Source organism: Melospiza melodia, chromosome 1 (genome assembly GCF_035770615.1).
Source record: "Melospiza melodia melodia isolate bMelMel2 chromosome 1, bMelMel2.pri, whole genome shotgun sequence".
Taxonomy (NCBI): domain Eukaryota; kingdom Metazoa; phylum Chordata; class Aves; order Passeriformes; family Passerellidae; genus Melospiza; species Melospiza melodia.
The window spans coordinates 12,327,745-12,471,923 of NC_086194.1; the positions used below are offsets into that span (position 1 = coordinate 12,327,745).

The following is a 144,179-nucleotide window of genomic DNA, read 5'->3' on the forward strand; positions in this document are numbered from 1 at the left end:
AAAGTACGATTTTCAGGGACTGGATGATCAGTACTTTCAGGAAGCCAGGCCTTTTGACAATGCCTTGGTCTGGATGCCAAAAATATGACATCTATAGTGCTTCATATTACAATATTGGTGAAAGAGATTATATAAACCACAAAGCACTTCCACACATGAGCTCGGGAATATCTGACACAGAGCTCAGTCGTTGCTTGAAAAATTGCACACAGAAAGAAATGAATGAGAATTTTAAAACAGATGCACAAACCTCAGGAATAGAAAGCAGGGATTGTTAAATCCTATGGAAGGAAATGATACCAAAAGTAGTAGGGATTAATAATTTTCAAATGAGTTCAGGCCTCACCACAATGTTTAAACAATCTGATGATTTGTACAATAATTTTAATTAGGCAGTGAAATGATTGTGAGAACTGAAAATGAGGCAGCTCCTGAAATTTTCTGGCTTTCAAATTAGAATTCTATCTGGCTGAGTTAAAACTTTTGAAGAATGTTTACACAAGCTCACAAAAGTGTGGAGAAAAATATGCAGGAACTTCTAAAATCACCAAATCCAGCTTCCAGCTCTGGCACACACTGGATTTCATTATACTTTTCAGCAATTTATAAACGTCACATGTTAATGCAAAATACAATTTCTCCCTACTCCAATTAGAAAATTGTTCCACAATCCAAGAGATTTTAAAATTCCAATTAAATATTGGTCTGTTTGAAATGGTCCCTGTAGAGCGGAGTGTCTGTGAAAACAGCAGTGAATGTACTCTGGAGGGCCTGGCCCAAACGAAATCAGGAAATCACCAAATACAAAGGCACAAGATCTCTCCAGGGATGTGTTGTCATGGCTGTCACTCTCTCCAGCCTACTCCTGCCACTCAGTTATGCCACACACTCAGAGCTTCAGTATTCAAACAATACTTTCTTTTTGAAGCAAATTAAACATTGGTATGCAATCACAATTTAATCACATTTGCCTTTTCTTCTAAAATGTAGTGAAATGTGCTGAAACAAGACAATACTGACAGTCAAGTAAAATCTTCCTAAAACATCATAATCATAAATTCAGGTTATTAGATCACCATTGGTCTTCTACATTCACCCTTTGGACTCTTGTATGCCTCATGTCCTAATAGTCATAATTGATAACTCCATAATAATCAATAATATAATACAATCAATAGTCATAACTGCTAACTTCACTTTCACTGAAATTAAAAAGTGACACAATTTAATAGAGTTTGTTTGGTTTTTATTTTTTTAAGCAACCTGAATTTCTTATCCATGAAGCTCAGGTTCCTGCAGCAGTGACAAAATACCAGTATTCTCTCCCCTTCCTGGTAAATATTTTAGTATTAGCATTTGTCATTCTAAGTTATGATGAATTTGCAAGACAACTTCCTTGTGAAGACCAAAAATGGAAATGAATAGTGTGAACATGGTTTAGATCATGCTGCAGCCTTCTCCACTAGGAATGGTAGGAATGATTACAGGCTGATATGACAGGAGAGATGTGATTATGGTAGGAAAGATATGATTATCATAGGAAAGAGTCTGTCCATGCTCACATTGTTGAGTCTCCAGAGGCTTTGCTGTTCCTGGCTCTGCCACTGACACAAGCTCTCACTGAGGCTTTTCTGTTTTACCCTCTAATAATACTTAGGTTGCTTCCTGCAGACAGAAAGCCTTCTGTTAAATTTCCCAATGGACACTCTTGTAGAGATAAGAATTAAAGTTATAAAGAAAAAGTGATTGCACAAAGGTCACCAAAATACAAAGTCTGAATGTCCAGATCTTCCAAATTCCATTTTGGAGGCTTAAAGACAATTTATAACCTATATCTTTATGAGGCCTAACAAAAGTTAATTATTTCCTCACTATCAATCATCTTGAACTAGTGAAAGCAATTTTTTTTCTTGAGAGCTATGATGCTATCAGTTCAGATCTTTACTTTAAAATTCCAAGTGGTAAAGTCAGATGCTTAATTCCCAAACTTGGGTTCCTTTTTCTGAAGAGCAGGAAATTGCCTTCTTTCAGATGTCACTTTCGCTTTCTGCAGTCACGTTTCACACAGCAAGGTGTGCCTTTTCAAAAAAAAAGGTTAAAAAAAAAGGGTGGGGCAGAGCAGGAACAGCCTTCCCACACACATTAATCCCAAACAGAATGGGATCTCTTTGCATAATGAATTTCTATAGTTCCGTAATGAAACTGACCCTACTCCATTACCTCGTTTTTAGAAAATGAGCCATTGTTTCCTCTGTCAAACCAGCAGGAAAAGGCCAAAACATAAAAAAGACTTTGGTTCAATAAATTTACTGTGAATTATTTTTCATTATTTAATTTTTTCAAAAGTCTTTTGTTTGTTTGCAAATGCTTTAAATAGAAACATAGCAGAGCAAAATTTTACCACATCACTGCTGAGAACTTTATAAGAGGAAAGCCACAATACAGGAACAAAATATTAAAGTAAAAAATATTCAGGTGCCAGCCTCTGCCACTAATGGTGTTGCAGTGCACAAAAGAAAATTATATTATCCTGAAATGTGAAGCCTAATGTTGAAAGCCAAGCTGGGTGGAAAAAATGAAGTGGCAAATTTTCAAACACAGACATTTGTCAGTCATCTTTCAGGCCAAGAAAAGAAGTCTATCATTTTAGTAACACACAAGTAGCATTTATGCTGTTAAGATATTCTAATTTTAAAGGTAAATGCATTTTTTTAAAAATCTGTCACTGAAAGATTTGTAGGTTCAAATAAGGTTGTTTACATCATACAAATTTTATTGTTTCCTCTTTTCATTTTTTCTGATTTTTTCTTCAAGAGAACATATTTGAATCCTGACATTACAGATGATTACAGACCCTCACAAAGGTGAGCTGGAGGCTCACAATATGGCAATTTCATCAGTCATCTGAGAAAGGGCCTCTACTAGCACAAAAAAACATAAAGATAAACCTTTTGATAGATGATGTGTTTTAGCTGCAGCCCCACCATGCTCCTTCCCTGAATACACTCACCAAAGCAGTCAAACCCAATTTTATTGGAGGTACAATAAAATTCTAAAAAGAACAGTTATGATTTTGTCACAGGATACTACAAAATAATCCTGGCTATAAATGAAGATTTAGGTTCACATCTGCAGCACCAAGTTAGGTAGTCAGGGCTCTCACACTGAAAGGTGTGATCACATTGAAAGGGCAATCAAGTCTGAAAATGTTCCTGGCTCCAGCACTGATGCCCACTTTGCCCTGTTGTCTATTCTATCCTGATGTGGCACTATGCTAACATAATCCTCAATTTTACCCTTCCCTAGTGGCTGCAGGTATCGTATGGTAAATATTCAAGTCCCGTATCCAGAATCTACTGCTGAAAAGGTGTTCATGAGACAGCTCCAAGACAAGATAAAATGAGGCATGTTTTACCACACACATATAGTTATTTTCAGACAAGTGACAGAAGCTGTCCTTAATTCCAGCTGTTAGGTTCATTACAATGCCTGATGATTTCTGAATGGCACATAGAGAATTGACATCCACTAGAATTATTAAAGTAAAATTATTGAAGATGGGCACATATTCTGTAAAGGGGCAAACTGACAAAAGACTACAGATGAAAGTTACAAATATAATCTTTATGTAATTTCAAGAAGCTGGATGTTAAGTACCTAAGGACTTCTAAAATTACAAGCAAATCCACCCAGAAAGAGCTTCAAAAACCTGGTGCTTCAAAAACCCTTTCTGTCAGCAAGGGATGCAGTGCTTAATATTTGGCCAAACTATCACAGAGAAACTTCAGGCAGTAAGATGAAGGAGCTCAGATAGGTATGAAATAACAAGAACAATACAGTTGGATGTACAGTAGGCCTGCTTTGAGTTTTAATGGGATTTAAAACTCCCAGGGAGAAAATGTAATGAAATTTTATTGTTCTTACTATTATTCTTATTACTACTACTACCACTACCACTACATTTTCTGATTTTGTAGGGGTTAGTTCTCCTGGAAGTTAATTCTCTTCAATGCCTCAAACCTTCAGTAAAATAAAATTTTCTGCAGATTACTTCATAGTACTTGGTGCAGCTTCTGGAATTACATGTCTATATATACAGATATGTGACATGTAATATGTGTGTGCATATGAGTTTGTGTTTTATATTCTGAAATAAATATAATAGTTATAGAACTATAAACTAAGAAGTTCACACAGGAAGAGTACAGTTAAGCTTTTTTAATGTTCAATTACTACAAGTACACACAAACCACATGGATAAGTTATATGAAATTCTACATTCATACTGTAAATACAGAAGACAATACTATTCATATAAAAGAACAGTATTTTAACACCTACATGTGAATATTTACAAACTGTTAGTAATAAAGTTATTTTAAAATCAAGTAAGATAAAAATGAACATTTTGTTCTACAGGTTTTAGGGGTTTTTTCTGTTTAAATAAAACCTTCAAGACATGCCACCCACATACAGGCTCGCTGTTGCCTGGAAATCAACACACCTGAAAGGATGGAATACTGAAAGGAGATAGTTTCACTCTGCATCATCTACTGAGAGTAGGTGGTCAGAAATTAATAGAGGTGGATGACTATTTAAAAGGGACTCAGCTGGCAGAATGGTACCCCAGGAGTCCTACAGAAGTGCACAGCCAGGAGCTGAGTATTATCTACAAGGTAGGCTCTTTAATTCTATTACTGCTTTTTCTAGATGAGATTTAGTCACTCATTTAATTTCTTCTCTTTTACTTTACTATTTTAATGCAAAATGAGTTTATGAAAAAAAGTCCAGTTAAAATACAACCTAATATTTAGAAGAAACTGCTCTAAATCATGTTATGAATTAGAGGCAAAAGAGTTACAGGTTAATATGAATTACAGCAAACCACTGGAAAACTGGAAAAACTCATTTTTAATTCATTAAGTAGTACCAAATAGTTTATATTTAGTCAAATTTGCCACAGTAAATAATGCCAGTTTTCTAGATACAGTATGTATTTATGAAAATAAGCATTTCAAAAAAACAGAAATGAATTTTAAAAAACTCCACATATGCAACCCTTAACATATTATATAAATATAATTATATATAATATATATATAGTGTCTTTAAAAAAGGGTTTCCTCATACAATTTTTTTTATTTATTCATTGGATAAATGTATTTACCTTTCAAATGTCCCACCATAAGAGCTGAACTTGTTAGGTCTATCACAGAACATCTGTAAATACAGAGCACAGTGAACAAGCAGGAGCTAACAATCACCTACACTTATGTTACTCAAAACTGTAAAAAGTTCCTGATTTTATTAAGCCTCCTGTCTTCTTCTCCTAGTTCCAGAACTTGACAATGTATTGCCCTGGGAGCTGCTTCTTCCTCTTAAGTGCCTGCCTTATTGCTACATCCCTTGGTAATCCCCAGCGTAGCAGCCACCAGTGCTTCCAAAGTGTGCCGTGGAATGAGGTTTTACAGAAGATCGAGCAACTGGTAAGTCAAAGAGAAAAACACTGGCACAATTGATAGATGTCATTTTCCATCTTTCTTGAGTTTGGGTGTAAGGAATTCTCACATGTGGAACTGCCAGATTATGATTTTTTTCGCCACATAATTAAGAAGTTCTGAGTCAGATGTTCCTTCTCTCCAAAACCAATAATCCTAAATTTAGATTTTAATTCACACTCATCCTGTTGAATATATGACATTCGTGTGCCTTCCCAAGAAGAGTGCAGAGTCATCTGGCAGTCCTTCTAATTGGCCTCAGCTGAAAGTGGAACTCCATATTGTGCTTAACCACAATATAATCTCGCTAAAAGAAAAAGACATCCACAGTCACACAGTTTTTGGTACAAATACTCTATGCAGCTGGTTTTGAAATCATCTATATGGAAAGTTTCTTTACGCACTTTGGCTTCTTTGGTGGCCTGCCCTTTCCTCAACTCTGTACATATTGACATTCATGAAAAATTTGAAAAAAGTTGAAACAAGCAGCTATTCTTCCCATTTCAGACAGCCTTGGGAAGCAAATGAATCTTCTTCAAACTCATGAGATATAATGTCAGTGTTGTCAGTTTTACACTTCATTGTAAAGAAACCAACTGAGAAGTGACTTCTATGAATTTTTTACATAATAAACCTGGTTAAGCACATGCTTATAGTTTATTTGTTATTTTTTCTTTAAGAACAAAAGAGGCTTTTCCCTGGAGTGTGAAGAAGTGAGCAATGAAGATTTGTGTTTCCCTGAGCAGATGCTGAAGGCAGTAAGTAGAGAAACACATGTACTTGACATTATCTCACTGTAGTAGCTCTACCTCACTCAGCCTATGCATCTTGTCATGAGACTTCTACACTAGAGTTGTGCCACATTGTATTACAGACTTAAATGATAACTCTGACTGTTGACTTTTCAGCCTAAATTATTTCCTGAAGAGGCTATTTATGGAAATCAATGCTTTCTTCCTTCTCCTACTATTTAAGTCACAATGCCACTTTTATAAGGAAAGGGTTAGGTTTTTCTTGTTAGTCCTGCTGTTTAAAGGGGAAAAATTAGTTGGAATCAGTCTGCTAGAATAGAAATCACCAGAACAGCATGCTGGCATCAGTTTAAGTCAGAAGCAGATCCCATAAAGGCAGTGCAGGGGTAATTCCATGTACTACTCAGTACATACATCAATTCATGTGCACAGCTCACTTTGCATCCAGATCTTCAGTGCCACAAAATAAGATACTGGCTGAGAATGTGGCACTGCACCCCAGCAATTCATTCTGCATGTTTCCAGCTCATCTCTTCAATGGATGTTGTAAAATGCACCCAGGGAACAGAAGGACAAAGGATGCAATGTTGGCCTCTCCTGTATTTCATCTTCTTCAAGGTAGAGGGAGCTGCCCCTCATCAGACAGGGACTGTGCTTGGGAGGAAAGCCCTGCACAGTCTGATGTCTTGGGCCTGAATTCAAAAGATCTGCTTCTTCCTCTTGGCCTTTTATTGACTATTCCTTATGCATTGTAAATATAAAGGTATATAAATGCAGCCCAAAAATGCAAGATGGATTAATTTTACAAAATAGGGCTCCTCCTTTTTAAAGCAACTTGAATTGAAGCAACTCATTAATTGAAATTGCAAGTTGAACATACAGTTCCCAATTTTCAAATAAATGTCATCTTTGCAACGCATGTTACTAGCTAGAATTTTTGTACTGAAAAATTTAGAAAAGCACAGGAAAATGGTGAAAATTGTTTAACAACTTATGATAATTGGACTCAGGTAGTTGAAAAATTAACTTATGTTTTAGAGCAGATTTTAGAAACTGAATTTGTTTATACTTTTTTTTTTGTCATCACAGGTAAAATATGATAATGCAGCCATTGTTCATATATTGCATGAAATTGCTGAGTTTTTCAACAGACCAGACACTCCTTTTCAAAATAAGGACACTTTTCTAAGAGAAATGTATGAGACTCATGCTCAGCTCAAGACATGTGTAAGTACAATTTATTCATTTATATGGCATGATATTCAAGTCAGGTATTCATGGTGAAGGAAACTGACAATATGTATGCTGAAAATGCAATAGAAAACTTAAAATACTATGTTTTTAAATATTGATACTTAAATCTTATGTCTGAAAGTAAAAAGATAGGCATCTTTCAACTCTTTTACTGACCTGTATGATACAGGCAATTTTAAGTTCACACATTTTATTTATGGGCTTATCTAAAGATGTGATGCTAAAAACCAGTATTTCACTTTCTTCTCCTTAAAGACTGCACTAGTTGTAAACAGAATTACCTACTATTTTAAATAATATCAGTTTCGTGTGTTTTTCTTCAAGTATGTATGACTTCTGACAAGCCAAGCTAGCATAAAAAATTACATGCAAATTGTAGGCAAAAAATCTTAGGTCTGCATTCAGCCTGTTTCAGCTGAGTGAACTACTTGAACATATGTGCAAATAGTCAACTCAGTTGGGGTCAGCTTAAGAACTATTTACAGAGGACAAAGCCTCAGATTTACTGTAGCTTCCCTTGAGCTAATGCTTGTGCCCGGCACCAGATTTGCAGGAGAGCAAAACTGGGCATGCAAAGAGTGGTGCAGGGGAGGGAACCCTGCTCAGCTCTGCGGGGCAGGGAGCTTTCCATGGCTGGACACTGGCCTGGGCAGGAGCACAGGGACACTGACCTCCAAACCCACTCTGCTGCTCCTGCCAGGCCAGAGCCCAGGACTAGGTGTGTCCAGCCATGGACAATAACCACTGCTTAATACATATATATACACACATACACGTCAATAGTTATTCTGTGCTACTGATCAAACATAATCACCTCTGCACATCTGTAACACTGAATGTCAGTGACCACCAGTTACTCTGAAATCTGTTTCCTTCAGACAGCACACACTGAAAAAACCAGTATTGCTACAAAACAAAAAGATCCCTAGACCCTTGCCTTCCCTTGAACACTGGTATATTTATTTCCTGAGCTCTCTGCAGACACTGTGTGCTGCACTACCTCTAGCATTAACCCGTTCAGCGGGCTTGCACATGGCAGCAGAATTACAGCGCTCTCAGTTGATAACCATGTCCATCAGAGGGCACTGTTTGAACTTTTATGTCCTAGTCATTGTTCAAAATAACATTTCTCTTCTCTTCTCTTCTCTTCTCTTCTCTTCTCTTCTCTTCTCTTCTCTTCTCTTCTCTTCTCTTCTCTTCTCTTCTCTTCTCTTCTCTTCTCTTCTCTTCTCTTCTCTTCTCTCCTCTCCTTTCCTTTCCTTTCCTTTCCTTTCCTTTCCTTTCCTTTCCTTTCCTTTCCTTTCCTTTCCTTTCCTTTCCTTTCCTTTCCTTTCCTTTCCTTTCCTTTCCTTTCCTTTCCTTTCCTTTCCTTTCCTTTCCTTTCCTTTCCTTTCCTTTCCTTTCCTTTCCTTTCCTTTCCTTTCCTTTCCTTTCCTTTCCTTTCCTTTCCTTTCCTTTCCTGAAATACTGTGATCCTTCCCTTCCCTTCCCTTCCCTTCCCTTCCCTTCCCTTCCCTTCCCTTCCCTTCCCTTCCCTTCCCTTCCCTTCCCTTCCCTTCCCTTCCCTTCCCTTCCCTTCCCTTCCCTTCCCTTCCCTTCCCTTCCCTTCCCTTCCCTTCCCTTCCCTTCCCTTCCCTTCCCTTCCCTTCCCTTCCCTTCCCTTCTCTTCCCTCAGCTGAATCCCAGACGTAACATTAGCCATGAATCTCTGGTGAAAGACTGCTTCAAGAAAATGGAGGAATTTGTGGCCAAGGTAAGTTCCTTTGGCTGTTTCTTCCTAGCCTGTTTTAATTTAAGGAAGTCTAAAGATAAAAAGCAGCTTCTTGTGCAAGAAGTCCCATGGCTTATCAAAGCTGCACATACTTGTGAAATTGTGCCCCACTCCCCATGCACTATGGATTTTCACTCACTGAAAATCTTCTGGTCCATACTCATGTCAAGGCCAATGTATCATCATGGGCTTTTAAAAAACATTTCATTTTAATTCAGCACCAAAACCCATGGCAGTCTGTGCCTATTTAGAAAAACTTTACATCACATTGGTCAGGATTGGCTATGTGTCTGTTGGTGGAAAAGGTCATCATATATACTAAAGAATATTTATACTTTAGATAGACTTCTTAAAAATAATATTTTTTTTCTTAAATTTCTTTTAAATAATTATATGCTTCTTCTCAACTCACATTTTGCTTGCCATAATATTGGATGTAATTTTTTTACAAACCAGTTAATAGACACTTCTTAATAACCTTTTTTTTTCACAGTCAAATGACCACTGTGTTTGGCAAGAGATCCATGCACATTCCAGAGAGATACTCCAAAGAATTGAAAACTACTCTTTCAGAAGAAGAGCAAAGCATTAGCAAAGTCAGTTCCCATCACACACTTCAAGGATCTTCTATCAAGTCAAGATGTAAAAATTAAAGGAAGAAGCAAATACACTGTATGCCTTTAAGACTATAAACAGATTAACTTATTTATGTCAAGATATTTTTCTACACTAATATAAAAACTTAAGCCTTAATAAAAAGGATGCAAAAAACCCCTGTGTGAATATATTTGTATTTATTTGTTTTATAAAAACAAAGGTGATATTTTTCATAAAATAGATATCATAGATAAGGCCCTCCAAAACTGTTTTCAAGCTAAAAAGTCAGCAGATCAGTTACCCTGTTTGATTTCACATCCATCAAGCTATGGAAATACAAACCTCTGACAGCCTAATGCTTTTCCAATGCACATCTCACATTTGCACTCTTGCACTTTTACCACTGCAGTCACAAGGCTGCCTAACCATCCATGCATGAAAAGATCAACCTCTTTCCACAACACTGCGCTGCCAGTGGTGAGGAACAGCCATTCAGAAATTCTGAGATTGCAGTTTGGTCATCCAGATGCAAATTTATACATGTACAGATAGTTTAAAAAAACAAACACAACAAAACAAACAAACAAACAAACAAATCTCCATGTTCTGTTGTAAAGACTAGGCAGCTCAACAGCAAAATACCTTTAAATGCTCACATGGTAGCTAATAGGCACTGGCAGCACTGCATACTGGCACATTTTTCCAAACAGCTCACTGATTATTTCAGAGCCTGCAGAAGAAGATAACATCTATGAAACTGACAGTTTTGAAGGAGAGAAGGGAGGGGTACAGTGAATGAACAGTGTTTCATAATATCTTTTAGCAATGTGATACGCCTTATTCCTGTGGTTCCTGATTTCTAGGCACTGGTTTTCAAGCTGTCTCTTCAGACAAACAAAGATGGTAAAAACAAATCAGAAGACTGCAAAAGATTCTAATATTTACTCTTAACTTAGATTGCACAAAGATGAAAAGAGTAAAAATATTTGTAATACGCTATGGATGTCATTTTCTTACCATTTTTGGACATTGTTTGGTTGGTTTTAAATCTGGTTCTAGTCTTTACAGGCAGCCTAGCACCTCACTTCAGTGTGACTTTCCCAAAGCCATCTCTCCTTTCAAAAATGGCTTCAGAAAAAAACCCCAAAATTTATCTTTTACAAAGAAATATAAGAGTAACCAGTTAATCAATATTAACCCTTTTGGACCATCACTTTGTCACCAAGTTTAACACAAAACTCAGTGGTGTTCTTTCAGGACATATTCATTATACTGCCCTGTTCATGCATCATCTGAATTGGAAAGTGTTCACTCAGCTGAGACTTGATCAGTGTGCAGACACTGTTCCAGCTGAAAAAAATAACCCCCTGAAGTCACACAGAATCAGTACATGAATCCATATTCTTCAATTAATAAATTCCACTAAGCAAAATAATACATTAAAATAATGAACAGACTTTCCACATCTTTGAACTGAAGGAGTGTTTTGTATTCATTACTTTCTAAGGCAGATATCATTACATATTGGTGTTATTTTTATTTAAATCTAGCCTTTCCATCATAAATGGTAAAGTGCCAGTGTAAGCATATTATATATAATTATAGCATTAAATACTTAAAAAGAAAAATATAGAAATAATAATAATAAAGTCTTACTGTGACTTTCTAATGTGTTCCCTTGATTATAGTTCAATTTAAAACATACACATATTTATTCTGTAACATGTAGACATTCGTAAACTGAGTTTGAGTACGATTATTATTCTAATGCATATGTCTGAATATTTATTTTAATACTGGTCATAACCTGTTTTGATCAGATTGGAAAGTACAAAAAGCATTTAAATTATTTAATGCAGAAAGTATAAGGAGACAAAAACAATTTTGGAAAAATAAAGGAGTGAAGAGATGCACTGGGCTTTCAAGTTTCAGATAATGAAGCATTTGATGAATGCATCATTTTTACAACATATATCCAAATCTTCTACCATACAGGAAGATTGACTAGTATTAGGAAATTTTTAGGCATCTAGCACTGACACTGTGCATTTCAAATAGTCAAGGACAGACATTTTAGTTTCTGATGGAAAAGTTGGCAATTTCTAACTTTCTTTGGTCTTCAATGAATAAACCAACCAGTGCTCCCTTCACAGTAACACATTTTTCTGTTTATTCACGTATTTGCAGGCAAGTTAGAGCGATATATGAAACTAAAGCATCTGTTATATTCTGTCAGTCATGGCCACAATCCACTCTGTGTGCCAGGCAGTGACAGAAGTTTAGACCAGCAGGTATAAATATATAAAAATTTATATATATACATATATACATCTATCTACCTATCTATCTATACATATACATATAAATTTACAAAATTTACATTTTTTTTTCCTTCATTCTCAGGAAAACTCTCTACAGCACAGGGTAGCCCAAAAATACCCAAGCAAACTTCAAAACACTTGGCCATAGCATGATCAACACACAGGCTAAAGATCAATACTTCACTTGGGCTCTGAAGAGAAGAATAACCAAGAGCAATCTTGGTCTTATACAACAAAAATTTAACATGACTCAAAAAATATCAATGCATAACTCACTATTCATGAGTGGTTTATTCAAATTTTTATTTTTCCTGACAAACAGCATTAGAATTGCTAAAGGTTTTTATGCTTTGGGAAAAAAAAGACAGAAGCTATTTAGCATCTTCTAAAGCACTAATTTTGCAGTGAGAGAGAAAAGAAAAGGCTGGAGGGAAAAGATTTTTAAAAGGAAGAGAACTAAAAATATGAAAGAATTATCATGTTAAACAGCCTACACTTTTTCTTGGAAAGCTGTAGATAGAGGATTGAATATATGTTATCTTATTTAGCATATGTTTGTGAAGTATTTCAACATGAAAGTATTTCAGAATATAAATAAAGCAAGCAGACTGTACACACTATGAAACATCATCTTTGGAATAGACAAAATTTATTCTTTTTTCTTCCATTTGAAGTCTCTAGCATGCACAAATTTAAAACTACTCTTTTCTAGTACTCTTTTCACTAGCATGCAGAAAATTTAAAACTACTCTTTTCTAGTACTTTTTTCTAGTACTTGTGTCCAGCAAATATAATTTTATCTGCCTAGAGGAATTTGTAATATCAAAATTTAAGCATAGCTTACTTTACCTGTTGAGTATTCACACTCAAAATTTCATCTTAAAAGCATCTTTGTGAAACCTTATTCCTCAGTAGCAGCCTTGATAATTACAAGAAGTGTGTATATCCTCAGATGTAGCAAGCACAATCTTTTAAGTAAAGAACATATTAAAAGTATAATACTGGAAGTTGACTAGCAATACTGTATTATATAAACATCATTTTTACTGAGACCAGATTAATGAGTCTTCAATTCCAACCTATGAAAGAGATGAGAGTGGTCACTCTTTCCAAGATACATGTAGATCCGTGATAACTTTGAAAGTTTTCACCCTGCATTCTTATTTCCATAGGCTTTTCCCAATATCATGTGATGTAATTTGATTTTAAACTCTTCCCTAGTCTGTATTGGATAACCAGCATCATTAAAAGTCTAAAAGTACCCCTGTTATAGTCTGAACTGATAAATTTAATGAAGCACATAGCACAGTTTGGTTTGTCACTCAGATTCAGCATGGACATTTTAGTGTAGCTGATATAGTAAGAGCTCCTAGCTGCCTTTGACCCAGCTATCTCTCAAGAAATGCACCTGGTGGCATACAGGAACGGCAAAAATAGCAGGAGCAAGTTTAAATGGGCATATTTATGCTATTAGCATGTGACAACCAAAATATACACTAGTTATTTGATGTTTAGAGTTTTAACCCACTCCATTTGCACAGAGGCATCTCAAGAGGGACAGGGAAGAGCAGCATGAGGCAAAAAGGCACAAATGGGAAAATTCTGCTTACTGCTGATTTTACTCAGCTATAGCAACTGAGCTGTTGTTCAGTTTTTAACATAAACTCACAGCTGAAAACAAGAAGGAATGAGTGCCACAAACCAGCTTCTAGGCTTTAATGAGAATACATGGCTTTCAGTTTAATCTGAGCTAACCACAGCATTGGAAGAAAGCAGCCCCACGTTGCCTTTTATGTGATCTTCACTCAGACATAGCAGAGGAAAAAACCTTGCTACAGCACAGCCTGTTACAGGCTGGGGGAGCTATTTGTAGGCTAATAAGAGAAAAATAGCTGCTCTGAATTATACTCCAGAGAACTCTTCTTCGTTCCTGATCATAACAGAGAGCTTCCATTTAGCTTAAGCTCGTATGAGTCAGTCCACACTGCATATCAAAACACTAATAGCTCATGGTGCTTTGATGAAGGGATTTTATTTTGTTTTGTTGGACTTTGTTAGCAACACACTCTTCACGTGAAAGTCTTATTGCTGTAATCATCCTAAGTCTAATTTGCTTTAGATAATTTTGAAATGCTTAGAGAAAAATGGTAAGGATTTTATAGCAACCATGTTGCTCTTTACAAGTTACTTTTAATACTTGATCCACTGTCATACTACAATATTATTAAATTCCACTTCTTGAAACCACTCAAGTCCAGTACAATTTAATAGTCCCATTTTCTCTAGCTAGCTTGGAATATCAAAATGTTTTTTCTAATGGGAACTGTTCACAGACAACACTCTTTCTGACAAACAGAACAGCAGTTCTGCAATAAAGAAGATTTATAGCTAAAGCTCTTTCCTTTTCATGTTTTTATATTCTCACCCCACCCTTTTTCCTTCTTCACTTGCATTTTCCATGAATATACCACAACTGCACATCAGAAAAACCTAGCAAAGTCTAGCTGAGTTACCAAGTTGTTTTCCAAGTAAGACTTTTCTTGCAGCATGGAGTCTTGAAAATAATTCCATCATCGACAATCTGATTTCATAAGACAGTCTCACCAGAAATACAGAATTTACCTGGAACCCCAACTTCTCCTCTAGAAGGGCAGGTCTAGCACAGAGGAACATGTTTAGCCCTTGTCCAGCTCAGCAGATTCACAATTCTAACTCAGCCTTGAAACTTCAATGGACACATGGCTCCAACGTCTCAACTGTAAACTTGCATAGGGGTCACTTCAAAAACCATCCAGATGCAAAATCCTGTGCAATATTTTCTAGAATGATCCTGCTTGAGCAGACAGGTAGGACCAGATAACCTTCCAGCCTTAGCCACTCTGCTTTCCTCTCTTTTGCCGCAGAACTGAATGTTATTGGCAAGAATGACCTGCTGTTCCTGTTGATGAGAATGAACATTCTGCTCCTGCTATTTAAACACTGTCCATCTTTCTGTTTTGTGAATAACTTCTGCCTCTTAATAAATATAGATAATATAGGTAAAATTGCCAGCTAATATTAAACATTACAGATAAAATAATGAAAATATTATTTCCACAGGGTACTCTCTTACATCTGAATTCTTTATTCCTGGTCAAAGACATTTTCTTATTAAACTCTCATGTCCTGAAAGATATAACCAGATGCAACGTTCATTTTTAAGTACAATATTTACATGGCAAAATTATTTAAAGCTAATTTGGAAACTACTTCAAATTGTTACTCATGTTATCTCATAAGGTTTAACTTTGAATGCCTAACCCAGAGCAGAGGGGAAACTGTGCTGCAAGCCTGATGATATGAACTCATTACAAGGCTGAAAAGGTTGTAAAACTGAATCAGCTCCACGATAAAGGAACAGAGTACAAATCTCCCATTTGCCCTCCCCGTGTGATCCGTGTGCTGGATCCGTGCTCAGCAGCCTCTCCCTCCCACACTGCACCCTTCCTCCTAAGGATGGTTATTGCTGTTTTTCCAGGTGTTTGCTGACTGACAAGCCATGGAAGTGATTGCTGCTCCAGACTTGGCTGCGTGCTGCCAGACCTACTCCACAAGTCATATTCACTTTCATTTTCAGTGCTGGCCTAACTCTGTAGCAAAATCCCCTCCTTTAATGACATCATCTACAGCAGCAGGCACTGTGGCCTCTTCTCAGGGGGCATGGCTTTTGGGAAATTGTGGCCCTAACACCTGCAAAGAAAATGCCTGTAATTTCAGTAATTTTGGTCTCTTCATGCTTCTAACAACTCTCTTACCTGCACAAGGAGGTACCCCTTGGGTCTGAATCTGTTAGCTATAAAATTTTTCCTCTTTTCTCATTAATCACAATCCTACACTGACTCATGCTGTTCACCTACACAACTGCACAGTAAGAATTTCCTCACAGGAGCCCAAATTTCTAAAACTACACCGGTTCTTTCTTAAACAAAATTATTTTCAGGCCAGCTGCAACTTGCTTGGCAGTGGAACCACCTGTGTAAGCCCCACCTGATGCTTTTAGCCTGTAATTGACATTCTTCCCTTCCATGGAAGATGCTATACCATGTTCCAAAGTACATCCTACACTGGGACACAGAGGAGGAGATAATTCAAATACACCTTCTGATCCTCTGGATGAAAAAGGCTGAAGAGAGCTACACCAAAACACTTGTGAATGCAATAGGAGACCTGTGCCAACCTTCCTCCAGCTCTGAGATTCTAAAGGCAAGATGCTGTGTGAGGCATTTGGTCTCAGCAGCAAATGGGTCACTCAAGGTCAAAGAAACACTGCCTTCCTGGAAGGGAAATGAGCAGCCTAAGAAAATTGACTGTAAACATTGAACATTAAATGTGCTCCATCTATGCCTGATCCAAACAATCACCATTCAATTTACTCACAATATGCCATCTATTTTCACATAATGATCCTAATGGTAGTACTCAAATGTATTTTGAAAGAACTTTGGTCACTTACAAAAACAATCAAATAAATCAATTTTTCTTCATTTAAATTCTAAGGGGATTCAAGGAACTATTATGCGAGTAAGGAAAAAAAAAACAAAAAGGCAAGAAACCAGATATTTAATATGTTTGTATTTGGATATTTAATATATTTGAGCACTGCTCAAACTCTTAAATTCTTCAATTCTATGCTACACAGAAGTTTACAACATTATTAATTCTGTAAATAAAAGCAAACCCAACCTGGTTTGGACTTTTTACTCAGCTCTGTTCCATAGTTTAAATATGCCACTTAAATTCTCAGTTATACCTGTAAACTATTTCTAAACTGGGGGTTCTGGCATAGGCAATATGTTTGGGCTGTTTTTGGGGGTTTTTTTATTGTTCTTGACTTTTTTTTCAGGGGGGAGGGTGGGGGTTAGGTTTTTTTTTTTTATCTGAGATTAGACTTTTTCCGGTGCTGTTCTGTGCGAGGGATGCATACAAATGCATTTTCCAAGGAATTCAATATTAAATACATCTTTGCTAACTTATTAAATTTCAGAGACAAGGAGAAATGGGATGTTATTAATTCCCCTCACAGGAAGAAAACAGATCACATTGCATGAGGCATCCAGACTGGCTTCTTGCAAATGAAAATGGCTCTGCCAGTTATTACAGGCTATATTTTTAATTCTGTAAGGGAAGCATTACACTTTTTTCATCCTCTGTTATGATATTGATTCAATGCCATAGAAATATTTAGAAGCAAGAGTACGAAAATTGTAGCAGTTAACTACTATATTAAAACTAACAATGGGAGTGAAAAAACCTGTTATTCTTATCTTCAATTTAAGAAGAAAGGAGGAAAGAGGTGGGAAGAAAGTGGAAAGTAGTGAAAGCAAGGAGAAAAAGAAAATGGATGATAAGAAAATACATTAAAGGAAGGAAAGGAAGGCAAAGACTGCTCTTGAAATGCTAATTATTTGGATGGAATACCTTACTTCATTGCATTCTCTAGGTACTTGTAATCTCTCTCAGAACCTACTGGCTGCTAACACACAAGTAATGATGATCCCACTCTCAGCTCTGGTACCAAAATTGTTTTTTCTAGTCTCCTCAGTCTTGCAAACACAACTCTGTGGCACGGTACTCCCCAGAGAGTTATCGAAAGAGACAAAAACGTCCTGTACACTCTGGAACACATTGCATTTAGAGCAGTTATGCTCTCCCTCCACCTCACTGCCCCCCAGATCAATGTCTCCATTAGGCTTAGGCAATTTTAACTCTTCTTTAATTTGAAGACACCATGCTGAACAAGAGCCTTTGGAGGACTAGGGTCACATCATGTACAATAAATTCTGCAGTCATGTATCACTCTGTCCATCTGAGCAGTCTGTCACTAATGGCTGCCTGAGGTCTCCACAGCCACCTAAGTTATTTTAAGCATTGCTGGAGCTGCCATTTTCAGGCAAGGCACAAAACTGCAAAGAAAACATGCACAATCTCTATTGCAAAGAGTGAAATCTATCCTCAAAGGTAAAGTAAACCAACAAGAAATATATCTCAAATCCATTATTTAACAGCACAAATAAAAGCAATATAAATTCTCACACTTCAGCAAAAGCATTTGGTAAGTAGGAACTTGAGGATTTACACTGCAATGGACAACAAGGTCTTTATGTATTACAAAACATAAAGATTGCAAACTATAAGCCACAATCAGTTTATTTTTAAATAAACTAAAATTCTCCAGTATTACAAGAACTGTTGAATATTTGGGGGAACTACTGCACAAACAAGTATTTGGGAGGACTGCATTCTTAATTCATCATATCAGTAACCATGTATATGTAACATTTATAATACTTCAACTATATTGCCATGATAACTCTGTAAAATTCTATTCTTTGTGGAAGGGAACAACCATTGTGATGCTTGTAAAATATCAGAGTTTACATTTAGGAATGAAGTTACACTAACCAATCAAATTAATGAGATCAGATCATTACTAATGGTAGCATTTTTTGAAATATAGTTATGAGCACGTAGTTTTAAGTAGAAAAACATTCCTGTGATTTTTTGGTTGTTTTTCTCTTAGACATAAAAATGATTCTTAATGTCATAAAAAAGAAGAGACTACTGTCTCCTTGAGCAGACCTGAGTTGCACAAATCATCTACATTCTTTATCTTTCCTAGTTCTTTCAGACTTTTCCCCTTGCAGGTATTTCCATCAATCCTGCTAAGGGAAGGAACGGAGAAAGCTTCAAGCCAAATTATCCATTTGGCCCCAATCCACATAAGCACTTAGTTGATGTGTTCTGTATTTGTGTCTTTTCAGAAACAAGTGGCTAAACATTATTCTAACCAAACTCTGTCAAGGAATATGATATAACAAATCTTCAGAGAACTCCTTAATATCATTCACTCTTTAACAGTGGTGACCTCCATGTAATATTCCATAATGCACACCTATATATATATATATATATATATATAGTCTAACACTTCAGTACATGACTAGGAAGGCATGCTCAATGAGATAAGTCTTGTCCAGGTACACTGAAGCCTTCCTCCACAATCTGCCCACCAATCAAGAGGACATTTTCTGGATGGGGACACTCCAACCCTCCTGGTGAAGCTGTTCCAAGGATTCAGTAATTCAGAAGTACTGTACAAAAGGATAACACCACCTATAATAAATTAGGGCATTCATCTAAAAGAAAGTTCTGCATTTTAGACAATGTTCTAAGGTTACTGTTCACATTTTTACACTGACCATCAAACGAAACAAACATAACTTGAGAATTATCCCATGAATAGTAAGAATTCTCCTTGGTATCTCAAATCCTTTCACACTAGTTAAGAGAAAGCTGCAGAACTGCCACATTCTGAGAACACATGAGTAGTTCATATCCTTTTAATGCAGACTGTGAACATGTATACATGGCCCTACCCATATCCCAATACATACCTTTTGTGGCTCATACTACAGCAAGTTTGCAAATTATCAAATGATGGCTCACTGTGGAAATTTTCTAGGAAAGGGTTTCATTTTCTTCGCCCCCAAACCTGGAGAAATAGCTTAGTCAATTGTATGATTGATTAATTGACTAATTAGCACATTTCCTCGTATTGAAGTGTTCAGCAGGTTTTTTCCTGTTTCTGAGGATTTTTAAACCTCTGAGCAATTATGATACATGTACGACTAGCATGGCTCAATTTTTCCAAAAAGAGTGTATCTTACACCATGTATCTTTTACAGTAACACAGATCCTCTTTGGTCTGCAATAATTTTGGGTGGTATTTAGCTCAGTTGTGAATTTTCCTACCCAATAAAACACAAAGAATAATGCACTTTTCTATTAGGAAGTGGACTCCAGGTCACATCAAACCACAGAAAGATGAGGTTTTAGGGGTTTAGAACTTGATTGGGTTTTTTTTTTCAATAATCAAAGTTTGAAAGTTAGATAACCTAGACATATATAGCATGTTGTTTGATGGTAGCATTAAGCAGTAAATTTAGGAGCCGGCAGCAGGAGGAAGGAAAAACAGTGACACATAATGAACCTGTTGGGCACAAATTAAAAATGTGTATGTGTCATTTAAGAAATCATACATGAATTTACCAGAGAACAAATAATATCAAGGCTAAAGACCATACTGACATATTTTCCATATAACTACTTATAGAACATTTTCCATAAAACCCCGGAGGCTTCCAAACTACTATAAGCTGAACAATAGCTTTTGGTTTTAAAGCTATGTAACAACACTCCCATTCAGAATGTTTTGGCTAGGATTTAATTTGCTACTGATTTATCATGTTTTACATTTAGATTCTAAGATAAAAACAGAGTGGAAGAAATTACTTCTAGAAAGTACTGTTCAATCATTGTCTTTTATATTTTAATTAAGAACAGTTATAATTAAGTAAACATAGGAATTAAATTTGTGCTTTTCATTTACAGAAGTACCATTAAAAACTCTAGTACTTTTATTTCAGCGGGAATTTATTCAATGCCTTAAATTGGTACCTAATCTTTCAAGTGAAGAATCAGTTACAGCAAATTCAAAGCAACAGCCATTTGACATTCAAGAAAAGGTTGTAGCTCATGTTCAACACATGATTTTCCTTCATGATGAATATATGGTGATGTTTTGTCGTTCCTCACTGAAAACAATAAAAAATCCTCTATAGCTGACATGTAGGACCAGGAAATATTGTCGTACGGGAAGTAGGGGAGTATTATGAAAAAAACCAGTCAGTTCTCTTAAAGAAATCACTGTCACCATCTGCTCAGAAATGATATCTAAATGACTTATTAGTTCCTTCTTTTCATGCTTATCTGTGCATTCCATGACTAGCCTGCATAATTTCAAAATGCCAGAATTTCTGTAAATTCTTCCATCTGATTTTCTGTTCTCTGCCTGGTTTTTAATAGTACTAAAAAATTGAATATGCAGAATTTATTTGTCTTTATGATTCCAAAGTGTCATGAAAGAAAGACAGCTGAGCAGAAGAAACAACTCCTCCAAGAACTTTAGACAAACTTGGAAGTGTGGGCTCAGGTACCACAGATGCCAGAAAATCCACACCCAAGAAAGGTCTAGCTGTAGAAAACTGTTTCAGCTGTCTGGAAATCCATTCATTCAGTTCTAGTATCCATGCTGTAATCTCATTCTCTTTGGGCATAACTTGTTCTTCCCAGGTGAACCTGATTTCAGTGGAAAATGCTGTGCTGGATGTGGCACTGGGTGCACCTGTGGTATCACACCCAGAAGATGAACTGTACAGTTTAAAGCAGCACCTGTAATGATGCTGGTGTAGCAAGGGCAGGTGATATAGCAAGCCAATGTTAAAGGGTTAATCAGGATTTTTAGGTCATGATAAGATTCAAAGATGGGCAGATATGCTTGACCTATATGGCACAGGGAACAAACAGGAAATGTGAAAAGGATGCACCAGACCACCTGCAATGGTATCAGAGAACAGTCAAACTCACCTGCCCTCTCTGTTCCAGGTAAACTGGTTCCATTTAGTATCACAGTAACAGGACAATTATAACAGCTAATGTGGTGTGCAAATGACCTGCTGAGGCTTTATTCAGATACACAGTTTATCTGAAAAGAGCCTATTCTCTCAGGGTCAGTATGATTTATACATGTGTACCTAGCTGCATTAACAATATCCCACAAGGCTAACACTGTTTCCCCCAACAATCTTCAACCCTTAAGCCAGGCAGTCACTCACTCTTAAGATTATAGGCAATTGTATTGCTGGAAGATATTTAAGTGTATCAAGACAGCCTCAGGAACAAGCAGTTCCAAATCCATTCCTCTCCTCCCACCTCTAAAAACCCAACACAGCCAAAACACAATTCTTCCCCGACAGCTCTGTTGAAGAACAAGGAGTAGGTATAATAAATGATGAAAATATTAGCAGATTCCTTGTTACACGAGGGAGAAAAAAATAATCACAAGTTTAATTGTACAATAGAGCAATTGAAGAAAAAAATACTTTCAGAAAATAGGATCTCCTTAGCAGCGAGGTTGTATTGGGAAGCAACAGGGACACATCTACTTCCAGACAAAGTGTGAATGCTATAGCTACAGTGAATAGCCATTTTTAATAGATGCACCAAGCAAACACTAGCAACAAGAATTGTCTTTGTCGAAGTGGTCCTGAGATGACAATGGTCCTTCGTCCATGGTGCTAAAATAGTCATAATAGTTTCTACCAGCAATAGATCTTGGTTTGACAGGTTTTGGATCAAGTCCCGAATCACTCTGTTGAAGATTGCAATGCAAACTGTTTTCCATTACCATCTGTATGGCAGATTACCTTTGCCAAGTGGACAGTTTGCTTTATCTCTCTCTTTGAGTGACCACATTCACACCTCCTGATAACAACTATTGAATGCCAGTGCACGACTGATAAGAACTATAACATCCCATTGGGAGATGTGAGCCCAGAGGGAGGAGCCAAGCATTGCTACCCAGATACAATCCAGAGGTTTTTGAGACACCAGCATGGCTTTCCCCACGGGATTCCCCAGAGGAACAGCAGCTGCCTCTTCTTCTTCCATGGGATCTTCAGAGGAAGAATACATCCTTCTCTACGATCCCCTTTGCTCCAACAGAACCACACCTGACACTGCAGGAGGGCTGCAGCCACATTTCCAATGGGACTGCCCCCAACAGCCTGACCCACAGGGTGTCAGGTTGGGTTCTGACTCTCAGTGTTGTTCTAGAGTACTGCATTGTTTATTTTATCTTTTTTTTATTTTCCCTATTAAAGAACTGTTATTTCCTGCTCCCATATTTTTGCCTGAGAGCCCCTTAATTTAAAATTTATAGCAATTTGGAGGGGTGGAGAGGGTTTACATTCTCCATTTCAGGGGAGGCTCCTGCCTTCCTTATCAGACTCCTGTCTTTCCAAACCAAGACACAGTCAAAGACCTTAATTCAGCTTTTGCAGAGCTGTTCTCAAATAAAATAATGTGATTTCAAATCAAACCAAAATCTTTTGAACACAGCGTGATTTAAGGATTCTATAACAGAAGTTCACTACCATTATAATCTGTGACTCAAGACTTCAGGAAAGAATTCAGGAAAGAATACAGCAAATTCCCTACAGAGATATTAATGTTCATGGTATGCAATCTATTTGTCAATGAATCGTTTCTGTTTGTCAGATCACACTCATTAGTCTCGGTGTAGATTTGCAAACTACAAAAAGTGTGGGCCGCCCACACGCTAGGTATAAGTATCCATTTTCAGGTATGGCTTCAAACACTTATCTATGAGTAATTTTGACCGAACTACTCAAATGACTGTACTTCCACATGTGCCTGTGTGAAAGCTGACAGGATGAGCACGTGTATTTTTACGATGTGAGTTGTCTGTGATGTGATGAAGACATTGAATAAAACCAGTAATTAACACAGCAATTAAAACATAAAACTCGAGTCAGCATTTTGATGCTGCTCCTGACTCTCTCCCTGACTTGCTTTATTATTTCGTGCAAGTAAGCTGGCCCGATTTCGCAAATACTTTTACTTATGCAAAGTACCACAAACAACTGTATAGAGGGTAATACAGCTTTATTTGCCTAAATTACCAAAACTCGGCGCTATTAATGTTTCTGTGACTATGCACGCTGCTATGATCAAGAGAATTACCCTGCCAGCGTGGGGTTACAATACAGGGAGTTTAAGAGCGCACTTAAGTAGTAGTACTTAGCACTAACCACTCCCCAGGCAAAAGCATCAGGGCATAAGAGGAGAACGAAAAGAAAGGCAGGAAGATTGCGATTCCCACCCAGAGCAATTCCTCCCAGCTGCTTTGCCTCTGTTGCTCTCTGACTCAAACTCTGTCGCCAATACTCACAGAATTCCTGTTCCTACCGGCGCCTGAACGCCCACTGCAGGCTGAGGAGCCTCAGCGGGAGCACACACCTGAGGAGCATGAGGGGCCAGAGGAGCAGAGCTCGGGGCCTCAGGGTGTCCCTGCCCGCCCCCGGGCCACGGATCCTGCCAGACGCGGCCAGGAGCCGTCTGTCTGTCCGTCTGTCCCGCATTCCCAGCGGGAATGAGCCGCGCTCTCCGCGCCCTGCCAGAGACTTCCGAGCAGCAGCCGGGCTGGCCAGCGAGCCCGAGCCGCCCGGAGGCATCGGGCTGCGAGGAACCGACACGCTGGAAGCGGATTCCCCCCTCGAGCCTCCGGCAGAGCCGTGAGGGCGGCGGGAAGCCACCGGAGAGCCTCCGCTGAAGGGGCTGCCCAGGGGAGCCGCAGGCGCGACGGAGACACGCGGCGTTCCTCAGCCGCTACTGCGGGGAGGATGAGCCAGCTCTAGCCAACACAACTCCCTCCCCCGCACTGCCGCCGTGCCAAGGCGCCAGCCATGTTCCCGCATCGCCCCCACCTCGGGCGCCGGGAAGGAGCGGGGGAAGGGGAAAGAGGGCGGGGAGGCGGCGCCGGGACTCCCGCCCCGCTGGGGCCGCCCCCGCCCACCTGCCCGCGCCCCCGCCCCGCCCGCCGCGCTCGCGGCGCCAGCTCGGCCGCTGATTGGCCGCGCCGCCCGCCCGTCAGCGCCGCTCCCGCAGGGCTGAGGGGGCGGGGCCGCGCCGCGCTGTCAGCGGCGCGCGGGGAGGGCGCGGCGGCGGGGCAGAGCGGGGGGCGGCGGGTGAGAGGAGCTTAAGAGCTGCTGCTCGGCTCGCTTTTTTTCCCGGGCTTTTGCACACAGTCTCGTCCCTTCCCTCAGGTTTTCTGCAGAGATTTACGTGCCGGTGACCACGCACCCACACCGGGCTGCTCGGGCTCTTTTCCCGCAGAGGCCGAACGCTCGGTCCAGCGGAGCGGGGGCAGACCCCGGCGGCCAGGGGCTCCCTCAGCGACCGCGCTCCGCCTCGCCCGCCGGTGCCGCTCCCGCAGCGCCATGGATCACCAGCCCAAGTTCTTCGAGAACCTCTCGGGCGCCGGGAAGGCCATCGCGGTGCTGACCAGCGGCGGCGATGCCCAAGGTAACGGCTCGCACCGTTTACTCCGGAAGCACGGGGAGGACGAGGGGAAGGAGCCGCGGGGGAGCTGCGGGCACGGTGGGGAGTGGGGGCAGCAGGAGGAGAGGGCGAGGAGCCCCTGGAGGGCGGTGTGAGGGGCAGGAAGGAAGGGCCTCCCCGGCTGGCCGGGGGCCCATGCGGGAGGCCGGGGTAACAGCGTGGGCTGCTCCAGGGCTGGTGTCGGCAAGCCACGGTGCGGCACATGGAGGGAGTGGAGAGAGGGCTCTGGGAGCGGCTCACACGGGATTGCAGTGGTGCTCGGGTTCCTCTTTCCGTGCTGGCCTTCGACCCGGCTTTCCTACTAAGCGCATTTAAAAGATAAATCATTTTTGCACGGCTTGGGCTCTTAAGGTTCAAACGTCCCTTCTTCCCTTCTCACCCCTTTTCCCCCTCTCCCTCCCTCTCCACGTTTCCTCTGCCCCAGGCTGGGCAAGGGAGAGGGTAGAAACGCTGCTGCAGTAACTTTTACTACCGAGCTGTCTGCTTCCCCGGGAGATGGTGGGGTGAGGAGGGATGGCTGATGCGAGCGGGGGAGGAGGAGGTCGTGCTGCCCTGCACGGCGGGTGGGAGGCTTGGCTGCGCTGCTGGGGCTCTGCCAGCCCTCGCCTCATCTGCTTTTCACTTCGTTTTGGCACCAGCAACACGTTTATGTTCCTACCCGTGGTTTAGAACGCTCAGATGGTGGTTTACTTTCCCACCCCGTAGGAGTATGTTAGAAACGTGTCTCGCCTTCTTAAATCTCTTCAGTGTAGAGGAAGTCGTAGCTACTACAGGACAGGGCGAACAAAAGACCTGCAGACATTAAGAAGGATGGCAAAGAAAAGAGGCTCGATCACAATATACCTAGTCAAGAATCCATTTTTTTTTACACTTTAGTTTCTCCTTTCCTACCAGAATGGGTCCTTTCCAACTCAGCATATTCTGTGATTCAATGGTAATAGTTGAAAGTTTCAGTTAATTAAGATTTCAAACACGCAACGCTCCGTGCTGTTCGAGAGGACTCTTGCTCTGCTTATACGAGGAGAGTTGCTAAAAGCAATTATCATTGATTGAACACCTTCTCTTAATTTACAGTTGCTTTACTGTTTTTATTTTTTTCGCCGGGACTGTCTCGAGAGTACTTTCGCTTAAAGAAGCAGCGGCACTCGTTCGCGTTTGTGAAGAGGATGGGGGGTGGGAGCCTCTCCCTTCGTTCTGCCTGAGCTCGGTGGGTTAGGGACTGATCTCTCCCCAGATTTTACAGGGGGAGGTGCCGGGACGAGCCCGCAGCCTCCCCTCTCCCCTTCCCCGGCTTTCCCGGCGCGTCCATGCGGTGGTGGCTTGCATGGACCAGTGTCTCCCTCCCTCCCTCCCTCCCTCCGCCGGTGTGTACGTGATCCGCTGCGAGTCGCTGCAGATTCCGCCTCTTTGCGTCATCTGGGCTGGGAGAAGCATCCTCCCTCCCCCTGCCCGCAGGAATAACGGGGAGCCCCCGGGTTTACCTAGGATTAGCCGAAACTCTAATCGGGATGAAAGGGATTTGTTGTCATCGAGGAGGGAAATGTTGCAGTTCTGGATGGAAAAAACAAATCGATGCGGTTAAATGGCTTCTCTTACCCCTCGGTGGGGCTACACTTGTTCGAGTTTTAACCAGTTTGCCCTCAGTGGCATCGGTTCCACTGTTATATGATTCTAGGAGGAACCGAGAATCTGAGCATCCCTGTGTTAATGGTCTGGTGGCCAAATCGCCATTTTCATTTAAGAGTGTGGCAGGGCACTGCCTGAAGCAGCAGTAGCGTGCTCAGCAAGAGGCTGAGCCCTGCAACTTGCTTCCGCGTGGCTGGAGATTATATAATGCAGCAGCAGATGCATCTCCTTTTATAAAGTACTAATCTTCGCTGGCCCCTGTGTGAATTAAGGCGTTTGAAGGACTTGCAGAATCCACGGGTAACATCGAGACTTTACATCTGGCAGATTGCCACAGAAGCACGGAGAGTTCCAAAGTAACAGCCTATGAAAGTTACTGTCTAAGGACTGGGGTTGTCACGAAGACCAAAAAAAGTAAACTGGATGCCTTCCAAGCTGTCTCACTGGCAGCATTGTTGCCCTAACTTTGAAGAACAAGGAAATAACCTTCCCAGCATTTTAGAACTTGATCATTTTACCTGAATCACACAACACAGCATGTGTGACCATAACCCTTTACTATCTTGGTAGCAGCAGAGATGTGTAAAATAAGCAGCCTCAAGTCAGTTTGAGGGTTAGGAGTTAACCAAGGGACAGAATGAGTCATGCCCTGTCAAGGTCATTTGCCCTTTGGAGGACAGAGTGTAAATGTGTGAGAGAAGTGAAGTCCCGAAGTACACGGAGAAGGAAGTTGCTGTTACTGCTGTTTGAAAATAATCTGTTCCAGCAAAGTGTAGGTGAGGCAAAGCTGCTGACTCAGAAGTAGGCGAAAAAGTTTTAGGAATAAAGTTCCAGTCTTCTGTTTTGTTATAGATTCGTCAGACACTAAAAGTCTTCAAAATATCTGTAATCCAAACTAAACTCACAAACAGTTGGGTAGAAAAAACACCTGTTAAACACAAAATCTTTATGTGCTAGTATTTAGATTGGGCTGTAAGTCTGAACACAGACTAAAATACACGTAAAATTATTTTAAGGTGAAATTAATCCCTTTGTTGTTATTTGTACTTCTAATAACTTAAAAGTAGTTATGTAAATTTCACAAGGCTTTCTATGTAAGTTTTCAGTTAGTTCCCTGCATTGCTGCTACTTCCTTGAAAGTTTCATTTTTCTTTTTTGTTTTTCTATATGTAGAATTTTAAAGACTATAGAATATGTATGTGTCATACTGGACTTTTTTTCTTTGTGGAGTTAAAGAATTTATCAGTGATTCATTTCACAGGAAAAAAAGACCTCTCTTTAGTATACTTATAATATGTATAAGTACTGAACTTGATAGTATCACTTCAGCTAAAAATGGACTTTCCACTGTAATCACAAGTACCTTGAGAGGCAAAAGAAGTTCTGACAATCAATTCTCAATATTTATGGGTTGGTTCAGTTTCTGGAGCATTTCTAAATTGTACTGGTTGCAGCTCAGGAAGGTGGTTTAATAAATGGGGTTTAATAAGTCACACTTCTCACTTTGTTGGATTCTCTGGCCATTGTGCTTCAGGTCATGAAGTGCCCTGGCTGACTTTTGTGCGGGTCGGGTTTTGTGCGGGTCGGGTTTTGTGCGGGTCGGGTTTTGTGCGGGTCGGGTTTTGTGCGGGTCGGGTTTTGTGCGGGTCGGGTTTTGTGCGGGTTGCCCGTGGCTGCACAGGCAGCCCTGCCCGCCGTGGGTGCCCGACGTTCCCGCGTCAGTAGCTCTTGGCCTCCCAGGAGCCATTCCGGGACCGCGGCGGGGACAGGAAGCGTCGTGGGAAGCTGTGACAGAAGGTGATTGTGCCCTCCTGGGGAAGGATGTGCTTGTGGCTCTGAGGCTGCTGCCCAGCCAACTGACTCAAGGTCATTGTCTGAACAGGGCCATGTTGTTTTTCAGACAAACTCAAAGATTCAGTCTTGAGGAGGACAGCACAAGTAAGGGATGTGATGGTCTGGAATATCATAGCCCATCCTGCTGAAATAAAGAGTTTTGTATCCCTATGTTCAAAGCATTCCAGGCTTCCCAAAAACCAAACCCAAGCAAACCAAAGTTCCAAGTCTCTGTTAGTAGTGTAGATATACAAGTTTTGTCCTGGTGACATAGATTGGAAGAAGAAATCTTGGCACTGAACAGATGAAAAAGCTCAGCTCCTTCAGCAAATACTGGGTTTAAAAACAACTTAAAAAGAACCCTGAAGAAGCCTTTTGGATTCCAGAGCTTTGGAATACCACTGACCATGACTGTGGAACCATGCTCTTGAGGCATTACAGGCTGAGGATGTATTTAATATAGTAGTGTAAATGCATTGATCTTGTCTGGGTGGCAAAATTTCTTTTTCCACCATAAGCTTCTCAACTAATACAGTAAAATAAATATTTTTTTTAAAGTCACAAGCTAAAACAACCCATACTCTTCTTATGACATCCAAATTAGAGTTTATTTGTTAACACATGTGATTTGAACATAGTCACAAGGATTTTTTGAATTCTAGACCCCCTCAAAGGCACCTTTTCCAGCTAAGAATAGTGCATGCAAATAGACATGTATATGAAATGCATATATATGTGTCTATAGACAAGATAAGTACTATTTGTATGTAAAATAAAGGAATGCAGTTATTAATGGATGAGTGTAACTGTATCAATGCATTTAGTATTCTTGAGAAGCTGCTTCTGTAATTAGTGGATTTAATGGTTGAAGCTGGTTTCTTAAAATTTTTATTTTAATTTTTAAGAAGGAGATGCATTTGCCATCTGCAATTGTATATATTTGTGCTGTAGAATGTTCTGATCTAATACAGTTGGTGTTCAGGAAAATTGTGTGATGTTTTCTTCATGTATCTAGAATAATTACTGTGATTCTATTCAGTAAAATCTGCAATGTAATTAAAAGTAAATCAAATTCAAGTTGTGTTTTTATTGATTTGTTCAGTTCTTGTATTTGACTCCTTCTCTTTTGATGATTATAGACTCTTACTGACATAACCATTTACATATTTGAATAAAATCTTCCTGTTTGGTAATGTTTAGACATTTTCCTTAGTGATTTTTGCTATATAGTCTTTTAAGTCTGAATCTTTATTCAGGGTAGCACTGAAACATATGTGCTAAGTCATTAAGCCTGCGTTAAAGCCACTGTTTATCTTTAAAATTGGTGATACTTTAGTATTTCTTGATGCTTGTCCAAGATGCATCGTTTTGCTTTTGAATGGTTTATGTTACAGTTATTTATTTAAAGGCATGTCTAGCTGACTAAAGCAAGGCAAACTTGGCTTAAGCACAAACTCATGTAGAACCTCCTCTCTTGTAGTGGTGCAAATGCCCATGGACCAGGATGTAGGCACAAGAGAGGGGAGGCAGAGAGAGCCCCTGAAATAATGTAAAGATTTCTGCAGTGCTGTTTGTAACCCTGGTATGAAAACCAAATGCTCCTTTTAAGGACAATTGAATAAACAAGATCAAGGGCAATAAATTATCAACTTTTAAATTAATTCAAATGTTATGTAAAGCCCTGAAAGTAGCTGCATTTCACTTAATCTTTGCTGAGTCCAAAAGAGCAAAATAAATATTTTCCTTTTTCCAAGGCTTTAATGCAAAAGCCAGTAGTAATTCAGAAACATTTAAAATAATTCTTATATTATTAAAAAAAAATACTGGTTTTACTTGTGGCTTTCTTTTGAAGCTGCTATTCTAATCCTATATGTTTATCAAAGTGCATTTATTATTCAGGACTAAATCCACAGTTAACCTGCTAAATCTCTTATAAAGTAAAAAGCATGAGTAATAACATTTCATGGTTATTGCAGTAATTCACAAATACTTTTGTAAGATTCCACAAATAATGAAATTTATTAAACAGTTCTACGGAGGCTTCATGATTTTTTTTCCTTGAATTACTGCAGTTAAGACAGCCAAATTGTAGAAATCTAAAGCTGTAATGTGTTAACTGTGTTTTGTAGGTATTGAATTTTAATATCCTTTAGTCCTCAGCCCTTCTGAAATGTAAGCCAGGAGCTTGCCACCAGACAACCAAGTCCTTTTTCTCTATAAGGAGATAACATATACAACATGAAATAACAATAAAATGTAGTTACCTAAACTTCTAAAACTGCAGTGGTAGTACTGGGAAGATGCTGTCTGTGTTCTGTGGGATTACACTTTTTTTCCCCTGGTGTTTTGCCTTTTTACAGAGCAGGCAAATTGTGAATTTTCCTATTTTTCATGCAAGAAACATGGAAACTGAAAGGTATTCACTAAGAAATTATGTGGCTGTATTAAGGATTTATATACAAACTTTCCACAGCAAACTAAACAACAACAACCCCCCTCCAAAAAAAAACCCCAAAAGCCAAAACACAACTGCCAAAAAACCTCAGTACCAAGCAGCAACAACAAAAAAGCCTCCCACACAAAATGTGCTTTAATAGAAGCAAGCTGTGGGCTTTGGTGAAAGGAGTACCTTGTGCTGCGTGTTCCTGTTTGTGGAAAATGGCAGTGCTGGGATGAGCTGTCAGTTTGTTAAAATTAAAGGTCTTTGTGTCTCAGGGGTGTTAATTTTGTTATGAAAACTGTTTCACTGAGGAGATAACTTTGCTCTGTTTGATCTGAGATTTATCATGCTAACTTTCCTTTCATTACAGACTGTCAGATGAGGGTCTCTGTTTTTCTTTGGCATCATCCACTTCTTTGTCGAAAGCTGTGCTTTTAGCTGGCTTGGCATTGGAAAGCTTTTTTCCAGCTATGCCACAAGGCCAACTCTGGCTGAAAGAATTCTTGCTACAATTTCCTAAAACAGGACTTACGTGAAAACATTGTTACTTCTGATTTTTATCTGAAGTGTAGGTGACATCTACATAAACAGCAAAACCAACTTTTTGGTTGTGGCAAACTTAATTTTTTTGTTTTGCTTTGAGCAACTTCAGGGACTTTCTGGTGTGCTCATAAGTTATGAATCTTTGAGAAAAACTCAGCTGGATTCTTTAGACAGGTTGACTTTTACAGCTCAATATTTTTTGCAGTAAAGGTAGATACTGTGTAAGATTAGATCTTTGGGACTTGCTGTGTTGTTTATATTCTAGTTACGAGCTTTTTATATCTGCAGAGAGGAGAACACTTAGCACCTGTGTTGAGCAGCAGAGCTTACCTGCTACTTGGCTGTTTTGATATTAAATGCAGGAGTGTTGGAGAATTGGTGCCTGGCACTCGGGGTTGTCATCCTTCTTGCATCCATTTTTCACTAATGTGCCAAGACACACAGTATAGCCTAACTATTTCTCACTTTGTGCTTTGTGTGAGCTCTTATGTCTGTTTTGGTGGTATGGAAGCAATTAGTTGATTAGTTCTGGAAAGTTCCTGAATAATGGGTAAGGTAAGGCAGTATCTGAAGGAATGAATTATAAGAGAAATTCATTTGGCTGTGTAGAGGGACCAGTGGAATTCCACTGTTGCTCAGGAGGTTAAGTGTTTGACCATGGGACTTAAATGGAAAATTTTCCATAATTATTGTTTGTCAGATGTCTTGTGAGCAGGGAATTCCAATCAGAGCTTGCATTTTTGGGACCAAAGTGGTGTTCAGACACTTTCCTGTCAAATGAGTCAATATGGTATTATTTATGTTAATTACATTTGTCTTTTTAGATGAGCTTCTGTCCAGGTCAACTTTGGCTCTGCTCCCCACAAAATGCTGTATATACACCTGTGCTATTTTGGAAATCCCAGAAAATCTGTTCAAATATAATTTCTTATCTGAAGAAGCTAAATTTTAGCTTGCTGAATGTTTTGCATTTCAGACTGGAAACTAACCAATATTGCAAAATTAATTTACTTCGTTGTTCAGTAGCTGTAACTTCTACAATGCTATTTTGCAGTCAGCAGCAATTTCATCTCTGATTAACACACACACTGGCATTCACATAATTATTGTAACAAAGAATAATTCTGAGCCCTTCATACTCATGGGCTGCTTGCGCTGTCATTAAGCAAATTTCTGTTTTAATGGATGCTGGTCATTGTCTTTCTTTAGGAATGAATTAGTGTTCCCTTTCTTTTCAAGACACAATACTTTTGCTCTGCAGAAAGTGCTGGATGACTTTAACAATGTGATTTTGCTTTTTCTTCCCAGGTATGAATGCTGCTGTGCGGGCAGTAGTGCGCATGGGAATCTATGTAAATGCCAAAGTCTATTTTATTTATGAGGTTAGTTTTGTTTCATTCATTCTGTATTTTGTCTTCTCACTAAACTTGAGTTTTTGTAAAAACACCATGGAGACTAAATAGTATAAATTAAAAATGTTGTAGGTGCCATTCCTTTTCACTGTGTGTTTTATTTAGTACTTTTGATTTTTATGGAAATTTACATCTCACAAGGTATATTCTTAAACTATATAATTAAAAGTAATTTCTTAAATGTATGGAATTCTTTGTGTGCTACCAAAGACTTAAAAGCATTGTCACCCTGCAGTGAGCTACATATCTGTGCACTGGTTGGATGTTTGGCCTCACTTATTGTACTCCATAAATATTTTCCTAAACCTGTTTAAACCACTAATTCTTAATCCTTTGACTCCATTTTCCTAGAGTATGCTAAGGATGTATCCTCACCCTCACTTCACAGCTTAGTTTTGATCAAGGGTGCTGTGGCACTGGTGCCATCTTGCCTGACTTATAGGTTGCAACTGAAGAAACTCAACCAACAAATACAAAAAAGCCACATCAAAAACTTGACCCTCCTTGGTCTGTCCTGACATCAGAATTTTGTGGTTGAAATTTGTAACTGTATGTGCAGAAATATTGTAAATTTCTGTAGCAATCGTGCAATAAGAAAAAAAGATGGGGCAAGTTTAATGTCAGTACCAAGCTGATGCTCCACTTATTTGTATTCCTGGTATAGACTTTTGCAGTTAGACTTCCTTGTAAAGGACACTTTCAGTTTTTATACAATTTTTACAATTGTAGATTAAACAATACAGTAAATAGATACAATAGATAAGTACAATAAATACAATGCAGTAAATAGATTCTGTTCCCACTGGAATTCCTGTACAGCTCATTTGTAGTCTGAGGTTATTACAAATCATAAGAAAAAATTTCTAAAGTCTAACTTTAATATAAAAATATAAAGTACTAGAATTCATAGAAGTGCTTAGAAAATGCTTTCATTTTAGTTTTGTGCATAGTAAATACAGAATTTGTCTTTAAAAAGTAGCTGTTTATCCATTTTTTTCCCTGTCTGCTTATTCCTATAGCTCATTTACTAATGAGATGCAAAGTATATTGAAATGCAAATAAGCAGAGGACTGTGCTCCAAAATTCTTTCCTACTACTGTGCTAGGGCAAGTTGCTCTGAATACTTAGTGTGTGCTAATTACATGGCCAATCTCTGGAATTCCTTCAGTGTTCAGCTGTTGTGCAGGCTCACTGAAATGGGTCAGATACTTCTCTGGAGAGTAGTAAGAAGGGTGTTTTGGGCATCTTTAAGGCCAGAACTTGGATTTGAATTTATTTTTTGATTAAGTTAAAGAATTGGCGTATTTTTTCACCTTTTAAACATATTTGGTATCACAGAGTGATAAATTTCAAGAGAACTTTAAATACTTGTTTTTTCTGAACTGGACTTATCAAAATAGTGCTATTTAATTTAGGATGCTACTGTGTTTGGTAGAATTCGCCAGTGTGAAGTCACAGATAATTCAGAATGAAAAGTGATTGTAAAAGAAGTAGTCAATGTTGGGAATTTTCAGTTTCCCATATGTATTGTCCTTCTGTCTTCGATGTAACAGCAGGGTCTCTGAGGAAATGCACATTTCATTTGCAAGTATGGGCTCTGAAAAAGATCTTGCTTCTAGATTAGTCCATTCAGTTCTGTACTTTGTAAAGTACTGAACACTAAGCTTTGCTCTTCTCTGACTGGTGATAATTGAAATGTGAAGTCAGTTTTCCTTCACAATGCCTACAAGTACTTCAGAGAAACAGAGTTGCAAGCACTGAAATGAAACAGCTGTTTAATTTTACCCCTTTGAAGTGGGAAACAGATGAAGGTGACAAGTGTAATGGAAGGTAAAAGTCTTCTTCTGATATTTGTCACTAATGTTCCCTGTTCTAAGCCTTTGTGTGATGGATAGAGGGGTTGTATTTTTGGGTATAGTTTGAGTTATTTAATGCTTTTAATAAAGTATTCCCTCTGAGTTACTTGAGTGTGTAAGCAAAGAGGATAGTGTATCTTAAGCAAATGTTTTGAGCATTTTAACACTTAGGTCAGGATAAAATGATATTTGTATTGAAGCTGCTCTGAAATAATGAAGGAAAAACCTGAAGTGACCATATCCAAAAGAAGAAAAAAAGTATTTGGATCCAAAAACAGAGTTAAAGGTCTCAGCCTTTTCAAGCTTACTTTGCTGTAGTCATCATATGCTTTATTTCTCCTGTAGCTGTGTCTGTCAAATGGACCTTTTTTGCACTGCAAAACCATCTGTCTTCTACAGCTGTGGGCAGCACTAGTTCCATATTCTAAGTAAAAAAGTAATTCTGTTTTCCTACCTCCATTTTTCTTCATCTTGTGATGAGGAATTACCAAGATAAATTAATTAAAATTGGTAGTGAATAAGACCTAAGTAATTTTCTAGCCTTTTTAAAATTGGTTTTATGAAAGCCCAAATAAAGAAACAGTTACGTACTGGACTTCATGGCCTATTTGGACTTCAAGTCCCAAAAGGAAAAAAAGAGTAAACTCATGTGAAAGTGAAAACTAGAAGATAATTTATATAAAAGCTATTATTTGTTATATATCTTTTTTATAATTTGTATAAAACCCATGAATTTTTAGATATAAAATTTAAAAACCCCTTGTATTTCTTAATTCATTGAAATTAGCACATTTCAAATTTTTGCCATTAATTGCAAATCTATACAGTTCTGCTAGCTTCACAGTTTTGTATTTTTTGATATTTTATTTTAGTCTGTAGTTATCCATCTTGACTATCATCTTATTATTCCTCAAATCTACTCCAGTCTGAATTAAAATTTGAATACCCACGGATTAATTTCACTCATGGTATGGGAATTTAGGAGCTGGAAGTATGTGTAGAGTATCAGGCTGTTCTAGGGAGCTAGTTTAATTTTTTTTTCCACTGATCAGAAACTATTAAAATCAGGTTAGTTTTTCTTTTGTCTTGTTTTTCCTTTTTAATAGAGAATGGGAAGAAAAAGTGATGCCTCTCATTTATGGCAGCTCAGTTTTAGAAACTTGAGGTCTTAAATATTTATACAAATAACCTGCCCTTTTTCCAGGGTTGAAGCACATAGTTCCCAGTGGATGTGGGCTCTTGCTACTAAGCTATGGAGCTTTTAGATTCTGCATCTTGGTTGAGTCTTTTTCTCCAGAGGCCAGCATTGGGAGTGCAATGGTATGGCAGTCATGGATTCCTGTGAGGCAGACTTCATGTCTTTTCTTGGGGGTTTGTGCACTCAGTGGCAATATTATTTTATGTTGTTGAGCAATGGCTAAGAATCCTCAGTGAGTAAATTCACATAACTCTTAAAGCCCCAAATGTCTCACATGTAACACATCAGAAGATGATTGTTCTTTTTCAAAAGCTTTTGTCTTCAGAATTCAGGCTGGAAGCCATGTTTGCTCCTGCCACACTCTCCTGGAGTTGCAGTGTGTGCATGTACCCTGTGAGCATTGAACCCACAAGGATTCCTTCTTCTTCTTCTTCTTCTTTGAATATTTAGGTTTTGAGTACATGAAGGATTAAACATAAAATGGAGCTGATCTTCACACACACACTTTTTGACAGTTCATTTTTTCCATGCTTGCTACACAGTTTTTGTCTCAGTACACAAGCACCTGTATTTTTAGGATCTAAGTAAGAATTTACTTTTTTAATATAAATTGACAGATTCCCACCCTCATATTAAGATCTGTAGTCACATCTGCCAGTGATTTTTGGTAACCATACAATTGGAGCAGTGGTAAACCTTCAAACATACATTGTCCAGTCCTCATCAGTGTTATCTAACTAAAACAATAAATGGAAATCATCATCATTTATACTCAATTGTATTTAGTAATTTATATTTTTTCCCCAATAGCTTTTTTAGAAAGCTGTTCTAATTCTATAGCTTGTATCTTTTAATGGTGTGGAAAACAATGTGACAGTTCTATCTGCCTTACTCAGAGGTGGCATACACATACTTGGCAGACAACTGAATTAGGAAAAGTTCTTGTAACAGTTAAAACAGATCATGATTCCAAAGGTTCCCTACCCTTACCTTGTAGTGGGAGGAATTGTTAATATATCCCCAGTTCTCACTTGTCTGCACAGATATGAACTCCTGACTGAAATGCACAAATTCCTTCTATTTTAAAGAAACATGGAGCAGGAATGGGTCATAGCTCATCCTTAGCTATGAGGTGTTTGATGTCTTACAACTTAATCTACTATTTTATCTCTTTACTTTGTTCTGTGTTTTAGATTTGTTAATCTGAAAATTGGGAATTTTATTCCATCAGTCTTATTTCTGTATAGATTTCTTATATGTAATACTTGTTTGGATGCACTTTTGTTTTTCCTCTCAAGTTAAAATGGAAGGTGAATGACTTGAGCACACATGTACTGTACATGTTGTTGTCAGCTCTCAGTGCAGCTTACTGTAGTCAGTGTTACAAACTGAATTAAGATGCAACATTACACTATTTACTGCCAGTGGATCTCTTGAGTTATTGTAGCTGTCAATGGAAATACTTAAAGAGAAAGTTTTCACTCCAGTACTGAATGATACAAGTAACATCCAATTCTATGTTTAAATAAAATCAAACAAGCAAAGCTGGTGCTGAATGGACTTAGTAACTTATTAGCCATCATCAAGCTTAGTTGTATCTACTGCAATGTTTCTTTCTGAGGATCTTTCCACTTTATCTGAGGGAGAATTTTTTAAAATTACTATGTAGATTAAGCATTATTCATTTTCCACTTTGCTCTAATTTTAATAAATTTTGTAAATAATGGCTTAGCTCTTCAAGTCAGTGTGTGTGTGTACATTAACATAGAAATAGTGTGTCCTGTATGTAGGGGCCCACAAGGGAGCTGGGAAGATAATTCACCAGGAATTGTAATGATGGGACAAGGAGTAATGGGGGCAAAGTGAAAGAGTGGAAATGCAGGTTAGCTATATGGAGGGAATTCTTTACTGTGAGAGTGCTGAGTCACTGAGCAGGTTTCCCAGAGCAGATGTGGATGCCCCAAGCCTGGCAGTGCTCCAGGCCAGGTGGGATGGGCATGGAGCAGCCTGCTCTAGTGGGAGATGTCCCTGCTGATGGCTGGGAACTGGAACTTGATGATCTTTTAAGGTTCTGTTCAGCCCACACCATTCTGTGTGTATACATTAGATACACCTCATACACATGAGAATGTACAAGATATTGAAAAGGTCTGTTGGATGGCAGAAATTAGAGATATAAATCGTTTTCCATCTGGATGCTTTTTGCTATTGCTTGATCATATTGTCTCTAAATTATTCAGTCAAGTCTCACTGAGCAAAAACTTTCATGCTTTCCCCCTGGAATCTGTGCTGGAATCCTGAAGTGCCTAATTGAGTAACTGGTACTTCTGCTGTGTCCAGGTTATCTTTACATTCTAATTTTCTTGTGCTGGTGAGGGCTCAAAGTTTGACATAAAATATCATATATATTATATGAATACTAAGCCACTATAGGCTTAGTATATTTCCAAGTTACTGCTTATTGAGTAAATTCTGCATATACCCTGGATTGTGCCAAATTAAATTTTTCCAGTTTATGATGTCCCTTTAGCTGTTTTCTGAACTTCTTCTTTTTCTAGTTCCTGACTTATTAAAAAAAAAAAAAACTGCACAGAGAAAAAACTGTTGACTGATTGTTCCTTGGTATGGGGAATATATACACATAATCTAAAAATGGAGACATAAACACTGCCATGGTTATTTTTCTTTAGTAATTCTTTATTTATTTTCTTTAACATGTTATGATTTTCTCTGTGAATTTAAATAAATGTCAAAATGTTGAATGATAATTCCAGTTTTATTCTGGTGTCAGTCAGTTAGAGTTTTCTAAACTTAGGACTTGGCTGCTTTTTCTTTTTCTTTTTCTTTTCCTTTTTTTTCTTTTTCTTTTTCTTTTTCTTTTTCTTTTTCTTTTTCTTTTTCTTTTTCTTTTTCTTTTTCTTTTTCTTTTTCTTTTTCTTTTTCTTTTTCTTTTTCTTTTTCTTTTTCTTTTTCTTTTTTTCTTTTACTTTTTTTCTTTTTGCTTTTCTTTGTTTTTATTTTAAATCAATGCTCACAATATCACCTAATGGAAAATAATCTGTAATTGCCATCCTGCTAGTGTTTTTGTAGAGAGGAAATAAAACAAAGCCAGACAAAACCCTTCAGCTGCTTGCTGGATAGTTTTCCTTGTTCCAGATAAGTGAAGTTCTTCTCATATGACAGCATGCAGTGGTTTCAGAAGACCATTTAAGTTAAGGTATTAGGAATTTCTTAAATGCATCACTAAAAATTCTTTCCTATTAAATGTGTTTTATTTATTGTGTGACTGCCTCAAAAAAAAAGGGAAAAAGGTTGTGTCATCTGATTTCTTGTTCTTTCATGAAAAAATTTGGATTATTGCTCTTTATCATGTTTTGGTTATTACCAGCACTGTGGGGAAAAATGTACAATGCGTTACAAAGATTTCCTGAGTTCATGGCCCCAGGCTGAGATTATGCTTTTAAGGAACATATTTCATAATGCATTTCAAAGTTCTTTGTAAATTTTTGAAAATATATTTGAATATTTATTCTTCGAGAAGAAGCACATTACCATTCTAGTTTTATAGCTGTGTAATCTCAGTAAAGTGTTGCCTTATCTTGATGATGTTTTTGTAACTGATCCTTTAGGAAGAGGGTTTGTTTTGCTTTTTCCCCCATAAAAGAAGCACTGATACCTTCTTGAATACAGTTTCATTTAAATTGAGTATTTTTTAATTCAATGTTTTTAATTAAATTTTAATTAAAGTGCACAAAGTGAGTATTACTGTAGTGGAAATTTGTTGTAGTTTTTAAAATCAGACTTATGAAATACTTTCCCTTTTGCAGGGTTACCAGGGAATGGTTGATGGAGGTGATAATATTGTAGAAGTTTCATGGGAAAGTGTTTCGAGTATCCTGCAAGTGGTAAGTGCTGTGGGGTGAGAGTGGGACCCAAAACCTCTTTATTCAAACAGAAGAGCCAAAATTCCAGATCCAGGCACCTGCTGGAGTTGTGTATTTGGACTGGGTGTGATGAGTGGCCAGCACGTGCCTCTTCCAGCAGAGCCTGGTTTCTGCACTGACACTTGCTGGAGATCTTGGTGTGGTCTTGAATTTGGAGCCCAGAAATTATCTTGAAAACCTTTGTTCTAGATTTGCAATGTCACCTGTCATTAGCCTCCTAAAGCCATACAGGCAAGTCTATATTTAGTAGAAAAGACATTATAGGGCTAAAACATGAAACAGCTGTTTTGCAAGGCAATTAATTTCTTACGAAACCCTGTTGTCCTTCTGTGTAAGTGGATTTAGAATTATAGTAAGGGATGTAATTACAGTGCAGTTCTGCAGAGCTCACATACTGCCAGTGCCTTGGTGCATTTTTGTTCCAGCATTCTGCACTGTGGCCATTTGGATCTCCCCAGCTTTTGCTCAGCATGGTAATGTTGTTGCCTCTTCCAGAGCAGGTGCTATGTTTGGGGAAGAGGCCTTACTGCTTGCCAAGCTTTCTGAAAACTACCTCCAGGTGAAGCATGGGTTTCTTTGGTTTTTTTTTGTAAAGTTAATGAACACAAAACAGTTAGCAGAGACAATTTTTTGTTTTTTTTAAACCAATGCCCTGGAGTACTGTGAGATATTTTGTCCCCCGTGTTTGGTTGTTTTTCTCTACTTCTTTTTTTCCCCCCTTGTCTATCTTGCAGAATTTTTAAGTAGAATCATGGAATATATCAAGTTGACAGGGACCCATAAGGACCATTGAGTCCTAAAACTAAACAATATGACTAAGAGCATCATCCAGATTAATCTTATGATGACAGGAAAATTGAGTTTTCTTGACCAAGCCACACAAGAGCATAGGCAGGAGCAGGATGTAGGCTCCTGTACATGTGCAGGGTAAAAGAAAAACATCTTTCTGAGCTTTATTGCTGGTAATGCAACAGACCAACATTGAACCTCAGCATGTATCTTACAGAATAGAATGTGTTGTTTTGATGAGAAAGATTTTACAGCCCATCGTGTATTTGTTTATTCAGAACAAGTAACACTTTGTTTCAAGTACAGTTTTTTTTCCTCTTGCAGCTGTTTTCTTCTAAGTATGAAAATACCTAGTTTTAGAGACATTTTTTAGTTCTGATTTTTTTTTCAGCATCTCCATGGGTGCACATCTGTCTTTTTTTCTGGAGACAGCTGAATTCTGTTCCACTTTCTTTTTTCTTTCCACTAGCAGCTATGCAACACAGATGGCAAACTGGCCTGAGAGATGAAACATCTATTGATAGGGTGAATTGTGTCAGTACAGCCACTCCAGATTTGAAGTTCAAATGTAGATGGATGTGACAGATTTACTACAAGTTAAAGTGAAGGGAATGTTTATGCAAAAGGGATGTAATTATCTCCAGATTTGCTTGCAGGACAAAAAAATACTACTTTTTACTGTGACAATAAATAAGGCAAAAATTAAACTTCTTAAATGACTGAACAACATAAACACAGAAGATGTGTCAATGATGTGTGTCCAGCAAGACACCCAGCAGTTTTCAGTGACAGGGCAGTTCAGTTATTTTTAAAAATACCACCATTTCCAAAAGAAGCTTTTAAATTCATATTAATAAATGCGACAGATAATCAGTAAAAAAGAAAATGTAGCATTAGTCTGGTCTATAAGGAATTAAAGACATGTATTTCCATAATTCTGTGGAACGACAATGGATGCTAATTTTGAATTTCAGGGATACATTTTTTTCTCTTATTGTCTATGTATCTTGTGATATTTGGGAAAAAAATACCACATTGAGGCAAATTAATGTAAATTCTTAACTAGTTAATATATCACTTTTAAATTTAAGTAGCAACCTATTTATTTTAATACTGCTAAAATTAATCCGATGTAATTTAACATTTTCCTTCCAGAGTAGCTCTTTATCAGTCATTTTTGAGTGTTTTTGTTTTGTTTTTGCGTGTGTGTATATCTGTGTGTGTATGTATCCGTTCTTGAACATAAATTCCCACAGGTTTGATAATTTGTCTATCATTACCTTACCTCACTGTAAAATTGACAGACGGAGGTTATGCTACAAACCTCATCACCGATCCATCTTAGAAATGCACAGCAATGTACCGGAACATTGAATTAAATAAAAGTGCTGTTCTTGCCTGTGCTAGGGGGGCACGGTGATCGGCAGCGCGCGCTGCAAGTCGTTCCGCACGCGCGAGGGCCGCCTGCAGGCCGCCTGCAACCTGGTGCAGAGGGGCATCACCAACCTGTGCGTGATCGGCGGCGACGGCAGCCTGACCGGCGCCAACCTCTTCCGCGAGGAGTGGAGCGGGCTGCTGGAGGAGCTGGCACAGAAAGGTCAGTGTGCCCTCAGCCCCCTGGGCTTCCCCTCCAGTCTGCAGGGGAGTTATGGACCCTGACTGCAGGGGTGCAGACTCTATCCGCAGGGTACGTCTAAAGTTTAAAAATCAAATACGTCATTCTAGGAAATCGCGTAGTTCTTCAAAAATAATATCTTTTGGTTTCTGTAGATCCGCTCATGTGGATCGTAAAGATCCAAAACAGCCAAATAAGTCACTGGGCAGCAATCTGTGTGGCTTTTGTCCTCTATTATGGGTAATTTTCAGGATCTGAGCTTCATACCTTTTGCTTGAAAAGCTCTATGCCCTCATATCCAATCTGAGGTGGTAATTCCTTTCCTACAACAAGTGACACATTTGTATGTTATTAAATTATGATGCTTTCCTTCCTATGTGTCATTGTTTAAGATCAGAACATTAAGAGACTGTTGATAGAAGTACAGCCAGCCCAGTAGCTGCCTTTGATGGCATCCAGAAAAATGCACAGGGAAGAGTAAAGACTAAAATAATGCTGTGTTGATGCTATGTGTTACTCATAATGCATAAAAACTCTGATGGGTTCCATCCATTTCTGTCTTTGGAGCTTCTTGAACCAGATGCTGTCAGCAGTCCTTAATGAATTTCTCTTTCATGAATGTATACAGTCTACTTGAAGGCATACAGAATTTTGCTGAAAACACTGTGTAGCAAGGAGTTCTGCAGTTTCACTGAATAATGAAGATTGTGAAGAATCTTCTGTTTATTTTGATCCTGCTGGCTTCTAGATCATTTGATATCCATAGTTTCTGTGTTAGAGTAAATCATGAATGATCAATCCTGCTTCCTCTCTGCATGCCACTTGAGATTTTACAGCTGTCTTATTTTCCCTTCATCATCTCTTTTTCTAGATGGAAGAATCCTAGTTTGCTTAGTTGTTCCTTATATGTAAGTTCTATATCTTTGATCATCTTTGTTGCCCTTCTCTGAACCTTTTCCAGTTCTACCCTGTTTTGAGGTGGGGAGGACCACAACTGCACCCAGTATTCAAGATGAGGGCAAACCATGGATCTACACAGTAGTATAATGATGTTTGTTTTGTTCTCTACTCTTTTCTTAATATTTTCTAATATTTTGATTTTTTTTTACTGCTATTGAGCATTGAAGCTGATTTATTAATGAAAACAGCATTTTTATATTATGCTGGAAATAGTGTTATTTGTTTGTGATGTTAGGGTACATTTTTTTCATGTGTCTTAGTTTACATTTATCTGCAATGAATTCCATCTGATACTTTACTGCTCACTGTGTCTTGCTAGTCTTCATTTCTTCTCAAACACTCCATATGTTTAGATCCCAAATAATTCAGTTTGATCAATGAACTTTGGCACTTTGCTGCTCATTCCCTTTTCCAGGTTATTGCTGAGTGAACAGCGCAGATCCCTGTAGAGCTCCATTGATTTCCTTCCTAAGATACAAGAATTTGTGTTTACCACTGCCTCGTATTTTTTACCTCTGTTTCACATTATTTACTCTATGAAAAGCCTTCTGTCTTGTACAGTGACTGTTTAGTTTCCTCAAAATCCTTTGGCAAAAGACTTTGTCAATGGCTTTTTAGAAATCTAAGTAGAATATATCAACCAGATATTAAGTCACATTTGGAACTCTAGTAGAGGTTTGTAATGCATGGTATACATTCATAGAAAACATTTTGATTCTTCTTCACAATGTTATATATATCTTCATGGACATTAGTTATATTTTTTCATTATGGTTTCTGCTGTTTTTCTGTAATGTAGACATTAAACACACTGATACATAGTACTTGAATCTCATATTAAAAATTTGGCATTATATTTACTACCATCCCATCCACAGATACTAAGGTAGTTTTAAGTGCTTAAGCATCTAAGGTGTTTCATCCTTGAGATCCTTTAGAGCTCTTGGATGATGCAGCATTTTCATTGCTGTCTTGGGAGACACTGCTAAGATGTAGAATAGGAGCTTTTCTGTTCTGTTTGCTAATTAATCATGAAATCAGAGCCTTTCAGTGTTGCAAAAGAGAAGTCTTCAAAAGTTGGATGCTGGTTTCTAACTGTTTACATATGCCCATAATCACATCCAGTTTGCATCCTTTTGCTTCTTCATTGCATGTTCTACACTGAAACTACAGTTTGAATGCTACTGTTTTAATTTGAAACCATCAATTTTAAGATTGGTTACAAACTTGATAATTATTTGACACTTTGAAATGGACTGAAAAGCTCTTATTTCCTTCCTTACTGTAAGGAGTTCTGTGCAGGATTCTTTTGTTTGGATGTTTGACTGGCTTTTGTTTGTAGTTTTGACTAACCTTGTTGCCTAAAATATCTAAACATAATTTAATGTTTGGATATGTTTAGTTTATAAAAGTAGAGCACCCAAGCAATACATCTAATGTTGTTTTATTTTTAGTAGTCTTACAGTTCTTTCTCTGAATACTTCTTTACAGGAAAGATTGATGCAGAGGCTGTTAAGAAATATGCTTACCTTAACATTGTGGGAATGGTTGGATCCATAGACAATGACTTCTGTGGCACTGATATGACCATAGGTACTGACTCAGCTCTGCACAGAATAATTGAAGTTGTGGATGCCATCATGACCACTGCTCAGAGGTAAATTGAGCATATTATAGAGACTGATAACAAATACACACATGCTTATGCTTTTGTTTAAGTTCATTTTAAATAGAGGTTAGGTAGGTGGGGAAATAAAATTTCTTTTTGGCCGCATGTTTCAAATGTCTTGGTTTCTTTTTTTCTTAATAAGTGCTTTTTCATCATTCCTGTTATGGCAGCACTTCAAGTATGCAATCACAGAGACTGCATCAGCCTTAGGGGCAGACTTGGTTTCAATGTTTTGAGTCTTTTTCAGCCATAGTCTGTTAGAGAAGATCCAGACACACCATGAATAATACAAAAATAGCATCTGTGTTATATAAGCTTTATTTCAGGAAGAATGAAGCAATTAATTTTTTTTTAAGTACAGCTATACCATTACAGTTCTTAACTATGGGCCTGCATCATTTACATTTCCAGTAAAGGTTCATATCTTCTCTCATAGCATGTTTTGCAAGAAAGTAGTGAAAATGCATTGGAAGATACTTAATTTGAAATATATTATTTAATATGATAATGATTTTGTTTTTCTAATATTTTTCTGTTTTGCTAAGGAATTCTGAGTTCAGTAATCATAGTAAACACAAGCTGTTTCATGATACTAGGTTCAGTTAATTTGTTTTCTTATTTTGACAGCCATCAGAGGACATTTGTTCTGGAGGTTATGGGGAGACACTGTGGGTATGTATTGTCTTCAGCATTTTGTGTCTTGTACGGGTGCAATTATGAAAGAAATCTGAACCATAAAAGTCTAATAATTTGTTCTGTTTTTTAGCTATCTAGCTCTGGTTAGTGCCTTAGCCTGTGGTGCAGATTGGGTGTTTATTCCTGAATACCCACCAGAAGAAGGCTGGGAAGATTCAATGTGTGTTAAGCTTTCAGAGGTAATTTGTCAATGTGTTTGAGATTCCCTCATGTCTTTGTGCATGTTTATTTAAGCAGTGATGAAAAAATGTGATCAGGACTTTGAGCAAGTCTTTGGTTTTGGTGTCACATAAAGTTCTCTGTGATCTTGAACATTTCTTTTCTTGTACTCTGTGATTGTTTTGAGAAGTCATATGACCTGCCCTGGGAATTGCATAAAGTTAAATCTATATAAGCCATATGTGTACATTTCCTCAGCAATTTGGTGTTAGACATTTTACTTAATCAGTGAAAAGATGTGTATGAAAATAAAAGGCTGAGAACACATCACGTATGAGTGATCAAATACAAGGAATGTTTCCTCAAATCCTAGCAGCTTAATGTATAGCAAATGATTATAAAATTATGTTGTAAATTACTGTTGGGTTTTTTTTAACTACAGGAATATGCTTTTATTTTTATTACAGAACCGTGCACGAAAGAAAAGGCTGAATATTATTATTGTAGCTGAAGGAGCTATCGATTGCCACAACAAACCTATAACATCAGAGAAGGTTAAGGATGTAAGTGTCAACATCCCTATGATACAAGACTTCTGTTCATAAGATGGGGCTTATTGTTAACAATAACATTTCTGTAGAGTAAATCTGTTCCCATTAAGTAGCTTATCACACAATTGTATTTTATCCTTGTGCTTTATCATCTAAAATTCCATAGTCAAATTAAAGGGCAATGTTTTCAGTGGCAATTAATTGGAACCTTTTCTCTTTGTAATGCAACACAGCAATTCAAAAGCATCTGCTTCATGTGTGCCTTAATTGATAGTTTGAAATCAGCTCAAACCTATATTTATAATCCTATTTTACTTTGTATGTCTTGTAAAATTTTTAATATTGGTCTGTCTCACAGTGAACTAATACTGTGTGCTTTGGACAAAGTCATGTCCAAATGGTTGCTTTGCTAAAAATTTCATTGGTGTTTAAGATTAAAAAAAATTTTAAGCTGCATTTTTATGCCTTTTTTGTTTTTTTAAAGGGCTCATTAAGAAATAAATTGGGAAATAGTCATTGGTGGAAAGGAGCTATGACACTCTGGCTTTACCTGGGATTTAACTGTCCTGTGACTATGAAGTTCTGTTTTCCATTAGCTGTCAGTTTTAGAGATACCTTTGACTTCATTCAGAATTGCAGTTTTGTGAAGTAACATTTAGCATTAAGTGGTGTTAAATGTACATGATGCTAACATCTATATAAATAATGGTAATGATAAACCCACTGTATTTTGAAATTCTTTGCAGCTCGTGGTTCAGCGGCTTGGTTTTGACACCCGGGTAACCATCCTGGGCCATGTGCAAAGAGGTGGAACCCCTTCAGCTTTTGACAGAATTCTTGTGAGTATTCCCAAATAACTGCTCATGCCACCACACAGGACAACTGCATTTTATTACTTATTTGGGGTGGGATGGTTCTCTACCTGATTAACTTGACAAATCCAACTGTTATCTCACACTGACTGTCTGAATAGCTCTAATTCAGAGTAGTGAAACATTTTGTGGGAAGGAATCCATGCTTAAGATCAAAGTGCAAAGCTTAATCATCCATACTTATGGATGTAAACAGCCCGCAACTTTTTCACCTTACCAAGGAGTGATTTGTGGAGAAATCAGGACCATTTCTGTGGTTGGAGGCCTTGTGTGTTTCAGTGCTTGCTTGACCACTCAAAGGTTCTCTCCTTGCAGGCGAGTCGTATGGGTGTGGAAGCCGTGCTTGCCCTTTTAGAAGCTACTCCCGATACCCCTGCCTGTGTTGTGTCCCTGTCTGGAAACCAGGCTGTCCGTCTGCCTCTGATGGAGTGTGTGCAGATGGTGAGGCTCTGGCAAAAAGCCAGTTTATGTTATTTATTTACTACAACAGATTACTATGTACAATAATTGCCTGTCCTCATTAGGACATTGATGGAATGTGTTCAGCACTTTCCCGTGTTTGGGAATGAATAATGAAGTTCATATATGTTCTCTATGTGTTACTATTCACTATTCATTTGCAAACTATCAAGGAATAACAAATACATAACTTCTTAATGTTTTCTAAAATTTCATCTCAGATTTCTGTTTTTATTGTTACAACAAATTCTTCAGATGCTTGCATCCATTTACATGTCATACACAAGTCAGGTTTCTTCACTAAAACTGCACAGTTTAAACTGAAAGAAAAAAGTTCACAATAGATACGTTGATTTCTTTGTCCCATTAAAGCTTTAGGTATTTGTTTCTACTTTCTTCTTCTCCTCCACCCTGTAATTTATTCTATGAGAGGTGGTAGCTCATAAATTGAGCAAATGTCAGTATTTCTTTTTTCACTGTGGAAATATATTAAAACATGGAATATACTAAATATTTGAAGTCCTGTATTTTTTAAACATACCGAGTAATCAACTTGTTTTTTCAAGACTCAAGAAGTCCAGAAAGCCATGGATGAGGGAAGATTCCTTGAGGCTGTGAGGCTTCGTGGAAGGTATGGCCAATAGCTTATATCAGTTTATTTGCTGTAGAAAGGAATAATTGTTTTGCTGTTATGCTGGCACATGACATTTTATTTTAAATATTTTACTAACTGTATGGTTTTATGGGTTTGAGAATGAGAGAAGACAGAAGAGTTGCCTAAATAGAATAATTGAAATTCTTACTTGCACCAAAACAAAGCAAACTGTAATTCTCTGCTGTGTCAGACTGGGAGCTGTTCCTGGGCTAACTGGTCACAAAGCAAAAAGCTGCTGTGCTGTATGACCTGACTGGTAGCTGCCATAAGTTTGTTTATTCATGAATTTGAGGCCAGTCCTGTGAGCTTGTTTTTAAGTAGTTGGTAGTTTTCCAGCAGTAATGTTGGAGGAGGTATTCTTCAGTCCTGTCCGGAGAGTGATTTCTGTTTCAAGTCATCTGATAATAAAATGCTTTCTCCGCAGTCTAGATAACTAATTTATTACCTGCATAGTTGTTTTACATTTTGTGACTCTTATCTTAAAGAATTGAATATTTTTCATTGTTCTCTCATTTCCGGTTTTTGCCATGTTTTGCATGTGCATTAACAATGGTGTCAATATTTAATATCATTTTTTTAATGTTTCTGAAAAATTCAAATGTTCCTTTAAAATAGCTATGAGTTTAAAATGTTACTTTTTTATTTGCTTATCTTATTTGCTCCTTTGTTTAGGAGCTTTGAAAACAACCTTAACACGTACAAATTACTGTCGCACAAAAAGCCAGATGCTGAGCTTCCAAAGGTAAGGGGGTTTGTTAAAGTGCAATGCATGTCTGCTTTGGGATCCATTAATAACTCCCTTCAAACCTCTATTATAGCATAGGTTACAAATTAAATATTATGAAGATACTTGAAGCACACTAGTTTATTCTAATAATAGGTAACAGTTTTATAGTGAAATACAGTTGTAACTAGAAAATTGCTGAAGACAGTTTCCTTCTGTCTTGGATGTACAGCTGGTCCCAGTTGTTAAAATGTCTGGTCCTAATAGTTACTATTTTGCCCTCTGTTTCTTACCATGGAGAGAAGGAGGGGTGATAGTTTAAGATCATGATTAAGACTCTGAAAATATTTCAATAAAGGAGGGTTCTATATTAAAAGAATTCTAAGCCTTCCTTTTGAAGGGTAAAACCACTCAAGTGTAAGGGCAAATACAGGAATTCATGGAAAGCAGTACTGAGGACAGATCCATCACCTTCATGTGAAATAAGTCACTATGCATAGTACAGTTTAAATTAAATAAATGGACATTTAGATTCTCTGTAGTTCCTAAGATTTGTATAAAAGGAAATTTGGATTTATTTAGGAAGCAGACACTAAATTTTGTGTGCAAACAAATCTTAGAAGGGATTTATTTTTGGTTTATTAGAAGTTTGCTGAATAATTCTGTTTGATCATAGTTGGTGACTATGTCATCTCATCTTGTTAATAACTCTTTTAACTGTGGTTTGTGACCATTTGTTACCTTATTTGCATAATGATGTTGCTGTTATACTTCCTAGAAGTCTTTTTCCCAAATAAATATTTGAGTAATGATGACTGGTTGTAGCTTCTCAATATTATCAAGGGGCAAAATTGCATTGATAATACAGTAAGGTCCTAAGACTGACCATAAAGAGATCAGGGAATTCAGGGTTTTTAGGTGGATATTTAACATTTTCTTTGGCAGATCAGGTGTTTGGGTGGTGGGTTTTGGTTAGTTGTTTTTTTTTTTTTTTTTAGTACAGCAATCCAAATCCAGGACTGTTAGCCCTGGGCTTTTGTATTTTTTTTTAGATACTTCTCTTATACCTTCTGTGATAAATGGCATTAGAAGGAAATGTAGGCCATGTGTAATTACTAACTACCCAGATTTGACCATGCTAACAAAACCATGTGCCTTCAGTAAAAGAGGTTGAATAGGAATTAAAAAGTAGATGAAATGTGCATGTCACAGGAATTGAGGAGAGAGCTAAGCTGATCGGATCAGGAGAGCCAGCTGAATGCTCTGCTTCAGCAGTGCTTCTGCACACATTATATTTTGCTGTTTGTGTTTACATTGCATTTTTATACAATCCTTCAACTGTACAAGAACAAAAAAAAACACCAAAAAAACCGAAAAAAGCCCCCTACATATACTCTGGTTTGTGTCTCTTTTATTGTGGTTTTTTGGGGGGGGCTGATGTTGGTTTGGGTTTTTTTTTTTTTTTTTTTTTTTTTTGTTTTTGTTTTTGTTTTGTTTGTTTTTTTGTTTTTTGTTTTTGTTTGCTTGTTTTGGTTTTTAATCAGATGAGATTCTATGATAGTTACCTAACAACTGTTCTATTTTTTTTTGTTTTGTTTATTTTTGTTCTCTTCTTACAGAATAAAGCTAAATACCTTCCACCTCTTCTGCAGGACCAAATTGTTATAATTGTCATTCAAAAATATTTTAAAAGCTTCCATAATCTGAAAATGTTTGGTGTTGGGAAAGATGCCGAGTGCTTGTGTTCACTAATGTTTTGTCAGCTGCTTGAAAAACCTGGCCAATAGCTTTAATTTTAAAACTTGCCTGTTCCTCTCTGCATTGTACTGATGATATACACATAAATGCTGTGGTGCTAGAGTCTCTTTTCTTTTGCTTTTTTGTTGTCAATGTGTTTGCAAAAAAAATTCCTGCTTTAGTAACATGAAGCTAGTTGAATAAGTAACAGTGGCCAGGTTGGGTGGAGCTCTGAGCAGCCTGGTCTAGTGAATGGGGTCCCTGGCCATGTCAGGGGGTTGGAATGAGATGATCTTTATGATCCTTCCAACCCAAACTATTCTGTGATTCTATTTTATGTTTCTTGAACCTGGGCTAGAATATAAAAAACTGAATAATTTTACTTGCAAACCAAATGGAATTATGATAAAGTCTTATTTAAGAACAAACATTCTTTTTTTTTTTTTTTAATTGTTTGTCTCTTTGATATTCTGCAAGTGGGAAAATGTGTCTGCTCCTTGCAGTTAACTTCAAATTTTCAACGTGTTTAGGGGCTTTGAAAGTTTTTTTTCCTGCATTCCAATATTTAGCAATTGCATATTATGTACAAATTAACTATAGTGTGGAAATCAAAGTCCTTACTAAATACAATTTTCTATCTTGCAGAGTAATTTCAATGTGGCAGTTTTAAATGTGGGTGCCCCTGCAGCTGGAATGAACGCCGCCGTGAGGGCTGCGGTGAGGGTTGGCATGACTGAAGGTCACAAAATCTTTGCTGTCATTGATGGCTTTGAAGGCTTCGCTAGAGGGAAGGTCAGTGTCACCTGTGTGTTACCAAGTGCTAGGTACCCCATCCCACATGAACACAACCTTTGTTCATGTTCTTGGAAGGTATGTTCTGTCATACCTGCTGAGGGAACTGGCTCTCCAAGTGCTTTTATTTCATGAAGATCTCTAAAACCTAGATTGTAACTATTTCTCAACTATTCAAGTCTGTAAATTCATTTATGCTGAGTGTTGCTAATCACATGCTGCAGAGCTACAAAATGAGTTCAGATGAATCCTGCCTTTGAGTTTTGGTCAATGTTGAGCATATTGAAGTTTTTTCAGAGTAGCAGAATAATCTCTGATTCTGAACAATGAGCTATTGCACATGTATTCCTTTGCTATAAGAAACTTTGTAATGGTGCTTACTGAGGGAGGAAGCTTTTCTTTCCTTAGGTAAGTTAGATTCTTCTATTCACCTGTTTTTAAATGTTATGCATTGGTTGGTGTACTGAAGAGAAACTGAATGCAAGATTACTGATTTCTGTGCTTGGCTGGAGGCATAGATCCCAAAACTTACATCAAAGACCTAACTTAGATTTTTTTTGCTTCACATTCAGTAGGAGTGGATGTGAAAATAGGATTGAGATATGAAACACAGAGACAGGTTCATCTTGGTCTGGAAGAAGAAAGAACAAATGGAATGGAAAGGACTTGCAGCCTAATGCAAGGCAACAAAGCAGTTAGGGTATCCAGGGGTAACACCGAAAGGGATTATAGTAGTTCAGGACAAATAGAGTTAAGCTCTTGATGCTGTTTTCTTCCTTGGCCTCATTTAGTTTTAGTGATGTCACTGCCCACAACTTCTTCCAACAGCTTTTCATGAAGTAGTACCTGTTGTTTGCTGCAGCTCAAGAGAATGAATTGAATAATCACTGAACAAAATCTCTGTTTTTACTTTTATTCAAAGATTAAGGAAATTTCCTGGGGAGATGTTGGAGGCTGGACTGGTCAAGGAGGATCAATTCTTGGTACAAAACGGTAACATCAATATTTTTGTCAATTGATATGATGAACTCTAGTGCTTTATATAGCCACTGTATGATTCCATGTTCTTTTCTTCCCATTGAGTGTTTTTAAGTCCTCAGTTTTTGTACATTGGGGTTTTTTGAGTTTGTCTTTTGTTCAAATCCTTGTGTTCCAACTTGGGTATCTTTATAGTGCTGAACCAGCTCTGAAGAGTTGGACCTCAACTTGAAAATTTCCAGGGGGTCCTTACACTTGAAAGAATTTGAAACCTGCAGCTTCCTTACACTTGACATGAGTCCTTATTGTTTGTCTGGAGGAGATACTTGTATGGATAAATATGTAAAAAAAGCCAGTTGTGTTGCCTGCTGACTTTATGGTTTCAGCTTAGTAATGAATTCTTAGTGCTTCAGAGTCTGTAAATTGTTTTTATTTTTCTTTTGGTTTAATGATTTTTAGTACTCTTCCTGCAAAATATTTGGAGAAGATTGCTGACCAGATGCGCACTAACAACATTAACGCCCTTATGGTTATTGGTGGATTTGAGGTACACTGAAATATCTAATTGTGTCTAAGTAGACTAGAATTCCTAACAAAATTAATAGTTTGGTTTGATTTTTACCCAATCTTCATGTAAGATGCATTTGGTTCTATGTGTATTTGATACATGACATAGATAGTGTTGTTTATCAGTGGTTCTCTGGGAAGCTGGCATTCAATACAGTGCCTAGAACTGCTAAAGAGATGTGCTAAATGAATAAATGAGGTGAGATAGTGTTATAGTTTTTTGTATTAAAATAAATTAATGACTTCTGCTGTGCAAGTTTCAGTCTGTACTGTATCAACACTTAAAACATCTTTGCAGAAGTTCTTGACTCTTAGTAGAAATTGCACTATGGTTCCTTATTTAAGCCACTCCTCTCACATAGTCCATGTCAAAATCTGTAATGGGTCTAGAGAAGTATTTTTTTTCCTGTATTTGATGTTTGCTTTGTTCTAAAAAAACAATTAATTTTGGAAATTTTGATTCAGGAAAGTGTTTTGCCCACTCCTTGCAGAGAAGAATGTGCTCATTGCTTTTTGATAAAGAATGTATCTTCCTTTTTTGTCCAAGCTGTTAGCTATGACCCTAATTCAGGAATATCAAGATTTTTAAATCAGGAGTAACAGTACCTGAAGATTGGGGAAGTAGTTTGTTTTGTTGAAAACCAACTTTCTGTGCCTAAATTGTTCATTTTCAAGAGAACATGTGCTCTGTTTATTGTTTTCAAATATATGTCTGTTTCTAATACTTTCTTTTTTGTCTATGTTAGATTTTAGTGGTTCCTTAGTGCTCTGACTTGCTGAAGTGTGCTGTGGTAGAAATGGCTCCCCCTGTGGCCCTTCTCATTTTGTCACTCCCAACTCTGCCCTTCCTTTATTCATCCTAATTTTTCACCTGATGCCTGTGCCCAACAGGCTTACCTTGGACTTCTGGAATTGTCAGCAGCTCGGGAGAAATATGACGAATTCTGTGTTCCAATGGTTATGGTTCCTGCAACTGTATCCAACAATGTACCGGGTTCAGATTTCAGCATTGGTGCAGATACTGCTCTGAACACTATAACTGATGTAAGTCTGCTCTGGTGTGCATATACTAACAAAGCAGTTGTTTAAACTTACTTAATTGGCTACTACTGGATATTTTTGTAGACCAGAACTTCAGAAATGTGATCTGGGAAATTATAATTACTTGATATAGCCATAGTCATGGCACCACTGTAGAAAAGAGAAAGTCTAGGATCCCAAATGCTTCCATTTAGTTTCTGCTGAAACTACAATGACCTCTGAATTTTTTAAGTGCAAGATGGCATCTCTTGTTGTATAAGAAAGAAAGAAACCTAAAGCTGAGACTTGGATGATCATTTGCAGTGTAGAGGGGGAAAAACCCGTGTTCATAATATAGAGTTGCAGTATGCCCAGCTGCAGCTCTGAGGAAAGTTGCTCTGTTGAGAAGGAGATTCTTAGTTATGTGACATCTTTACTCCTCTAAGACAATACATAAAATCCGTATTTCTCAGTACTAGGCATTACATTTATTCTCCTAATAGCAGATTTAATAAATAGAGTTGAGACATGTGAAGTAATTTTTTTTAAAAAATCAAATCCATTAATACAACATAAAGTAAAAATTGAATGTTTAATCTCTTATGAGGAAAAAGCTTCTCTACTTTGAGTGTGATAGAGCAGTGGAGAAAGCTGCCCAGGGAGGTGCTGCAGTCTCCTGTGGAGATGATCCAAACCCTCCTGGGTTGTTCTGTGTCACTTGCTCAGGTGTTCCTGCCTTGCCAGGGGGGTGGGCTGCATGACCTCCAGAGGTCCCTTCCAACCCCAGCCATTCCTCAGTTAATTTCAGTTGAACAGAAAGCTTAGTCAGTTGGACAAAAAGAGTTTCAAGTTGCTTTTGAAAACTAAATGACAGTTCTCTTATCACTTAAAGATATTTGAAAATTTTAATCATGATAGCTTTTTCATGTCAAGGATTCTTCAGGTGCCACCCACTTTGAATGCACTACCATTTTTTTTCCTGCCGTTCTAGTATAAATAATTTTAACTTCATCAAAGGAAACCCTTCAGTTAGGAAATACCAGTTTCCTGAAGTATTGCCTTGAATAAGACTGTAAGCTAACTAAAATTCACTGAATTAATTGTTTATTGACAACTTGGGTTGTATATCAAACAACTTGATGTTGTTTCCAGTTCTGGTAAATAAAAATATCTGTCCAAAATGACTGATCATGAACTAAGGTGAGTAAAATGATTGTGCATAACATCTGCTTTCCCTCTTTTCTTATCTTCATAAACTTTGTTAACCATACTGACTTCTTTTTATAGGTTATTTCATGCAAAGGAGATATGTAGTAGTCAGGCAGTTTGTGTTGTTTGCTTTTCTGTTTAGGTTTCTAGGTGTCATTTGCCTTCATTAAATATAAAGGTGTTTGTATTTTCAATGTGAGAGTTGAAAACTTTTCAAAAGCTTTTATTTTTTTTTTTTGCTAATGGCTTTCTTCTGGTTGTTTTGCACTTAATTTTGCCTAGATTTTTCTTTGGATTAAATATGAAAAGTAATGGCTTAACAAGATTTATATTCAGTTGAGTAGAAAATTAAATTTGGGGGTTTTCTCTTTTTTTTTTTTGTTTGGTTTGGTTCGCCTTTTTTTTTTTTGGAGGGAGCAGACTTTTCAGACTTTTGCATTCGGAAGACATCATTTCAGTTTTTTGCTCTGATTGTTTGAATGTGATTCACAAAAACTCCCAGTGAAAAATGCATCCTTTCATTCTTGTGCCATGCTCAGATGAGGTGCAGTAGCAGCTGTGCCCCTGTTAAATGTGACCAGATAAGCCCAGTACCTGTCATACAATTGACTGTCATAAACCAAAGTAGGAGGTGGACATGAATATCCATTTTATCAAGTTTATAGATAGGTTTTATTCCTGTTACCACAGTTAGGTCAATAAATGCATCATAGTTTTCAGTGCTGTCAGAGCACCAAAATGCTCAGTTTTTCAGTGCTGTCTGAACACCAAAGTGGCATCACACTCAGTTTTTCTGTGGTATGGTTCTTACTTGTGTGCTCTTGCCTCCCTCTAGTCAGGTAAGTACAATTGTGCTGGTAATCAGGGATTGTTGCTCTTTGCCATCATTAGACACTTGGCAGTTGTTTTAACTTGTCAAGTGTAAATAGTATGCTGAAACATTGGCTGATAAAATGTGTTAAAATTCTGCATTTAAAAAGAAAAACAAAAAACAGACTTAACAGATACATAACTTCTGAATGAGAGATTAGTAAAGAGTGTGCTCCTCACAAAGGCATAAACATTGCTCAATAACTACTTTAGATTCTATAACAGATCATGGGAACCCTTCTGAAATGTTCAATTTTTTCCATTTCTGTTTTAAAATCTTGGCTTCAAATTTGATTTATCTTTTGAATAGTGTTTTGAATTTATGATAAACTGTATTTTTCACTTCACTTTTCAGAATATTAGAAAAACTGCTAATGACAGCATAAAGTACCTGGGAAAAGCTGGATGTTTCTACCTGAGGAGAATATGCCTAAGGCTGATCTTTATAGACATAAAAAGTTACCCTTGTAGGATTGCAGGATAAGAACATGAACTTCAAATTTTCTATTAAATGAAGCATCACTAAAATAACTACTATAATAAAAATATCTATATTTTCAAGTATGTTACTAATTCAATGAAATAAATAGGATATTAGTTTAGAAGTCAGACCTCAGGGATGTGACAGCCATGAAATGAAAGGAAAGGTGTCAGCTAGATGACAATAATGGAACCTGAAAAAGGGAGACACTAAAACTTTCCACTGTGTTTCTTTGACAATCATACCTTTCTTTTCACCAAGGGAAAAGGGGGTACAGATTGATGATTTGGTTTTGTGGAAAAAAAACCAAAAACGTTCCGAGGAACGAAGAAAACTACAGTCAGGTGCCTTAAGGCACACATTTCCCATGGAAAACAGACATTACTCTGAGCTAGAAAGCTGAAAATTAGCCAGGCCACTAGCTAACCTGTTAAATTTTCATCTCCTTCAGTCCTAGTAACAGCTGATGTGGAGTAAGGGCAGTAACTCCATTCCCTTCAGTGGGCATTTGTATTTAGATCATTTTAAGTCAACAAACAGTAGTCTTTGCTTGACTGCAGAATTTTTATAAAGCATCCTTGGTTATGTTGATTATGGCAACAACCTTTTTAGTAACACAAATCCAATAAAAGGGTAGGAAATTATTAAACCATTTTATTAACATAGTGCAATATCCCTCTATGGCCTTACTGTAGTAATTAAAAAAAATATTAGCATAGCAGTTGCTAAAAACATTGATCACTTATTTACCCTTTATAATTAAGTGACCATATATTAAAAGCATTTTAATGTTTTGCCACAGTGATGCAAAGATGTTGCATATAATCATCTAATGCTCGAGCTTGGTGAAGGTACAGTCATTGGATATGTTGGCTGAATCACTTGCATCAAATAAAATGGCAATATTTAATGCAAGTACAACATATCATAACTGCATCTTAACAGATCATAAATGCAGACTAACCAGTTATGTTAGTTATTGCTCTACTTCTCCCTTTGACTTGTTTTTCCAGAAGTCTTAATATAAAACCTTTTAGAGAAACTCATGTTCTGCAGATCTCCAGGAAGCTGTGTGTTTTTACCAAACTGCTGTTACTTTGTATGTCTTTATTCTTTTAATAGAAATAAAAGTTCAAAGCAGCCTGACTGAGCTGAGCCAGGCAATTACTGGAATTTCCTAAGTGAAGTCTCAGCCATTCAAAAAACCAAATCCCAAATAAACCCCTCCTATTTGTTACTCCTGACTCTAGTTCTTCTGAGCTCTTTGTGTCTGAAAGTGCCATCTTTTAGACTGTGTTTTAACCTCAAACTGAAATTATAGCACTGAGCCATTTCATTTACAAAACAGTGAGAAGAGAAATTTTTTAGAAAGTTGGTTTGTACTTATGCACCTACAGCCATAAATATCCTGTCTTCTCACTGAACAGGATCTGCTCTGTCTAGAACAAAAGCTCAGAAGGAGAACTCTCACAGGTAGGGGATTTACCCATAATTTTCTTCTAAGTTTTTCCTTAAACCAGTCACTGTGCAGATATGCCTGGAGATACCTCAGTAGGTAGCTAATTTTGATCTGCAGTAATTGGCTTCTCTGAACCCATTTGAGAAATCAAGAAAATGAGACTTCTGTGAACATCAGTTTCTGGGAGAAAGAGATCAAAACATCGTGTCCTACGTAATCAGGCTTTCTGGTGGAGAGCCATTACACAGGCAGTTTGAAAAATTGCCACACTTCATGAGAGATGCTGATGAGTTTAGATTAGAAATAATTGGAATAATGTAATGTATGTTTACTTAAAACAGCTGCAAAATCTCAACATTTATTTTGACATCCACTAGGAGCACCTAATCCTTTTGACATGATAATATATTTTGTAGAGTTTGGAGTCATTCCAAGGACCTAAAACTGCTTTTCAAAGAATCCTCGAACTATACTTGCAAACTTTATTAACTCATCCATGTGCATACGTTCCTGGATTTTTCTAGGCCTACATCCAGTCTGTGTTCACAGAGGCAGATGTGTGATGTTGATAGAAACTTTGAAGGCATGGGTGAACTTTATTTCCTTTCTCTTGGTGGAAATAGATGCGTGTCTTGACTTTCTAGGATAACATAGTTTTTTAAAAAAGTGTCTTTCTTTAAGCATTTTCTTCAAGTTGCAAGGGTTTTACTAGTTAACTTTCTAAGCTCCTTAGCATGTATCAAACTGTTCTTTAAGTTCTTTCTTGTGGAATGATTTCCAGTCTGGCTTTGTGATATGCGTTCCTACCCAGCTGCTTCAAACCTCTCTGCACACTTCACCTTCAGTCTGTACTAACTTGTACTAATCCTCTGCATTTCTTCAAAGAGCATTGTGCCAATGCAACCCCAGTGCACTGTTGTGGTATGTACAGGATATTTCCAACCCCCCCAAATAATCTCACCAATTGTATTTACTTGGGCCAATGGACAGCCACATTTACCATCACATGCCAGGAGTCATTAGCAGAGCAGCCCAAAGCCAAGGAATGTTTCACTCACACTTGTACCACTGCTTCAGGCCTTTGAAAGTTGTGTGCAGCTCTACGAGGCGCGTGCCAGCTTTGAGGAGTTTGCAGTTCCTATATGTGTTGTGCCTGCTACTATTAGCAACAATGTGCCAGGCACAGACTATAGCCTTGGTGCTGACACTGCCTTGAATGCTATTGTGGAGGTAAGACTGCATATCTTTTAAAAGTTAAGATGATAAAATGCATAAGATGAGGTTACTTAAAGACTTTGAAATGCCTGGTTTTCTTAAATAACTCAGTTACTTGTGTTTTTTAATAGTTAATACTTCAGTTTTCAAAGACTGAATAAAGATTAACCTTAGAAAAAATACGTTAAATGCTTAATTTTTGGGTACTATCTTTAGTTCTTCAAGACTCCTGTATTAGTGCTTAAGGTATTTTTACTAGGAATCAAATATTTTGCTTTCTTCAATTTAATTTTTATCTTAAGTAAAAGATTACTTAGGTAAAAGAAGAAAGCACATATTTTATAAATAAATGCCTCATTTGTTGGGTGACCTAATGACTGAGCTCAGAGCAATAGAGCATTTTAAGTACATGATTAACACTAAACACATGAATAATCCCATAAACTCCATTAGGCTTAACATACATTAAGTGCATATAAATGCATGGATAGTATAAGCAGTTAAGTGTGTCACTGATGTTCAGCTAAACAATGCAGGGTCAGAACAGTCAGTGTTCTAGTTTTAGTCTAACATAGTTTTTTCCTTGGATACAACTGCTTTATGAGCTCTTTGAGTCCTATTTACTCTGCTTAAGACACAGCAAAGGGAACTGAGCTGAGATATAATGCAAACAAATGAGTAAATCTTACCAGCTTTGAGTTTTTATCAAACCCATCATTAGCAAGCCATATAACTAAGCATGAAGTAATTTGCCAAGGAAGTCAAATCAAGACTACAGGTCCAGGGGGTTAGGAAAAGCAGGTTTGCTTTCCTGCTTTATACAGTGTTCTGACACAGTGAGTGAAAAAGCTCAGTAGATAACTGGAAGAGCTGTGGCAGCACACAGGGTGGCCTGGCCTTTGGGAGCTGCAGTGCAGCATCCCTGGGCTGAGATGTCCTGAGGTGTCGTGTGGGCTCATCATGTAACAATGTTCACAGGCAGGACATGGGTACTTCACCACTCCTTCAGCTTCCCCCCCCCTTATCCTGACATTTATTCAAGTAGCTAAATCTTGTAATTGTGAATGATGCACCTTCAAAAGTGGTAACTTTGGAAACACAATGGGGCAACAAATGATTGCATATAGTGCTGCTTCCTCTTATGTAATTTTTTGGGTACTAAGTTAATTACAGTTTGTATACATATCAGTGATGCTTTCTGTGAAACAAAATATGGTTGCATCATTTGAATTTTATTGTCATTAGGCTGTTTAGTTAATGCTAATAGCAGAACACTTGATTTGGTGTTTCAAACATTAGGATTTCTCATTAAGCTGGGTCAGTTCATATGAAAGCTCAACTAGCAACAGAATTCCAAAATGAGCCCTCAGACTTTGTTTGTGATGTCTGAAACCTGCATCAAGCATTTGAGGTTTGGCTTTTCCAGCCTATAGTGTAGTGTATGAATTAATAATTCATTTAAGTCTACCTGTGCCAATTTCATATTTGGGTATTTCTGTCACAGTAATTCTGAGAAAGCAAGAGTAGTGGAAAGTTTGTACTCCATCTCTTGTATGGTCAAGGACAGAAACCCCTCTAAGTAGATTTTAACTGATTAGTCCCATTGGCAATGACTGATTTACCTCCTTGCTTGGTACTTGGAGATTCTCAAAAGGCAGAAAATTCCACTCTCCTGCTAGCAGATGGAAAATCTTTTTAGAAATCTTGGGATTTACAAATACTAGAAGTCTCTCAAAATGGTGGAAGTCTTCACATCTATCTTTATTGTCTAAAGACAAGATTGTTTTACAACGTAAGTGAAACACATAGTACCTATCCAGTTTCAGGCAGCTCTTTAAAAAATGAGTTAAATTTCTCCAGTGCTAGAGTATTCTGCAAAAATTTTCATGAAAGAATGTCTGCAAGGAGAAAGTCGAGTGCTTGGTGACACTGTAAAACCCAAGAGACGAAAGAAAGTGTCATTTTGAAAGACTGACAGAAAGTCAACATAGACTTTTGTGACAGAGTTTGTTATGGAGATACTTCTCTGCTTGGGATAACAGAATATCCATATTCTGAATAAATTAATGTGAATGCTGCACTTTTGTGTGTGAGCACATAATAGGCATATATGCAAATAAATAAATAAAATATGTATAAATTAGATTACATGTATCTTCTGCTAGCTTGACCTAAATACCTGCATATACTGGTGTTAGTCTTTAAATGCATTAAACTCTCTTATATTAGAAATTCTAGAGTTTTTATATTAAGTTTTCTCATATATCAGGTAATGATTTGTTCTGTGACATGTCAGGTACGGTTTTAAGGGCCATATTGCTCATAGTCTGAATTTCAGAAGTAGCATTTTCAGTTAGCTGAATGAAGTTCTGGTTTAAAAAAACCATGAACTAGAAATACCTCAAATATTACAGCCTCTACAGTTACTCATTCAAAAAATCAGAAAGTTGGGGGATTTTTTAATGTTACCATAATTCAGGTTGCAAGATGACAACTTTCCAGGTACCTTCAATTTTTGTTAAACAGAACTGGTATTGGGACACTACATCAGTTTCACAAAATTCTTCCTGTCACAAAGTGTGGTATATCCTATTTATTTATTTGTTTCTAAGACAAAGAAGAAAATAAGGGCTCTTTATTTCTCTGACTTGCTTTCTGAAAGGAAAATACATTTATCAACAACTTTAAAATAACTTCAAATGGTAGAAAAAATTCATTCCAGGAGGTCAGTTTGTCAAATAGATTCTTGAGTATTACTAAAACCTAAAGGTGAATAGTAAACTATTTTCTGCATTTTCCTGAGTTACAATGTTTTCCTAAGATTCCTAGGTCTTGCCACACTGGAGATTGCCTCTGTCTTTGTTACTTTCCTCTTCTCTTAGGCAGCTCCAAGAAATAACTGGTTTCATGTAAGTAACAGATCTCCATGTAGAGAACATTCCATATGCTGGGCACAGTAAGGTGCAAGTGGAGATTCCAGTCTTGTTACAGTAACTATGTACCTGTTTGTATAAAACCAAAACCATTTTAAAACATGCACCAGTAGTGCTTGAATGAACTCTATTAATCTGGAAATCATTACTGGAAAGTAAATGGGCAGTACATGCTCCGGACTTAAGAAGTTCAGTATAGATGGGAATGAAGTGAATTTTAATACTAAATTTCAATACTAAGAAGAAGTAAGCTTAAGTAATGAATAGAGTTAAAGAAGAGAAGTTTATTCATCCCACAATTCCTTGAAAAGCTTCGTTATATGTACTTGTATCTGTGTTAGAAAACGCAGATACACAACTGGTTAATGCCACTACAAACCAAAATGAACTCTTCTTTCAATGTTTGCAGGAAGCAAGTATATGTTAAGAATTGCTAGTAGAAAAACATTTTATTTCTACCCTGGTGTTCAATGTATGATTTATAAGAAATCCTTTATTGTATAATTATTATAGTTACATGTGCTATGCCGTTTCCGAATTCTTTAAAGATTTATTCTTTACAAATGCTTTATTTTTAACTCTTTTGTTACCAGTAGGTGACACAAAGTTGCATGACATACAAAAGCGTAAGCAGTGAGGGGTTGTAGTGCATACTCAGGCTGTGGTGTCTCTGAGCAGACGTGTGACCGCATCAAGCAGTCGGCCAGCGGCACCAAGCGCCGCGTGTTCATCATCGAGACCATGGGCGGCTACTGCGGCTACCTGGCCAACATGGGGGCCCTGGCAGCAGGAGCTGATGCTGCTTACATCTTCGAGGAGCAGTTTGATATCAGGGAGCTCCAGGTATTCAGCACCTTTTTTTGCTCATTCTTAAGTAGATCTAAAGCTGTTGCACGTGTGTATTGTAATGTGTGTACTTGAAGTAGTTGGTTCATGAAAGAAAGAAACAGCTGAGGTGGGGCCTAAAATCTGGCTTGTCATGCCAGTTCCTATGCCATAACATTATATAAAGGAGTGTGTGGAGGAATAGAATGTAAGAGAATTGTGCAGAAGGCAGTCTCACACCTGAGGAGTTGCAGCTGTACTAATCACCAAAGATTAGGAACAGCCCTGCCCTTAATAGGCCACAGCTGTGTCCAATGAAAAGACAAGTGCTACAAAAGACTGGGTTAGCTGGTTAAAAAGGGAGCTGCAGTTTGTGAGTTGTGCTGTGAGGAGCTGCCCTGAGAAATCACCAAGAAGGTTTGGAACTTCTGCAATAAGATGACAACAATTGGTGACCCCAAGTGATTCTGACATGATCCTGTGGTGATTCAGGTAGAGAGAGCAGTAAGGAGATGATCCTGTGGTGGTTTGGGAAAAGGTCTTAAATATTAAGCAATGTGATCCCAAGGTGATTCAGGAAGATGACTGCAGACCTAAGAGAAATAAGGTGAAAACAGGAGTGTAGACACAATCACTGTTGACACCCACGTTCACTAAAATGACAAAAATAATTGTATTGGCTATTAAGCACTACTAGATTATTGATTCATTTTTAGTCTTCTGATTGAAATTCAAATTAAATGAACAGACCTGGGTAGTTTTAAAATTTAGCCAAAAACAAGAGAACAGTATTTTCTTATTATGGTAGAGTTGTATTTAAAGGCTGTTCAGGACAAGAACTGACCAGTATGTCAGGTTTATTAGATATTGACTCTGTTACCACAGCTATTCAGAGCATGTCTGGAAGTGTTACTGAAATAAAGCCCTCAGGCTTTAAGGATTATGGATTATGGTGTACACAAGCTGATATGGAACTTGTCTGCTGTGAGGACTTTTCACTTCTCAGATGGTTAGTGCTAGCTGCAGTCATAGGCAGACACAAAGTTAAAAGGGTAGAAATTTCCTGAGAAGCACAGAGATGTGAAATGAATTAGAATTTATCCCCATGCAGTTGTTGCCAGGACCAGAAGTAAGGGCAGGCTGTAAACTTCAGTGGGAATTTGTGTATTTTTATGTATATCAAGCTGGATGCTGTAGCAGTATAGAATATAAAAAACTCCTTCGATTTAATAAAATTTGATACTTCTGATATAGAGAAAGATGTTAATTTTAACCCAAGATGAATTGCCATACACAGCATGTTATCCTGCATCTCCAAAAATCTTGAAAATTTCAATTTGCACATAATGCGTTATGTGGAATATTCAACAGAAGTTCTCAGGAAATTTAGACTCATTTAAGTTGTTTCAGATACAGAGTTCTGTATGGATTTTTAAAAATACTTTTGTTTCTAGGCTAATGTGGAACACTTGACTGAAAAAATGAAAACCAGTATCCAGCGTGGTCTAGTGCTGAGGTAAGTAATAGTTGTAATAGATGGCATCAGTGATACTGAGCATTCCCAGCCAGGTAGGCTGCTTGGCCACTTGGAATGACACTCCAAGTCTATATTCCTTGATTGTTCCTTTAACTTGAGATTTTTAGAAAAGCTGTGCTTCAAAAGGCAATTCTGGGACCTGTCTGGAAGTGCAAGTCTAAAACTTCTTTCTATGTAAATATATTTGCTCTGTAATCTAATACTTCATCCTGTTTTCAGTCTGTTTTCTCATTGGGTTTGTCTTTTATTCCAGATTCCTTCTTACTAAAGGTAGTGTGTCACACTATGACCTTTACTGTAAAACCCCTAAAAATCATGAGCCTGTTACTTAAAAGTGAGTGTGTGTGATCAGATGAAAATGTCCCAGCCAGGATTACTGCTATCAAGAAAAGGGAAAAGACTTGTCATTCAGTAGCTGCAAAGGCATCCAGTGCTTTAGAGTAAACTTGCTAACTGTCTGGCCTTAATTGTTACAGAAATGAGAATTGCAATGAGAACTACACAACTGATTTCATTTATCAGCTGTATTCTGAAGAAGGAAAAGGAGTGTTTGACTGTCGAAAAAATGTATTGGGCCATATGCAGCAGGTAAATACAAGCCTACAGTTACAAACAGCACCACACTATTCCACATGTGAAACAAGTCTGACTCAAGATTAAGGAAAAAAATGTGGATTTTTGTTTGTAGGCAACTCAGAAGGATTCTTTAACATCAGGTTTTATTGCAAACCCTTTTTAAAAATCTAGGAAAAATGCATTAGATTCTTTATTAATTTCATTTTTCTTCCTCTTCTGTCTCTATTAATAAATAATTCCTCTTCTTATATTTAATTGTAATACCTTCCTCATAATACAATTATCTGCCCATCCACAATGTGTCTGCCTCTTGAACCCTCTTGAAGAGCAGAGATTTCATGAATCTATGCAGATGGGTGTGTTTGTGGAAGAGACAGAAGTGAGCTACTCCTTTGGCCTGTGTTGTCTGCATGGCTTTATCTCACTGTGCAGCTGGTGGGTGGGCAAAGGGAGGTCTTGATTTGGCTACACTTATCACTGACCTGGAGGAAAATGCACAGTCCCCTCCATTCTTCTAAATAAGAATTAGAACTGATTCTGTGGGAATTCCACAGGTGCTGAACACAAATTCTAGACACCTTAGACTGACTAACGGGGTGGGGCTTTTGGTTTGTTTTTCTAAGTGAGGGAAATGGAAATAAGAGGTAGAGCAGGCCGTAAGCAGAGATAACTGCTAAAACAAACACCAATCCTGCTTTCATAAGCTAACCCAGAATTCAATTTTTGCACAGGGTGGAGCACCTTCACCATTTGATAGAAATTTCGGGACAAAAATTTCAGCAAAAGCTATGCAGTGGATCTCCAAAAAACTGAAGGAAACCTACCGGAAAGGTGCAGAAACGTTTGGTGCAGTTTCTTGTTACTGTCTTTGGTTGTCTGTCAGTATGTAAGACTCCTTCACTTTGCAAACATATGACAATTTGTTAGTCAACATACTTCTTCCCATCTTGGTGTTTTTTATTATTCAGTAGTGTCTTTCTGTGCTTCTTGCTGTATGAGCATTTCCACTTGAGGGAGGTCAATAATTCAGATAGCTGTTTCATGATCCTCTTAAAATAGCCAGTGTGATGGAAGGTTTACATGCATGCAGGAATTGATGTTTGTATAGTTACATTTGTTCTTTTTTGTTTCATGCTGCCTTCATGGGAGACAGAAGGAGGTAATATTTAGTCTTTGAGAATTATTGTAAAGCACTACTTCCTAAAATCTGATCTAAAACTGGATGCTAAAATTCAAGCATTTTGTTGTTTAACTGCACTGTTATTTCATTGCTAATCATTGAAGTTAAGCTAAAAAGATCTAATCCTATTAAAGCACTAATTTGATGTTATATTAATCTATTAAATAATCAGTAGCTGAAATTAGGCTACTGTAAGTTTTTGTTCAGTTTAATTACAGAAAAGTGGTATTTGCCCTTATGCTTGTAAGAAAGATGCTGAATTACTTCATTCGTTTTAGGAAAAGTATTTGCCAATACCGATGACTCGGTTTGTTTGCTGGGAATGCGGAGACGCAACCTTGTTTTCCAACCGGTGGCTGAGCTGAAGAGTGAAACAGACTTTGTGTACGTATGCCCTGCCTGGTGTAAACACCTCACCTCAGCCTGCCTTGCCCCACTCCAAACAAACACTTCCCAATGCCTGCCTGCTTTTGCCTGAGGCTGAATTCTCCCAGATCTACTTGGGTTGTTTGCTTCTCTCTTGCTTTTGTGCTTTTACTTCATCCTCCTTACACTTTAAAGTCTCATCGTGAAGTCTGGGACTCTGCTGTCCTGTTAAGTAACCTCCATGTGATTGCTTTTGCCTTAATGCCTAGAATTACTTTACTTCTGTTTCAGTTCACTGGGGCAGCATTTTTGTGCCAAATTGGGATTATGTTAAACACTTCCAGTATGACCTGTTCATTTCTTTGGGATTCTGTCCTTGATTCTTCTCATTTGTGTCAGTGTTTTACATCCCCCCATGATGGTCAATGCCTGATGCCATTCCTAAGGAAGGTGTTTGCCTTACCCCATGAATTTCACCTCCCTGTTTCCCCCCCAGACACAGGATTCCCAAGGAGCAGTGGTGGCTGAAGCTGCGACCGCTGATGAAGATCCTGGCCAAGTACAAGACCAGCTATGATGTGTCAGACTCAGGCCAGCTGGAGCACGTGGCCATGCTCCCAAAGGAAGCTGAGACTGGAGCCATCTAAACACACCACATTTAGATTGTTGTCATAGATGCACATTGTGAGTAACAATGCTTTAGAATCGTTAAAGCTTTGTTTTGTAACATTTAAATTATTGTTCCAGCACTTTATGTGAAACAAGACGTTCAGCTGTCACACAGATTTTGTCCTGTTTGTGTGTTATATTTGAAACAAACCCTTGCATCTAATGGAGAACACCATACTGATACTGCCCTTTAACAAGCAAGTGCAACACCGTTCTATGCACTCCGTAAGTTACTCATCTACTGCACTTTGTATCAGAGTACTTACACCCAAAAATAAGTGTAGATGGCTAGTTCTTGTGTTGAGTTACAGGATGTGCTTAATGTTTCTGAAATGAAATAAAATACTGTTGCAAACATCTCATGTGTGTGCACTTGCTTTTAAACAGCTGGGAGAATAATACTTGAAGGATTCTCTATAGACTCCAGTGAAGGAAAAAGAAACTCCCCTTTTCATTCCTCAGCTCTGCAGGAAGTAGTCACACCAGAGCAAGCATTTTTTCGTTGCTGCTTCAGGATCAGGCTAGGATTTGAAATAATTTCCCATTGTACAGGAAAGATAAAGCTAGTTCTTGGGGTTGGCAGTGGGGAAGAACAGCTTCAGCAAGGTGATTCATAAGGGAGGAACCTGGCCCTTGCTTCATGTTTCCCTTTTCTCAGAGCTTCTTTAAGATCAACACCCCCAGTACTGATCAGAAAGGGTAACGAGGCAGAAAAACAGGCAAAAATGTTTTCTCATGCTAGTTTATGTTAACTGCACCTTGACAACAAGTACATACTAAATCATGGCATATCAAAATCTGACTAAATGTTGCCCAAACTGTCAAGCTAAACTGAACTTTATACAAAATAGACTCCCCCGATTGATTAGGGATTTTCCCACTGCACTGCACACTCAGCTTGGTGGAATGTACTGTCACAGACTGCTCAGGGTGGAGGTGGCTTATGCAAAGGCAGCTGGAATTACCACACCACAGAATGAAATCTGTCAGTATGAGAGACAGCTCTTTATATACCCAACACAAACAATTTCAAACAAAATACCATTTAAAACTAGAGTTTTACATATACAAAAATATTTCATTTATATAGTATTTGTATGTGATTGGAGGAGTGAGGCTTCAGTAAAAGATTAAGGTCTGTCTTTGCCATGCAGAGCATGTAATTCTTGCTCTCAAATACTGTATGGTTAGAAAATTTTTCACATTGTTATTTTGAGAAGGGGAGCTTCTAACTGGTTTGGTGAACACTGTTAAAAAACAGCAATGAATATTTCAGTTGGACCATAGCACTGCTAAAAGTTACTAAAAACCCCTAATGTTGTAGTGCTGAACACCCAGAGAAAAGCCAAAGTCATCGTTTGACCCATGAGGGATCTTTGGTGATATCTGCATTTTCTGGGCCAAGTACAGCTTGACCACGAGTGCTCTTCCCAGCTGCAAGGTACCTGGAAATAAAAAAAACCCACATAAACAAGTGACAAACTGCTACATTTGGTTAACCACAGCTCTGCTGTGAAAGTTAAAAATACTCCCATCTCAGGAAGAGTGTCCTTTGCTGCATACAACTTGTGTTGTGCTCACTCATCACAACAACCTCTTCTTAACCCTGTACTTACAGGGAATCTTACATCTACAGTGGAATTCAGAACTCACACACAAAATGCTACAAGTGGAGTAGAACCAGCTCATATAGTGCACTCATACCTACTCATGCAGTCTACCCAGACAGTTCCTGGGCCTTTCAAAAGTAAATCAAACCCAATCTCCCACAAACTCAGAGTGTAGGAGGGAATTACATCTGCTAAACATGCAATAAACAGGATATCATTAACATATCCTTTTCTAGGTTACAGAAGAAAATAGTGAAAGTAGTATGAAAGACCAAGGGAAGAAAATCAGTAACTTAAATATGACAACTGAGCAGAGGCTTACTTGTTAGATACATCAACCAAGTTATCACTGTTGACAGCAAAAAGTTGCTCTCTGTGCGACTGCTTCATTTCATCTGAAATGCCATACAGGAAATGACCCATTCCTAGGGAAAAGAAAACAAAACCACTCACTGCTCTGGTGCACTGGAATCTGTCACAACCACATGCAGGAACGAGAGCAAACTACAACAGGAATGTGTGCTCAAAAGGAATAGGGACTTCCATTAAATCATCATGCTGAGAGAATATCCAACTGAATCGAGCACAGTAAGTAAAAACCAGGGTGAGGTAGTAACAGTTTCTTATTTAGGAAAAAAGCAATTCTGTTTTGGCAAATGATTTAGTTTGTCAGAAATCTGAATGTAACAGTGGTCCAGGAAACTCAAACATAATTAATTCTGAAGAGTGTTGGTTCTAACAACTTTTTAAACAAACTGCATTTCATGAAGCTTCTGTTTTTGGAACTATTTTATTTCCAATCAGTTGTGATGCATCTGCAATGTGAAGGTTTGCTCACAGTTTTGTACTACACAGAAATCTGCACACAAATGCTTTAATGTTTTGTTGGAGTATTTGCCCACAGCATTTTAATCACTCCTTGAACAACCAGAGAACTCCAAAATAATCACAGAAAAGCTTTTTGTCAGGCAAATAACCATAGGGAAATAAAGGTAGCTGGAAGGATTTGAGTCAACTTAGTCCAACCTCCTGCCCAAGGCAGGGCTGACTTCCCAGCCAGGTAAGGTTTTCACATCCATCTGCAGTGCCCAGTGACTCAGGAGCATGAAGGGACAGGCATTCCTTGCACCAGTTCCCAGGCCTCTGGAACAGAGCTCTCCTGTTCAGGGCTCTGTTAAGATCTGTGTTCAAATGCCAAAGAATGTTCATCATCCCTCGCTGACACCAACACCCAACGTGTGGCACTGCACTCACATGCACCTCACACCCATTGCTTTTTAACTGCCCAGACCAAAACCAGATCCTGACAGGTAAAAGCTTAATTTGAAGTCTTCTTGTTTAAAAAGTTAGTGCTAATAACAAGCACATTTTAAAATAATGCTGATCTTAACCTTGTATTCCTTTGTGAATGGGAAGGAAATGTGTTTTAACTGGGCAAGTTTTGGATTGAAATTCAGCTGGAGAACGAGGGAGGGAAGTGAGCACAGCAAAGCTACATGTCAGTAAAAGATACTACCACGGCATCATGAATGTGCAGATCTGCAGAGCAGCTAAAAACACCCTCCACCCCAGCAGACAGACTTCTGTGGTCTATATTCAGAGAACATATGCACAAAGGGCTAGTGACATTCACAGTCAGTGTGCCTGCTTGAGTCAGGAAGGTAATCCCTCAGCTCTTTTTGCATCAGAGGACCAGTATTTCTTTTCATTTGTCTGCATATAATGCTCTCCAAACCTAAAATAATTTCCTCAATCAACCTCCATGTGACACAGAGGACCAGTAACACAAAACTTCAACAGATCCTGAGTGGTTTCTGAAAAGGAGCAACAGGAACCAGTAGATTCATCAAAACTGCCATTATCTCTCATCTTCCAAACATGAATTTTAGCATCTAACACAGTTTAGCAAACTATATTCTTCCCTTTAAACCAAAACTAAAAAGCAAATAAACACTGACAGGCCTGGGAGGATGATGAGAATGTACCTTTGTCTGAAGGAGCTATTGGTGCATCCACAGCAGCAAACACTGCTAGTTTAGCTTCATCAATATCTTGCTGGGTGAATTCTCCAGATTTGGCCCATTCGACTGCTTTTTCAAATGTTTTCAAGGTGGCTAATGAATTTGGGTCTCTTAGAAGAAAAAGAAAACACAAAAATTGATTACTTCAGTCTTAAAAAATGAAAAACCAAAATTCCTTTATTCTCACTTCATTCATAATTTACTATGCATCACACATGGGGAAAAACAAATTATAAACTTCATGATAAACTTCATAAACAAAAAGAGGTTCTGGGGTTTGGTTTTGCATTTCTTTTCCAGAAGAAAAATATTGTTACAAACCAAGCAGATTCAGAATTTTAGATACACAGGTACAGAATTTCAGGTGACTAAATGTAGTTCCAAGATGTTGCAGAGAGAAGTGGTGTAACAGAAGCAGGTCAGGTAAGCCAGTGCTGTTCACAGTGGGCTCACAAAGCACCACTGCCACTACTGCCCACACCAGGAATATTTATGATATGCCCTATCTTCTCTCAGTTGCTTTTCTTGCCACACCTGTTTTTACTCTCTGTAAAACAGGTGCCACAGGTTAGCTACTACTGGTAAGTTGAGGACTACTGCCAGGACAAGTCCTACCATGCTGAGACTTCACAGAAAGGCCAGACTGCTCAAAGCTCAGTGAGGACCTGACCAAGCACTGTGCCAGCCTGCCTCTGGGCTAGGAAAACAGCTGAAGCCAGGGCTCCAGCCACACAACACTGCTAGTGGGGATTACAACTGTAATATGTCCAGCTGAAATTTCATCAGAAAGTGCCTTGGTAAGCTAAATGCAGGGTAACTGTTCTGGACTGGCAAAAGAGAAGAATAGAAAAGAAAGAGCAAGCAGTTCTAGCTTATCACCAGCAATGCCTTCTGCTGAATCTCTGATGATTTCAGCCACTTGTTTTAAGGAAGTTGCATATTTTCAACTCAGGACCTTAGGGAACACCACCATTCTACTTCACGGTCTCAAACTTAGAGTAATCTTAAATTTCCTTTTTTAGGGCCTCCTTAACCCAGAAATAAACAAGTGCAAGCCAGTTATACATAAATCTGAGATAGTAAACACCTAAGTGCAGAGGTGCAGCAGTGGTTGCCACTAGCAGAGATAAAGTAAGCTTTCCCAAGGATACAAACAAGATAAAGCAAGGATGGTTTTATTAGGCAATCTAACTTCATCAGCACTGAATCGCTCACTTAATTTCATCCCTTCTATTTCATTTCTTGAAAGACTGCTACAAGAAAGTCACAAATAAGACACAGTGAAATGCAGTCAGTGGTCCCCTCAGCCATCAAGAGGAAAGAAATGCACTGTTACCTGTAGGAGTAGAATGTGAATATTCCATTTTGACTAAGTTTAGCACCTCCACCATAAGCCCCTCCTTTCTCTCTGATTTCTGTATGTAGGAATTTAGCTGTCATCAGCCGTGCGAGAATTCGAAGGCTGAAATGAGAGAAACAGAAGCAGTGAAGCTGTGAATTGAGCAACAGTGATAGTCCCAACTGCCTCAAAAGGTCACCCAGATCCCCATCTGCAATGCACTGCTGCTTGTAATCTGTGACACTTTCAACAGCAATGCTCACTATTTAATAATAGCTGAATAATGTCACATCACTGTAAGAGGACTCTGAACTTTGTTACATGCATCAGGACTGTCAACTCAGGACATGTCCAAGTAGGTGGGGCTGTTTATTCCAAGGTAGGGGACAGCAGCCCCTCATTACTGAATCCCAGCATTTACAGGACTGCTCTGAGTCCAGCCATGCAGCAGCTGCTTCATGAAGATTTTGTGACAAATGCACTGAAAATGATTGCCTATCAACACTCCGTTTTCTGCAGTCAGCCCAACCCTTTCCATTTTGCTTTGTGCTGTGCAGTGCACTGAGAGCTCCCTGATGTTCTGCTCCCCACCTGGCATAGTCTGCAGCCGTGTAGGGAACGGTTCGAATGCACTCCCCGATATAGTTCACTGGGAAGGGAAGTACAAAGTGGGTCTTCATCTGGCATGGCTTGAAAGTAGGATCCTAGGAGGAGAACACATCATTGTCACAGCAGCACAGACAATCTACCCATCTGAGAACTCTCAGTTTTTTGAGAACTAGGAAATTCTGCCAAACATACACACAAATAAATGCTAAAGCTGTCACTTATCCTACCCTGCAACCAGTGACATTTCCCTTGTGCCTGTATCAGCAATCCAGTACAAAGAACGGCCTTGGAAAGCTAAAGGAGAGGGATACCATACATCAGCTACCCATCCTTTGCACTCCTCCCTCAGTTCTGCAGATTCTGAATCACTACCCAGGAGTTTGGATTTAGCCACAGATTTACTTTGACTGAAATGTGTTTGTAACTCTCTACTTGTGTCACACATGTACATGTCACCATATTAAATCCCAACCCATCCATTCTAGACATTGGAAACAGAGCCAGGAACTGTGTACCCACAAAAAAAGTAAGCTATTTATGACAGCAGCTGTAGTATAAACTGCTGCTCAAACATCCCCTGCAACAGACTCGATTCTTCCTTACAACCTCACTTCCAAACTTCCAGCCCCCTTCATGTCTCTGGGCCTTGGCAGAGCTTGCTCCTCTGCCTCTCTGACACATTCACCTGCTTGTGTGCACAAGCAGATCCTTACACGCCTCCAGTGCCACTATTTCAGAACTCCCCATCCTCTCTTAAATTCCGAAACTCCATTCCCAGACCCTCATACAACTCTGGCTGGGCCAAGCAGAGCAGTGCATTTGCAGCACTGGGCTGAGCCCTCTCTGTTCCTCTCTTCTAAAAGGAGAGTTCAGGGTATGCTTTTCATCCCTGTAGCCAAATACAGATCTTCATTTTCACCTAATTTTCCACTAATGCTCTTCTGTCAGCTGTCATTCACACTAAGAATCATTTAGGGAGGAGACCAAGGAAAGGAAGGGACTAACTGAAGTGATTGAGTTTGATGGTTAGTAGTGGAACTGAAGGGCATGAATTATGTTTCAGTGCTGCTGTAACAGTTTAAGATGGACCATTACCATCAGTAACAGCCCTGTAATACCAATACCCCTCACCAATAATGTACTTACATTAACTAATTTCCTTGTGATCTGCACACCAGTACCCATTTCACTTCCCACAGGTTTTGCTTCTGAAGATTTCTACAAGAGAGCCAGTTCTCATATTAAAAGATGATTTAACAATTCAGACCAAGACTACTACAAATGCAACCCCTTCCACTCAAATCTCTCTAAGGCAATTATCAAACCATGTCTTCACAAACATAAGCAAGGTACTTGATTTTATATTCTTTATATTTCCTAAACAAATGCCAAATTATTTTCTTCCAAGGGTCATCTGGCACTGAGAGACACCAAGGCCCAGATTAAATGAGGCCCATAAAGTTACAAACTGTCATTTCACTCATGGGTAAGGAACTGGGAGCTTATTCCAGTTTCATCAGAAATTAAGACAGATCTGCATAGAGACAGAGCAGATCCTTTGTCAACTCCACTGAATCTAGCATATTTTGTGCCAAATGTCCTGAACACCCTGAAAACAAAACAAACTGACATACAACTGAGGAACTGCACATCATGCCCTATTTGCTTTTGGCCACCATTTCAAGTAAAGCTCAGCTAAAAGTTTTATGCAACAAGGAAAAGAAGAAATTCTTTTTTCACATCCCACACTGAAGCAGTAACCCCAGGGTAAGGCTTAGCAGCTGATCTCCTGCATTTCTATTGTCCACTGTGCTGCACTGAAGACACTCCATGGCAAAACAGAGCAGCTGATCACAGAGATGTCTGGCAGATTTCTTCAGACATGGACACAACATCTGACTTCAAACTTTTCTGATTGCATAATGGTACTGACATGATCGAGTCAACTGTATTTGATGCCCTAATGACAAATGACATTTTCTCACCTCAATCACATGTGGACGAACAGGTTTTCTCTCTTTTTTACTTCTGGCTATGCCCTTTAGAAATTTCTCTACTTCTTTAGAAGCTTCTGGTATCTGCTGAGGTGCTGCATTCACAGAACATCTGTCAAAAATACATATCAAATTTTTAAGTATGGTTTTATGCTTTCAGAGAGTCTTTTATAATTTGTACCACTTTGTCTTTCTAAACATTTTCTATTAAATCATCAGAATGCTAGGTCAGTGATCTCAGATAATCACTAACAGAGAGAGGGGAAAAATACTCAATCTAGCACCTGATGTGGAAAAAAAAATTACAATCCAATAGCTGTTCTTTTGCTCATCCTAGACCAAAAGTTGAGCAGTAGCTGTCAAACCCCTTCTGTGCACTAGACAGGACTAGCTCAGTTTTGCAAACAAAAAGGTCTCTGAAGGAAAATAATGCCCTCTGTATCCTCTCTTTACAGGCTGGCCTAATATGGCTTTAAACACTACAGATATTTACATAACTCCATTTATCATTTCATGCTTTAAAAAACAAAATTTTGCAACTTATGTCACTTCAAACAGATCCATTTTGGGAACAAATGCATCTGACATTAAAACTCCTTAATGTGCTCTCTTTACTTTTTCCAATATATGCATAGAGCAAGTTTCAGAATGTCACTCCTTTTCCTTCTAGGAGTGAAACAAAAATCCAAACCAAACTATATTCAACTGTTACAAAACAATACAACAGGATGTGTCCAATGGGCACCTTGACAGGAAAAACAAAAGGCACATTTTTGACTGTTTCTGTAAAATCACACAGGTCACTTACAAGCTTTGGGTACAAGTGTTACCTACAAAATTTGCTGCAAGTTTCTCAAACCATTTAAAAACTGAACAAAATGAGCTACCATAGCACCACAGCTCCTGCTCTGTAAGCAAGGGGGATGTAAATTAACATTTCTGTAGTTTTTCCACAGACATCCCATTTTATAAAACCCCAGTACACCATGAGGTGCACTGAGAAATGCATATTCACAGCCCACAGCCTCTCTTTAACCAAAATTCCCCTTTCTTTTTAGCTCACCTGATGTTGTCACTGTTTAATAAATACTTCTTAATGCGTGGCAGTTTGCGCAGTACTGGTTTAATATCCGGCATTTCTGCTATTCTCTTCATCAACTTCACCTGGGCAGCAAGGGAAGGCAGAAAGACCACAGATTAAATCCACAGGAAGAATTAACACAAACCAGCCTGTAACTCCACAGTCAAGGATTTGGGTCTTGCTGAAGGGCATCATTAACATCTCACCTGATCCATCCCACTGAACATTTCCTGCAGCTCTCCAGAAGGTGTAAGGTTTTTGCTGGCTCTAATAGAGGCATATAAATGCCCACAGTCTGGAATGCCATTTGACAGCTCCTGGGCAGTCTTCTTAACCAGCACTCTGAAATGTTCTTCCTCTTCAAATCTTGGGCTGAAAAGGAACACAAACATGTCTCATGCAAAAGGAAACCAATGAAATTTATTTTTCATCATCCCAAGTTCAACAAAGTGCATTTAAACTGTTGGTTGTCCATTTAATCCACTATATAGTCATGCTTTTGATGCAATATGTAAATTTAGAAAGACAGAGATAGAATTATGAAAATAAATCCCAAAGTAAGATCTCTAAGAAGAGAAGAATGGTTGGGGAAGAGTGAAAAAGAGAACCCCAAAACACATGCAAACCCACAAACAAACAAAACCCAATGTACTGTACTTGTTAAATATTTCACTCCATAAATTCATCATGTCTGGCAGATTTCTATCCAAGCACAGAGATGAAAAGAGCACACCCTGAAGGAAAAAAATAAAACACAAAAAACCCTTCACACAAGACAACCACAGTAATGGCCCAAGAAATTCACCGTAACTTTTCATGGATGTGATACAATGATGCCAACCTAATGCTACACATTACAAAATCACTCCAATGCAGGCTGTGCTACTGAAATGAGAGCAGACAGGAAACGTGATCACTCTTCTCACAAAGCAAGCCTGGTAATTCCTCAATTTCTTCTTCTCAACACCAAGCAGCAGTTCAGACACAAAATCTTGTGCTTTTTCCCATAAAGTGCAAGTTCTGTTCTGGGCTGCATGTTTCTCCAAAGGAATTCCTTTAATGTAACTCCAGGATCCACACAGAGCAGACCCCCAAAAATCTCAAGAAATATTGCAGAACTGTTATGCCCAACAGACAAATCTAATGATGCTGCCAAGAGTGACATAACACATTAGCAGCAAACTGTGTGTAACACCACACCTTTCTGTTCCCTCCCTCTGCTCCCAAAATATTTTGGAGCAGTCAAAAATATGGTGACAGATGCTAGTGAAGCATTGCCCTGGACACAACACCCACATCAAGCCCTCCCCTTAACACAGAACACTAAGTTACTGTAATTATCTAATTTATATCTTACAAGGACTTTCACTGCACATTATTCTGAGCCTTTGCCTGGAAGCCCTGACTGACCCTTAACTACAGAACTGTCACTGCAAGTGTAACATCTGCAAAGTTATGATTAATTTACCTGTTCATAGACATCGAGGTGTGAATCATCTGGAATGATATGTGGGCTGACAGACATACCACCTGTTTTTAGTTCTATTTTCTGGGCTTGTTCCCTGTAATCAAGGGCTCCACATCCCATCCTGCGAAAAACAAAAGAGATTTGTTTCCTTCTTCAGTGTATGCCAAAACCAAAATTCATGTAGCATTAATAAATCAGTCTGTTTAGGACAATACTTATTTAGCAACTAAACAATTTAGGGCATCATCAAGAAAACATAATATTTCATGTCTTATAAAACCTTCCCACCAAGCTTTTCCATTAAAGCCTCCTGCTAATTTAAAATGCTGTATTAAAAAGCATGCTTTATGTGCAGGCTTGCTACCAACATGCTTAAGAACTATATTTAATAACATAAGTTATTCTCATCAACAAAAACACATTCCTCCCAGCCCAGGACACTTGTTCTGCTCTGTGCTCCTCTTTCCCTTGTGATGGGGTCATTCTTTCTGTCCCCACGTGGCAAAATTGCACCAGAAGTCTATTCAAGCAAAAACTTTAAACTCTGCTAGGCTATTTCTCATTTGTAGAAATTTTCCAATCTGTTGAGGGAACACTTGTATTGACACTGGCAAAAAGGCAATGCAGAGACTGGTGGAGAAGGGGAAACAATTTTGCAACACTGGGGAATAAAGAAGACTTTTTTCTGCAGAAACCAACTTAGCCTTTCCCTTGAATAGTAAGAACAGATGCTGAAATTATTAAAGTCAGTATTAGTATTTTGACAAGCTGCATCACAGCCTTTTCCTTCAGCTTCTAGGAAAGCAAAGCTCTCACCTGGTAATGACATTGCAGAAGAGTGGCACATATGGCTTGAGCTCCTCAGGAAGTGTGTTCAGGCTGGAAACAGCTCGGAAATAAACCACCCCATTGGTTGGCTGAGCACAGTACTGGACAGGAATGCCATCAGCTGGGGATAAAAAAAACAAAAGCAAAGAATAACCAGCAGCTTCCTACTACAAACACACAGAAGTAAAATGAGTTCCTACAAGAACATCCCATTAAGAATAATTTTCTGTTGGTGTTTCAGAGCCACTTCTTGTTTAAATTTTGCACATTATACTGAACACTGGACCAAAGGGGTCTTTCTGTTTCTATCCATAGTAAGGTAATGGACACCTGGACAATTTGAAAAGAGAATTCTTCTAACAGAGGTCATATTTTAGAAATAAAAATCAAGTAAATAGTAACGTATTCCTGAACAAGTCAAAAATTTTTTCTTTCTTATTTTTGCCATCATCCATTCAAAAAAAATTGAGGAAAGCAGCTTCTTGTACTGTACACTCTTCCTGAACCAGGCCATCAGAATATAAACATTAGAATTTTCCCAAAACCAGGTCATTTTTTGCATCAAAATTAAACAGTCTTGACACTTGTCGATAATTTTTGAAGAAAAAAGTCTCTTAGAAATATACTAAAGAACAGTATTTACCTGCAAAATTTTGACAGAACTGTAACAAAATTCAGAACTACCACTACTATCAGTCCCTGGGGAAACCACTAGCAAAGCAGGGAAAAACTTGCACTGAAGTTATGAGGAATTACAGTAACATTTTTTTCCTGTGGATTCTCTATGTTGTATTCTGTAAAAACCAGGTAGGGAGGGACTGCAGTAAGGAAGGCTTGCTGCCCCAGCTGCCAAGATTCTGCAGCCTGGGTGAGCCTTTGGAAAGTGCACTCAAGAGCACTGAATGTGCTGGCCAGAGACTGCTCTGAGTGCAGGGCAAGGTGGGAGCATGCCTGCAGCAGGGAGGTGCCAGCAGGAGCCCCTGCCAGCCCTGGGAAGGCCAGGAGGCTGCTCCATGTCCATGCTGCCCCTCAGAGGGGATGGCTCTGTGGATCCACTGCCACATCTGCCAGAGGTGCTGGGCTGGAGTGGAGAAAAAGAGCACAACTATGGGCCACAAAGCCAGTCCATGCACTGGGCAAGGGGCCACAGCTGGCCAGCAGCCAGGGAACAACCCAACAGTGCTGCTCTTTGGGACATGAGGCAGTGGGGACACCAACCTGTGAGTGCTGTCTCCAGCACAGTGAAGGGGATTTTGGGCTCAATGTCAGACACTTTCAAAGCTGGGAGACAAGAGGTATCCTGAGGTTTGCTTTGAAGGGCAATTAATTCCAGACCTAGTAAGAAGAGAATAGCAAATTGTTATTTTCAGCTTGTAGTGGAAGCGCTGTCAAGACCTAAAACCTACTGAGATGATGCAGACCAGAAAAACTCAAGAGTCAAGTCTGGAGTCTTCTAACAGCAATTTTGCAAATATTTTCCTAAAGCAAATCTGCAGATTATCATGTAACAACAGCAAAGAAAACACTCTTGTTAGATTCTCTTTCCAACTCCCTCTTCACAACCTGTTTACAGTAACATGCAATTTAATCTTTAAGTGACACCTGCCAGTCTGTCCTGTCACTCAGCAAGCATCGACCCAGACCTGGCAGATAAGGAGCTTCTTTCTAACCCAATCTGTTCCAGTTCTTACTCAAGTGCTCTGTCAGAACACTGATGCAGCTAAATTGTTGTGATTACTTTCACATTTCAGACTTTCAGACACTAGCTGGTCACCTCTGAGTACTCTCCAATTTATCTCTGTAAGTAGAAAGCCTCCTCTGATTTCGTGCTCCCCTATCTCCTGTCACACACCAAAGCTTCAGAAGATTAATGCCACAGTCTTGGAGGATTTCTGTGACTAGACACTGCTTTAACAAAATTAAATGACTGCCCACAGTTTTCAAGCATAAGTTATTCTCCAGAATAAGTTAAACCCAGCATTACTTTTATAGTTGGTTTTTTAACCAGAAAATGTAAGAAATATAATTACAAAATGTAAGTTTTACAGGAGCAGACCTGAGGCTCATAAATAAACAGCTTCAAGGTACGTGGTATGTAACTATCTGAAGAGAGGGTGCCAAGAGGATGGAGCCAGGCTGCGCTTGGTGCTGCTGAGCAAAAGGACAGGAGGCAACAGGCACAAACTGATGCCCAAAAAAGTTCTAATTGAACATTAGAAAGAACTTCTTTACTGTGCAGTGACCAAGCACAGAACTGACTGCCCACAGAGGGTGTGGAGTCTCCCTCACTGGAGATATTCCAGAACCCCTGGATGCAATGCTGTGCCACATGCTCTAGGATGTCCCTGCCTGAGCAGGGAAGTTGGCTCAGATGACCAACTGTGGTCCCTTCCAACCTGACCCATTCTGGGATTCTGGGAATTCACCTCCCACTCAGTGCAGGTTAACATGGGAAAGAACAAACAGATTGGTATTTTAAAGCAATTTCCTTCCTTCTGCCCCAATGAAGACATTGATCATTCTATTTTTGATTGTTAAAACAAATGAAATATACCAGCCATACACTGCAATGTAAGCACTGCCCTGCACAGCCCTGTAACACATACACACAAATTTGCAATGAAAAACCCCATCCCTTTCAGAGCAAATGCTGCAGAATGCCTGAAAATTTAAAATATTCTACAGAACAACAGCTAAAAAACTGCCATACGAATAAAAATGTGAAAAAGCAAGTTAACCTTTTTCAAAGATTTGTGTTTTTTCTTCTTCAGAAAGCGCATTGACCTTTTTTTCCAGCTTTTCTGCTTCCATTTTAGCTTGTTTATCATGGTAGTCTTCCTCTGGACTCATTGACAGAGTCAGTTTGTGTGGATTATCCTGCAGAAATAAACCCCAAAATAAAGCATTAATTCTGAGGGCAACTTCCTTGCCTCAGCTTATTGCTCCATCAGTAGCAGATAAACAGCCTGTGCATCATTTGGCTTGCACGTTATCAAAAGCATCACAACCACACAGACTGAGCCCTTGGTTTCATACAGACAAGCTGCTGTGGGGAAGAGGCTGCTCACCACTTGAACAAGCACCAACAGCCTTCTGCTAAGTTTCACTCTGGAGTCAGAATCCCTCAACAGCACACAGTACTCATTAGTTTAATTAAACCAATGTTAAACAACTGTACATAACTCTACATGCTGTAAGTTTTATCTGGAGGGTGTAAGATGGGGAAATTCTGTTAAATGCAGGAGGGTTTGAATAAACACCTCTTCCAACCTGCCCAAGCTTGAGTGCACAGAGATCCCAAGTGATGTAGGATGTGCAAGCCTTATCCTGCTCAGAAATGCTTTACACATCACTCTCACTGCCACAGAACTGCAGGCATTACGCAAGGGCCACAACTGCTGCTGAATTCTTCTCTGTTTACACCAGACCACGGAATTTTAATATCAAAATTACTCAAGCAGCTTCCATTTTCCATAATAGGAAAGCAAGGCCAACCAAAAGACAGTGACCTCAAAAAATGTCCATTTCAATATAGGAGTCAAACAGCAACATCTGGCACTGACAAGCACCAATAATTTGGGACAATGTAATCAGATTCTGTTTTATGAGTTTATCTCCCCCATGCCTGTGTGTAAAGACTCCAGAAACCTGACTACAGAGTTAAGGAGAGAAATGTGAGATTAACCAGCCATAGTAAAATGGACAGGATTAATAGCATTCTCCCCCTTGCTCCCTGCCTGCCTGCTTTAGTAATTTCCCAGCACAAGGCACAACAATACATAACTTTATTATGTAAGAACATCCAACTGTTCTCATCATTTCCTACTGAAATGTGCCTTTGCCTCAGCCCCTTCAACAGAACTGTACAGTAAAGGACATTCACAAAAACACCTGTATTTCTTCCCTACAGAAGCCAAAACTTTAACAGCTCCCTACTACCTCCAGACACTAGTTAATATTCTTAGAAAAACTGATTTCAACTGATGCTACTGACTTTTGGGTTTTTTTGGAGTATATTAGAATCTGGTTTTATTCCAATCAGGATAACAGTTACTTTTAATAAATCTGCCTTTCAAAACAAACAAGCTGACTAAGGAAAAAAAAAACAAACAAAAACGTATCAAGAAAAGCAAACAAACAAAACAAAGCCAACAAAACAAACAAACCCCACAAAAAACCCACACCACTTCTGCATTGCTATCCCTGATTTGTTTTGTTTTGGTTTTTTTTCTGGAATTATCTAATTCAGGGCTCCAGAACTATTCAGCATTATAATGCCTTTACTGGATATTTTTTATTTCTGCAAAAACTCCAGAAGAACATATGGAGAGGAAAAGAAGAGAAAGAGCAGAAAGTAATTGGCACTGACAGAGAGATTCAGACAGCAGTTCAATGAACATGAGGAACACCAAGACAATCTTACTTGAAACCAAATCCTTTGCAAGGAAAATGAGATACACCTTGCTATGACAATACTAAGGAACACACTAGGTCCAAAATTCTCTGTTCACATCTGAACTTCTCATCAGAAAAAAGAGAACTTCTACAGGAATCACAGTTTGGTAAAACTTTAGCATTTTATCAGTGTTCTAATAACTGTGGTTCCAAATGACCGGCCAAGTAATTTTTTTCCCCTTTGAAATTGTGGAAACAAACCATTAAAATTAAGATGTTTCATTTGAATATATTGCTGCTCAAGTCACACCTAGAAACAGGCAACATGGTGATAAAAAATTAGTCTTCAGTTTAACTTCAAAAACAAAATTGTGTTTTAAAAATTAATACAAGATAACTTTCTGTAAGTTTGTCTACCTTGAAGTATGTTTTAACTTTTTCCTGAAGAAACCTGGGATTTTCTTTAAGACACTGCTTGAACTGAGACACTTTATCTGCAATCTTCAGAAGCTCCACTGGATCCCCATCTTGATTCCAGCATGAGGCTATGAACTGAATGGGAAAGAATAATTAGGTAAGCAGGACAATCCATCTGCATTTCTCTAACTGACAGCATCAGTGTTCCAAAACCACCTTAACATTTCTACTTGAATAGCAGACAGAGTGAGTAATCCTAACACAGCTGCAGGGGAAAAAACATTGTTCAGATAAAAGTTCTATTCCATCATCACCCATCCCCTGTTCTCTCCATTCTTGCTTCTAATTTCACCATACCAAACCACCATTTTTTAAATTATTACCCTTTTTTTTTGCATAGCTGTGCACATTTGGAAATATACTGTAATATTATTTAGTCTTCCACATTAAAATTAGTTTTTCAGCTCAAGAAAGAAGGAAAAGAGAAACAGGTGGTAGAGACAAAGTAGTACATGCATACTACAGTTTTGTATCAGCTAGATGAAATGATTTATAGGAAGGTGACTCAAACATGTAAGGTATGGAAATTAGATGAGACTTTGGAGAAAGAAAATACTAAACAATCAGAAATATCCCCAGGATATTACTTTTATTTTCTAATTTGAGTTTGCTTAAGTTGGTATTGAAAGTTCTCCAACACAACACAAGTGCAAGATCTCCATTTCTACTCTGTGTGAATGGGGAAAAACCAAAAACAAGACAAAGTATAAAATCCCTGTCAAATTCACCTATGCATTTCTCATCTCTTACTTACGTGCAGGTTCATAAGCCTTCACCATTTTAAAATAATAAATATTTTTATCTATTCTGTGGAAATTCCCTAATATGATACAAAGCAGAGTATTAATTTAGAACATGCTTGAGCTAATTCTCCTGGAATAGAAGCAGTCACTCCTTATTTGAGGTCGCTGTGGGGTTATTACAACAGTTCAGTCCTGGTTCTCAGCAGGCAGCCTGAAAGTTTAACCATGTATCTGAGAGCATTGTCCAAGCAGTTTTTGAGCACTGACAGGATTGGGGACATGACCACTTCTTCAGTGTCATGGTTCATCCCTGGCAGCTCAGCTCCACACAGCCACTCACTCTGCCCCTCACAGCAGGACATGAAGGGAGGATCAGAAGGGTGAAAGTGAAGGAACTCATGTGCTGAAATAAATGCAGTTTTACAGGTAAAGCAAAAGCCGTGTGACAGCAGAGCAAGCCAAGGAATTCATTCCCTGCTTTCCAGGGGCAGGCAGATGTTCACCATGCCCAGCACAGCAGGGCTCCATCACATCTACTGCTGGCTTGGGAAGACAAACACAATCACTCCAAACACCCCTCCTTTCTTCTTCCCTCAGCTCTTAGTGCTGAGCAAGGTGTGGGACAACCCTTGGGTCAGTTGGGGTTGGCTGTCCCCTGGTGTCCCCTCCCAGCTCCTTGCCCATCACCAGTCTCCTGGCTGGTGGGGTGAGGGGGACAAGCAGAGCAGGCCCTGACACTGTGCTGACAGTGAGCAATAATGAAAACACCTCTGTGTTAGCAGCACAAACCCAGAGCACAGCCCCCTCCAGCCACTGGGAGGAGATTTAACTCTGTCCCAGCCACCTGGGAGAGCTTGTTCCAATGTCTGACCACCCTCTTGTGAACAGCTTTTTCCTAATATCAAAACTGATGCCACTTATCCTGACTTTAACAGGGATTTTCAAAGTCCCACACAAAATCCTCCATTGTTAGATTGGAAAGATATGGATTTGATGGATGGACTATGGGATGGATAAGGAATTGGCTGGATGGTGACATGCAAGCAGTTGCACTCCAATGGCCAGCATCCAAAGAGAGATCAGTGTCAAGCACTGCCTGTCCTTCAGGGCTCTGGACTACTGAACACTTTTATTTATTACACAGGCAGTGGCACTGAGGGCACTCACAGCAGGTTTGCAGATGACACCAAGCTGAGAGGTGTGGTGGACACTGGAGGGAAGGGATGCCATCCAGAGGAACTTGAGGAGTGCACCTACATGAACCTCATGAAGTTCAAACAAGGCCAAGTGCAAGGTCCTGCACTGGGGCTGGGCCAATGACCAATAATCAGCACAAGTTTAGTGATTTAAGGTTTGAAAGCAGACCTGTAGAGAAGGGCTTGGGGATACTGGTGGGTGAGAAATTGGAAATGGGCCCACAATGAGTGTTCCCAGCCCAGAGAGACAATTGTATCCTGGCATGCACCAGAAGAATCAGGGCCAGCAGGGTGAGGGAGGTGATGCTGCCCCTCTACCCCACTGCCATTAGAGCCCACCTGAGGAACTACATCCAGCTCTGGGGCCTGCAGTGCAAGACAGACATTCACCTGTCAGAGGTCAGAGGAGGACCACAAAAATGATCAAAGTGCAGGAACACCTCTCCTACAAAGACAGGCTGAGAGACTTGAGGGTGTTCAGCCTGGAGAGGGAAAGGGCTTTGGAGAAACCTTACTGTGGACTTTCAGTATATGAAGGAGGCTTATAAAAAGACTTTTTACACATCCTGTACAGACAGGACAAGCAGAAAAGGTTTTAAACTGAAAGGTGGCAGATTTAGATTGGACATAAAGAAGAAATTCTTTACTATGAGGGTTGTGAGACAGTGGAACAGGTTGCTGACAAAAGCTGTGGGTGCTCCTCCCTGGGAAGCGTTTGAAGACATGTCAAAAGTGCTCTGAGTAACTGGATTTGGTGAATGATGGCCCTGGTTATGGCAGGGAGGTTGGACCTGGATGATCTTCAAAAGTCCCTTCCAAAGCAAACCATTCTATGATATCTATGACCACTTTACTTATAACTAGGTCCCTGTAACGAGTCCCTCTTCAAAGCCAACTTCTAAAACATGACTTCAGGGAAACAAACTGAAACATAACTCTCCTCTATGGGAGTATTAGCACTAAATGCTGCAAGACTGGTCTTTCAAAGCAAGAAATATTCAAGAGCTTTCTTTTCTACAATGAAGGTGTAGCAGTTGAATTGATTTCAAGATTTAAAAATGTTGAGGGATTAAGTTATCTGCATAAATATTTCATCAGATAGAATTACTCACAACATCTGAAGACATGCCAGAAAGTACTGACTATTAAAGTCAGGCATATTTTGCCAGATTTACCATGAAACATGACAGGAACTTAAACATCCACAATTCGCCTATTTGGCTGTTTGGCAATCTGATTTGAAACAGCTTTTGTTTGTGCTCACCCATTGACAAATCTCCTGTTAATCCAGGGTTCTGCTTTTTTGCCTAACTGTATATATCTAGGAATGAAACCCTGCTGAAGCAAAGAATATACATCACCTGAGAGACACAAAGCAAAAGAGCCACTGAGGAGCTCAAGTTGCTGCAGAGCAGAAAGGAACAGAGGAGATTAAAGAATTAGTGGCTGCAGGAGACCCTGATTTCCACAGCGGCTGCAAATGCTGCACCTCACTCATTCCAAATAAAAGATGACTTGCAGACTCCTTTCAGACACAACATTCTGCTGCAGAATGGATTTTCTGTAACAGTTTGGTATTAAAATCTGAGGACAAGAATTGCATTACTGTACATTTTCCCTCGTGAATCTAGAAATGAACTTGCAGCAGTACAATCCTGCAGTCCATAGAAAAATACAGTCCTTCTATTTGGCTTTTAGAAAACATACAGGCATCTAGCCAAAACACACAGTTCTCAGAGCCAGTATGATATGCCCCTCACAGAATAACCAGTGCTACTGCAATCAAAGCTGCTATTCAGGCAAAGACAACAGACTACCTGCCTGATTAACTCATACACTGGGAAGTCCACAGACAGTCTGACAGCTACTGAAAAGAAACATGTACACAATATGACAAAGAAAGTGCCCTTGAGCAGAAAGTTTTACATATCAGGAGCTGACAAAATGACCCTGTAATTTACAAAGACATAGGTGGTAGATTTTTTTGTAACTATTCTTAAAATATATACACAGACTTACAGACGTCAGGGCAAGTCCAAAACTCGTAGACTGATGCTTCAACTGTATTTCAATTTTGTGAAGTAGAGCTTCAATCCTATCTTCCTCAAATCCTTCCCTTTAGGAAGAAGTGATAAGAGAAGGAAATCATATCCATTAACACTGATCACTTTAAGTGAAGTTATGAAAATGAATTATTAAATCAATAAAGGAAGCACTACAACATAATGTCTTTCACACTGAATTAAAATTGATATGAAATAATGCAATCATGTTGTATCATTCAGAGAAACTGAACTAACATCATTGAACTCCTGAAGGTTACACTGATGAGAACAAACTACAATAAAGGAAGCAGCAGACACAAGTGGTAAGAGTACTGATCAATATTACTTCTGCTTTGGGGCCTTTATTGCAATATAACTCAATTTTTAAGGCATGTTATTATATACAAGTCTGTATTATTACATGCCTACATATTATTATATTAACTAAGAGTATTCTGAAAAATTTAGCATTACTCACGCAATAACTTCATCGATTGTTCTGTCAATGATCTGTTTCACAGTATCAATGTCTCTTTCAGCAATACCCTGTAGACCCACACTGAAATAAGTTTCCCTTGTTGAGCCATTAAACCTAGAGTAAAACATAACCAACTCAGTGGTAAGTACTAGACATTAAAGCATTAAAGCTGCCAGGAGAGGCAAGAGAAGGGAAGAAACACCCATTGTTTCAACATATACAAACAAACAAGATTTAAAAGCTAGACAGGAAGTAAAATAATTACCAAAGAGGCAAGAAATGGAACTTAAAAGCATTTTTGTCTAATTTTAGTAGTAACAGCCGCTTAAGAAAACCCACAGTATACAGTTTTGGAGAAGAAAAACTGCTACAGAAGTAAAGCTGGTATTTTCTGTTCATCTTCCCATTCATCTGTAATTTCTTTCAGGTACAGAAGTCTTTTTAAGGTGGAAATTTTTGCTGTGTGTAACACCAAACACATACATTTTACTTAATCAGGTGAGTGGAACACTACTTCTGAAGCAGTATTTGTAAAGTAAGTGGTTAAGGTGAAGCTTTCCATGTTTACTGCAATTGTTATCAACTGTATTAAAAAAACTTATAACAGTAAAGACAATTCTATCCAAGCTGTCAGGCAGGGTTAACCACAAAGCTCATCTTTACAGAGACAAAATGGCACTTGCAGAAATACAGAACACCTAGCAATTCAAAGCCAACAAACAAAAAGCAATAGGTGCTCATGCACTATTAAAAACCACTATTACATGTCTAAAAACCACAGCAGGAATTCAGTGACAGGCTCAGGCCCTGGATTCTGCAATACTCATCTCTGGGCTCAAACTTATGCCTGTAGATTCATCACCACAGTCACTAAGACAAATTAAAGCCAGCTCACAGAACAGTTAAACTCTACATCAATCCAGTCAAACTGGAAAAGAACCAGCTGACAAACAATACAACATAATCCCTACTTCAGTGTCTAAAGAAGGATTTCTACTGCTATGGAATATTAAGATGTCTACATGGCACTGGCATGCATCACACAGGACTTGCACAAAGCCAACTACTTCATGTAGAGACAGGTCAAGCCAGGCAGAGTAAGACACTAAAATTATGGGCGAGCATAATAAGGTTTTCCATTCAAAACACCTGAGAGAGCCACCGAACAAAAAGGCATGAGTTTTGTCATCCCAAGTCTAAAAATCAGGCAGATGAATCATGCCTGGGAAGCACTTCCTTCTTTGTGCTGACAAAAAAGGCAAAATGTGATGAGCAGCTGAGCCCAAGTCCAGTGCAGATAATGCACCCACCCCCAGCCTGCTGCGTGCTCAGGAGATGGGCGGGGAGCTGCAGCTGGAAGCAAGGACTGGGAGCTCCAGCTGGAGCAAGTGTCAGCTGAAATGCCCTTTTGTAGTGACCCTGAGATTAGCTGAGTTGGTTAGAGCATTGTGCTAATAAGACTTGTGGGTTCAATCCCTGTATGGGGCCATTTTCTTAAGAGTTAGACTTAGTGATCCTTCCAACTAACAATATTCTGTGCAACATTCTTTACTGAGGTGATGGCAAGTTAATAGCACCTGATTGCACAAAGGCACATTTGTGACAAGCCTAACTACTATTAAACCACAGAATAAATACAATTAAAGCCATGTGGTTACAGAGAACAGCTCACAAACACTTCAGAGTAATACTGAAATGTCCAGGATGAAACACCCAGGTAAATTAAGGCACTGAAGGTATTCCGTATTTTATCCATATTTTATCCTATCTATCCATTTTTTTTTGGTTCATAAGCTGTAAACAATACAACTTTGATTAAACCAACTTAGCTTCTATCTAAGTACTTTGATAAGACAAAAGTTACATCTGAGAACACTTCACAGTTCATTGTAAGAGGAGAAATTCTTACAATGTTTTAATATTAAAATAAGATTACTCTATTACTCTGGTGTAAATTGCTAGTATAAGAGAGGAGTTCTTCCAACTTAGAAGTGCTTTTTAGTTTTTCTAACATTGCTTATAGTGATGAAATGTGAATTGCAACACTTACCCAACATCAGGAGAAAAATCTGTACCAACACCAGACTCAATTAAGGCTTTGTAAAAAGGAGAATTCGGCCCATCAACCAACAGTGAAGACAACAGGCTTAGGGTGAACGTTTCAAAAGTGTCTGTAATACTGAAGAAAAACAGTTAGTTCTTAGTTAGTTCTTAAAAACCATATGTGACATTCAGTATCACTGAGTCCATTTCAAAAGAACCAGAAAACAAAGTTAGAGGGAGCAAGGGATAAAAAACTGTCAGCTGTGAAGCCCACATCAGACCTTAGGGAAACAGGAGGGCTCCACATCTTTCACTTGTTATAACTACCAGGACAGCAATTTAAATTGGGCTGCAAGGGGAGATAAGTTAGCAGCAGGGTCATACAGAAGAGCTGGCACATGGCAGGAAACTGAAAGGAAGACAATGTTTTCAAATGTCTCATCCACTGAACAGTTCTGTAAAGTAACACCTGCTTTGTCTTGTGTCTATCCCCTACAGCAAATTATTCAGCAATTAAACTCTTATTTACTAAAGCAGGACTGAGCTATTTTCCCATGGCATTATTTTCTTTAGAGATGACATTTACCAAGAGGGACTGGGGACAAGAAACATGCGTGCACCTTGCTTTAAGATCTAAAATGAACCTTTTATTCAGAATTTCCTTTTGATATACTTACTCTGTCAACAAGTAGCTGACACTGACAGTGGTCTGCTTGGAAGGATCAGCAGCAAAGGAGTCTAAGCCACATGTTACCCTGTGTTCTCTCTATAAAGTACAATAAATGATACACAATAAACTCACAGCAGAAGTTACAAACAAAATGTAACTTGCACCTTCATAGCACCATCTTTCCAATTATTTAAAATAATTTCACAGATGCTCAAGAATAAATTCAAGATCCATGAGCAAACACACAAACACACAGTATCTTGAAAAATTAGTGCAATCTCAATGTTTAAAAGTGGACTATATAGGACAGGTTGAAGAAAGTCCGGCCATAAATAATATTCTGAGCTACTTTTGAAAGGAATGTTTACATTTCTGGACAAGCCAGGGAGGAAAATGAGGAGAGGGGAAAAAGAGAACATGAAAATTATTTTTGACACCAATGTTTGGAAGGCTAGATGCCATTAGAAAGCATATTTCCTGACACTAAGAACCAGTATTTCTTTCATTAGTCCTAAATGCTTTCCATTAATAAGTGCTTCAGTGTTTCAAATGACAAGGGACTTCAAAATTGGAAATAAGAAAAACAGAAAAGTGCAGGCAATCATTACAGTACTGAAACTCAAAAGTAACTGCAGTCTGTCCCCCATGTAACCAAAAATAAAAATACTTCAGCTAATTTACACAATTCTAAACAAATTAGTAACTCCAGCAGGTTAGGGTAAAATATTAACCTAGGGGGTTTTTGGGTTCAGTGTTTTTTGTTTGTTTGTTGGTTTTACTTACAGGTTTATCCCAGAGTTTCTGTTTTGGGATGTCAGTATTTGATTCAATTCTTTCAAATTTTGCCAATGCTTCCTCATGTATTTGCTTCAGATGTTGCTCCAGTGGAAAATTACCATAAGTGAAAAATCTGCATTTCAAAAAAAATATTGGGATTATGTAGTTGACTTAATATGAAATTTGCAGTAGCTACCTATATTATACTCTGAATTTCATGTGCTTTCCAGTAATTCTGTTACATCTGGAGTGGAAAATAGTTTGGTGGGTCTTCAACCTATGCAACATATATAAAACTCCCAATCTCTTGATAAAAATCCACATTTCTCAGTTTGTGGGCCACAAAACACCTTATTATTTTCATTATGTTCAGGTATATTATGTCCAAATTTGTTCAGTTGCAGGAATATACAATATTTGAGAAAAAAAAATTAGTAATTGAAGCCAGAAACCCAGTGTCCCTAAGTTTCAGAAGACAAAATTCTTATGGTTGTCACACTTTAAGTATACAATACAATGATCCATGTGCTAGGTTTTGTCAGTCTATAAAACATGGCTGGACTCCATGGGTCACTCCAGCAAACACATACCCACAGCTGAAAGACTTCCTCTGGACCAAATATGAGCACAAGGTTTGCCACAGGTAAATCTCATCCCCTGACTAAAATCTCAATGCCAGTACAGCAGAACACTTAGGATGATGAGAAAAATCAACAGATTGTAAAGTCACTGTCATGACACAAGCTGATGTTCCACAAGTGAATTAATCAGAGTAACAGATTGGCCACAAAATTTGTACAGGAGAAAGAATTATTTCCCTGCATGTAACTTTCAAATTGACTTCCAGTTAAAACACCTTATTAATACCAACCAAATCAGTACCTGAATCAAACAACTATCCATTATTTAGAACTCAATACAATGATGCAGGAGGAAATGAAATCATTCTTTTTTAACTTCTAACTCAATCTGTTACTTCAAAGAGGACAGGAACCCTTAAATTAATCTCTGTTACTTGTATCTTAATCCCCTAATATATATATATATATATATATATACACACACACATATATATATATACATATACACATATATACACACACATAAATATATATATTATTATATTAATATATAATAAGCTAAGTGCTTATTAGTATGCTCCCTTCCCCCCAGCTCATATGAGTTCAGGTCAATTGATCCCCAAATCACATCTGCATGATCAGGCAAACAGACACACCTGAGAAAATCAGCCACCTTTGCTTCCTGCTCTCAACTCACTCTTCACTGCTCTTTCTAGAAAAAATTCCTTGCCTCCATGCAGTTCTAACTGCTGAAGGGCACAGGTTATCTTTGTTGCTGGCCATGTGGATAAGAACACTGTGCTTCTGGTTTTCTCCTCACAAAAGTACAAAGAAAGCACTAACCCAGTAACCTAGCAAGTTAAATCAGCAATCTCACATACCTGGAATTGCTTGGATGATAATGTGTGGCATGGAACTGCTTAAGCTGCTCCCATGTAAGGTCAGGAATACATAATGGGTCTCCACCAGAAATTACACCGTAAGTGTGATCAGGAAGGATTTTGTTCTGCAGGTGCTGTGCAAATATTCTCTCATTATCTGTCTTAATAGGAAAACACCACATTTCAGTGAAAGCCATCAAAACGCATTTAAAAGAGAAAAGGTGCTCAATGATAAGACCTCAGAGCTCTAACTTTCACAACCTCCTCACATGCAGTCCCATGTACTCTAACAAAATGAGTTATGGTTCCATACTAATGTAAGAGAGTATTTTACATTAAAATCCATTAACAAAGTGCCTTTCAATATGTAAACAAACTTTTGACAGGCTAACTTCAAAAACTAAAATCTAGGCAACAGTGTTGACTTTACTGCAGACTTAAATTTTCAAAGGGAGGAATGGGAATCTCTGGTGCAATAATGCCATCGATAACCTACAGCTGAAACTACTTCACCATCTGAAAGAACTGAAACCAAACATCCACAAAACTTACAAATGCCCCTTTCATTTCATTAAAAACAACTCCTTTGAAGACTAGAGGTGTCTGAGGATCAGCTGGGTTCTCATGTTCTAACCTCCAACCTTCTTGCCTGAAAAATGAACAACAGAAAATGTTGAGAGTTTGAAGGTTTTGCTGATTTGGAGGCAGGGGGAAACTTTTTCTTTTTTTTAAATTTAAGGTTTGCATACATCTCAAACTGTCTTACCAGAAATCTAGCTGACGTAGACATGGAAAGAAAGCTGCATCCAGGTACACCGACAGGAGGTTCTGAAAGTCCTTGGGATTTTGTGTTGAAAATGGATAGAGTGTGTAATCACTAGCTGCATAGAAATAAACATAAAAATCATCAGAACTTTTGAAAGTCTAAGACATGTTTTGCCATTGTTGATTTTTAATTTCTCATCCATTTAAATGTCTGGAAAAGAAGAAATGTACTAAATGAACTGTATTTTTGCTGAGGAATACACATATTTAACACTGCAGGTATTTTACCACGAAAACTTTGCTTTAGCCATATATCCATATAAATAATTAAATGTATTTCTGGATACTATAAAGCTCCAGCTCTGCTGGGATTTTGTAATGGACAAATGAACGAGAATTATTTTGCTGTCTTGCCTTGTTAGCTTTCTAATATCTCAGAACACTCACAGCCAATAATAATGGCTCTCCAAAGCCAAATTAGGGAGAGCCAACAGACAGCTCTACTGCAATAAAATCTCATGCACTTTAAGTGGCTTTATTTCTTTTGACTTACCTGTGAATGCATTCATGAAAGTGGACAGTGACCTGTTTAACATTTTAAAGAAGGGGTCTCTGCAGGGATACTTTTGGGAGCCACAGAGCACCGTGTGCTCCAGAATATGAGGGACGCCGGTGCTGTCCATGGGAGTGGTTCGGAACTGGATGCTGCAAGAGAGCAGGGAGAGGAATGCAGTCACTGGGAGGAAAATGCCCCCACTCCTGCCTGCACCTGTGATTTATGGCAGCATCATCACTGTAACAGCTAGCATGGCACACATCAGATACAGAGTTTGACTCTTCACACTCCTGAGTGCTCAGCCATCTCTTTCAGAGTACAGCCTCTGCACTTCTATTTCTGGAGTTAGGAAGAAGTTTTCAGCACAAGAGTAAACACATTTATTTTTATCCAAAAGGCTCAAATAAAACAACTTCATGGAAGGTTGCATAATCTCTGTTTCTGAAAGTTTTCAAGGCAGGAACTGGACCTGAATTTAACATTGATCCTGTTTTGAGCAGGATCTGAACAAAAGACTTCATGATATCTGTTCCAACCTGAAGAATTCTAAGAAGCCCTACAAAGGAAGGGCTGTCCTCCCTGTTATCACAGAATAATCCAGCCATGATGCCAGATTACAGCTGAAAAAAACACAAGGTGATGTGGAGATTGAATGTGTAATACCTATATTAATGTCTTACCTGAACAGATTATTGGAGTCCTCCCGAGCCACATGTAAGTACCTGGCTCCTGTCCCATCGTGACTAAGCTTCACTGCAGTCAGGAACAGCTCAGGAACAGCTGTCACCTGCATTGGAAGAAAACATCTGTATTGCAGTGTGACTTCAACTAGGTCAAATCATTCATGATATAGGAATTACAGTTTGTTAGTCTTATACATAATACTGGCTTACATAGTATGAAAAAAAATTTTGCTCCTATGGTTTGAGGGGAAAAAATAATTATGCAAACGGAAAATAAAATTTAAATGAAATTTTTAACCCAATGAAAGTATACTACCATCGAGGAACCATACTCTTGTGGTATAGATAAAAAGTCAATCCAACTACAAAAAGCAAAGGCATATATTCAACTGTCAGTGGCTAGGGAAGACACAGAAAAAGCAAGGACCCTGTTGTAACACTAGCTCTGTCACTAGCCATCACTTCTCACAAATAACCTTTACTCTCCACTCCTGCTTTTTCCTTTGAAAAAGTAGAAAGAAATTCAACATATTTCCATGGCAGCTTTCCAACACAGGTATTAAAAGCATCTGAGGAAATAACGTTATTACTTGAATACACTTATCAAAACACATGCACACAGTGAAGTCCTGTTACCTGTCAGGACTTTCAGAGGCCCACACCGACTGGTCACATCTGCAGCAGACACATCTGCAGCTCGTAGAGTGCAGTATTTTCTCTAGAATTAGCTCCCTATAAGAATATGTATTAATGGCACCTAAAGTATTTGTCGGCAGAGAAGTAACGACAAAGAATTCCTGAATCATTTTTACGACTGACCACCCAAAGCAAGTATTTAACGCGCAGACGCCGGGCCTCACCCAGTGCCTTGTAAGCCCGGGGAAGTTTATGTACACAAACAGAGCAACGCCGGCGGCGCTCACCTGCTTCACGGTGAAGCCGTGGATCTGCTCTCCCACCCGGTACTGCAGCGCTCTCTCGTTCGCGGCAATGCTCTTCCACCTCCACGCCCTGCGGCTCAGCGACCTGAAATGACAAAAAATTCCCCGTGAACAAACGCGCTCCGGCCGGCGGTGCCGCAGCCGCGACCGACACCGGCCTCGGGGAGCAGGGCCCTGTGCCGGGGCAGGGGCTCGGAGCTCCGCAGCCCCTCGGCCGAGCGCCAGGGGCCGGGGCGGCACAGGGCGAAGGTCCCCGCCCGCTCCATGCTCGCTCACCGGCCGCGGCCCAGCAGCCCCCGGTAGCGGCTCCACATGGCTGCGCGGGGCCGGCGGGCCGGGCCGGGCCACACAGCAGAGCACAGCACAGCGCGAACCCGCGCAGGCGCCGCCGCCCCGCCCGCATTGGCGGCGGCCCCGCGGCTCCGCCCCGCGCCCGGCCCGAGCGGCGGGGCCTGCCCGGCCGGCCTCGGGGCCGTGTTTGGCCGTGCTCCGCTTGCGCTTCTGGGGACGGAGGCCTGGAATAGCAGGGGAATCTCTGGGAAGTGCCTTTGCGTTGTTCACGAAGTTCTCAGGAAAATCGAAAGCTCCGTTGGTTGTGAAAGGAGCGACCTTTGAGCAGAGTTTATTGCTTGCTTTTCCAAATTAAAGAAAACAGCAAAACAAAACACCCGAGATCACTGTGTTCCGGGGGCTGCTCGCTCGTGCCCTGCCGGTGTATCGCTATGTTAATGCAAATACTTGGTGAGGAAAATGGGCAAGGGCAGCAGCAGTAGGTGGGCATAAAGCCACTATAATGACTGTCGGAACTCGGTACATCCCTCTGGCTGTTCAGAGTTGCCGTGGATCCTGTCGGGGGGCTCGGATACCCTGGCGCGCAGCCCAAAACACTTGTGGATTTGATTATGACCCGTGGAGCAAATTACCAGCTTTGTATGAGGACCTGGAAGTCACAGAAGTTTAAACAGTATAATAATAAAATTATCACCGGGTGAAAAGGTAGATTTTAGGATTTTTGGAATGGGGGTTTTGGGGACGAGGTGGAGGGACTTGGGCGTGTCTAGCCTTTCTTCCTCTTGGCTTCATCTTCTGCTGTGATGCTGGCACTTTGGGATTGGTTTAGAATAGAAGCTCACTGTCCGACATAGGTGATAGGTCTTGGAAAATAATTGTAAATATGTTATATGTAGTTTGTAGCATAAAAAGACAACACTGCCCTGAGGGTGGTCAAAGTGCCGCTGGCTGCCCTGCTGAGCAGACCTCAGCTGGGCAGAAAGAAAATTTTATAGATAAGACTTAATAAACAACTTCAAGACCGAAAAACTGAAGACCTTTGACTTGTTCTTCGGACACATGGGCCGAAACAGAGACTTTGCACGCATCTCGGGGCTGCAATTAACAACTAAACTCCGAGAAATGACCTGTGGCTGTGCCCCGCAGCCACACGAAGCCTCTGCACGGCCCAGATAAGCTTGGAAACATCTTTGTCACTGTCGTGGTGGGACCTCACTGCGGCTGCACAGGCTGTCGTGTCCACTAGGAAAGTGCTTGTACGTGCCTGGGCTTTTATTCCTCTGTTTTGTAAATGAATAGGATTTTGAGATAGTAACTTGAAATTTGATTTCATTCTGCACATTCATGAGGTTGCCCAGAAGGAAAGCACCTATGAAGTATGGCCACCAAATTGCCAATCCCTTGTTCCGGGATATACGAACCTTGTTACCTCATTTAGACGTAAAATGCCTGCCTGGTGCCAAATGAGTATGTGGGATCTTATATATGGAGTAAAGGGCAGGTCTCACGCCTCTTGTCCTCAATTCTTTGGCTATGATGTAAACAAAAACAAAAAAAAACAACAACAAAAATAAAGGACTTTAAAGTATGCTGGGAATTTTTGTGTCCACCGTCTTTGATCTCTTCTCAGGCCGGAGTTGCCTGCCTCCAGCTACTGCTGTGGTCAGTTCCTGTTGAGATTTTATCACCCTCTCATGACTCTGGATGCACATTAGCCCTCCTGCCTGCACACTGTCCTCCCCAGTGGCCACATGGCTCCTGGTTGCTCCAAGACCCTTCATTTTCTCTGGTTGCCTCATTTGTGTTTTCCATGTAATTTGCTGATTTCATCAATTTTTAAATTAAATTAAAAAGCCAATAGCTTGCCATGTTAAAGTCTGGGTGTTGTGCATTAACCTATATAACCTGTCATCTATCTTAATTCATACCTTCTTCATTCTTTTTGAAGGTTAGTGAAATGATCTAATACTTCTTGTAAAGCTTAGATCCTGGATACTAGCAAATGCAATTTGTTTGCTACCTGTTTTTATTATACCGGATTTCTTCATTACCTCCTCTCAATTCACCTCCTCTCTTTTTCCTATTTTTGTATTTGTTTCTGATTAGGTTCAAATAACACCCCTTTTCATAGGACCTGCTTCCAGTATATGTTTATTTTCAGTCTATGCCTATGTTTCCAGAAGTAATGTCTAACACTGTCATAATAGCAACTTCAACATTTCTTCAAATTAAAAACCAGACAATGATGTAAACATATAATGAACAATGTTCTCAAAATCATGAACATATTTAAAAAAATATTTTTGAGCCTTGTGTAGAACTATGAGATTGCACTGCATGGTTCAGTTTTCAAAGAGTTCTGAGTGTTTTCATATCCTTATTTATTGGTTGCAACAAGGTCAATTTGTAGCAATTTTTGTATTCAAGGATATACTGTTGTTTCTGTTGACTGTTCAGCTCCTTCATTTTACTAACAGTTTGCTAATCTGACCATAAGCTGCTGTCTCTCTTTACAGATTTCTTGTCATCAATATTTAGTTTTCTTCATGGCTTATAACATTCATCTTAATGGAACATCAGGCTGGCATTCTGCTGCAGACATTTATTTACTTTCAGTTGATGTGTATATTGGAAGGATGATTTTCTGGCTGTCTGTTTTCATATCACTGACATAGCGTTTGACAGGCAACCTTTCACAAACTTCACCAGGCTGAGCAAGCAGAGTTTCAAAATACATCAAACACCATTCCTAAACTTAATTACAAGATGGAAGTCTTTTATATGATCCTTTAGACAACTTTAAAATATTTTTTCTTTCTTCCGCCATTGTCTCTGATATGCTTTGTACATCAAAGCTTTTCTTCTGTGAAGCAAAACAAACTGGTTACAGTACTATTTTTTTTTCCATTTTCTTGCTGTCTAAGATCTCTGGTGATAATGTAAGAGTAGTACATTGTATTCTTTGTAAAATATAGTCATATCATATATATGCAACATGACTTTTGCATCTTAAGAAAAGAGTAATTCAGAAAAACCGCTAGTATGGGAAAATATAACATATTTAACATTAGTTTTGTTGATTTGTCTTGATAAATGGCATAAAACCATTTGATTACCATGACCAGATTTTGCTTTCAGTTATTTAGTGACAAATTCTATGTAACTGTAATTGCATCAAATGAGCTTTTCAAATGGTGAGAATGAGATGATAATTTAATTCTCAGTGTTTGAGTAGAGAGATACTTTTGCTTAGTATTATTTTCCTTCAAAAGATTTTGTTTTCTATCACATGTTTATGTAAGTTAGATATTTGGTCTAAAAAGTCCCATGCCTACACAAGCTGTTTCTTTCAAAAAAATTCAACATAATCTGTTCAGGAATGGAAATGCTATTTTGTGTTTAGCAAGAAGTTCCATTCTTTATCCTCTGCAGCAGAGGTTGGTCCCTCCCACTTGACAAATTCATCTTATATTCATAAACAATGAGGCCCAAAGTTTGCCAAGTTAAAATATCTGAAAAAGAGATACACTCTCTGCCTACCAGCCCTTTGCTGAAGGCCATGAGTAAAGGCTTTCTTTATGAGTGAAGGGGGTTCATGACAATACTGTTAGCTGGTGGGTTGAGAATGACTTTTAGCATCCCAGATGCCAGCCCTGCTCTACCCCAGTTCCCTGCAATCACCACCCATCACCTTCCTGAGAGAGGTTCTGCTAATAATAAGTCTTTGAAAGGAAAGGATCATGATCCCAGCTTCAGCTGTACCTTGAGCATCAGAGAACCCTGCTAGTACCCTTTGCTTTTGTACCCATTTTGTTTCTGGAATTTATCGTAGAATCATACAACAGTTTGTGTTGGAAGGCACTTCAATGATCATTTAATTCCAACACCCCCTGCCAAGGGTGGACACCTTCCACTATTCCCAAAGCCCCGTCCAACCTGGCCTTGAACACTTCCAGGGATGGGGCCTCCACAGCTGCACTGGGCAATCCACATCAGTGCCTCACCACCCTCAGAGCAAGAAACTTTTTCTTAAAATCTAATCTAAACTTCCCTCTTTTAGTTTATGGCCATTACCTCTTGTCCTATCCCTACATGCCTTTACAAAAAGCCCCGTTCTAGATTTCTTGTAGACTCCCTTTAGAAATGTTCATGTCTATCTTTAAGTGTATTTTCTTCGATAACAAAGCCTCAGCAAGTCAAGGATCTTGTGTCACAATTGTCAGGCAACATTCAGTGGGGCACTGAAATCAGTATTTTGCAAAGCCACATGGAGAGGAATCCCATGCCTCGGCACACCTTCTCATTTAACTTGTCTTTATTTTTTTCCAGATAGGTTTGCAAGAGGCAGAGACAGAAGCTGATGGTTGTACTGCTGATGCTTTTCTTCCTTCTTTCTAATTTCACAAGTATCTCTTTAGCCTGAAATTTAGGATTTGGACTTCCCTAGGGATTATCTGCCCACTAGCAGCCTCCTGTCTGTAGCATTTGGAAGATTATGAAACAAATATTTGTTAAAGAGAGGGGAACATTCCCCACAAAGATTTTGCAGTAGAAATCAAAATTTAAACAAAGCCCAATGTTTAGGGTGATGTTTTTTGTAGAGTTTATTTCAAGAGATCCCATAAGGTGGAAATAGGCTTTGCACTGGGCTTGGTGGCCCCATGCAGGACTACAGCTGGCACATGCAGACCCTGCTTTGTACTTCTGTCAGAGAACAGGATACTGCTATTGCTGCAGTGCCAGAAGTAGGTTTGTTCCCAAACAATGATTTGAAAGACGGAAACTTATGTGCTTTGTTAAAAGCCTGGATAAGGTAGTATATCAGAAGTGCATCTGTGTTTAAGGGTTATTGTAAGCCAACCAGAGTATCTGGTTAGGGTCAAAACAGAAACCTTACTTAATAGTTTACATTTAAAATAATTTTACTACCCTCTTTAAAAATCTCAAAATATAACATTTTGATCACTCCTTCTACTAACAAATAGTGTGACAGTGAGGAATTCAGGGACAGGAAAGTAAAGAGGAAATAAAGGTTTGGGTCAAGATTGGTAAAAAGTACCTGGTCCTGTAATTTTATGCATACCTATAAGTGAGGGCACATATCAATGTTATTTGCACAAAACAGGATATCATGAAGAAATAAATGAAAAACATTGCTACAGAATATCACAAATGTAGAAGTGGAAGTTTGCTCAACACCTCATTTCTCAGGAGTTAAGCAGAACTTTGTGCATAACTTGAATGCTGTCTCCAAATTGCAATTTAGTGTTGTGTTCAAGCTCTGTATGAGTCACTGGTTAACAATAGCAGCTGAAGGAATATTATTCTGTTTGGAAGGACCTTCCTTGGCTGGTTGCTTATAATACCCAGAAATATTCTGCTATGTAGCTTACCTATTCTTACCAGACTTTTCATTTATCCTTTTACAAAAATATTTTGGGAATATCTCCACTTAATATTAGTAATGTTACTTGCTGTAGGGAGGTGGCTCTAACATGGATTATCATGAGTTACTTTGAAGTCCATTTTTCTCAACAGAAAAAAAAAACAAAAGCCTCACTGATAAGAAATTTCACTGTTGTTGTCACAGACCTGTTCATAAACTATAGTCCACAGCACCAAGAAGAGGATGAACATATTCTCAATACTGCAGAGTGATCTAGATTTTATGAATTTTCTTTTAACCTTTGTTGGCTAACCTTAGTTGGATTATATTTAATTTCTCAACTTCTTTGTTGAACCACAGTGAGACAAACCAGGGTAGAGATTAATGCTGTGCAGATGTGGTCTCTCACATAACTCCAATAATGTTCATCAGTCTTGCTCCTGTCACCCTGCTGACAGAGAGCCTTTATTAAGTCCTTAGCAGTGCAGAGACACAAATAGCACAGCTACAGGCCAAAGCAAACTCTTTGTGTGTGGGAATAACAATGTCTGCATAAAGAAGTCGTGGAGTTCATGCTAGAATTTTCATTTTCAAAGGGAGCTCACTGCCTATATCTGCAAAACCACATTCTAGATCCTGTGGAGATGTAATAATGGAAAAAAAGTGAAATATTTGCCTGCACTATAAATGAAGCATATATTGAGGACAGATGAGATCTAGTCCATATCTGATGCTGTCCAGAATAGGTGGCAAATTGCTCTGCATCTATTTATGTTTCAACTACCACTCTGGAAATAATTTTTTCACATTATCTCTTACCTTTCATTTTGGAAGGAGGAAGACTAAAAGGAGAGAAAAAGTATTTAACCCTTCAATTTCCAGCAATTTTTACATATTTAAGTGTCACAGCATAAATTGCAGTCAAGACAGCCATGATACACAGAGTGACACCATACAATTTCAGAAAGTTTCAACCCATACACAGTAACACCTTAGCACTTCAGAAAGCTTTCATGTGTCTGCCCATACCGAGTCACATCAGAAGACTGAAGGTGTAGGCTCTTCTTGTTCTTTATCCCAATCTTTTATCCCCTCCTGTTGGTGCATGGCACCTGTGTGCCCTCTGTTCCTGTGGTGGTTGGAGTGCCCCTGGGCACTCCCTGGCTCCTTGCTGTCAGTGCTGCTCACCTGCTGCTTCTCACAGCTGTGCCCACTGGGGATGGGGCTCAGCCACAGCCCCGCTCCCAATCACCACAAACTGTGTGCCTGCACTTAAGTGTCAAAGTTACAGGGTGTCCCCATGATGGAAAGCATCTTCAATTGCAAAGCCAGAGAGAGAAGATTGTATAAATCAAGGCACTTAGCCCATGGTCTCCTCAGGTTACCACGTGGCCCTACAATATAACTGAGGAGAGGGAATTTTAGTTTAAATTACCTGAAATAGTGAGAGCTGTAATACAGCTTACTGGGGCAGTGCTATTATAATATGAAACTGTTCTTCATCCCTCTTTGTGTGGAAAAAGGGCCTTGAAGGAATCTGAAGCGCAAAGCCCTGGCATTAAGTTAATAGTTGTATAAGGTGATGGCAGCCTAACCCTGTAAAGTCCTGTTCTAGTTGTCTTTTAGAAAAGGTTTTTGAGCAACTTATCTCCATAATTTTACCAGGTTTCATTACAAGACTAGGTTATTCACTTCAAAAGCCTGAGAGTGAATTAATGTTTATATGATCTGAACCACCAGGGGATGGTATTGCCAGAGTCTGTACTCCAATAGCCAGAGGAGCAATTCCTTACTGATTTTCAGCTTTCCTTATTATATTTGAATGCATAGTGTACTCAGCTGGGTGAACTCAGACATGCTGAAGTAGCAGTGACAGTAAAAATGCCATATTTTCAACTGTGACTACCTAAGGTAACAGAAGTTTGTTATGTAAAGAGACAGGTGCTTGTATAAGTTGTGTACATTACATTGAAGTGAAGACATTCCCCATTGTCTGTCCCCATATTGCAGTGCTGTCAAAAGCTCTAATCCCTACTCTGATTGTTCATTTCCTGTGCTAGCAGTGTAAAATCATAGAACCATTTAGTTTGGAAAAGACTTTTAAGATTATCAAGTTCAACCATTACTGTCACATTGCCAAGTCCACCACTAAACCATATCCCAAAGCAGCACATCCACATGTCTTCTAAATTCCTTCAGGACTGATGACTCAACCACTTCTCTGTTTCAGTGATTGACAACCATTTCCATTAAGATATTTTTCTTAATATGCAAATCTAAACTCCCCCTGATGCAGCTTAGGGCAATTTCCTCTCATGTCTTGTCACTGGCAGAAGAGGCTGATCCCCACCTGGCTGCACCCTCCTTTCATGGAGCTGTAGGGAGCAATGAGGGTTCCTCTGAGCCTCCTTTCTCCCAGCTAAGACCCCCAGGTTCCTCAGCTGCTCCTCATGGAACTTGTGCTGCAGACCCTTCCTCAGCTCCGTTCCCTTCTCTGGACACAATCCAGCACCCCAGCTCTTCCTTGTCAGGAGAGGCCCAAAGTGAGCGCAGGGTTTGAGGTGGGGCCTCACCTGTGTGGAGTGCAGGGGAGCCACGCCTTCCTCCATCCTGCTGGCCACACAAGTTGTGCTGGGTTGGACTGAGGTAGAATTAATTGTCTTCACAGGGGCAGGTACGGGGTTGTATTTTGGATTTTGCTGAACACAGGGTTGATAATTTAGCAACGTTGAGCTGGGCTTACATTAAGCTGAGGCCTTCTCTGCATTTCATTCGCTCACAGTGGCCAAGGAGGCTGGGGGAGCCTGGGAGGGTGAGAGGAGACAAAGCCAGGACAGGTGGCCACAGCCAATTGACCAAAGGGACATTCCAGACCGTGTGACATTGTGCTCACTATATAAAGTGGGGGAAAGAAGGAGAAAAGTGGCATGTTTGGAGTAATGGGGTCTTCACAAGTCACCATTATGTGTGATGGGGCCCAGGTCTCCTGGAGATGGCTGAACACCTGCCTGCCATGGGAACCACCAAATTAATTTCTTGCTTTTCTTTCCTTTGTTCTTGCTTTCACCGGGTCTTTACCTCACCCCTTTTGATTTGCTTCCCCATCCCACTGGTGGGACGGTGAGGGAGCAGATGTCTGGTGCTTGGTTGTTGGCTGGGGTAAAACCACAGCACAAACTGTGATGCCATGGGCCATCTTGGCTACCTGAGCACCATGTAGGCCACCTGGGCAATCCCATGCTGCAGCTGATTTGGGGTGATGCATGGGCTGATTGCTCAGCAAACTGAGCATGTAAGGGATAGGCCCTTCCTGCTTTTCCCTCATCTGAGCACTCAGCTTTTCTGTTGTTCATCTTGTCTCTTTAAACAAAACATGTAATCTAATATCCTTGGGACTTCTGCTCTCATCAGGTTCCATTGCAATTAGTTGGCAGAGTAGAGGGGAACTCAGTGATGGGCAGGAAAAGCATGAGCTGCATGTCTAATTTTCATAGCAAACCAAGATGTACAAAGGATATCCAGTTAAAGTAATCAAAACATTCTCCAGTTCACTGACTCTTTCTGAAAAGCAAGGCATGTTATATTCTAAGTAGTACTTGGTTTTAGATTTTGTACTGCGTCTTAAACAGCTGTTTAAAATGCAGCACAAAATGCAACTTGACTTACACTTTATTATTGTAAACAAATGCTAAGCAGAAACCATCTGTATCTTCTACTGTTAATGTCTACATGGTGCTGCAGTTGGCCAGCTCTTATAAACACATTGTAGACATGAGACACAATTTCAAGTCTTGTTAAATGTCTTTTTTGTATCATCATTTTGTGCCATTGAAATTAAACTTTAAAATGCGGGTCATTTTTCTGAAGATTTGGAGTCAAAACACTTCAGAAATGTTGAAGATTGCACATTACTTTTTTAACTTGCTCAAAACCCTTGTTTTCAGTTAATTCTCAAGTCTCATGGGTCAAACAATTTTTGCTAACTTGCATATGCCATAGTAAGTCATATACTGAAATAAACAGCATTTCATGAAGTACAGATCAGTGCAGTATCGTCCCATGGTTTTTGTTCTTTCTGGTTCTTTCTCCATAGCTGCTGTTACAGTGGCAGCTGACTGGAAGGAGAGCTGCACAAGTACTGCTACAACCAGAATAGCATCCTTCTGACAGAGCTGCAGCTTCTGCAGTCCTTGAGTTTCAGGCAGGGTACAGGCATTCCTGTAAATCTCCTGGGAGCTACACCTACGTGAGGTTGCAGAACTGAGGCAGGGTTTTATCATGCACCTTTCACTTCTACTTACAATTTTCAGGACATGTAAGTCTCTCTCCTTTGAATAATCCATAAAGTCTTCAAACAGGCAACATGACCTAATCTGCTGAATGATCTCATGCTTTGTCAGATGTAAAATTTCTCATCTCATTTCCAAAGTGAACGAAATGAGATGATTTGAAGTTTTGAAAAGACATCTCTGAAATGTATGAATATATTTGTTTCATCTTCCACATGTAACCCAAATACAGAGCCCATTATGATGTACTCCACACAGTATACAGTTCATTATGTTCAGCAACATGTCTCTCCCTTCGTGTATTAAAGCAAAGTATTCTCTTTCATCTCTGTTCCTGATAAAGACCTGCCACCTTTGCTGCTTAATAATTGAAGGCAACCTACTACAGAAGCTTAGTGTTGGATGACTGCCTGCAACAATAACATGAAAATTGAGTTAGTATTTTTGATGGCTTTAGTAGTTATTAAAACTGAATCCTCTATGTCATGACTCCAGGAATCTTAACTTTGCCACTGACTTACAAAAAGAAGCCCTGACCTTGCTAAGGTTCATGGTGACTTTCTGCATCACTATAATCTCTACTTCAGTCACCAAGTCTCTCAGTCTTATTATTTCTCAAAGGATACACGAGTTAAGGTTGCTATTCTTATCTGTTTTATATATAATAGGATTGCATTAATTGATCAGTAGAACTCAGGAACAATATTAATTTATTTGTCAGAAACCTCTGTGTTGACATATATAGGTGAAACTTCTGGAGTTCCAGGAAAGTTGGCGCTTTTTACAGAAATGCAAATTTATTTGTATACATTTGAAATTCAAATATATGTTGCTCTTAATCCTTCATTATGACTTTCAAAATAAGGTAATTTTTTGAAACACTTATTTTACATAAATGGATTTCCTACGCAAATGGATCTAGTTTAAACACAGACTAAGTCACCTCTATGGTGATTTTATACATTTTGAAAACTTTAGGGTTTTTTTGTGCTATTTTTCTTGGCAACATGAAAATTAATTCAGCAGTGAATCTTTCTCAAGAGCAGCAAATTCTCTAAAGCTTGCTTTTTGCTGATTTTGACCAAAATCATAGCCAAAAGCAGTGTTAAAAGAACTCATGATGTTAGCTTGTAGCTACAGCCTCCTGCATTGTTAAAACAAACAAACAAGGAGCATTTCAGAGTGGATTTCATCCATATGTATGGGGAATGTACATGTCACACAGCTTTCTATCCCTTTGCAATGTCACCTCCCATGTCTTTCACAAACAAATGGAGAATGAAGAGGATGTGAAAAAATGCTGATCAAATCAAGGACCACTCTGCAAATAGGGTCAGCACAGCAAGGTTTCAGTTAGAGGTTTGTCCTTTCATTTTATCAGGAGAAACTGGACTTAACTATGGCTAATGGGGTATGAAGTCACAAACAGAAAAATTCCAGACTGAAGTTGTGAGGCTATGAGAAAAGGGAACTAAAAAGAGATTGGAAGATTCTAATTAAAAAATGTACAGCTGGAAATATGGAATCCTTGGAGCCTCCAAATCTTACTGACAATAGAATATATATAATATTTTTCACTTTACCTGTTCTATATACTTCACATTTCTGTGCTTAGCAAGTCAGAAAAAGGCACTCTGCTTCTGAAGCATCAAATATTGTTTTTTAATTTTCCCTATAAGATGAATACCCAATAAAAACATCAAGGCGAGGCAGCATGTGTCAGTACACTTTGTCTCTAGAGTGACAACTGAGCACAAAAGTGAGCATGATAATAACTTTGACTTATTCAACTCTTAAACATAACTTAGGGTGCAATTGCATCCAGATGAGGCAATGTCTCATACAGTGCTGCTCTGGGCCAAAGCTTTTGCCCTCTTGCAGTTTGTGTGCCATTATTGTGATAAGCTCTTCTATTGTGCTTAACTCAAGCACATACAGTTTGCCATTCAAAACAGAACCAACAGAGCTTTCAATAAATGCAATAATGTACATCCTGAATGTCAGATACAACATCAACCATTAGAAAAATTACCATACGTGGAAAAATCATTGAATACACATGTCCCCAGGCCTGCTTACAGATACAGTTCTTTCAGTAATTTATCTATTAAAAGTAGAGCTCACCAAACTCACATTTTACCTTCAGATAACTGTGTTTGGCTAAAATAAACTATTTAACTGTGTGCTGTGTAATGTGTCAAGCACCCATGTATGTTGTACACATGCAAACTATTTAAATAAATTAGCAAACATGCCAAGAATATATCCAGTTTGAGATTATAAATTATAGACTATAGATTATAAATTCTGGAATATCAATTATAGATTATAGATTCTGCTCTCTTAATGTTGGCCCCAAACCTTCTTCTAGTACATCAACAATTTCCAGAGGAAGGTTTGATGTAATTAAATTACAAGAAGGACTGCATTTATTTGCAAAACTGAACAGTTATATTTTCTGCTTAACACATTGTTCAAAAATAGAAGATATAAAGTCAAGCTAGGAATTCAAATACATATTCATTTTCAAAAATAACAATTTTGCACAAATAGGCTTTGAAATAATATCTCATGGGCAAGCTTGTTTTGAGAGAAAATTAATTGGAGAATTACATAATGTTGTTAGTAAGCAATTAAAATTCAACAGAGCCTTAAAATTTACACCTTAGGGAACGCTGGTCAAATTTACACATCTTTCAAAAATAAAAGTACAAACTGCTTCCAAAATGCTATTACATGCCATGCATATTTAAGAGTTTTCTGCTAAATGATCCGTTTAGCATTGCTTAAATTATCTTGGGAATACTCTTTTAGTTTAGTGACTTTGGAACTGTCAAAAAATTATTTGTCCTCCACAACTGAACAGGTTTTGTTACACTCAATCCATTCCTTGGATGACAATTTTGCTTTTTTCACACATATTAATGGTTCATTTTTAAAGGAACTAATACTGACAGTGGAGAATTTTAGGTTGATGTGATAGTAGGTGTTGGATTAGTGAAAAGTTATAAAACTCTCCCATCTTCCACACCTTTGAAGACTTTGGAGAAGGTAGAAGGAAAACTAATAGAAATAGAAAACTAATAGAATGCAAGACAAAGCTGGTGGGTATTTGTACCACACATAGGGTATTTAAAGCTGACCAGAGAATAGGGAAGGAGAGGAAAGCTGAACTGAGGCTATCTCATGGGAAGGGAAGATATCAGTTTTAGGTGAGATCAAGGATCATGGCAGACTTAATGTTCCAGAAATGGTATTGGAAGGTGACACATGCTCTGATTTTTGCAGGAAAGTCACAGTTTGCAAGTTTGTAGATCCAGAAGCTCCTGAATCATCTTACAGGTAGCTTTAGAGTTCAGACTGATAGCTTTAGTGTTCGGTTTTTGCAGTGGGTTTCATGGTTTAACCTCAGACAGCAACTAAGACCCGCACAGCTGCTCACACACACTCCCCAGTGGAAAAGAAGAGAGAATTGGGAGACTAAAAGTGAGGAAACTCATGGATTAAGATAAAAACAGTTTAATAGGGGTGTGGGGAAAGCTGCATGTGCAAGCAGAGGAGACCAGGGGATTCCTTCCCTGCTTCCCATGTGCAGGCAGGTGTTCAGCCATGCCCAGGAAGGCAGGGTTCCATCATGTGTCATGGTGACTTGGCATGACAAACTCCACCACTCTGTATGTTCCCCCCACCACCGTCCTCCCACAGCTTTGTACCCTGGTGTCACATGGTGTGGGACATCCCTTGGGTGAGCTGGGATCAGCTGTCCCCTCCAGCTGTCCCCCTTCTCTGGCTCCCCAGCCTCCTTGCTGGTGGGGCAGGCTGAGAAGCAGAAAAGGCTTTGAGTGTCAGCACTGCTCAGCCATAGCTCGAACATCCATGAGTTAGCAACAGTTTCCAGCTCAAATGCAGAGCCCAGCCCCACACTAGCTATTGGGAAGAAAATTAACTCTGTCCCAGCCAGAGCCAGCATGGACAGCTCCCAGGCCTGCACACAGCCCTCTCCTGCCAGTGTCCCTGCAGCCCAGGAATGTCCATGACCTGAGCCTTTCCACACCTGAGCTGCCCTGAAGGATTTGTGAGCCCAAGAGAGCCCGGTTGGTTGTTGGTCACCAAGCCTCTGGAGAATGAGGGCTCTCCCCCTCATATCTTAAAACCTCCTGGATAAAGCACTGAGTTCTGTTTTGCAGCATTACTTCTACTCCAATCTTATTTAAAGCTGATGCCAGCACCCTTTTTATGGCAAAGCCCTGGCTTAACCTCCACTTTCCTGTCAGTCACCCTGCTGGTTTTAGCTTCCCTCCTTTTGCTGCTCCAATTGCATTATCGATTGGGCTGCCTCCAGGAGGAGCTTTTGTTTGACACAGTTGGCAGTGAGACAAGCCGAGCACTTAGAGCTCATTAGGTGGGTGGGATTAGACTCTAAAGCTAAAATCTGACACTGCAGCAAAGTGATAAAACTCCTCCAATGCTATTCATAACCTCCTCTGAAAATTGAAGGCAGTTATTGCATGTGCAATTTATGATTTGCTGTCTTAAAAGATCTCACTGGAGATGTGGTTCTCCACTGAAATTTTACAAATTTTTTAATATGTGGTCTAGGCTGAATTTTTGTTGTTTATCTTTCTAGCAATCTGTCCATGACATGACAAAACTTTGCAATGTGATTATTTTAAGCTGAAACTAGGTTCAAAAACTAGGTTTGCAAATGGAGCAAAAAGGTGTATTTTAAAGTGTCATAAAACCACTGCCATCACTGAAAAAAACAAGCTTAAGGTATTCTGTAATAGGATCAAAAACCAATAGTATTTTTCCTAAACGAAGAAGAACAATATCTCCTTTTACACAGCACAGAGAAGATAAGGCCATGGCTGTGTGATACAAAACAACACCGTGTTCCAGATCCATCTGCCAGCTTCGAGTTGTTTGGTGTGGCTGAAGGGCAGAGCACATTCCCGTGCCAGACATGTCCATGCCCATGCTCATCTGAGTTACAGAAACAGTGTGGTTCTCATTCCATGGCAAACACATTTTAAGTTGCAGTGTGACATTGGTACATTTGTAATGCTTTTAGTTTTGTGGCTGGCCTGTCCATCCCTGCACTGCTTGGTGCACACAAACCTGGAATTTATGAACACTTGTGAAGAATGGAGCTATGATATAGCATGGAAAGGCCACGAAGAGATGGAACATCCTATGTGCACATTTGGCTCTAAACAGCACACAGTAAATATGAGCCCAGTGTTGAGTGTCCTGAGAGTTACCAGGAGTATTATTTTATGGTATACTAGCTATTATCACCACTAAATAACATTGTAGAAAAAACCAGTGCATGATCAAAACCAGTATTCATTAATTAACAATTAGTTAACTATCTTCAGTTTTACGTTTTCCTGTGTGCTGGGGTTTTTATACCAGTTAATGTTTCTAAATCTAGTTTTGTGAAATAAAATGCAAAGATTGGTATCTAATGAGTATTTTTCTAATGGAGACAGGATGTATGAGAAATGTCCCACTGAGCAGTCTGGGCAGGAGTAATCTAGAAGGAAAATAACTGAATTATGAAGAAACAACCTGAAGAGTCGAAGCCAAGACTGCAGAGTCTCTGTAAAACTTCCTGGCTGTTACAGCTCCAAAGGGAACCACAAACAAGAAAAGAGTGGAGACCTCTCAGCTTCAGATGTAAGAAAACAAAGTTAGAGCACTCACTGATCAGTGAATACTGCCCTGTGCAAAACATCATTCTTTAATTAAAACTCTTCCTGTCTGCCAAGGGAGAGGACACCATGCAGTTTTGCTGGCAGCTAACTTTAGCCAATAGATTGTAGCAGTCTCTATATACAATATTTTCTTAAAGAACCGGAAGGTTGTGGTTGAAAGGAATGAATGTTTCTGCCCTTTGCACCCTTGAACAGAGGGAAGCACTAATTGTCCATGAGGAAACAGCCAGCTCGGTTTTCCCATGGCCACTCAAGCTGTTGCACATCTGCACAGAATTAAAAGTTATAATTTCCAAGTAAATAGACATACATATGTAGACTGTGCATTAATTAGCTGTGGTTGTGTTTAAAGGCCATGATTAAAGATCTTCTTGCCTAAAGGACTTTCCATGAAAATAAAAGGACAGTTTTTGTCCCCAGACTGGCTGAGGGAAATCCAGTTGGACTATTTCCCCATTATGAACTATCATTAAGCAATGCCTTGAAAACTATATAATGAAAACATTCTCCATCATTTTCAATTGCAGTTTTCCAATTAAATCAGAGCATAACCTATTTAACAATTAGCACACAATGATGTCTGTCCTTACTGGTAAAAAATATCAGTTTGACTTTGCTATGATGAAAGCTTTTACTTTTCAAGGGTTGATGCACTCACGTGTTTGGAAGTAGGCTGATATTAGATATGTCCAGCTGGAATATACATCCCACTCACTGATGGAATCTAGTGAGGGGTGTTTTCCGTGGGCGAAGTTCACCAGAAAGGAAATGGAAAAGGGGCCAATATCAAAAGGCATTTCGAGCTGCACAGAGAATACTCCATATGTTGGATTCTGAAATCAGCAGGCAGAGTGCTGAATGACACAGGGTGGCAGCACAGATCAACAATACTGCCTTCTGCCCATAGAAAGCATAATAAATCCCCATGTCCTTGCAGAAATTTGTGGTTTTTATTGGGGCTTTTTGTTCATGGTTTATTGTCACTGTGTGATAGTTTTCCTTAAAAGATTGTTCACCTCAAGTTGGATTGAAGTCAAGGTAATTACTCTGGCTCGTTCTAGTGCTAAATTAAGTCATTACTGGGTAAAGAAACAAGCTCCTAGGGTGGACAAAGTTAGACAATCCAGGTGAAATCCTGGAACATTGTTGAAATCAAATGAGTGGGTTTTTATGGACTTTAATGGGACCTGGATTTCAATGCTAGACTGGGAGTTTCAGCAGATCAAAGGAAAGGGCAGTAAGATTCAGGCATTTAAGTCATTTAAGTCCCTTTGGTTTGAGGACAGTGTTGCAGAGGATGGTTCTAACTTGTTTGAAAATTCTAATCCCAAATCCACATTCAGTCACTTGCCTCACTGACCTGATTCCTAGGAGTTTTGCATGTTTGCACTCCCTGTTGTCTGAATGCAAATATGTTGAGAAAGTGTGTGATGTTTCCTTTAGGCAGCGCTATTCCTGGAATTTCTGTCCTTTAAAGGGTTCAGCTTGAAAATTTAATATATTGTTTTAATTTCCACATATTCCTTTTGTGTAATGATATACAAAAGGCAAAATTAACTTGTAACTTTCAGCAGAACTACACTTAAGATTTATTTCTCCATGTCTGGGGTGCAGAAATTTGCGTTAATTTTTGTACTCATAACAGCTGCCTTGTCCATCTGGGTTTCCAGCCCACAAAGACATATGCAGCTTCTTAACTTTAAGCATACTAGTTTTGCCATTGCAATCACATGAAATTACTCCCATGTTTTAAGTGCATGTTAGCAGAATCAAGGACCTTAAGTACACTGTGAGGTAGAGATCATTCTCTAAATTCTGTGACTCAGTGGGAAGTAATAAATGTGTAATGCCCTTGCATTTTCCAGCCACAATGTCAGCATTGCTTTAATTTAATCCATTGTATTTATTGTCTCAGGAACAAAAGTCTCATTTATTAGTAAGTTTGAAAAAGAAAAGAAGAAAAGGGTTTTCTTCCATTTGCTTAGTCATTTATTATTCTTTAATGCGCTTTCAGCTCTTGTCCATTGTGAAAAACACTATAGTAACTGGAGATACAATGAAATTATGACATCTCAGGAGAAAAGAGACTGAAATCTGTGCAAATGAGAGAAGAAAGGATTTTTAGCCACTGTTCATAACTCTTTTCATTCATTTTGAGTGATATCTACTGAGAAGCTCTGTCTACTAAGCATTATATGAGAAAATAGGTTTTACTTTTTTGTATAGCTAACACTGAAAATGGGTGCTTTTTTCAGATTTGATTTCTTGTCTTTTGAATTAAAAACCAAAACACTTCACCCATCCTTTAAATGCTGCAGTGAAGATAAAGGTCAAGTGCTTTTTCTTCATATAAAGATGATTACAATAATCTCCTTACTCATTCCCTTCAAAAAGCTGACTTTTCAGTGCCCTCCATATCTTTCATGCAGTCCTTTGCTTCTGGACATCCTTGTTTCATTCCCATTTACTGGGTATGAATGCAAGAACACTGCTTTGGTCCAAGTGACTGCACATTGCACCAACTATCATTAGATACAGGGAAGATAATAAATGGAAAAGAAGTTAGCTATAAGAGGAAAGAATTCTCCATGAGTTGAGGCAATCTGTGTCAATGTCAAAAGGAGGAAGGACATTTTCATGGCATATATTATGCAGCTCTAAACACTTCCTTGAATATACATTCTGAGCACATAGTCTCTATGATAGAGGTTGTAAGGGGATTTTTAACTTTTATTCCTCAGGGCTTTATTCTGCAATGTGGTGTTGAAAGGCTGCAATTCCTTCTGAAATCATGAAAGTGGTGGCAAAACGTTGGCTGATTTAAATAGTTGTAGATCCATTCAAGTCTTTCTCCTTCTTTCAGTAACAGTTTACCCCAGCAAAAATCCTAGTCCTTAGAAAAAGGAATTTAACAGTTCCAGAAGCTGTTCATTTGTTACAGGATCAAATCAGCAGGCATCAACAGCACCATGAAGCATATTCCCAAGAGACAGCTGGGATTTCATACATCTTGGGTATCTGTCAGAATTCTGGTGCTAAGAAAGTAAGCACAATTCAGAGAGGCAGAAAAACCTGAGCAGTAACTACTTTGTTGCTAATATTGAGGTGGCATCTGATATTTGAAGTTCTAATCCTATATTATGATACAATCAGATTAGACAGTAAATGAATTTTTAAAATAGCCAAAATGGCTGGGGATAATTGCAACCAAATTGTCCTCAGTACTGTTTAAAGAATCATTAAGATAATAAAGATCATTAAAAAATTGCCCAAAATAGCTCCAACTATATTGTCTCACCTCCAAGTAAAAGTACCCAAGATGATTCCATCAGCACACTGAGAATTTCTATGGAGATGTGAGGTGTAATGGATAATCTGACAAATGTAACTATTATGGTTTGAGCACATCACCAAAATAGCTCCCTGCCTTCTGGAAAGTAACAGTACGTTTTAGAATAGCTCAGACTCAATTCATATTGATCCACGTAAAGAATAATGACCGACCACACTGTTTCAGTAGAATTAATCCAATCTCTTTCCCTGCTTCTCTTGTTGAAGCCTCAAGAGAGAGTTATTGATTTCTTATACTGTTATGCTCATTCACTTACTGTGTGGCAATGACCTACTTTCTGTTTAACACAGCGAACGCAGAACTCTGACTGCACCAACATACAGCATTAGGCTTATGCATATAGAGCTGTGATTGTCAGAGATAAAATCTGACATCCAATAAGTCTTTGATCTTGAAAGGAAATGGTGCTTATTTGCATCTAAGTGCTTGCAAGCAATTGCAGGTAATCCAAATGGAGAATCAAAGCCAGAGGAGCTTTTTGTGAGTAATTCACATTTTAAAATTCTAGGCAAAAAGCGGCTTGGTTTTGATTTGCTCAGAGAAGCATGGGCACTAAATTTGTTGAAGTTTATAAAAGCAGCTCCTTTCCAAGTCCCTGTGACCTTGCCTTTGGCCATTGCAAAATAAATGCTAATTAATGGAGCAAAAAGTGATATTTATTTGTTCCTTGGAAGTCTCTTACTTGAGAAGGATGCAACCTGGAGGGGATGTTGATATTGATTATTATAAAAAGAAAATAGCATGTTTCCTCCTGTGTTACAATCTTGCACGTGTACTGGGGAGGATGGAAAGCCAGGTAATGAATAACAGAAAGGTTTGGCTCAAAGGCTTGTGGAGTGCACATCATCATGCCTCAGGATGAGCAGTGTGAGAGACACACGGCTTTATGGCAGGACTGCTTTGGTACTGGGCAAAACTGTCATAATCCTGCGTGCTTTGTGCCAAGACAATTGATTTACTTGAAATGTGGAAAACTGGATAATCCCACTGTCAATTAGTGATGTCCTTCATGTGAAGGTAGGAAAAAGGCTCCAAAAATTAAAAAAAAAGAGAGGTTTGAAAATTTAGGTTGAGAAGAACAAAGCTTCCACTGCAACAATTCTCTGTAAATGGAATTTTCATTGGTGATTTTGTTTTATCTTGTTTTGTTTTGTTGGTGTTTTAGGTTGGGGTGTTTTTTTGGTTTTGATTTTTGAAGAAAGGCCATTTAAAAAAAAATGCAGCATTTTGCTCAGAGGTACTGGGCAATACTTTGTGACACAAGTAAGACTTTCAGGTTTTGTCTAACTTAGATTCTTCAAAATGAATGCAGGCTGTGGTACATACAAGTTTTGATTGAATTCATATTGTAAGGCAGATTTTCATACTTTTCTTTTCAGTCAGCATTCCTCCACTGTCTTCAGAAAATTCCTGGTGAAGCTGGGCATTGCTCAGTCTAGATAAAGTTATCAAGCAAGCTCTAAATGAGTATTTAGGACAGATCTACATGAGAACCTTTAGCCAAAAACAGAGTTTAGCTCCTCGTCCTGGTGTGCATGTCCTAGTTTTCTACTGTTATAAGCTTGTGAATCATGGCTACCTGGATAATATGTATGTGTCCAAAGTCTTTATTTTTCTACTGCATTTATTTGAGTAAAGTAACATTTTCATCTACTCAAAAATAAAGGAACTATGAAAATTTAAAAAAAAGAGTTTTTTTATATAGTCTAGTGAAAAAATATTAAAAAAATATATTTTTCAATTTCTAGAATCTCTTAAAAATTAATTTTATTTCCTTTAAATTGCTCTCTTTCTTATGTTTAACAAAAATGAAGCCATCTCCTGAAAATGAAAAAAACCTCCATAATAAATGAAAAGCAGTATTGCTACAAGACATTTCCAGTGACAGATCCTTAGATTTACTTTTAATGTGCATATATGACAACATATTTTTAGAAGTTCAGAGCTGTGCCTCTGTAGCTGCTAGCTGCCCTGTGTTACTTGACAACCAAGTCTTTTACAGTGCATCAAAGAACAGGATCACTAGCCATTTTTCACATGCCAAGTTTCAAACACAATTTTATCTGGTTTTTGAGTGATCTTTCTGGGGGCAAAAGTGCTCCTATCACTTTTCTTTGTTCACAGTTCAGAAGCAGCAAGGCTTTTCACCTTCTCATAATTCAAAATACTTTACCAACTTTACTCTTGCTGTAAAAGTTAATTAGCAGCTATTATAACATTCCTTTCACTTTCTGACAAGACATATAGGCGTGTGTATATATACATATATAATTATAGTTTTACATCCTTTCATTCAGTGCATTGCATCATCTGAGCCTGCATGGTAAATGACAATTATTGTCTCTGTGTTTTCTAGCGGTATTAATGTTCAAAGTCACAGCAAACTGTCCTTCATATAAAGAAGTTTAATCCTAGAGTAATTAGGTTCTTCTTTCATCTTCTCTCACAAGACAGAGAAGGGGGAAAAAAATCCAAACCACTAAAAACATGCAGGCATTGAGTCAGTCTTCCTGTGATGATGTAAGTGAACAAATAGACCGCAAACTTTCTGGGACAGACAGGAGAAATCCTTTCATGTGGGGTGGATCTCAGAAACCCTGTTAGCAAATGTCATGTATGAAATGGATCACGTTGGAAGTCAGGCTGCTCCCCTGCAGCAGCTTCACCAAAATCTGTCTTGGTTTGGGAAGACAGATGTCTGCCGAGGAAGGCAGGAAGTGGAAAAATGTAAATCCCCTCCCTCCAAATTGTTCTAAATTTGAAATTAAGGGGCTCTCAGGCAAAAATATGGGAGCAGGAATAGCAGTTATTTACAGGGAAGAAAATAAAAAGATGAAATAAACAATGCAGTAATACAAAACAACACAGACAGAGTCAGAATACAAACTGACACCCTGCTGGTCAGGGTATGGTTGCAGCCCAATTGGAATTGTGGCTGCAGTCCTTCTTGAGTGTCAGGTGTGGTTCTGTTGGAGCAGGGATCCTGTAGAAAAGTGTAATCTTCCTCTGAAGATCCAGTGGAAGAGGCAGCTTCTCCTCTGTTCACTGGTGCTTTCCAGGTTGATTGAAAACAATCGGCTGGAAGGACCTGCCCACACAGGGAAATGGCACAAGTGGCCCTTGCTAAGATGTGTAATTTCCCTCTTATTATGCTAATTAAAGAAAATTGCTCTCAATAGTACAAAATGATATATCTATATTGGTTCAATTTAACTAGTGTTCCATAGCTGCAAAGGCAGTGCACAAAAGCAAATAAAAAGATATTCAGGTAGAATTTGTGGAGAGTGTTCAAGCAGCTCTCCAAAAGAAGAGCTAAGGTTTAGTGTTTCCACACTACAGATCCTGCTTTATGCTGTTCAAGGGATTTTCTACACTGTTTTTCTGATTTTGTAATATAACACTTGCTGACTCTCCTGATAAATCTGATTCAATGAAGACAGTATTACAAAGTGAAAAATGCTGTCTCCTTTGACAAAGAGAAAGCACATTTTTTTTTTGGTCAGAATTATGTAATTTCACTTCCAAAGAACAAGAACAAATAAAATAAAAATCTTTTTTAGGTTTGTCCCAGGCTACTGAAGATTCAGTGGGCATCTTTTAAGTTAGCATTAATAAAAGTTCAATCGAAACTGCCTTAACTCTGATTTAAAGGGAGGAAAACAAGTCATGCATCAACTACACTATACAATGTGGAAAATATAATGGTTGTTGTCAGAACCATAGTTTTATATTCCCTGATTAATTTCTAAACTATCATTGTATCTTTGGGATACACTTTCATGTAATTTCCGTTTGTTTTAGGTGAATAGAAAGCAGAGCAAAATTTATGGTTATAGAAGTATTCTTATTTATTTTGAGAAAAAAAAAATCATTGTAGAAATAAAATGTAACTTGATTGACTGCAATAATCACAGTTTATATTCCAGCAGCAGCCATGAAAAATCAACCTTTTCTGGATGCTGTATCCTTTTTTCTCTAAATGTGGGAGATTGTGAACTTATATAAAAAAAGGGTGCAGCACTTTATTGAAGTTCTATGGTTACTTGGTAACTATTGGGGTGCAATTTTTCCATGTATCTGTAAAGTATAGGTGTTAGCTTTGGCAACCATAAAGTTTATGGCATTTGTGGGAGGATCCATTTCTTCACACTGTGTTACTGTTTTCCTAGTACTGTGGACAGGAGCCTAAAAACACACCCACCACCAGCAAATGAGCTGGAGTGATAAAATAATGACACTGTCATTGCTGACAGTCCTACAGAAAGGGCCAAGAAAAGTTAAAGTTGGGCTTTAACCTGTGAACTTAAGGAAGGTGGAAAGTGGAAAGAGGAAAGTGGAAAGTGGAAAGTGGAAGGAATCCCAGCAATTCCAGCTTGGGAGCACACCCCGTCACCTACAGCAGCAGATGCACCGTGCACACTCTTCAACTCTTGGGAAAAGATTCCATTTTGAAATCTGTTAAATATTAAAACTTGTTCTGCTTGGATGGCCAATAAGTCACCAGTTACAAAGTGGTTTCCTGTTCAAAGAATGAGGTGCAAGGTGTCAATGAATTTCATAACCAGCCCCTCCCTGAGAGGTTACACTTTGATTAGGTTTTAATTGATAATCAAAGTAGAAAGATTCTGTCCAGTTGCTGGTTTCTGAAATCATTAAAACTCTCACCTCTGGTCAAAACTTATCATCTTCAGCTCATATTTTAAGTTAAATGAATATTTGGAATTCTCATTTATAGCAAAGTGACAGCAGGATGAATGAATTAATTTATTTTGTAGCATTGGCAGGAAAAAAAGAAACGGGCAAAGTAAAATATTTCAGCCTTGCTGGCAAGAGATGCATAAAGTAAGACCTGTAGTTTAGCTTTTAAGTAATGCATGCAAACTCTACACTGGGGTTCCAGTCAGATCACCTGGTTTTCAAGTAACAGGGGTTTTTTTAGGGTCTCCACTTTCTGAGAAGTAGCTGGAATTCACACTTTGTTTTCTCTCTGTGCTCTCATTGAAGTTTTATCTGTCTGCACCTTTTTTGGATTTTTTTTTTTAATTTGTGTTTTGTTGGTTTTTTATTTTATATTGTTTCTTTGGGTTTTTTTTTTTTTTTTGTGGCTATACTATCTATGCACCTGACAAGATTTTTTTTTTTTTTACACTTAGAACAGTCCTGTTAGGATTTTTTTGAGTGATTTTGCAAATAAATGATCACAATACAAAATGGAAATTCTCCAAGGTCCCTCTTCAAGGGCTATAAATTCAGAAAAGATTATATCACCTGCCACTTCCTGGCTGCGTGACTGACACCAAATCATTTCTATATTGTGGTTATTTTTTTCTGCACAAATGGCAGCCACTGAGGTGCTGTGTAGCTCTCTTGGAGAGCAAGCTAAGCACTGGGGGCAGGTGGAACATGCCCAGTTCTGCAAAGTGAGGGGTTTTGGGTGCGTATTTGGCTGGGGCAAGTCTTGGTCTCTGCACATGGTCACCACCGTAAGGCACAAACAGACCTGGGGATCCAAACCACACCATGAATATGCAACATTCCCTGCTACAGACTGGAGGGAATCTGTTGGGAAAAAAGGAGTAATCACAATAATACCATTTATCCATTAGCTGTCCAGTGATTCTTCTCCTCACATTGCAAATTTTGGCAAAAATCAAACTGCTCTGATGAGAGAAAAAAAAAAATGAAGTGTGTGGGAACTAAAAGCAAGACATCACAGATTTGCAAGAGGTTGTTTTGTTGTGACAGGAGTAAATGATCTTAGAGTGACTTCTAGGTAAAATTGTGCAAACTTGCAGATGTTTCTCTTGGAAGAGGTTTACCTAATCTCTTACAAAATCTATTTTTAAGATTTCCTATGTTACCTTTCTTGAACTTTATTTGGTGTAAAAATGAGTTCTAATAATACCATGAAGACAAAGAGATATCAAGAGAGACAAACCTGAGCTGTTTAGTGAGATGATAGAAATTTATTATTCACAGCTGCATACACACGATTTTGAGTTCTAACAGCCAGCAATTAGTTTAAACAGTAATACCACCAAGGGAAGCATAACTTAGTTAAAATTTACATTTAAATGAGATCATTTGGAGAAATCAAATGCAGAACAATCTGTTATTTTTATATAACATTTCATAGTAGGTTTTCTTAGCAAGGTATTCCTCACAATATAGTTTTATTGCTTGCTGGTTGGAAATTGCTGTGATTCATTTGTATGTGCAGTGCAAAAAAAAAAAAGTCTCACTAACCATTTGTTCATTAACAACCTGATGCAGAAAATTATCTCTGTTCAGGAAAGCACATTAACCACGTTTAACTTAACTTTATTTAGCTTGGCCCTGCTGAAAGCTCAGCACGTACTTAAGTGTTTTTCTGAACATGAATTGAAATTCCAAATGCATTTTTTTTGCTCTGTTCAATCATCTTCTCAACTTACAGAGATAAAAACTGTTTCTGTTATGATGCTTTTTGAATTTGCCAGCTATTTTGAATGCTTGTAACCAGTTAAAAACAATGATACATCATCTTTCACTAAGACTTGGTGGGGACTTTTATGTCAGATAGGAATCTCTTGGGATTTAATTGTGAATTTTAGAATTAGAACAAAATGAAAATTGGATATTCCATATTCTGGGAAGCTCCTTCATTCTGTCTTTTTTTTTTAATCTGAATTTTTGACTATTATTAGAATTAAAATGATCCCCAGAATAAAAATTTTCTAAATAAAGATTATTGACATTCCCAAGTCAAAATTAGTCCATTCAGTTTTGTCTTGATGTTAAGCATTAAACTGCATCATCTAATGAAGGAAGAGTATTTATAGGGTTTCAGGAATCTTTTTTCCAATTTCCCCACACAGCTGGATTTTTTGTCTGGACTTGTAACATAGAATATATAGTTTTTAAGGACTCTGGAGAGTAACTATCTTTCCTCTGTAGCAAAACAAAATGTCCAGCTATCAGCTTTAACAGGACCCAGGCAAGGAACAGGGGAAAGCTTTTGGGGCATAGCACTCTGGAAAAACACCTTGCAAGGAGGTTGGCAGAGAAGGACCCTTAACCCTGAGCTCCCTGGGGAGCCAGGAGCCGTGCATGCAGCCTGGGGAAATGCAGAGGATTCTGCTCCGGGGGCTGATTCCTGGAGTGCCTCTGCCTGAGCTGGCAGGCAGCAGGCAAAGGCACTGACAGGAATGTGGCTTGTGGAGTTTATCAACAAAAATACTGCCAGCCAGGACTCTGTCTCCTGCTGGAAGGACTACAGTGTGTGCCTGTGTCCATGAGACACCTCTCTGCTGAATAAACTGGGTATGACAGAGTAGACCAGGGCCTGAAATGGATGGCTTCATTATCCATCCTGCACCTAGAATGAGCAAATGTTTCCTAGAGGACAGAGTAAGATGGGTTTGTGACAGAAAGCATTTATATAAAGACTTGATGGGACAGCTAATAATGAAAAACAGTTACATACACAGAATAAGAAGGTCCAGACACAAAGGTAGCTGAATTGAATTTATATTAATAGTGAGAGTTCTGTGATCTATTAATTATGAAAGAATATACTCTTTCATTTCTTATTTTTATCACTATTATTTCTTATTTTTCTCCTTTTTTTCATCCTCTGACTTACTGCAGTGGTTTTTAATACATCAGTGGCATGGCATTTTCTGACTAAATGCTAAACTGGGCTCCTTGAGCTTTCCTCTCACCACTAGACAATGCTAATAAAACCTCTCTTGAAAAGCATGAGGTAAACCTATTTTGAGATGGGTAATTGGATGGGGATCAAAAAGGCCTGTGCCAGCAAAAAAGTTTAAAAACATAAAAGCGAATGGTCAAGGCCAAAAATGATGTAACTTAATGAAAACTTGGCCATCCTCAAGCCCGAAACCCAGACTCATCAGTCATTCCTGATCACTGCTGCAAGCTCCAGTGTAATAAAACAGAGTTTTAAACAGTCTCGTTTTGACATGTTTATGCATTTGTGATGCACCCTTGTCTCTATCTGCAAACGACCCTCTGGCAATGTCAGCAGACAGAGAGACCAGGATGGGACAGCCTTGGAGGCACTCATTGCTAATGGTCAGCTGTGTGCCTGGTCAAGAGGGAGCAGGGCACGAGAGGCAGCCAGCTCCCAAATCTCCTGTGCTGGCCTCGTGCCTTGGTGTACCCAGCTGCCACTTACAGAAACACTAAAATTCATGGTTAAAAATGTCCCTCTGAGGAATTTTAATAGCTGGCAACTAAGCTCTAAGTGGCATCATTTGTTCAATTGAAAAGATTCTTTTAATTATCAAGTCAGTTTTCATTGCGACCTCTTAAATGTGTAGTTCCAACGTTTGTTTTCTTTCAATTGGACAGGTCCTTGTGTAAAACCACAGCTTTTCTCTCTTTGCTGTAGGCAGAGTGACAGCTTGTCAGGTTTTATTACAACAGTTGCCAGCAGTTTTCCTTCAGAGTTAGCGGAAACCTGAACGGGAATAACTTCTCAGGCTTTGGCATTTCCTTTGTGCAGCACAGACACGTTGTGCAACCAGGCAGTCAGGCTGGAGCGGGGTGTGATAAATATTTGGCCACCTGACGTGATCAGCTGATAGCAACTGGGCAAACCCACAAGTGTGAAAATGCTGCAGGATGGATGATTCATTCTGGTGTGGGGCAGCAGCCTCCTGGCTTTGTTGGGCTTTGCCTCAGACCCTGAGCTCCCAGCAGACTTTCAGATGTCCCTTCTGCTGAGCATCTGGGTGACTTAAATTAGAGTTATCTCCTTGCTATGAGGGAATTTTACTGCAGGTTGTTCACATGAAAGAAAAAATTATCTGCAATGGCTACACCAGTAATGGCTCTTTAGAGTCAACATTTCTTCCTTATGTCATATGTGCAAGGAAAGGCTTTCTGCTTGCTGCTGCTGCGGGCAAGCCCCTTGCCAGTGGATCCAAACAGAGCTTGAATTTGCATTTGCCATCCACAAATCTGCAAGCAAGTGACACATCTGCCTGTCTTCAACTTTTCCTGTCCTGAAGTACGTTGGTAGAATTGGCTTTGAGAGAAAACTGATCTTTGTAGAAACATATGCTGCTTCCTTGCACACAAACCAGCCTCCCTCACACAAGCAGAAATAGGTGTTCTTATAAGAACTGTGAGTGAGGTAAATATACACTAGATCTGTATTTTCAAGAATTCATAACCATAAAGTTGATGTCATAGAAAGGCATATTTGAAACATTGAACTTGATTACAGTAGCATGGCCATTGTTGTTTGTAAGGAATAAATCAATCTGCATACCTCCAGACTGGACTTGAATTTTTTGGTATTTAAAAATATTAAAACTGACTCATTATTAGGGTATATGTCATTTTTAAGAACTTTCAAAAATAAACGCATCCTGCTGGGAATATTTATAAACAAAAATGAAAATTGTATTTTAACTAGAATGTAGAACTAAATAGAATTAAAATGTATTTTAACTAGAATTCTGCTATATTAATGTCTGTTCCATTAAAACAGTCTGGCAAATAAATTTCAATTTTTTCAGTGGAGAATGAAAATTGTGCAGCTGCTTGACTCTTAAAAATTGCCAACATTTTGCTTTCTGTTCTGTAGAAGAAAGAAAATATTTCAGGTCTCATTTGGAAATTTTTAGATTTCATATAGTATTGACTTCTTATTTTCCTTTCAGCATTCTCACTTCTTAGATATTCTATAATAATGGAGTGAAACTCAGCATGCATTACTGTGTCAAGGAGGTGCCTCTGCAGTACAGAAAGAGATCAGTTTTCCACTGTTTGTTTGCACTTTTAAGGAATTGGTCCTATCTGCACTGCATGAAAAGATTGTGTTTTTCTTTTCTCAAAGATACAGAGACATTGTACTGCAGATGCTGGATAGACACAGCTGGCTAATCCAACTGTGCTGGCTGTGGTGCAGGTGAACAGGGCAGGAGAGAAAAGATCTTTCCTTTTCTGGGAACTCATGCCCTGACTTCAGCAGATTCCACAAGCATTGATGCCCAGGTGAAGGTGGGGATGCCCAATGATTCATAAGTGAGCAGGGACAGCAGAAGCCATTGATCTGTCCTTTGGTTTAGGATGGTGAATAAATGCAAATATGGTCTTCACTTGTGTTCTTTAAGGGAGCTTTGCTCCTCCTGAGCTCTCCCAGGGCTGCGTGGAAGAGCCAGGATCGATGGCAGGCTGTGTGCTCACCGTGGTTCCCGAGCTCATTTCTGCTTCAGCAAATAAGAACCTGGTGCACAGACTGACACGGGGCACACTGCTGAATGGGGATGGGAACAGAGATTAAATCACTTGAGACTGTGCTCCTCACTCCTGGTTTTGCTTCTGTCTATTTGAAGTGCAAAATAAACTGGACATGTTCATAAAAAGTTTCAGCAAATGCTTGTTGTATCTTGGCTCTTATTTTCTGTGTGTGTTGATCAAATAGAGACAGATGGAATCTGGTGGTGATTTAAGACATTAATGTGGCCACAGATTGTGCTGTAAACCATATTATAATCCATGTTTCATATGGAAGCTGAAATTCTAGACTGAATAACGATTTTACTGTTCAAATACAGTGCACTCACTGTCATTTATAACATAAAAGGACAACTGCAGAGTAAGAAAATAAATAAATATATGGGGTTACTTGTAGGAAAGCAGAATATTTATCTATTTGAGCTTGAAAAGGTGTCCCAGGCTGTGATTTAAGAGGGTAATGATTGCAATAAATCAAATGAAGCAGGGGCCTAGATTAAAGATGAGAAAGCTAACATGGCCAAGATAAATGCATTTGAGTAAAGTTACTTATTTGTGATGATTGCAAGATTGGGTTCTGCAGCTGGTGTAAGACCCATCTTAATTTTCCTGCTAACAAAACAGGTTTATAGGCATCGTGTTACTTGCTCTATAACTCCATGAATCTTGTATTTTAACTAGAATTCTGTCATATTAATGTCTGTTCTATTAAAACAGTCTGGCAAATAAATTTCAGTGTCTGGAACATGCTGAGGTGTATCATGAACTGTCAAAGCTTTGTACCCACAATTCTAATTCAACCATTTAATTGCCTGTGGCCATAGGACTGACAATACCTGGAGGTAAATCAAACATATTGTGCGGACATGTGTGTACGTTTATATATTTAAATGTCTGTATATGAATAAGTAGGTTTTTTCATTTATCTGTATTGTTATACATAATAACAACAAGATTCATTTTCCTTATTGAGGCCATTGTCTGAAAGTACTTTGTTGCTAATATTTTCCATCCTTGGTATCACTGGAGACTTTTTTTTGAAAAAAACAGAAGAACACAAATGTTTATAACTTTATTATTTTGTATGCTTCAGCCATTTTATCTGATGTAAGTATTTTTAAATTATTTCATTTTTAATCTTATTTTATACAATGAATAGAGCAGTGGAGAAACTCATAACAGAAATTGAAAGCACAGGGATATAAAAGATGAATAAGGGAATGTGATAAAAAATGCAAAATAATAAAAAGTATAGAAGAAATAGATCAGGAGCATCTGTTCTCCCTGTCTCATAACACAAGAATATGGGGGCTTTTATGAAATTAAAAGGTGGCAAATTCAAAACAGATAAAAAGAAATATATTGTTGCACAGAGCTGGTAAATATTAAAACTTCTTAGAAAGAATGCTTTTAAGGATGATGACTTAGTAAGATTAAAAGGTAGCTGGATGTTTATGTAGTTCCCAGGAATGTCCCCATCAACAATAGTGAATGATAATATAAATTCTGAAAGATTTAATAAGCTTCATGCCACAGGTTTGCTGCAATCTTTATCCGTCCTAGCTCTGGGCTCTGTCTGGCAGGCATTGTGTTTCTTGGTTATGTGATCACCTGCTTGTGGTGATTCCCTGGGAAAGGGCTGCAAGTGAGACTGGTGTTCCTACGAGAAAATATGGCCTTTTTGCGTAATACTGATATTCAAGGAGCTTCCTTGTATTCCTTAGAGGCTCTTACTACAAAAATGTGATGTTTTATACAGAGTTATATAAAGAGCTCACTGGCTGAGGCTACAGGCAGGCTCAGAGTCTGAGGTTCCTCTGTGCCCAGTGTTTGTTCCTCACCACTGAGGAGTTGGGGGTGATGAACCAGAGCTCCCAAGGGCTGAGCCTTCACTCATCCCTCTTCCCAGGGAGGTGATTGTACATTATCACACCTGACTCATGAGATTGGGGTGCAGCTGAGATCATGGGGACTTGTGGGCTGCAGCAGCATGGATTTACTTGGGCATCTTTGAGGGAGAAAGATGGAATGTAGAGTAAATTGGGGTAAGACATAGAAATATTCTGAAATTATGATTATGAATCATGCAATTTCAAGGATATGAGCCAATTTTAAAAATCCAGCCCCTGGGGATTTAAATTAAATATATATGTATATATATATATATATATATATTCAAGGAACACAGTTTATAGATTTATAAAATTGTGAACATTTGAAAGTGGGAGGAATTGGGGGGTTGGATTTGCAAAGAAGTACAGAGGGATTGGTCAGGTCCTCTTTATTTTAATTAAAAAATGAATTGTTTCACTCTCTCTAGAGCACTAAAAATTAGATGACATTTTAAATGGACAGTCTATAGTTAAAATGTCTTAGATGAAATTTTAATCCCAGTCTATATTATTCCAGCCCTGGCAGTGTTCCCTTTGTCTCTGGGCATTTGACTGACTGCAGTGCTTGGGCCTCACATGCTTGGCTCACGTGCAGCAAGTGCCTTGGATGGGATTCATCTGAGTAGATGTAAGCACCTACCTTGGACACGAACAGTCTGGATACTGACAAGCAGAGGACATGAGGCATAACTCCTCAGAGTCTGCTCCTGCACTCCCTGGCCTTTCTGACAGACAGCTTTGGCAAGGGCTCATTGTCTTCTAACTCTCTACTAGGAAGAAGCACCATTCCCAAACCATTCATTCATAACTTTTTCTCAGACCAATGAAATATTTCAAATAATTTTCTTGCCTTATTACTCTGAATTTTCTTTAAGCTTTTAAACAGTAGATAGAGACCTTCAGGAGCTCAGGAATTACTTGAAAGCGTGCGTCTTTTTCAAAATTTTGTCTCTCCTTCTTTGTCTCTTCCTCTTTACTAAAAACTGAACTGCAAACTTCCATTCCACAATGTTTCACTCACTTTGCTCCAGTGAATTCCTAAGCAGTTCTTACAACCAGTTGTTCATCTTAGCCAAGTCTTCAGACTTGAAATATTGGCACATCCCGGTCTTTAAGCACTGCCTTGTCCCAAAGCATTTATTATAAACAGATGATAATTAAGATTCATATGATAATTAAGGTTTAATGACCATTCATTATAATCCATGTGCCAGATGCAAATTTACTTCCAGTGGAGTGAAGTCAATATAGAGTGAAAGGAAGCAGTGATGGTAAACAAGCATCACATTTATCATGGCATGGTGAAAAATTCCCGGTATCAAGTTGTACGTAGGGAGGTTCTTCAAACACACAATTGGTCACAGTTCACTTTATAGGTATGGATTAGTTGTCATTTATTACTCTTTTGTTTGACTACCCTGCAAGCAAATGAGTTCACGTCTGACATTATACATAGAATAATTATTGTTTGAAACCTTTCATCAGTTCTCTGTGTTCATGATTTTTCTCAACTTTTCTTGATTTTCAAAAGCTGTTCATGTCTACCAAGAGACACAATTCAAATATTCAACTTGAGAAGCTAGCAAAAGCCTTCTTCACTTTTAGCATGACAGTCATCCTACAGAAGGGCATATATCCCACAAATAACAAAATTAGTCTTCAAACATTTCCTTTCTCCCACACTAATATGTGGAATGCTAAGCATATGCAGAATCCTTGCTGAGCCTCTCAGTTCAGGTTTTTGGTATTTAAGTGGAGAATTCCCTTAATTATTCAAACAAATTAACTCCTTGTTTAATCAATTCTTGGAGATCAAGTCTCCAGATAGAATTTCAAGGGTGGAGTTTTGATGGTCCAATAGATTATGTCCTTTAAGACTGTGGGGAATTCTGTACCAGAGACAATAAAATAAGCCTATTTCAGTGTACATTTTGTGGAATTTAAAGTCAAGAATGATACCCCCAGTGCTAAGAGCGTTTGTCCTACAAATCAAACGAAACTGCTGACTGCAATAAAAAGTGACTGCAGCCTTTGAGAAAATGGGGAAAATCATATGGGACTGAATAGCCTAGCACCAAGGAACATAAAAGAGATGGAAATGTTTGCAAAAAAATAGCATCACGCTTTGTAGAAGGATAAATGTTTACATGGGTGCTGGGTGCTTGCTTAAATCGCTGCTAGAATTCTTTTCCCACAGCATCTAGAATCAACAACCTGAATTAAGAGAAGAATTTAAAAGGGGTGTTTGGTTTTAGAAGATATGTCTGGGAAAATTTACCATGTCTACAAATGCATTTCAAGTAAATTGTTAATAAGCATAAGAATAATTCTGTTCTGATGGATGACCTCTTCATTTTTAACCCTGCATGTACTCCTATATTTAGTTGCAGTCTACTTCCTTACAACTATAGATGCCCTAAGTTCATATGTGCTTAGAAGCAGATTAATTAAATTATATTTATGATTTTCCTAACATGAAACATTTTCCTATCATAATGAGGTTGAGGGGCTTTGGAGTAGAAGAACTCTCCTTTTTTTTTCTCTGACTAAGGAGCTAAGAACATAACTATGACTTTAATAGAATACAAATCTTCAATAAGGGAATGTTCTTAATATAACCATCACATCCCTTCTGATTTACTCCAGTCTGTCTTGTACAGTTCCATTGAAATGAGTTAGTTCCAACTTCCTGTTGTTTTCCTCAGGTATTTTAACAGCAATGGAGTTATTTCTTGCAATAAGACTATTTCTTGCTCATTAGCATGCAATTGCCATGTTATGAATGATGATAAAAGTACTAAAATAATTATTCCATTTTACAAGCTTAGGTTCATGTTAATGAATATTTTAAAATAGTCAGAGAATGAGATAACATTTGGTTACCATCCAGACACTCTCTTGCCCTTCAGAATATGGCCACATATTGTACACTGGTCATGAGTGAGAAACGAAAGGTATTTTTATAGCTAATGTGAAAGGCCGTAATCTTTACGCAGTATTTCTCTTTCTAAAGCAATCTTTATTTATTATTTGGTTTGATTTTAAAGGTAAACATGTATGTCTGAGTAATAATTGTAAAAAACCCCACAAAGACATTCCCTTTATTCCTTGTAAGTGGAAGGTGGGTGAGGGTTTAACCTCAGAAGAGCTGACCTAGGGAATGGTGACTTACTGGGCTGTGCAATTGCGCTTATGGAAAAGTTCCAAGTTTGAGGAAATCTGGCAGTAGGACACAGACAGAGTTTTATGCTGATGATCAAACATGGCAAAGGTTCTGGTATTTGTAAATTCCAATCACATTATCTCTTCCTGAAAAATGATGACTCGTTTTGACAATGTGTCGCTAAATACATACCTCCTAAATTAGGAGCCTGGGCTCTGGGGGAATGGATACAGGATGGGGGTTTGAGAAATGGTAAAATCCAAACTCTCCTCCACTGCTGACCTGCTCTGTGTCCAGAGGCAAGGTCATCAACTCTCAGTCTCAATTTCCCCCTTGCAAAAGTTCTCTGGTCATCTAAACTAAGCATTTATTATGGATAATTAAAATTGTCTCATTGCAGGGCATTGTTTCAATGTTCTTTTCCTATTCAACATTTTCCTATTCAACATTCAACATGTAACATTTAGTATCAAATATTCATTTACTTGTGGCTTCTTTGAGTTCAAGGAGTCTCAATCTCTGTTTATTAATGTTTATACATCAAACTAAAGGCATCAATCTTTTGTGTGTGTGTGTGTATTTGCATTTGAAATCTTTAACGGCCGGTAAATAGTTAAAGAGTCAGTTGAATGTGTAAAGTGCTCAACTAGGATTTGTGATATATCAGTCTTTCTTGTTGTATGAAATTCTAGCTGCTTCTGTATTTTTGAAGGTTTTAGGAGATTACTAGGTTGGATCCTTAGCTGGTTTCAACTGCCATAGCTCCGCTGAAGTCAGTGACAGTGTGTTTTAAATCAGACCTGCAGGACCCAAGCATGATGGTGGCCAACTGCATCAAACTGTCATATTTCACATCATTCTGTATCAAAGCTAAATGCAAATGCTGCACTGCACATGATACATTGTTCAGGAGTCAGTCAGATCCAGCCAATTTACATCAGCAGATTAGCTTGCTCAATTCGTATAACCAAACATCCAGCACTCACAAAAACCTCCAAGAAATTGAAAAAAACGAACTGTGGGGGACAGTGAAACCACAGACCAGAGGTACAGGCTGGCCCTACATGTGGCTGCAGTGGGGAGACAGGGATGCCTGGGGTTTAGCTCTGTTGCTGTCACTGATTTATTGAGTGACCTTGGAAATGTCCTTGTGCCGCAGTGACCATCTGTAGCACCACTTAAATACCTTGCCAGCTTAATTGCTGCTTCTCAAGCATTGTAAGACCCTTTGGTAAAAGACATCATGTTTGTTTAATGTCACACTGTTTTACTTGAAACCCAGAAATGTTCAGAATATGCAATGCTGAATGTAACGCTGTTCAAAACCATATGTCTTATTTCAATAATTCACTGTGAGTACCTAGGGGAAATGCTATGCAATAAAATCCCATGTTAGCCTTCCTTAGATACAGTAATTGTAAGATATCTCAGATGTCTGTAGATTTCAATCCGAGCTCTTGTCTCAAATTCCAGCTGCTTTAGTAATTTATAAATTACAGATCTCATCCAGCTCCCACTGAAATCAAAGGAGGGACCTCCACTGATTTTGCAGGATGCTGGAACTGGCCTAAAAAGAATATTTGAGAACCACAACCATTAAGAGAAATTCATGCAGCACCACCATGTTACACAAAAGAGAAGAGATGCACAACCAGTCCTGGGATGGTGATACTCAGTTTTTAATGGCAATTAAAAGGTTTTGGTGTAGGTGAGCTAAAGAAAGAGTGAAATAAAATTACCTACACTATGTTATCTGAGGTGGACTGGTAATTTTCATATGAAATTATGCATATGATAGTGTAATTCAGATGGTTATAACAGGAAACCTCCAGGTCTCACTGACTAATTTGTTACAGCAAGTCCATATTAGCATGGATCCAATTTTTTAGTTTAAGTACAAAGAAACTTAGGAAGTCTCTCACAAAGTGCCCCTGTCAAATCTCAGGGAGAAATTCTGCTTTTTACAGTATGTTTTATTTGTACTTGGGGGCATGTTCCTAATTACAGTTGTGGGAGTAATTTGTAGAGGGTATGCAATTTGAAAAATAGAGCTTTTCTTTCTGCTGACAGAAATATTTGCAAGTGGATGATGGTGTCCTCCAGTGTCTGCTCTGAGGTTCACTTGGTGAATCTCTCTTCCACGCACTTCACAGAGAGCAATTTTAAATGCCAGAATAAAAGGCATCTTTGCCTCCTGACCCCCCATTAGGCTCTTGTTGCATACTGAAAGAATGAGAGGAAAAGTTTGGCTGTGGCACACACCAAGCTGAAATTTTTGCAAGATGGTGTAATTGGAAGGCTTTTAAATTTATAGCACTTGTCCGTTTGTATCCCCTCATTTTTTCTAGTTTAATTCTTCAGGAAAAATAATATGTTCTGCTTCTCCTTGCTATGGCTGAGCTGCTGCTAAGAGTTCTGTCACATTTACCTAAACAATCACAATAAACACCATTATTAATCGCTACATTATAAATCATTTCTAAAACATGAAAAAGAGTCTATAAAAGTATAATTTGCTTTGTTTGCAATATATTGTCCTTCCTCAGTGGCTGAAATTCTTTGCTGTACAGAAATTTTACCTACCAGACTCCAGAAAACACAGTGACCCAATGCTCTTCTGTTCTGTGCCTGTCTTTGCCATCCTTAAGGTATAAAAGGGCTCTAAAGGAGGCAAAAGTGGTCTCCAGAGGATACTTTATGAGAGCTTGGACACAAACAGTCTTAAAGCCTGGCTGAACACTGGTGGACATTTTAGGGTTTTTCAGGAACATTCTGAACACTGAATAATGCCACCCTTCTGTGCCCTTTGGACACCAAGGGAAGCAAATCTCTCTTGTACAAAGAGCTGAGAGGGTTCTTGTACAGCCCCTGCATTTGGGTAATGAGAATAAAGCTGCAGTCTGTTCCTGTGCTCTCCCCTTGCCAAAAATTGCACAGATTAATAACAAGAAATATTCAACCAGATTCTTAGACAAAGGAACATCATGTACCCATTGGCAGCACCGGATCTAGCCAGGTATTGGACAGTCTGGTCCTAAGTAGAGTGTCCTAATGTCCTAATTTTGCTGCTGATTATTCTTGTTGCTGATTTATTAAATCAGAGGTTATTTTAGGCAAATCCATCTTGTAATCCAGGGTCTGTCAGAAGGCTCCTGTCTGGAAGAAGCAGAGGCTAGAAGTAAGTGCTACTTAAGACTACTTGTAGGAGTAATTTCCCTTTTAATATCATATTATATATCAGGTGCCTGCCATGCATCAGCAATATAAAAGCTGGAGTAATCAAATTTAAAATAGGATGAAAGCAAAGCATGTTACTTAGCTCTGTCACATGCTGTTTCTATACTGTGTACAATGGAAGCAGGCACTGAAAGTAGAAGTACATGACATTAAATTTTATTTAGCATTTGCCTGGAGTGGATTTTCGTTTAGCAATGTAGAGAGAGAGACTCCTACCCATTCATGCATATAGCTCTTATTTACAGTGCTGTGAATGACACAAGTCCCTGTGTAAGAGAACATATTTTTTTCCCAAACAGAACCATAAAAGTGATGCTTTTGGTTGCTTAGAGATAACAACAGTAACAGATAGTCCCAGACTTTGCCTACTGGCTTTCTTCAGCTTGTCTGTGATTTTATTTATTTATTTATTTATTTAAACAATTGTTTATTTGTATTGGAGGCTTTTTTGAATAACCCAGCACAGCACGGCAGCAGGGGCTGGAGCTCCCGGGGTTCCGTGGGTGCCGGGCTGGCTGCAGGAGCGTTCCACTAGGTGACAGTGTGCTCCTCGGAATCCTCGCCGTGAGGCGATGGGAGGTACTGAACCTTGCTAGGACTGCAATCATCGTTTGAAGAAAAATGTCCCCCAGAATAATCACTAGGAAAACTGCATACAAATTGCATTGTCTTTTCAGGAAAAAAAAATAAAAAATCCCGCATGAGTTTAAAATGGGTTAAAAATGGAACTCAAATACATACAAGTAACATGATGATTATTACGTCTCACCTCAAGAGAGCCAAGCATTTAGCTGAGGTTACATATTGAATTAATATAAAAAAATATTAAAGACCACCCCCTAGCCCCCCTGCAGTATTTCCTTTTTTTTTTTTTTTTTTTTTTTTTTTTTGAAGTAGGACATGTTTGAGATCAATGGGGAAGGGTGATGAGGAAAATGCAGAAAATCCTTCCATCTCTCCTGGTAAAAGAAGCAGAGAAGCAGAGAATCAAAGTATGTCTTTATCTTTGGGGGGGGGGGGACGACTATCAGATGATGTCTACAGAAGTGCTGCACCTGAGTGCTGTCCTGCAAAATGGACCAGCCAGACTGGAATGTGAGAAGGGTTACTGGGGAGATGCAGGTTCTTGGAGATTTCCCTTCCATCCAGAGAAATGAGATGTGAAATTAGCCTGTCATTCATTCAGCAGAGTTCTCTGGCCTTCTTCTGCAAATCAGAGGGAAGCTGAGATTCAAAATGAGCAAGCTGATCATGCAAACCCACTTAGGAGGAAGCAGTGTGATGTGCTGGAGGATCAAGGTATAGGAAAATAAAGCACTGTGACTCCAAATCTGGAAGGCATTTTCACACTGACGAGTTGTGGAGATGAGTTGTGCTCTTACTTTCAGCGAGACCACATGGTGTGTTTCCACTACATGCACTGAAATACCTGACTGAATTAGAGTGAGTGACACAAGTAAGGTAACAGGGTTGAGAGGAGTGTGAGATCCTGGAACCTCCTGAAACTCGTGGGTCCTCTGGAAACTATTCATCACCTGAATGAAACACTTTGTGCCATAAAACAGCCTTTCTTTACATTAGTCTGCAGAGTGATTTCCTCTAAGGTGACTTAATAAGATTACTCACATTTCAAGTCATCCTGTGGCTTCACCAACATCAGCATTTTCTCATCAGTAAATTTAGTCATACCTCTTTATGTTGTTTTTTTTTTTTTTTTCCTCCCCCCCTTTTGGCTGCTGCTGTGGGTATTCTGGGTATGGATGTGATATTCGGGAAGTTGTGTGTGTGCAGTGTGATTGCTGATATCAAGCGCGCTTCCCAAAAGCACCAGATGCGGTTCTAAATCAAGCTGAGCCTCCAGGCTTTGGGAAGTGCTTGATATCACAGAGCCTCAGGAAGACTGTAAAGAAGGATGTTGCCAAATGGCACACATCCAATTAGCTTCCTCTGTGGCATATATAGGAGAATTAGGGGAGACTTGTGGATATGGGAGACTTGTGGATGTGGATTCTTCTATTTTTTGTTCTTTTTCTTTTTTTGGGGTTTTTAATTTTTTTTTGTATCCAAGATAGTGTACAACAAGCTATATGTTCTGGTTAAGTTATACGCACTGGTAGCCATTGTGCCTCAAAGGTCCTACTGTTGACTCTAGGTAATAATGGTGTTACATTCTTAAGAATCAAAGACACAATATAATTAGAAGAGGTATTATTTTGTGTTTAGCAGAGCACTAAATTAATGATATATGGGCATGATTCCACTGGTGCACATCCCTGTTACCATGGCAACAATATTATGTCATGTGAGTCTGTCCTTGGTGTTACTTAGAGCAGCAAGGTTTCAGCAAGCTCCTCATTTATTTCAGAGACCTAAATAGCCACTTTCTCTGTGTGTGGAATGAAATCGGTTTTATTAAAGCTACAAATGTTATATATTCCATTAATTGCTTCTTTTATGTTATCGTGTTAATTTACTTTACTTACATGGAGCATTAGCATTAACATAAAACAGATAATTAGTGAACTGCAAATGACTAATGCACCCATATTGTGCAAATTCCTCTTTTCATATTCAAAGCACTACCATGTGCTTCAACTTCTTCAACCCCAACCATTAACCTCAAGCGTTTGCAGACCAAAAAAGGAGATGGAGTCAGTCCAAGAGGAAACATTCCCAGCTCCAGAAGCACTATCTGCTGATTCACAAAGAAAGAATTCCAGAAATGCAGCCTCTCTCCTGCCCCCATCAGATCTCCTCCCACCTTCTAAATAAAATAAAACAAACAGTTTTTAGAAGGATTCCTGCTCGGGGCACATGGTGTCAGGTTCGGTTCTCTGTTTTTCTGCTTGGAAAACAAAGTTCTTTGATCAGGATCACAGTGATTCCTGTCAGTGTGACAGGGAATTGCAGTTTCAATAGGGGTGTATCCTAAAGGCCGTCACCAGATTAGATTCTGATAATTTTGATTTATTGTTCTGCTTTGCCAAATGTACTTTGATTTGCAGTAGTAATCTCTGAAATGTCTGGATCAATGTCAGGCACAGCCCCTCTCCCAGGCTGAGGAATTGCCGGCAGATGGCAGCTGCCCGCTGCTGCTCCTCATCATGCATTTTTCATAAAACATGCGAAAGTAAACCAAAGGTACATCTACTCTGTGTGTGTGCTGGGGGGAGGAGGAGAGGAAATGTTTTGCAAGTCAGAATATACAATTAAAGGAAAATGCCTCTTTTTTTTCCTTCATAACCTAGATGTGTTCATCAGATTTGATCTGTTAGTCCTGTTTGTATGAAGAAAAGCTGAATCCTGGTTAAAACAAAATGAATCCCTTCCCCCACTTCAAGCTTTGGATACTTTGGAGAAATACTGCATCTCCCTACTACCAGCTGGTCAATCAATTTATCTTGTCATTTGCAGCTGGGAAGTTCATCTATTAATAAGAGAGGTATCATGTACCAAAAAACGATTAATGATAACTATGGATCAACACAGATACTGTACATAAAAGCATCCTCCTCCTTCTCCTTAGAAAATAGAGTTATAACATAAGAACTATAATACAAATTTTTGAATCATCCACTGTTTATTAATTCCTGGAAATACAGGGCAAGGTCCTCAGTGTGTGTAAATCAGTGTATCTCTAATGAAGACAGCTGGAATGACAGTGATTTAGATCAACAGAAAATGTGACTCACAGGCTTATCTGCAGCTTTTCTTACTGTTACATCTCTCCCTGGAGTCCTTTGCTTTCCAAAAAATTCAGTATCACCCACTGCTAAAATGGATCATGAAAGGCAAAATAAGGCAAAGAAAGAGATTATTTATACACAATAAAGAGTGACATTTATAATTTCTGAGAAGATCTGTTGCCTTTCTTAGTAATTTCCCCATTTTGGGTCACTGCAAAAGGTTAACACCTTCTGTGCAGGGAGCTTTCTGCGTGCCACAGAGCTGTCCTTTGTCACAGGAAAAGGAAGATAGAGTATCATAGTGAATAAATTCTTGTTTTACCCATGTCTTTTCACTTTGCTCCAGTCAGGTAAAATAATGATGGTCAAAAACCCCGTGTGCAGAAATCAACATTATTCTGAGAAAGAGGCCCACTTACCCATCCCCTGTCCCTCCCATCCTTCAGTCATTCTTCAGCCTGATTTAATGCTAAGGTCAATGGGAAAAGACTGTTGCCTTGTGACTGAAAATTGGGATCTAAAATAATGTTTTTTTCCCAGCTCCCTTTCCTTCTTCTTTCCTTCCTACCACCACATCCTCTGTTTTCCATGATAACAGCCACTGAGACTATCTCCATTTTGCTGGTGACTGAGTATCCCTTATTCCTCAGACATTAATTCAAACCAAGGAAGAAGATTGTTTACATGAAGAATGTACAGCTGTGTACAGTAGCTGTGCCACATAATGTAAGCTTAATTTATACAAATGGCCCTATTGATTTTGTTTTGGTTGCTCAAGCTTTTGTAGTCCAGGCTTTCCAGTGCTAATATAATAAGGGCTGTATGGGAAATAAACCGTTCTGTTTCCTCCTCTCTAGTTCAACATCCTTCTTATAAATCTCTCCTTAAAAGTTTTCTTATCCTGATGTCCATTAAATGACCCTGACAGAAACTAATGTCACAAAGGTTCCATCTTTCCATTCCCATTTGCCTGATAGAAAGTGAAATATCAGTTCTGGCTACATACACAGCATGAGAGGACCATGCTGTTACTAAACAAATAGAAAAATAAGGAGGTGCATATTCCTTTTCCACATTTATTTCTTTCTCCCTCCGATAAAATGCCTTGATGTGTGAAATGGTAAAAGTGTTAAAGGGCAAATTACCAATCCCATAGGTATTTCTAACAATAAGAAATAAATACCAATAACATTCACGTTCCCTTGAGTAAGCTTCCTAAAATTAAATCCTTTAGCATGTCCGCCTTTCTTCTTTCCTCTTCTCACTGAGGAAAGTTAAACATTGTATTATTTAGTTAAATCATTTTAGTTAGGTGATTACTGCAGGCTACGTAGGTTACATGGTTATGAGTTTCCTTTTGTAGATTTGCTGTTCCTTTTTAGTTACTACTGACAGTTTCCCCATTACCACAGGGCACATTCTCATTGGAAGGTTGGCTGTGCAGTGGATTTTATTAATGGTCTTGATCTGCTGTCGTGTCAGTCAGTGCATTTGCCAAGTGGTGTTACAAGGGTTGACTGAATCTTGCAGGGACTATGAGAGTGCGAAATGTGTGTGAGGGAACCACTTCCTATAAAGACTGGGGTTTGTGACAGAAATATTAGGAAGACCACACAAAAAATAACAGTGGGATCCTGTGTAAATTCCCTTTGACTTTTTGAATCTGTGAACTTTGAGAGACTCTTTCAGTTTTTGTTAGTAAGCCATTTCCCATTTAATTTTCCTTATTTTAAATATAACCTAAGACAGACAAAGCTTAATATGGTAGAGCAGGTACTTTGATAAAAAGTTAACAGGGGAGATACTTTTAAAATTAATGAGATACCTAACTTGACATTAGTTGACTAATACCTCTTGAAATACTCACCCTTTATACAGCTTACCAGAGAGTTCATGTGAAATAAAAATATCTGGACTTTGAATTCCTGAGGGCCAAGGCAGTTCTTCAGTTTGGAGATTTTCTGTGCTGATTTTTCTATTTAAATAAAACATAAATCCTGGCTGTTAAGAGGTAAAGTGCTAGTCAGATTATATTTCTGTGCCTCAGAAACACTGTATGCAGCCTGGCCTTCTCATGTATATAATTCTATTGACTTCAAGTTTCAAAGGCCAAAAAGAACAACCTGTTTTAAAGGGTAGGAAGCCAACATGAAGAATATTTGAAGCTATAAAGCAAATTCTGAACTGGAAGTCACCTACCTCTGCGGGGCTATGCTTGAGAAGAAAGTTCCTAACACGCATCCTCGTGAAGTTTTGCTACAAAAGATTGATTGCTACAAAAGATTGATTGCCTCAAAGGAATCATATTTTATCCAAAATGTTGTCAACAATTTTTGGTAAAAAAAAAAAAAGGGGGTATTCTTTATGTTATTCCAAACAAAGCAGTGGGTCACAAATGAATCACAGCATTTTAGGCTGAAGCTATAAGTTTATGTGTCTTTAGATGAGAAGATTTACTGTAGAAGGGGCTAGACATAAATAAAATACAAAGAGAAATTGGAGTTGTAGTAGAGAATAATACCAACCCTCCTGTTATGAAAACAAAGCACAAGTATTTGAAAACAAGATCATGATTTCTTGAAGCCCAGAAAATTCCTGATTTGGAGGACTGGGACATTTCTCATCTAAATGAAAGCACATTTATTTTATGTTCAGTCAGTTGTTGACATCTACTGAAACATCAAAAAAGAGGATATAATATAAGTGTGAACACAGTTGTTTCAGTAGAGATGCCTAGTTTTGTATGACCTGATCACCAAATTCACCTCTGGGTGGCCACCCTGACAATAATAAAAATACTTTGTTAGCAACCGCTAACTCCCATTGCTGGATGCAGCTGAGTCCTCGAGATATTTTTAAGCAATCAAGGCATTTAGTTTTTTATTGTTCTTCATAATCATTTAAATTCCAGTGGTTTTGAGTCCTTCTTATTCCTTTGCCAGAGTGTCCCTTGTTGCTCTGCCAAAGACTCGAGAGGTTTCTGGACTGTTGTGCAGCAGGAATGACAGAAGGTTAATAATAAAAATAACCCACCTTGGCAAAGCATCAAATTAGATTAAAGGAACCGCCTAATTGTATGCATTCGCCAAGTAACCTGGCACAAAACCAGCATGAATGGTTACAACTCGTATTCGTGTTTCTTGAAAAAAATATCTCAGCTGAAAATTCAGAGCTGCTTTGAACCTTGAGAATACCTATCTAGGATTTACAATCCATTTCAACAGGGAAATGAAGGAGATTTAACTGATAATGAATGAACAGAATTAAAACAGCAAATCTGGGACACTGTTGAGTTTATCAAGTGCTTCTTCCTTGCATCAAATACACCACAAGATGTGGTGACTGCTCAAGTAGATGCTCCTCTGCCATCCCTTTCAAAGCCTAAGACAAAGGAGAAGTTTTCTTTGCCTCCTGTTGGCACTGGTGTTAGCAGCCACAGGGCAATGTTAGTATCAGAGAAACCCGAGTCTCCAATACCTCTCACACCTGACAGCATTCACATTTGGACTTGATCATCCTTGTGGGTCCCTTCCAATGCTGAACACTCTGTGCTTCTGATTGTTTATTATCTATTTATTTCACCCAGAGGGTGGGCACTGGAGCAGGCTCCCCAGGGAAGTGGTCACAGCACCAAGCCTAAAGAGTTCCAGAATCATTTGGACAATGCTCTCAGGCATATGGTGATTCTTGGGGCTGTCCCACGCAGGGGCAGGGGCAGATTTTGCTGTGGTGATCCTTGTGGGTCCCTTTCAGCTCAGGATATTCTAGATTTTCTGCTGGACCTTGCTTTTCCTTAGAAAATAGAGAATGATCACTCACAATCTGCGAGGTTTCTAGGTTGAAGCTACCCAGCACTTCCTATAGAAAACCTGAGTAGAAATAGTCAGTGGCCACATCTTAGACAACCTCAGTATTTGTGTAAATTATTGTAGCCTCAGAAAACTATCAGTGGATTATTATGATGCCCATTACCTAAATAATCCTTCCTATATTGCCCTACATAAGAGTTTGTAATGACAGCATTTTCTGGAAGTCGTAGGGTTTCCACTAAACACTGGAGAAGGAAGAGAGGGGATTAGATACTGTGAGAGGGTTTAGATATTATGACTTTGGCATTGCTCTTTGGCCAACAGGTTGGGGAAGGCACTTCTTCCCCCCTGTCCTGCTCTGGTGAGCTCCCATCTGCAGTGCTATTTACAGTTCTGGTGCTCCCAACATAACAAGGTCATGGACATACTAGAGCAAGTCCAGAGGAGGCCACAAAAATGATCAGAGGATTGGAGCAGCTCTCCTGTGAAGACAGGCTGAGACAGTTGGGGTTGTTCAGCCTGGAGAAGACTCCAGAAAGACCTTATAGCACCTTCCAGTTCCTAAAAATACTACAAGCACATTTAGTGATTGGACAAGGGAGGGAATCACTCCAAAATATAGAGAGTTGGGTTAGGTGTATGGAAGAAATTCTTTACTGTGAGGGTGGTAGGCACAAGTTGCTCAGAGATGGTGTGGATTCCCTGTTCCTGGCAGTGTTCAGAGTCAGGTTGGATAGGGATCTAAGTAACCTGGTACAGTGGAAGGTGTTCCTGCACATGGAAGGTGTTTCCTGCGCATGGAAGGTGGTTTGGAACCAGAGGATCTTTAAGGTCCCTTCCAATCCAGACTTTTCTATGATTCTGTGCTCTTTCTAGGAAAATACCACTTTCTTATGTCCACATAGAACATATCACATGGTTTGAGAGAAGATCAAATGGACTGAAGTCATCACCATCCTGATATTAAAAACTCATTTATTGCACTTTGCACTTTTCAACTTTTCTCCAAAAGCTGCCTGGTTTTGCTGATTGTTTACCAACATGGGGCAGTGTGTACCTTCTGTGTCACGTGGCCATTTTGAAGTAACAAAAATATCTAAAACCTTTTTTCTGAATCTGATATGGTCCGTTAGGCATGAGGCAACATGCTCTATTTTTATATCAGTGACACTATTCAGTAAGTATTAAATTTGGTTTACCGCTTAACACATGGTCTGTATTTGTGAATGTAACCTCCTTTTAAGGACAACTTGCTTTTTTGGCTGAGCTCCTCTCCTTCTATTATTATTACTGGCTTTACAGTTTCACCTACATCTTTTACTGTTGGGAACACTGTACAAAAACACAGTAAGAAATTAAAAATCAAGTTGTGAAAAGCTACATTCCCACCTATTTAATGTTGACTTTGGGTTATCCTTGTTTGGCTGAGCTATCTTACTTATGTGTGTTGTTTCCATAGCATAGTTCATGTGGTGCTGCTCACGTGTGAAATGGGGAGATTTTGTAGTTTCTACTGCCAATTTTTTTTTCTTCTTTTCCTCTGTGACAGATTGTGTACGGGCAGTTAGGAGTTGAGGTAAGACAGAGTCTGGACAAGAAAATTGTGGTATATTCCCTGCAGCACATAACACTGCTTAACATTTTTACCCATGACCTGGACAATGGGACAAAGCATAACCCCAACAAAGTTTTCAATGGGCATCAAAACAGGGAGATGAGGTGATAGTACAGAAAAGGGATATCAACCAGCAGGAGAATTAGAAAATTCATCAAGTCCCACAAAGAGCAGTGCAAAGCCCTGAACTTGGAATGGAAGAACTCTATGCAGCAGTCCAGGCTGGGAAATGACTGTCCAATTGGCAGCTCTGCCAAAAGGGCCTGGAAGCTCTCATAAATAAACATCTGGACATGAATTAGTCGTGAGTTCTTGCAGCCATGAAGGCTAACAGTATGATGGGCTGTATTGGTAGGAGGAAAATGCTTTATTTCCTTTACAAAACTCTTGGAAGGGCACTTTGGGAGCAGAGTGTTCCTGTAGGAGTGAGTTCAGCAAGGAGTCCCCACCACGGACCTGGGCTGGAGCATTTGCTGTGTGCCTAACTGGACGTGGCCTCGAGAAGTTCAGGCTAATTTTTAAGTTACCTCTGCTTTGAGTCTGAGTCTGGATGAGGTGACCTTGAGAGGTCTTTGCCAACATAAATGATTCTATTCTTTATGACTTTAAGTTATTACATGAAATTAATGAAAAGTCTCATTCAGTCCAGTACATTAGTGTCAAAAAGACCAATCCTCTTCTGAAAAGACGATATTCATCTATTATTAACAGACACTGCTATTTCAGTATTAATGACTCATGGAACAGGCCTTTCCTGGCATCTGTTTAGTGCCTGAGAAGTACCTGAGAGCCCTATGCTAGGTTTGTCACTAGTTGACATAAAATACCAACTTGCAGATCACAGGTGCTATTGGAAACACAAAGAATGTGTAAAGGAAAAAAATGCATTAAAATTGGACTAAATTTTGTTATGAGTATGATAATGTCAAGAGAGTTGAATGTGTGTTACCAAAAGCAGATTTGGGGCCACAATCCTTTTTCAAATATATTTTATTTGTTGAATAGTTGAAAGTAGATCCTCACATTGCTAGGGATATTGTGTTTATAATAGACAGTTACAAACCTTCCTGATAATTGAAAATCTATTGACTTTGTATAAGTACTATAAGTACTAAGGACTGATGCTTCAAAGAGCAGGATGGTAGGATTCTATTCAAGTTATCACACCTCTTGTACATCTTACTTTCCCTTCAGCCACCCTCTACCTTCTTCCATTCTACATATGAAAGATGTAGCTATTCCATAATGTATACCAGGTCGGCAAAAGTGACTGAGTGAGATATACTGTGGCTGTTGGTCCATAACAACTTGAGTATTGAAGGGGTTTATCCTGAGATTTGTCATGTTTCACAGGTCTGTCTGTGACCTGAAGGTGGCAACTCTAATTGTGTTTGCAGATGACACCAAAGGGAGTCAACATGCCTGAGAAGAGAGCGGCTCCAGAGGGACCTGCACAGGCTGGAGGACTGGGCCAACAGGAACTGGGTGAAATCCAGACAGATAAGAAGCATTATCAGAATGTCATTGCCTCTGTCTATATTTGTGAGTTTGGATAACTGTGCAGGTATATTGGGCTCGGTCAGAATTCCTGTGACATTAAAGCACACGGCTTGAGCTAAGCCACATTCCAGGGCAGATTTTATCTTCAAGGATGTTATATTCAACTGTGAAGTGCATGTTCT

At 38.8% G+C, this 144,179-nt stretch overlaps 2 protein-coding genes across 4 annotated transcripts; one reads left to right on the top strand and one right to left on the bottom strand.

The window, feature by feature from the left end:
• The first annotated feature begins 24,806 nt into the window (after positions 1–24,806).
• Positions 24,807–67,985, top strand: PFKP (phosphofructokinase, platelet). Of its 3 annotated transcripts, XM_063148257.1 has the most exons (23): positions 24,807–25,177; positions 32,964–33,037; positions 39,949–40,026; positions 42,262–42,451; positions 44,921–45,086; positions 45,726–45,770; positions 45,865–45,973; positions 46,421–46,516; positions 47,251–47,343; positions 47,692–47,817; positions 48,402–48,466; positions 49,163–49,232; positions 51,597–51,743; positions 52,666–52,736; positions 53,181–53,268; positions 54,180–54,332; positions 59,405–59,557; positions 63,154–63,318; positions 64,755–64,816; positions 65,314–65,425; positions 66,145–66,244; positions 66,872–66,977; positions 67,456–67,985. In XM_063148257.1, exons 1-23 carry the CDS (start codon positions 25,093–25,095, stop codon positions 67,604–67,606), a joined length of 2,505 nt encoding a protein of 834 aa, XP_063004327.1. In that variant the 5' UTR covers positions 24,807–25,092; the 3' UTR covers positions 67,607–67,985. The 3 variants fall into 3 exon arrangements, with proteins under 3 accessions (XP_063004327.1, XP_063004317.1, XP_063004307.1); XM_063148247.1 differs by lacking the exon at positions 54,180–54,332; XM_063148237.1 differs by lacking the exon at positions 59,405–59,557 and having other exon boundaries at positions 24,808–25,177.
• Positions 67,986–68,354: 369 nt separating this feature from the next.
• On the bottom strand, positions 68,355–96,149 carry PITRM1 (pitrilysin metallopeptidase 1). The gene is made up of 27 exons (XM_063148225.1): positions 96,086–96,149; positions 95,792–95,894; positions 94,866–94,972; positions 94,183–94,334; positions 93,631–93,745; positions 93,417–93,513; positions 92,865–93,025; positions 91,409–91,535; positions 90,633–90,721; positions 89,963–90,091; positions 87,913–88,026; positions 87,409–87,505; positions 83,391–83,525; positions 81,317–81,455; positions 79,797–79,913; positions 78,567–78,699; positions 77,751–77,871; positions 76,940–77,016; positions 76,489–76,654; positions 76,265–76,365; positions 75,193–75,313; positions 74,354–74,425; positions 73,190–73,302; positions 72,596–72,721; positions 71,224–71,369; positions 69,561–69,663; positions 68,355–69,073 (listed from the first exon to the last, which is right to left on the bottom strand). Exons 1-27 carry the CDS (start codon positions 96,121–96,123, stop codon positions 68,980–68,982), a joined length of 3,093 nt encoding a protein of 1,030 aa, XP_063004295.1. The 5' UTR covers positions 96,124–96,149; the 3' UTR covers positions 68,355–68,979.
• Between the last annotated feature and the right edge of the window lie 48,030 nt (positions 96,150–144,179).

Bases quoted from the DNA above. Each gene is read 5' to 3' on its own strand.
- PFKP (XM_063148257.1), top strand. From the start codon at position 25,093: ATGGATCACCAGCCCAAGTTCTTCGAGAACCTCTCGGGCGCCGGGAAG. The intron at 25,178-32,963 runs GTAACGGCTCGC...TTTTCTTCCCAG, and splicing joins CAGCGGCGGCGATGCCCAAG to GTATGAATGCTGCTGTGCGG. The intron at 59,558-63,153 runs GTAAGACTGCAT...GTCTCTGAGCAG, and splicing joins CCTTGAATGCTATTGTGGAG to ACGTGTGACCGCATCAAGCA.
- PITRM1 (XM_063148225.1), bottom strand. From the start codon at position 96,123: ATGTGGAGCCGCTACCGGGGGCTGCTGGGCCGCGGCCG. The intron at 90,722-91,408 runs GTAAGTAAAACC...TGTACTTTATAG, and splicing joins AGAAACTCTGGGATAAACCT to AGAGAACACAGGGTAACATG. The intron at 75,314-76,264 runs GTGAGCTAAAAA...TATTTTTGACAG, and splicing joins TTAAACAGTGACAACATCAG to ATGTTCTGTGAATGCAGCAC.